General features: G+C 51.3%; 2 protein-coding genes, 1 long non-coding RNA gene, 1 other non-coding gene and 1 pseudogene across 13 annotated transcripts; 1 reads left to right on the forward strand and 4 right to left on the reverse strand.

The window, feature by feature from the left end:
* Nucleotides 1–6,955: 6,955 nt before the first annotated feature.
* PTPDC1 (protein tyrosine phosphatase domain containing 1) lies at nt 6,956–66,551 on the reverse strand. 8 transcript variants are annotated; one of them, XM_072842051.1, is made up of 11 exons: nt 66,440–66,551; nt 31,838–31,925; nt 21,978–22,149; nt 19,873–19,953; nt 19,546–19,664; nt 18,448–18,585; nt 15,266–16,503; nt 12,184–12,369; nt 10,826–10,936; nt 9,761–9,843; nt 6,956–8,775 (listed from the first exon to the last, which is right to left on the reverse strand). In XM_072842051.1, exons 2-11 carry the CDS (start codon nt 31,917–31,919, stop codon nt 8,730–8,732), a joined length of 2,256 nt encoding a protein of 751 aa, XP_072698152.1. In that variant the 5' UTR covers nt 31,920–31,925; nt 66,440–66,551; the 3' UTR covers nt 6,956–8,729. The 8 variants fall into 8 exon arrangements, 5 of the variants coding, with proteins under 5 accessions (XP_072698152.1, XP_072698156.1, XP_072698131.1 ...); XM_072842055.1 differs by lacking the exon at nt 9,761–9,843; XM_072842030.1 differs by lacking the exons at nt 31,838–31,925; nt 66,440–66,551 and adding an exon at nt 22,576–22,866.
* A 4,623-nt stretch (nt 66,552–71,174) lies between these two features.
* On the reverse strand, nt 71,175–71,278 carry LOC140608915 (U6 spliceosomal RNA). The gene has a single exon (XR_012010917.1). It is a non-coding gene; the product is annotated as a U6 spliceosomal RNA (small nuclear RNA).
* A 6,333-nt stretch (nt 71,279–77,611) lies between these two features.
* Nucleotides 77,612–100,618, reverse strand: LOC140623161 (uncharacterized). Of its 2 annotated transcripts, XR_012022836.1 has the most exons (6): nt 100,510–100,615; nt 81,762–81,912; nt 81,336–81,573; nt 80,069–80,199; nt 78,636–78,810; nt 77,612–77,929 (listed from the first exon to the last, which is right to left on the reverse strand). It is a non-coding gene; the product is annotated as an uncharacterized lncRNA (long non-coding RNA). The 2 variants fall into 2 exon arrangements; XR_012022855.1 differs by lacking the exon at nt 81,762–81,912 and having other exon boundaries at nt 100,510–100,618.
* Nucleotides 100,619–100,914: 296 nt separating this feature from the next.
* On the forward strand, nt 100,915–104,302 carry BARX1 (BARX homeobox 1). 2 transcript variants are annotated; one of them, XM_072809525.1, is made up of 4 exons: nt 100,915–101,140; nt 102,736–103,027; nt 103,123–103,207; nt 103,685–104,302. In XM_072809525.1, exons 1-4 carry the CDS (start codon nt 100,915–100,917, stop codon nt 103,847–103,849), a joined length of 768 nt encoding a protein of 255 aa, XP_072665626.1. In that variant the 3' UTR covers nt 103,850–104,302. The 2 variants fall into 2 exon arrangements, with proteins under 2 accessions (XP_072665626.1, XP_072665543.1); XM_072809442.1 differs by having other exon boundaries at nt 100,992–101,140; nt 103,128–103,207.
* A 10,592-nt stretch (nt 104,303–114,894) lies between these two features.
* LOC140641741 (large ribosomal subunit protein eL19-like) lies at nt 114,895–115,631 on the reverse strand (annotated as a pseudogene).
* Between the last annotated feature and the right edge of the window lie 26,379 nt (nt 115,632–142,010).

Genomic DNA, 142,010 nt, shown 5'->3' on the forward strand with positions numbered 1-142,010 from the left:
CCCCAGGGGCCTCCCCCGGCCCCGGGCGGCCAGATCTGTGCGCGGTCCGCACACGTTCTCCACATTCCCCAGTTTTATGTACAAGGGGTTACATGGCGCCTCCGCCTTCCGCCTGGCTTCTTCCCCTCGGCACCGTGAGGCTGAGTCACTGCGGCCGCCGTACAAATCACTGAGAGTTGGCCGCGTGGCATCCTACGTGTGGATCCAGCACCGTGAGGTTTTCCAGATTCCTGTTCACGGACTCTTGTGCTGTTTGCAGTGTTTCGCTAGTCCACACACAGCTGCTGTCAACACCCCTGGACAAATTTTTGTCAGGACGTATATGTTTGGTTTTGGACGTATAGGGATGGAACGTCCAGGTCACACGCTCCTGAAGCCCCTGCCAGACCGCTTTCCAAAACCTGTACCGCTTTCCATCCCCACTTGCAGCCTGAGTCGGTGCCCATGTCTCCGGATCCCTACCCACACCAAGTGCCCTCCGTCTTCTGCGTTCTCAGCATTTTACAAGGTGTGCATGGTATCGCCTTGTGGTTTTTATTCACATTTCTGTGAATTCCAGTAAACATACGGTGTTATATGAGTGGCAGCATACACTGCAGTGATTCAACACTTCCTCACATCACCTCCCTCATCCCATCCCCAACCATGTCCCCTCTGATGACCAGCAGTGTGTTTTCTGCATTTAGGAGTCTGTTTCTTGGTTTGTCTTTTTTCCTTTGTCTGTTTCATTTCTTAAATTCCACATCAGTGAAACCATGTGGTATTGGTCTTTCTCTATCTCACTTAGCATTCTATGCTCCAGCTCCATCCAGATCATGGCACATGGTAAGATTTCATCCTTTCTGATGGCTGAGTAATATTCCATTGTCTGTATAGACCACATCTTCTTTACCATTCATCTGTCAATGGATATTTGAGTTTTTTCCAGAATTTGTCTATTGTAGATAATGCATGCATCCCTTTGAATTAGTGATGTGTTTTTTGGGTAAATGCTTAGTAGTGCAATTGCTAGATTGTAGGTAGTTATATTTTTAATTTTTGAGGCACCTCCACACAGTTTTCTATAGTGGCTGCTCTAGTTTACATTCCCACCAACAGTGTACCCAGGTTTTCCTTTCTCCACACCCTCACCAATACTTGTGTTTCCTGATTGGTTAATTTTAGCCATTCTGACAGGTGTGAGGTGGTATCTCATTGTGGTTTTGATTTGCATTTCCTTGATGATAAGTGTTGTTGAGCATCTTTTCATGTGCCTGTCTTCCGCTCATTTTTAAATCAGATTATTTGATTTTTTGGTGTTAAGTTGTATAAGTTCTTCATATATTTTAGATACTAGCCATTTATCAGATATGTCATTTACAAATATCTTCTCCCATCCTGTAGGTTGTCTTTTAGTTCTGTTGGTATTTTCCTTTGCTGTGCAGATTCATTTGCCTTTCCACAATAAAAGATGCTTAGCATCTTTTCATTTACTTATTTGCCAATTCTGTATTTTTGGTGGTGTCTTCGAATCTTTGGCACTTTTATAAGTTTGGGCTGCTTTTCTTTTACCTTGTTGAGTTTTGAGAGGTTTCACATAGTCCTTTATCAGATACATGCTTTGCAAAGAGTCTCTCCTAGTCTGCGGCTTGTCTTCAATTTTTTAAATAGTGTCCTTTGAAGAGCAGAAGTTTTTAATCTTGATGTAGTCCAGTTTATCAGCTTGTTCTTTAATGGACCACACTTGTTGTGTCATATCCAACAAATCTCTGATTAGTCTAAGGTCACATATATTTTCTCTTAGAAATTTTACAGTTTAAAATTTTACATTTAAAAGTTGATTTTTGTAGGTAGTCCAAGGGTTTTTAATTATTGTTGTCATTTTGCATATGAATGTGCAATTGTTCTGGTGCCGTTTGTTAAAGACTCTCTTCTCTCCATATTGCCTTTTCATCTTTGTCCAAACTCGGGTGTCCACATGCATGTAGGTTTCTCTCCGGACTATCCTGTCCCATTGATGCACCTACCTATCTTTGTATGAGTACTGCACAGTTTTGGTTAGTGTAGCTTTCTAATAATTCTTGAAATCAAGTAGCATTAGTTTGCCAATTGTGTTCTTTTCCAAAGTTCTTTTGGCTGTTCTGGATCCTCTGTCTTTCCATATGAACTTCAGGATCAGTTTGTCAACCTCTACAAGAAAAGCCTGCTTGGACTTTGATTAGGATTATATGGAATCCAGAGGTTAATCTAAACAGACATATTAATAATCCTGACCCCTCTGACTTACGAACGGGTGTATTTCTCCATCTTCTTAGGTCTGTTGAAATTTCTCTGGGAAATATTTTGTTGTTTTCAGTGTGCAGGTGCAGTGAGTTGAATGCCACTTATCTTCCCCTGCCCCATTCTATCCATGCCCTCATCCCCAGAGCCTGAGAACTTGAGTTAATTTTTTAAAAAGATTTATTTATTTATTTATGATAGACATAGAGAGACGGGGGGGGGGGGGCAGAGGCACAGGAGGAGGGGGAAGCAGGCTCCATGCCAGGAGCCTGACGTGGGACTTGATCCTGGGACTCCAGGATCGCACCCTGGGCCAAAGGCAGGCACTAAACTGCTGAGCCACCCAGGGATCCCCAGAACTTGAGTTTATTTGGAGAGTTTTGCAGTTGTTCTTGAAGGTCTCGAGAGGAGATCATCCCAGATTATCCAGATGGACCTTTTTTTTTTTAATTTTTATTTATTTATGATAGGCACACAGTGAGAGAGAGAGAGAGGCAGAGACACAGGCAGAGGGAGAAGCAGGCTCCATGCACCGGGAGCCTGACGTGGGATTTGATCCTGGGTCTCCAGGATCGCGCCCTGGGCCAAAGGCAGGCGCTAAACCGCTGCGCCACCCAGGGATCCCTATCCAGATGGACCTAAATCTGTCCTTATTAGAGCTCCACAGAGGACAGAGAAACAGAAGACAGTGTGAAGATGGAGGCAGAAGCTGGAAGAGGCAGGGAGGCTCCTCCCCTGGAGTCTGTGGCTGGAAGCCCCCCAGTCTGTGATAATCCGTTGTGGCCCTTGGAAATGGACACAACAGGTGGCTCACATTTTCTGTCAGATTCATCCCTTAGCATTTGATGCTCTGGTAAATGCCATTGTTCAACCTCAGATTCTTAATTGCTATGTAGAGATTCAGTGGGTTTTGGTGAACTGATCTTGTGTCTCCCCACTTCACTAAACTCACGTAATAGTTGTCATAGTTTTTTCTGTAGATTCCATCAGATTTTTTTACATGGATAGTCATGTCTGGAAATAAAAATGGTTTTACTTTCTCCTCTGAATGCGTCATACTTGTTTTTTCTGCCTGATCTCGCCAGCCAGAACCTCTAGCATAATGTGGACAGGAGTGGGGCAGCCCTCCCTAAGCTCTTCCTGATCTCAGGGGGACAGCACTCCCCTCTTTTCCTCCACCATCTTCCTTCTTTTACCCACAATTGTTGATCCCTGCTCTGTGCCAGGAGTTACATGGCATGTGGCAGGATCACGGATGGGGAGAAAGAAAACCAACTGAGCATCATGTGTGTAAGTGCCGAGAGACAGTCACATGTGTGCACAAGCACTGGAGAGGGGAGGAAACACAAATGACCTCCCGGAACACATGATGAAACTCACCGGGACACCATCTCACACCAGTGGAATTCAGCAGAAACCAAGAACGCAGTAAGTGCTAAGTGTTGGCAAGGCCACTGAACAATGGGAACGCTCATTCACCGCGGCTGGGATGATAAATGGATGCAACCAAGGTTTTAGAAAAACCTTGTCATTGAAAAGGAAACTGGACATGTGTGTGCCCTGAAGCCATAAATTCCACTCGCAGCTCCACAGACTAGAAAAACTTCCTATTGTGCCCCCACATGTTTATATTTACCTACAAATATAAACCATCCAAACGCCAATCACAAGTCAAGGGGCAAATTGTGGGGCATCCACACAAGAGCTGCCACACCCCAGTGAACACACAGGAACCACAGCGCTACATATACCTACACAGATAAATGTGAGGAACGTGTTGGACGTGAGTGAGTCACAGAAGAATATATATTGTGTTCTTCAATTTGTATAGAGTTAAGAAACAAGCAAAACCAAGGGATGTGCTGTTTGAGGTGACACAACAGAGAAGCACACAGCAGGTACATTGGAAGCACTGCGGAGTGCATGGGTCAGCTCAGACTGCTCCAACAAACACCATGGCCCCGGATGACACAATAGAAATGTATGTTCTCAGAGCTCTGGAGGCAGGAAGTCCAAGGTCCAGGCTCAGGCAGGCCGGCCCCCCGAGGCCTCTCTCCTGGCAGGTGGACACCGTCCTCCCTGTGTCCTCACCTGGTCATCCCTCCATGTGTGTCTGTGTCATTTCCTCTTCTTCATGGGGACATGGGTCTTGTTGGATTAGGGCCACCCCAGTGACCTCATCTTCACTAATCACATCTGCAATGATCTGATGTTCAAAGACAGTCACATTCTAGGTACCAGGGGTTAGAACTTCAACATGAATTTCAGGATATAATTCAGCCTGTAATATCCCTCCATCTCCTTGGACTGTATAGTCATGTAGCCGAATTTGACTATACTTAATATACTCTGTTCCAAGGAATCAGAGCTGAGTTTTGAAGGATGCTCAGAATTAAGTGAGTGACAGTGTTAAGAATCAGGCTTCCAGACTTCCTGGTGGCTTAGCAGTTGAACGTCTGCCTTCGGCTTAGGGCATGATCCTGGGGTCCTGGGATCGAGTCCCACATTGGGCTCCCTGCATGGAGCCTTCTTCTCCCTCTGTGTCTCTGCCTCTCTCTCCGTGTCTCTCATGAATAAATAAAATCTTTAGAAAAAAATGAGGCTTCCAGCATTAGTTCCAAGCATGTGCTAAACTAGGCTCCCGATGGAAGACAAACGACTGAAAAAATGACCTGGTGTGTCCCCAGCATCAGCAGAGTGCCACACACAGAGGAGGCAGGGCATTGCTTGCTGAAAGAGGAGGAGTTTCACATTGGTCCCTCCTACTTGTTTTGAAGCCACTGTGAACACAGAGAATAGTCTTAGAAAATAATTCATCATCTAATCTAAACTCTGCTAAAATAATTCAGGAAGTATCACCTACTGGCCTCAGGAGCATTAAATTTAATATTAGGTTGAACCACAGGAAATGGCCACATTTGATCATTTTTGACCTGCAGGCTATTTATTCTACATAGTTCAGTCTAATTCAGTGTCTGAGTATTTTTAATTTAATTTTATTTTTAAGAGAAGAAAGAAAATGAGAAAGCAACTCACTAAGTCAAAGCCAAGAACTATTTTCAGGCTGTAATTAAACGGCCATGTAAGCAGGAAACTACTCCAAAAATATAACTTCTCCCCAAAACAGGCAATCTGAAGGGTAAAACATCTTTTCATTTTCATCAAGAAAGCCAGGAAGTGAGGACATAATAGCCCTCTGTTGTGATCTAAATTACCGTGGATGCACGAAACTTTTACTTCCAGCGTATGGGGCCTGATGATCATAAAGTCTGGTTTGGACACTGTGTTTTATGACTGGATGTTTTAAACAACGGCTGACAGCAAAGGTTTCCCTGAGCTACACTGCTTGGGCATCCATCGTGATGGCTTGCAAGACAGGTTCACTGTCAGTGGCGGGCAAGTCAGAGGCCAGCTCACACCTAGGGGCATAACTAAAATAAAATGCCTGACTGCATCATAGGATTAGTTGAATTTTTCTCCGGCCACGTTATCTGTAAACGATTTTCATGCATCTAGCACCAAATAGGCTCCTTTAGATAAGGTGATACTCTTGAGCCATTATTCATAAAAATAAAAAGCACCAAAGGGAATGTCCTTCTTGATTTACTTGCACTGAAAATATATCGATCCTTGTTCACCTGGAACAACAAGAACAAAGATGTCTTGAGTAAACTGTCAGATTTAATCACTCCCCGAAATTACTTGTGGACCTTCAGCTCTCGGGAGCTTGGGGAATGCATGTTGTCTACAGCAGCAATATTGTCTCTGGAGATTTCTTTAGACATCTAGAGAATTGGCTGAAACAGCGCACGAGCACATGAGCAGGTGTCCTCCATTTGAGAGAAAACAGAGAAATTTTATTGAAGTTGGACACGTGGTTTTTCATGGGCCCCCGACATGATGAAAGCACATGCTCTTCTTGAGATAAGACTGGGCAGCTGGCTATAGAATGAGTTCTGCAAACAGATAAAACAATCTCAAAACCAGCAGCACTTGGTGCAGAGGGCATCCATGAACTCTGAGAGAGAAAACTGGTAAGTGGCCGGAAATCCTGTGCTTCTTAAGTGAGATACGCTGAGATCATGCGACAGTAGCAGGGCAGCCCCACCGGCTCTGCAGGACAGAGGAGGCAGGTACCTTCACCCAGTCACGAACAGCTCGGTGCTCCACAGAGCTCCCCCTGGAGCCCGGTGCCGATAAGGTCTATAGTCCCCAGCGGGCACTCTGTCAGTAGTGCACAGGCAGGCGGCTTCGGGAAGGAGGAGGGCATGGTCCAGAGTCAGTCAGACTGGGACTCCCCCAGGCAAGGGCAAACAGTGCTTCTAGACAATGCACATGCATGGCCACAGTGTGGGTGCGTGTGCTCTTGCCCTTCACGCTTCCATTGAGCTGAATCCCACAACCCTGTAAGCTCTTCAGGTTGGAAGAACGATCCTTCGGGCTGCAGAGAACTCATCCACTCAAAAATAGGAAGGCGGGAACCCCAGCAGCCTTAAGATTCCCTTCACCTGCTCCCCCCAGAGCTCCCCTCTCCCCTCCAGCCTGCCTGCTCATCCTGCACCAGCAGAGTCCGGCATGACCAGAGCCTGGCTGATGTCCAGGCCATGACCCTGTCTGCCCGTTAGGCTCATCCCATCGCCAATCACACCTGTATCATCAGGACCCCAAGAGCTCCAAGCTAAACATGCATGAGGGCTATGTTGTTCTTTTCATACTTTTATTCAAATGCACACAAAGCCTGCAAATAGCCTCATTTCTCTCTCCCATCAGCTCTTGTCCTTGGGCTGGCACTGCCGCAGTCACATCGTAGCCGTGCAAGACCATCTCAGACACTTGGGCCATTAGCCATTTGTCCAGTGAGCCATGCTGGCAGCTGCCCATGTGAGACTTACAGAAATGACGGTAAACATCTTTTTGGGTAAAAAACATATTTTTATAATGTACCTTTGGATATAATGATATAATGTACCTTCTTTCCTGTGTCAGGCACTTAAAAATGAGAAATTTCAAGAACAGGCAACCCAGTTTATTAAAATTCACTGGATCTGATTTCCTAAGGAAATTCAAACAGTGTGGGAGGAAACAGCATTCTTCATTTGCCACTGGAGTTCATAGGACAGAGAAAGACTACAACATTTCTGATGCGCCTGTGCCTCATTCAGAGATGCAGGAGTTGGGGCATCTCATCCATGGTTAGCCTCCTTCCCCCCAAATTCTGTCTCTAAAGTTAGGTCATAGCCTTAGCGTGGAATTTGTTAGATGAATATCTCATTTATTGGGAGAAATGATCACCTTCTTATGGCCTCTGGCACTGCTCACATTCATCATGGCTTCAACGGCTCAATGGTTGAGCCACCATTGGTATGATTCACAAAGACTAGTTAGGCAGTTACTAGGTAGGTAGTAACTAGTTCACTTGTTTCTTATCTAGAGCCCGTAGGGTGATCATGGCCTACATGTGCATGTTTAATTTAAGAATCCTAGTTCTCAGAGTGATGCATGGCTGAAGATCTGGTCCCAAGACGACGGTGGAAGGTGTGGGCTGGTGGTCACGCTGCTGCAAAGAGCCTGCCCCACCTGATGGTCCTCCCTGTGGAGTACTGCTTCCGAGCAGCTGCCCACATGGCCTTCCTCTGTGAAGACGCTGTTTGGTGGGCGTCAGGCTGGACATTCTGGGAAACGTTCCTGCCTCCTGTGTCAGCAGAGGTTGGCACTGGGGTCTGGAGGCCTATTCAAGAGCAAGGCTACCTCCTGCGGTAAAAATCCCAACCGCTTCAGTCAACCCTTCAACACAAAGCTAAATTGCTCTGAAAAACAGTATTACTTTGAAACCCTTTGACACATTTGTAAAAAGAAAAACAAAAAGCTTGCAAATTAAAAAAAAATTCCTTAAAAACTGCTGTGTCAATAGCTTTCTTATTAACAAATACAAAACAGTTTAAGACACTTTGTGACTTCCGTAGGTCATGGTTCAGGGGTACTGATCCCCACTGAAATCTTACTACTAAAATGACCTATTTGGTAAAACTCCAGCAAGGGTTCCACTGACAAAATAACTGTTTCGGAAAGAAGAGTTACAACTTGCTCCAAAATGTCAAAAAGAATAAAGATGTAAACACCACATACTTAACATGTTTTTACAAGAATATTAATTCTGTCAAATAAATACAAGGAAGTGGCACCAACATGATGGCAATTTTGACACAAAAATGTAGCTCCCGGATAGTTTAAAATAAATAATTGCTCCCAACAGAAATGAGTGTTCTGAGCACAAGCCAAGAGCATCTGACATTAAAGTGCTGTGAGACCAAGTGGCTTCAGGTTCCAACCTGATCACCTGTGTGCAGAAATGCCACCTACGTCTCCGGGTCCGAGCTGTCCGCCACGGGTGAAGTGGCACTAAACGCCAGACTGAAGTCCGTCTTTTGTCATTTTCCTGTTTTCTTCCAGCGTGTGTTTAAAAATTTTCTTCAGGGTGTCGTAAACCACTGGTCCATTTTCAGAGTCAAAATCAACCTGCTGACAGAGAACACATAGACTCAGGACACCAACCGTAACAGAATTATAATTAGCTGATTTTGGGTGAAAAGAAAGGGGGAATGGAGAAAAACCTGACTTACAACACAATTCTATACAATAAAACAGCACCCACAACATGGTGTACACATTAATTTTAATTGAGAGACCACAATAGAAATGCCAATCCTGTCAATACTGCCCTTCTGGATCTCCTGTTCGATGTGCACACTCAGAGACCGCCGACCGCCAGAGGGCAGAGCTCTGAATCTGGAGCCTAACTACTCGTGGGGGGTGGGGGGGCTGGGAATGGACACGAGGGGAGGCGTCCTCACTGCTGTAGGGGCTGCCCTGCTCACACCCGCCCTCTGTCCCAGGCACACCACAATAGCCGCCACCTTAGGGTTTCTTGAGTGGTAAATGTGAGAGTCCCATGTGTCCGTCTGCCACGGAGAAAACATCCACGGGCCTTAGTGTCCTTGCCCTTTCCTGGGACATACTGTGTCCATGTATTTGGGCTGTTTGCCCAAGCTCAGTGGGCTGCAGGGTCGAGTGATGATAGGACAGAGGCCCAGAGCGATTCCCACACCTCTTCCCCATCCCCTCTCTCCCCCTCCCACAGAACATGTGGCTCCCCAGGAGGGCCCGCAGAGGCTCCAGCCTGGCTAACACGTGTGTGGACACAAGACAGCCAGGTCAAACACAAATAATTCTAGGATCCGGGCAGCGTGTATGTCACAATCACGTGGCTGCCCTGGCCCTTGGAGGCCCCCATACCCCAGAGGTGAGGGTTGCCAGGTGGGGTGGTACAGCAGGGGCTTTGCATCCTGGGTGACCTCCCTGGGCACAGGTGACCCCACTGTCTGTTGAGGGGCTACGGCAAGCCTGGAGAGCTCTGGCCCAAGGGGCACGGGACATCCTTCCTAAAAGAGTGGACCCAGCATGAGGATGGGTGGTCAGGGCCTCCACTCATGGGACTACGCACCTGAAGACGGAGCCATGAAAATCCCTCAACCATTCCAAAGCTGGGTTTGGAACAACTGTGTTTAACTTTCCATCAGGATTCCCCTAAAAGGCCAACAGAAACTGCAGAGAGTTCCTACCACATTAGGAGAAACCAACACTAAGGATTTTTTTCAGTTACATTCAGAAATTTCATTATATCGCCTAACCTATCTGCAAAAGCTTCTCATTAACGGTAATAATGGTTTGAATTGTCCACATTGCTAAGCACCCAACTGCCACCCCCCCAAGGGCAGGTGGCCTCATGGTCTGTGAAGACATAAACGTGAGGTGCAAAGGACCATGCACTGTGGGTCTGAGCCACTGGTCTGGAAACTGTTGGGAAGAAACCAAGAGGCCGCAAAGCTCTGGAGATGGAATGGGAAGCGGGTTAGGCCGCACTTCAGAGTGTGCAGGGGGAGGCCGTGGGGAGCGCGCACCATCATATGGGGCATCAGGCATCGTTGCTACCATTTACCGCAGACACTGAGGCTGAAAAACTGGGCTTCATCACAGGGTCACATTCCCTGTGAGAGTAACCAGACTGAAGGGGTGAGGGGAGCTCTCCTCCTTGACACGGCCCCGGTTCTCCCTTCAGCCAGAACAGAGGCTGCAAGCCTGAAGGCTGTGCGTAGATTTTTCTTTTTTTTACTTTCTGCCCAACCGGGGCCAGGCACTGGGTCATCGATGCTGGATGCTGGGTTCTCAGTGGCCGGTTACCTGTGGAGGCCCAAAGAGGATGGGCTTGGCCAGAAAACATTCTCTGACTCCTGCCTGGCACATGATTTTCAAGATTTTTCTCAACATCCAATTATTTCCATCTGAAAGCTCTTTGTTCCCCATGTTCTCCTTCAAAAACCCACAGTTAAGCTTTTTCCAATATATCAGTATTGAGAAACAAGTATTTTTTGGCCAAAGTCTACAACTATGTTTGAGAAATGTTAAACACGCTTCTGTTACAGAAAAACATGCAGAAGGTTTTATTTCAGAGCAGGTGGGAGACCCTGGATTCTGGTTTACAACCTGTGGCCGGCAGCGTGGGACTTACCTTGGTGAAGGCTTTAATGGCACGGGCGAGGATGGCCTCCTCCACGTCCGCGGGCACTGCCTGCAGGCTCACTACGCAGTGTAGCACGCACAGGATGGTCTGGTGTTGGCCCTGTGCTGGCAGAAATCACAATCAAACAAATGGTTTGGAAAATGCCTCAAGACATAGACTCAAAGCCACTGTGGAGCTGGGTGCTGGAGTGGGACCAGGCTGCGTCACCTCAAACATCCAACTGTCTACCCAAGGGCTCTGGTGCTGTTCCCATGCGGTGTTAACACTGTCTGACAAGCTTTCAAGGAGGTAAAAATCAAAGCTGCTCCATCATGACACCAAGTATAACTGAAAATGAATATAAGTGTAATTTCCAGTCAAATGTCTTCCTTGCAGGGAGCTGATGAGAGAGAATCCACTCATCTCTGGACAAAACTGCTTGAGTTCAGGTGGTGGATGCTGACATGCCATGGCGGGACAGCAGGACGGGGACATGTAGTGGGGACCCGCGTCAGCACGCGCATGCCTGCGGCAGGAGCTGCAGAGGGATGGGGTGCTCTCCCAGTGCGCCCACTGGAACCTAACAGGGAGGGTCCCCAAGGAACGTGCCCGACTGGACTCCCAGGGGCTGTTCGCTCTACAGGAGCCAGGGAGACACTTTGCGCTGGAGCCCATGTGCACCCAGTATGCTCCCCACAGAGCCACTGACTTGGCTCCTGAAGATCTACCATGAGGGCGTACTCAGAAATGAGGAGAACCCAGCAAGCACAAGTGATTGCCACAGGGATGGCTGGCGGGGGAATGTGAATATCCTAGAGTGGGGCTGCAGGGGAGGAGGGCCAGGTGCGGCAGGAGCCCCATGATGGGTGGGTGTGAGCTGTGTGCCGGAGCCACTGGGGGTTGCGTCCTGCTGACACATGCTGCTGGCCTTTCCTGTAAGACGGGGCCTCGCCCTGTCCAGGCCACGTTGATGAATGAAGGGGACAACGGAAATCATGACCTGGTGAGGGCCTGGCCACCCCTGGGGTGACCTCCGCCCCCAGCCCCTCACCCAGGGGCTGGGAGGGCAGCCTACAGAAGGGACTCTCAAGGTGTGCATGCATGTGCGTCTGGGTCTATGTGTGATTGAAGCGGACAGTTGTCCAAGCCCAGGTAACAAATGCAGAGAAGTCTGATGGAAAGCCCTCGCCATGTTCGTGGTGCTGCTGGGGATACAGGCATTCTCCCCGTCTGGTTCACAGCTCCTACGTGTGACGCTGGCTTGCATTTCTTAGCTTGGAAACATGTACATTAGACCCAGATGTGGGATTCTGCACGTAAAGCCCACACTGAGGGCCTCAGCTAACTTCGCCAGACAGTCTCCTTACCTTCTCTAATAGAAACAGCGCTTCTGCGGCATCTGCACGGCTGGCAACCAGTGTGTCCACATCCTCTTTGGTGATCACAGGCTCCTTCAGCTGCTCCACCCAGGACCACATTAGACTGCACAGGACAAAAGGGTCCCTTTCGCCGCATATTCTTTCCCAAGCTCCATCTCGGGAATTCAGTTCTTTCTAAAAAGAAGGGAAGAAAGAGAAAAGTGGGGGAGGGGTGGGAGGGGAGGGGAAGAGGAAGGGGAGGAGGGGGAGCAAGGCAGAGGGGCAGGGGTGGATGAGGGAAGGGAGGTGGGGGAGGGAGAGGGAGGAAGTGGGGGGGGCAATGATGCTGAGGAGGGATGGGGGAGGGATGGGGGGACAGGGAGGCAGCACACGCTGAGGTCTGAAGGCCCTCATCCTGTCCATGAGTGAAGGTCTCGGGCCCTGAGACACACACCGCCCCCCATCCGCCACCGCCGGGTGGCACACAGGGCTGAGATGCTGAGTCTCTCCGAGCCTCGGTTTCCGTCTATGAAGCTGGCCGCAGCCCCGTGGGTGTGCTAAAGCCGCTGAGAGAGGGACTGGCTGGCCCAAAAGCTCAGCTCTCTGCCCCGCTCTGAAACCATAGATGCTGCTCAGGAAGAGGGAGCCTTCCTTTTAGGTTCCTTGGGACAAAACAGAAATACGTACTGCGATGATATAGAATGGTGGATGACATAGCACAAATAAGACAACATTTTCAGGTTACCCCAGAATGAGGAAAAGCTAAAACTTCCAAGTGTGCCCCAGAAAACTGCTGAATGGCGGGCAGCTGCGGCAGACACAGCTCTCTCACCCACCTTTTCAGAGTCCCCTGCAGGCCTGGATGCAGCCAGCCCCACACCCTGAGACTGGACGGGGCGGGGCAAGCTGGCCTTGCCCACATGCCACGTGCTGGGGGTTAAACAGGAGCCCCTAACAGTTTGCTGTGAAGAGACCAGGGAAAAGCAGGAAGAATTTTAACTTCTGATGGGGCTCAGATGTATGTGCTAGTAAATACAGCGTATGCAGCAAGCGCAATCCTTGCACATTTGTTCATTCATGCCTCTGGTATTTTCACAAGACTTAGGACAGCCGGTAGCACATAACCTACTCGATTCCTACAACACCTGTAGTGAGACCCTGATGGCAGGTGTGTGGGTGCAGGGAAGAGGGTGCTTACCCAGGAGCCCAAAGCACAACAGGGCAGACAGCTTTCATTCCCTAGGTTGTGCATGAGTCCAGATGTGGTACTCCTGCCCCCGCCAGGGTCCTTGGCTCTGGGATCCTCTGGTTCCTCTTTATTATTTCATAAAGAAGCCACTATGTTTAGTTGTGTGGAGGCCCTGTTCCCCACGGGTCATACACATTCGGGCCATGTGACCTTGAGCATGTGTCTTGACCCCCCGACCCTTGGCTTTCCTATCTGTGATACTTAACTCATGTGGACTGTGAAGATTCACGAAGGATCTTGGGGTATCCTCTGCCCTACGGGTCCCTGCAACGTAGCAGGCGAGAGGGTCCAGCACAGGAACAGGCTGCACTGTGCTGCCCAAATCACAGTTCACTGGGCTTTTTCCAGAACTCAGCTATGTTTTATTGCTCAAAGGCATATAACAAAATCCAGAAAGTGAAATAAAGGGCAAGCCTATCCAAACAAAAGTGTCATGTTCACCCCCGGAATGCTTTTGTGTGTGAAGTGCTGCAACAGTCCACCATGCTAGGCTGACCTGGGAGGGAGGGGGCCAGCCACATGTCCTCACAGATCGAGGCTGACTGACCCAAAGGCTTGTTCACTTTGGAGTAAGAAGTCACTACATTTAACCATTGGCTCAGCAAACACCTGCAGTTCTGACTTGCAGCATGCACATGCTCTGCAGCCCCACAGCTGGGACTGGGTGCAAGGCTCTGTGGCTAGTAGTCCCACCTCTGTATCTGGAAGGTTCTGACCCTCCTGGAACATGTATTGGCCTTGCTTAATTTATGTAAACTACAGAGGAGCAGCCACACAAATAATTTGTGGGAGATGATGGGCTAACAAGTCTAGACTTCACTGAACCAGGCCTCCCCAGGTCAGCCGCACATTTGGGCAGTTGACTAGTCTCTGGTAACTAGGTGTTAAGGCCTGCCTTTTGTCTACACCAGCTGCTCATTCAGGGCAAAGAGCACAACCGATTGAAGACTGTGTTTCTAATAAAAATACACCATAAAAAGGGTTAAAATTTAAAATTTCACGTTCTGGGCAGCCCGGGTGGCTCAGAGGTTTAGCACCACCTTCAGTCCAGGGCCTGATCCTGGGGACCCAGGATCGAGTCCCACATCGGGCTCCCTGCATGGAGCCTACTTCTCCTTCTGCCTGTGTCTCTGCCTCTCTCTCTGGGTCTCTCATGAATAAATAAAATCTTAAAAAAAAAAATAAAATTTCACGTTCTAATTTAAGCAAAAGCCAAGAAATGGCCCTGAAGACACAATCTTAGGTAAAACTAATGTACTAGGCACATGGGCGGCTCAGTAAGTAAAGGATCTGTCTCCATTTTGGGGCAGGTCATGATCTCAGTGTCATGAGATTGAGCCCCAGGTCAGGCTCTGTGCTCCTCTCTCTCCCACTGCCCCTCCCCCCACACTCCTCTCACTCTCTCTACATAAATAATATCTTTGACAGCATCCGTCACGTGTTCTGACCTCACTCAACACTTGGATTGATGCTTTGGAAAAGAATTTTCTCTGATTTCACTTGGTCAGTGGTTCTCCAAGCATGGCTCCCTATCAGACTCAGGTTAGAGATGCTCACATCAGTTCCTAAAGCTGTGTGCTGTGGTCTGTCCGTCCATGCACCCAGTGGGAAAGTAGAAAGCTGCCACAGGCATTGGTATCAATGCCCTGCTCCAAGGACCCCGCTAAGTGCTAAACATCGAGCACTTTCACACAGAGATCAAGAAACCCGAAATTCAAAAGTTAGGTATTACACCAACAGGTCTTCAAACTCCTGTAACCCTTGAATTTGGTAACATGTATTACATTTTTGCTCTGCCATATGTATTTCCCACACAAACACAATTAAATGAAATACAAGTACCTGCCACATTTCTACCTTCCTTTTCACCTCCTCCTTTTCTGCACATTCATTTAAACTTGCCAGGGCTTTGGCTGCCAGTATTCTCCTGGCTTCGACACTCAATTCAGACTGCAAAGCAGTGTTTGGAGCATCTGTGGGCAGATCTTTGCTGTTGGGGACTTGAGTGTGTCCAGCCGAGAAGGGTGCTTTGGGGCTAAAGCCACAAGACACAGGGCTGCGGGAAGGGTCAGAGCAGCAGCCAGCAGGAGTTTTGCACTGACAGCGGGGCACTTGCTGCAGAGAACAGCCTGGCTCCTTGGCAATATCTGCACGGTCCGGTAGAGCTGGTTCCCCAGGATTGTATGAACCTGAAACACCTGAAGAGAAGGTTCTGCTCCGCGGAACCTTTGCCATAGTCTCCTTATGGAAAACCGGTGCCCCCTCATCTTTGAGTCCTTCCAGGCCTCCAAATTTAGCCTGATTCCAGAAAGAGAACGTATTTCGGACCAGCGTTTCCTTACTTGGATCAAGCTGCGGAGACTGAGGGGTGTGCCAGTGGCTTATGGGCTTCTGCTGCTCGGGGTCATGGCCAAGCAAGGCCGGGGCAGGTCCTGTCCACGGAGCACTGCCATGCTCCAGAAGCGACTCAGCCCGCTTTAAATCTGAGTCGCTGTAGCTGAATTGCCTTTTCAGGTGAGTCAGGGGCTGAAGGCACTCGACATTCCGCCTCTTCCAAAGAGGGTCAATCTCTTGCTCGCTGGAAAGAATCACATCCTGATTCTCAAAGTCTGTGGCCACCGCGGTTGGGGGGAAGGAATCTGACACGTCGCTGCCCTGCTGCAGCAACTCTTTATCCAGCTGCAGGGTGATCATCTCAGAAACCGTCTTTTCAATTTCGGCAGACAGGCTGGGCACTTCGGCCACCTCTTCTGTCACCACTGGCCTATTCTCGGCTAAGTCCAGGAGCAATTTGCAAATGAGGTGGATAATTTTGGGAATGTGTTTCAGAAGTCGGGCCTCATAACCATGAAGCAGATGCCGCTGGCGAATGAGATACTGCGCTAGAGTAACAGCGTGTGCTTTGGGGTCACAGCAAGAGAATATATTGCGAAGAGGAATCAGAAACTGAGTAAATTCCCTCACACACAGCAGTTGTCCTCGAGTTTGTATGGAATTGGGCCGCTTTGCCCGAACAAATATAATTGCTTGGTCAGCAGTCATTCTTGTTGCAAAAACTAAGTAACATGCTATTAAAACACCTAGAAGGAAAGAGAAGATGGGTATGAAAACAGAGGATGGGTATGAAAACACATATAACTTATCACTCTTCGAGATTTAAATTTTGAATATGTGGTAAATCATATAAAGGAACATTTTAAGGACAGTTATAACTTACTGACTTCTTGTGCAAGTGTTTATTCCCCTGTCTATATGTCATTTCTCCCCATGACTGAGAATCCACACTCATCTCTGTACCCTGAGAGGGAAAGTGTTGGTGAGGGTATGGGAGAGAGAGTGTGGTGAGGGGATGAGGGAGAGCATGTGGGTGAGGGGATGAGGGAGAGACTGTGGTGAGGGGATGAGGGAGAGCATGTGGGTGAGGGGATGGGGAGAGCATGTGGTGAGGGGATGGGGGAGAGCATGTGGTGGGGGGATGAGGGAAAGAGTGGGTGAAGGGACGAGGGAGAGCATGTAGGTGAGGGGACAAGGGAGAGAGTGCGGTGGGGGGATGAAGGAGAGTAGGGGGATGAGGGAGAGAGTGTGGGTGAGGGGAAGGTCCAGGCAGAGTTATGGACTGACTGGATGGAATATTCTAAGAGCAGTTCAGAGCCGGAAGTACAGCAGGAACACTTTTACCCCGTTGAAGAGGGTCTAAGGAATATAAGGAGCGAGCATAGTCCACTCTACTACCTGCCCTGGCTCACACTTACTTCCCACTCCTGCCATCTTTGCCATCACCTGTTGCCACATTCCCAGCCTGGCATTCTTCCTTTTTGGGTGTATTTTCTCTGGGAATTATTCACAATAACAGTCTATTTCTGGAGTTTTGTCTGCACTAATAGTTTTCTCCAGACCAAGACATAACTTTATAAATACTTATTAAAAGAAACAACAACCTTAACGTTATAGACATCATTATTCTTGTTAACTAATATTAAATTAAAATGAATAACATAATTGGTGATAAATAATTAATCCAACTGATAGTTAACTAATAGGAGGGTAAAAGGCAAGTCAGAAGACATCTGTATGGTTCACTAAGTCTGTCAATCACGTCATAGATGAAAATCAGGACTTCTGCAAACTGCATGGCTCTTAGTAGGGGCAGTGACCTAGAAATCTTTCTCACTGGGACACGGCACTTCAGAGTAAGTATGGAGACTGCAGTGCGATCGTACAGAACCCCCAGGAACAGTGAGGCCTTGGCTGGACCCTAAGAGCTGATGTTCTAGGCGGGGTTGAGTCCTCACCTGAATGCCCTTGCCAGTAGGTAGGAGACCTGGAGGCAGGTACCCAGGGACCCATGGACAGTGCTGAGCTTGGATGTCTGGTTGGACCCGAAGACAACTAATAATCTAATCCTATGGTATTTATTTTTGTGTCAGTATCAGCACTGCATTGACATTTGCTGCATTTTTAAGTAAAATAATTTATTTTTATTTGTAATTTTAGGCACAGATAGACTCTCTTCGCAAATATAATCCTTCCAGCCATGAATTTAAATCTTGGCTCTGCCACTTACTAACGTAGCAAATTATTTAACCTCCTTCAAAAGTCACATTGTTGCTGAAGACTTAACCAGTGCGTGTAAAATGCTTAGAACACACAAAGTGAGACAATGCTTTCTATTGTCATTACTTTGGTTAAGGAAAATTACATTTTTAAAAGACATTACTCATTAAAATAATGTGCTGGGGTTTTTTCCTTTGAAGAAAAACCAGAGTGGTCATTTAGTGAGCTGTGGAAACCCATCTGTTTACTAAATATGAGGAGTTTTCAGGCCTAAATCTCTCAAAAATACTCTCACAAAAAAATGGTCACTGAAACTGTTTAAGACATTTCAAATTTTCTGTAGCTCCTACCATTTGACTTCAAAACATTGATTGGATTCTGAAAAATATTTATCTTCTAGAGTTATGAAATATTATTCTTTACATATTTAAATATGTTATAAGACAATAAGCCCACTTCCTAGAATTTACCTGTTCGACCAAGCCCTGCATGACAATGGACAGCTACTTTTCCTTCTTGTAAGGCAAATGTCATCACCTTCACCATATCTAAGATGGTGGTAAGCGATGCTACACCATAATCCTTCCATCCAAAATTGTAGAAATAAACTGGATGATGAAAATAAGAAAACAGGAAAAAACAATCAACATACAGGAGATATCCTTGCATAGCCATTTGAAGAGAGTGAGTGAAGTCATGAGAAGTGTAAAGCTGTAAGGCACATAGATTGAACTGGATGCATAGGCCTAAAATAATAGGCTTTTTACATTTCCAGCAAGTTCATTGTTAACAACACTTCTTACAAAGCACCTTCTATATTACCTAAGACATTGCCTGCTAAAACTCAGCCAGAGAGAATTAAGATGAAACAGGATTGGAAATTAATAAAGCCCATGACCTTTGCCCAAATCACTCAGCTACGGAGGGAAGGCAGGGCATGTTGTGTAAGCACGGAGATGTGTCTGAAGGACTGATAAGTGGCATAGGTGGGGACATACAGATTTTCCATCCAGGGGAGACAAAAAAGCTAGATACACGTTTCTTAAAAACAAGTCCCCAAAGTGGCCAGGGCTGGTCCTTTCCAGCCTGGTCCTGACTCCATCCCTAGGCTCCCAAGACTGGAGCTTCTGGGACTGTCACCTAAAGAACCCCTGATTTCCACCCGGGAGCAGAGCTGGACAGCAATAAAAGCATGAGTTAGTCCTGTGTTCCAATCCCGTTGCCATGCACATGCTGTGTGATCCAGGCAAGTGGGTGCTCACTGCACCTGCATGGTGCCTGTGTGAAGCAGAAAGTACTCTGGGATGGTCCAGGGCACTGTTAGGGTAGCGAATGAGGACATTGTCTTGACAGGGCTCCTCCCAGGATCCCTCCCACAGACAAAAGCAATCCTGTACTTTGAGCAGCAGCACTAGAGAAGAATGGTGGCATTATTTGGAATCAGCGCTCATCTTCTCTGTGGGGAGCCCGCCCCTGCCCCCGCAGAAAGCGGTCATTCTATCACCCTGTGAGCTGACGAGTCTGGGTACTGTTCTTGGTGACTCATGGAGGGGAGGTGGAACACTCACTGCCAGCCTCCATGAAAGCTTCAGGAAGGTACGTGAAGCCGCTTTCCTGTTCCAGAGGGTTCCCACAGCTGGCATGTTCACCAGGGCGCTGCAGGTTGATGATTGTTTTTATGCCATGGCTTACAGGAGAAAAGAAAAAAGTCATCACATTGAGAGCTAGGGTTTTAAAAAAACCAACCCATTTTTGGCAATAATAAACATTATTAATCACTCTCCAAACCTCAATTTCCTAGTTGAAATAAGCAGCTATTGTTTATTTGAAGCCAAAAGCAATGGATGAGAAAACTCAAGTTGGCTTAGCAAGCGTGTCAGCAACATGGCCTTTACCTCTGGAATTGCTCAATGAGGTGATACTTCTCCAGGAGCTCGGTGGATGGGCGAGCCATGGCCAGGATATTCTCAGTGACCCTAGAAAGGAGCAGGGGCTGATGAGATGCAAAAACCTGGAAGGTTCTAGCTCTAAGAACTAAGAGAATGAGATATCAAGTCCCTATTTTTTCTACGATGTTAACAACTCTAGAACAATTTTCTTTTCATTCATTCATTCATTCATTCATTCATTCGAGACACAGAGAGAAAGGCAGAGACACAGGCAGAGGGAGAAGCAGGCTCCCTGTGGGGAGACCGATGTGGGACTTGATCCCAGGACCCCAGGATCACCACCTGAGCTGAAGGCACTCAGCCCTGAGCCACGCAGGTGCCCCTAGAACAATTTTCTTATATAGGTTCTGGCTTCAATTTTGCACCCTGATGAGGGCTCTAAGAAACCTGAATCCCTGAAAAAAACCCCAGCATGTAAAGTATCTGTGGACTCTGGCAGCATATTTCCAAGGACTCTCATGAGACTCTGGAGGGCCTGGTAGATGCCCCTCGTTCTGCAGCCAAAATAACTCTGCCCCTTGGTTACTGATGGTGTTAAGCAGTGATAACGCCCGCCTCGCCGGGTTGGCATGAGCATTCAATACCATGTGGGTGTGAAATCTTTAGCACAAATTCTGGCGTGTGGTTATGAATAAATGCTGAGTTGTTGTAATTCAGCAGAACATATGGGCTTGGCAGTCCACTGGGCCTGGTTTCAAGTGCTGGATTTTCTATGTCTAGCTGGGTAGTAGGTTACTCTGGACCCCAGTTCCTTCATCAGTACAATGACACTAACCATGGCTACTTTTCAGGAGCCTTATGAAGATGATAAGTTTGATAGTGTCTAGCACAGTGCCTGGCCTGAGGATAGACGGGCAGAGGCCCAACAGACAGCCGCCACCCCCCACACACAAGGGCTCTGGTGACAGATATGCCAGGCAGTCTGTCAGGAGCAGTGGGTCACAGGAGCCCAAGGAGTGACGGAGACATCAGCTGAGCAGAGCACGATCCCAAAAGACATCATGCCTCCCCACGGGGGCAAGCCCTGAAATTTGATGGGGGCCCCCCCAAATTCAGTAGCACTTATATGGAGACAAGGAGAGAAGTGCTGTGAAAGCGCAGGAGGTGAAAAAGACTCAGATGTTTAGTCAACAATGACCTAAAAACATCACTGTGATCTCAAGCTGCGTTATTGGAGACCTGTGGTCTGACTGAACCGAGGCACAGCACTTGCTTTCGCACAACAGTCTTCAGACCAGACTGTGATCTGTGGGGAACAGTAGCAACAGCAGATCCCGACTCTGTCACCACACACGTGCCAGCCAGGCCTGTGTGAAAAAGCCCCAGCTGCAGGTTAGGGAGGCCAGCTGACAAAAGTCTAGTTTGGAAATGGATTTTCACTGCAGGAAATGATCCACCACTAGTGTTCTTTAAACCCCAAATTCCTCTCAGCGGGTTTCAAAGGTAACATGGCTTGATGATCAGAATCTGTCAGAGATATCACTATATCAAAAGAGGCCTACTCAATAGTTTACTATTAATAAGGAGAAGAGGGAAACCAAGCCCTCTGAAAGGCAGGTCGCATCTGCACACCACAAACCATGCAGCATCTTACCCTGTGCTGAGCCCACAAGGCGTTCCACTGTGTACTGAGGCACACGGACAGTGTACTTGCGTGTAAGCGTGCCCTTTCATACAGAAGACGGGAACAAAAGAAAAACGGGGCTAATATGTACCCGTGTGAAAGGGACAAAACATGTAATTACCTCCTGCCTTCTCAAATGTGTAGCTGAACACGTTATTTCTAGCAACTTGAGAAGATATCTTAACAATAAATGATAACAAGAACTATCTTGTTATCATTTCTTTAAGATACGTTACGTACATCATTTCATCAATAAAAGCCCTACAGGTTGGTTTTATTATTTCTGTTTTACAGATGAGGCTTGGCATGCTGAGATCACACAGCTCATCATGCTGCAGGCCAGGCGGAGGTGTGGTGCTCTGACTTCACACCCACACGCGGCCTCCTCCACAGCCACTGCCTGCTGCACACCCACAGGGTCACTTACCACGACGAGTAGACCCCCTTAATGGCTTGCTCCTGCTCACTCCAGCGGGCAGGGTTTTCATACTTGCACGCTCTGCCACCACACGCCATGGAGCAGGCCATGTGTCCGGGAATCACATGCCGTAAGCGCTCTCCGACTTTCGTGTACTTTGGTGTTGGACGTCCTGAGTTTCCTAGAACATACAAGGGAGGAAGGACTCAAGATTCCACTCTCCAAATGGAACAGTAACACCAGAAACAGCTTCTGTGTTATCTCAGGATTGTAGATGACAAGCCGGTGCTACATTTCTGTCATTTTGTCAGAAGTAAAACCGTTTCCTTTTCATCTGAGTGCACGGTCTCTTAATACAGAAAAGGCTTCCACACACAATAATCTCCACCTGTCACATTGGTAATGAAGAGGAAGAAACAGTAAAAGCAGATCTCTTAACAAGGGGATGACTTTTTTCAAAAATTACATTTTTAAATGCAAAAGCACAATACATTTAATCCCTTTATCTGCTAGTACATGTCCACTGAAGCTCTTAGCACGAGAGTAGAAAGAACAACGGAGAATTAACCATCAACAGTCTGAATTTAAACTCAAAGCTGTGCTTTACTTTTTCTCTGGAGGCAGGCTGGGTTTCCTTCGGCACAGCTGACTGAGGCCACGGCCACCATCACCTGGAGAGAGGATGAGGACAGCGTCTGGGCGGCCGAGCCACGCCGGTCCTGCTGCAGGACGGGGTCCGAAGACGAGTGCCGGCGGCCCTGGAGGAAGGAGCTGAGGAAGGGCAGGGCGGAGCACCGCCGGGGCAGGTCCTGCATGGCTGGGCTGCGGGGACAGCACGGGACTGCAGCGCGCCAGCCCGCTCAGCGACCAAGTTCCGCTGAGCCACCCCGCACTGCCCTGCGAGACCTGACAGCCGCTGGGGATAGGCTGGTTTGTTCCCATGGCGACGAACAAAGAAACTACTGATTCCCGCTCGGAGAATGGGAATCCGTACAGGCGGAGTCCCACATGAACCGACAGCCTTTTGGACAGATTGTTCAAGGAGAGGGAAGAACATGTATTTTAAATAGATTACACTAAATTGCAGCTGTGCTGTTTTGTTTCTCATCCCCCGTGGATAGGTCTGCCAGCACAAACAATTACACCTGACGCGGTGCAATAAATTTAGAAAAATGCGTTTATGATACAGACACTGCCTTTTACACACATACTGAAAGGTGTAAATTCTGCTATTCTTTAGGTACTTATTATCTGAACATTCTGAAAAAGCTTCTCGTTCTACTCCTCTCCGGAACAGAGAAAATAGGAAGTGAACCGTAATGAAGTAGGATGCGCAGTGTACCTCGTAACATGAATAAAACAGCATTTAGTTCATCAAAACCAGAAAGTCCCCTGGAATTTTCTTGATAGAACTGTTTAAAAAAATAAAAGAAAGAAATGCTTGGACAGAACACATTAAATGTCTGTAGGGCCCATGTTTCAATCAGAAGACACGGGCTTCCAGAACGTGAAAACACAGACCCGGATCATGCCTGCATCAGGTGGGCAGGCGGCCCTGCCTGGCACAGACTCCAGGACCCCATCTTATGCCTGTTGTCACCCACTTTGGGGGAAACGAAGCTCCAGGAAGGTCTCTGGGGAGGCTGGCGGAAAAAATCCACCAAGAATCACATTCTTCTCAGGAGCTGGATGAGGAGGAGGCTGTGATGTGAGGGCAAAGGATGTGGAGAACACAGAAACTCTCACACTGCCGCTGCCTCCGCCCGGGAGAATGCTAGGCCCGCCCCAGCCCACGTCTCTGTCTCCAGTGGGGTCTTAGCCCCATACAGACAGAAACAACCTCGGGTCGCAGAGGCCACTCTGGTTCTTGTGCTCGGTGACACTGGAAGTATGTGCCCTTTCCAGCGCTCCCCCATCTCCCACCTGAACAGACTCTGTCAAACAGGATGGACACGGAGCTCCATGTGGTGCCCTAACTCCTCCCCAAGGGCCGGTTCACACCCTTGTTATGTGCACAAGGTGACCGAAAAGAATTTTCTTTAATGTAAGCAATGGAGGAGAAGCAGGGCCTCCACAGAGCCTTACAGGAGAGGGAGGCCTGGTGGCCCAGCCCTAGTGCACACAAAGCCAGGGCGCTGCACCAGCCACGCAGGGCAGGGGGTCCAGGCAGGTCTCTGTGGGGGCTCTGGGCCTGTGGGACAGTGATGCCAGGAATGGACTTATGCGAGGCCCGAAGCCATGTAGGTGGACAGACGGCAGCCAGGGCGCTGGCAAGAGGCCGAGGCGGCTCAGGTGGCCATGGGGAAGCCCAGCACAGAGCTCTGGGGGCACCACGGCACAAGGAGCAGCAGCCCAAGTCCCAGAAAGTTGGCGCCAGTGCGGGAGCGAGAGGTGCACGTCCGCAGACCAGGCCCCGCTGTGGGGTTTTCAACAGCACCGAGCATGAAAATGAATTTGACGACGGCTGGCCTCATCTGGGCGACACCGAGAAGGGGTGGCTGTGCATCAGCTCAAGAACTATCTCTGCTGTGACATGTGGAGAACCAAGCCGACCTCCCACAAACGTGTAACTACCCGTGTGGGCTCACTGGCACTCAGGGCCCCCGCAGCCAGGTCTTCAGTGAAGCGGAGCCAAAGGCAAACACGAGTCTGCACCGTCCCTCGATTTCCGAGGGTGTGGGGGCCACATCTGCTGCTCAAGAGGGGCTCTGTCCCCCCGTGGGTGCTCCTTCCCCACACAGCAGGACTGTCACCCACCATCTCCAGCTCCACGCTATTTGTTGGCAAAATGCCTAAACTGCAGCCAAACCCATCTTTGAAAGCCAGTTTTTATTTATGCTAAATGGGATAAAGTCATCTAACAACCTAAAAATCCACCAAAAATTTTACGTTGGGATGAATCACAGATTGTCAGTGATGAACTGTTCCAACTCTCAGAGGTAACATTTTAATATGTAAATTACCAGCAGGAAAACCAACAGAGGCTCTCTCTAGATACAGGAGCCGTGTGATGTCATGACTAATAAAATGGGATGTTTCTGAGTGGTTTTGTGAAGGGCCAAGCTGTCCGCAGACACTTAAAAGGTAGAGTGTCCTCCTGGCAGCCATGGAGAGAACATCACTGTCATTTATTTGCAGGCCACTAGAATCCACATGAGTGCAGTTGTCCCACCCCCTGCTAAGATCTCATGTTTTTGCTCCTCTGACGTGTTCTTCTAAGGACGGAGGAAGGCAAACGTCTGCATCCCAGGGCCGTGGACTCAGGGGCGCTGCCATGCTACCGTTCTTCTTCTGCTTACCTCCACACATGCTGTCTCTAAAGAGACCAGGCTCCAGGAAAAAGCAGGAACACAAGACACGGGGTACTCCCCAGGGCCCATCCTATATAGTCCATGCCTCTGCTGCCACCAGGGCATTGGGAACGTGAGCACTGGGCTCCGGGCTCCACACCGTTATACCTTTGTGGCCCTCAACCTGACTGCAGGTGGGCAACAGGCCTTCCCCGACACACGACAGTGCTAAAGGGCTGCGGGAGTCCCTGGTCACTACAAACGCGGCCGTCTACCCCAGGGGTGCACACAGGAAGCGACGGGGAGACCCTCTGTGATTCCTCTTCACTCCGCACACCTGGTGGTCAGAGCGGAACCCCAGGCTCCAGTCATTTTCTCTTATACTCAAGATCTCAGAAGGGGCTGAGAACAAAGCCATGTGACCGTGGGCCGAGGGCACAGTGGGAGCTGGACAACCACATGTCCTCAGCTGGAAGCCACCAGAGCACTCACATCCGGGAGCAGCTTCTGCTTGCCGTGCTTTGTGGTGGGAGGCACAGCTACCAAACTCTCAGTGGCTGGACGGCCCAAAGCGTGAACACGGACTCTACTTCTTTCCTCCAAAAATTAAAACAAAGCATCTCTTTGACTTTGCAAGATCTTCAAGTATCTTTTTTTTTTTTTTTTTTTAAGATCTTCAAGTATCTGAAGCAGAACTTCTCCAGGTCATCCCCTCCAAGGGCCGCGGTTTCTTAATTGTCCCAGCGTTCCTGCATACATCACTGTTTCCAGACCCCTCACCACAGGCCCCTGTGTCAGAAGGCCCTCCATTCCCCTTCTTGGCAAAACTTCACATGCAGGTCGCCTGTCCCACCTATCGTTCTGGCCTCTGCCTCCACCAGCCACTGAATTCTGCTCTAGCTAAGGTCTCCGATGGTGCCGGACGGCTGTGGTCTCAGTAGGCTGCTCAGCAGCACACACCACAACTGGACAATTCAGTTTGATGTTAAAAATTTTTTGGAGAAGACTTTACATTTCATTTTGAAGCAATCTCAAACTTACAGAAAACGATAATAAAGTATTTTTTTTCTTGAACCATCTGAGAATAAGCTGCTGATACACTGCCCTAGTACCCCAAATAATTTAGCATATGTTTCCCATAAACAAGACATCCTGTAGATTCCCCCAAGCCAGAAGGTTACGACAGACACAGGACCAGGTGCCTCTGTCCCCAGATCTCATGCTCCTTGCGGCAAATCAGCCCACAGCATGTCAGAACCACACGTTGGCCCACATCTCACCGATTTGCTCCAGGGCAAGCTCCAGTCTTTCCCTGACTTGTGCAGGGAACACACCCATTATTTAGCAGACGATCTGTTTCCTCATGATGAGACCCAAGTAGCCCGGGTGCTCACGGCTGAGCAGTGGTGCTTAGGACACGAGTCCGGGCGCTGGGTGTGCTCCTAGCCATCAGCATGCAGGCCCTCCGGGCGGACAGGTACCCTCCCAACCTGACCCGAGGCCCTAATGCCCAAGTGGGGCCCCCTGTGTGGGTGTCATGGCTGGGGCCGCCCCTCGCCTGGTCTCCAGCACCGCAGCCTCACCCGCCCTCTGGTGTGTGCGGCTACTTTTTGTGGCCCCGTCAATGGCTTTGGACCAACGTATTCAGGAAGAGAAGGGAAAAGAAGAGGAAGAGAAAGTGCCTTCCAACCTCCCTTTGTTTTTTTTTTTAATGATTTTTTTTTTAATTTTTATTTATTCATGATAGGCACACAGTGAGAGAGAGAGAGGCAGAGACACAGGCAGAGGGAGAAGCAGGCTCCATGCACCGGGAGCCTGACGTGGGATTCGATCCCGGATCTCCAGGATCGCGCCCTGGGCCAAAGGCAGGCGCTAAACCGCTGCGCCACCCAGGGATCCCAACCTCCCTTTGTTAATTGCGGTAAAATATATATAACACAAGGTAGGCCACTGTAGCCCTTTTGAAGGGCACACTACCTACACTGGCGTTAAGGACATCCATCTGCATGTGTGACCATCCCGCCATCTATCCCCATTAAACACTAATTCCTCATCTCCCCCACCCCAGCGCCTGGCACCCACCCCTCTGTCCCTAGAATGTGAGCACTCCGGGTCTCCTGCAGATGAGGGGTTGCACAGTGTCCGTCCTTGCATGTCTGGCTGCTGTCGCTCAGTGTAGTGTCCTCAGGGTCCACCCACACTCTGTGGGGTGTTTCCCGCTTTGGGCTACTGCGATCGTCTCCAGGAATGTGGGTGCACAGACACCTGCCGAGTCTGCTTTCTGTTCTCTGCTTACAGCCAGAAGCAGAACTGCTGGATCACATCCTAACTGCTTTTTAAATTTCTTGAGAAATGCCCAGGCAGATGTCCATGGTGGCTGCACCACCCACACCAGCAGGAAGATGAGGGCGCCGGTTTCTCCACAAGTCACTGACACCAGTCATTTCCGGTCCTCGTGCTGGCTAACAGCCATCCAACTGGACACACAGTGGTACCTCAGTGTGGTTTTCACCTGCATGTCTGTAATGGGTACAGTGAACGTCTCCTGCGCATGTGGGGCCTCTGTGTGTCCTTTCAGAGACACATCTATTGCACCTGTTTCTGAATCCGCTCGCTCATGTTTGCTTGTTGAGATCTAGGATTCTCTACACCTTCTGGAGACTGGCCCGAATGAGAGGGATGTGTGATCTGCAAGCAGTCTCTCCCATTCACAGACAGACTTTCCTTTCTGCTGATGGCATCATTTGTGAAGGAAAGTTTTAAATTTTGATGAAGTCTGATTTATCTACTGTTTCTTTTGTTGCCTGTACTGTTGGTGTCACAGCCACGAAATCACTGCCAAATCCAGGGTTCTGCAGCTTTTCCCCTGGAAATGCTCTAAGAGTTTTATACCTTCAGCTCTTACATTTAGGATTTTGAGCTATTTTGAGTTAACTTTTGTGCATGGCACACGGTAAGGGCCCAATGTCATTCCCCTACACATGTACACCCAGGTTGTCCACCACCAACTGGTGACAGTCTCGTCGCCCTTGGCAGATGGCATCTGACCACCTACGTGAGGGGTCTCCCTGGGTTCTCTATTTCAGTCACTGGTTTACGTCTGTCTCTGTGCCGGGACCACCCCGTCTATGGACTAATCACTTGTCCTCGCCCACCCTCTCCCCAGCTTGGCAGTCTACCTTCCCAGTGTGGGACCCTGATCGCTAGTTCCAGGACCAGCACAGAAGTCCTGATTTGAAGATTCTTGTGTGCATTTATTCTAACCTGTCTGGGCACCTCAGCACCTTGAGGGGCAGAAAGGCCACAGGTGTGACTTGAAAATAAGCTATGATGAGCCCAAAATCTGCAGCCTCCGGGGGCTGAAGCCTCCTGCTAAGACACTGGAAAATGCTACCAAATGTTTAAAGAAGAATTAAAACTGGTTTTCAAAATATCTTCCAGAAAACAGATGAGGAAGGAACATTTCCAACCCCTTTTATGAAGCTAGGATTACTCTTTTACCTAAGCAGACAGGGATAGTACAAAAAAAGGGAATGACAGTCCAGTGTCTCCCCAGAACTTAAGACAAAATCTTGAACAAAGTGTCAGCAAACCAAGCCGAGCGATGCATGAATGACTGTACGGCACTGCCAAATGGGATGTATTGCAGGTATGGGAAGGACAGTTAGACATCAAAAACCAATATAATCCACCGCATCAATGAGCTAGAGAAGACATGATTCTATCAATGGACACAGAAAAAGCACACGACAAATTCCAACAACATCCGTGACAAAAGATCTGAGTAATTTCACAGTGGAGGGCACTGGGTTACCCTTGCTCCAGAGCGCCCGCAAAATCTTCTCCAGGGTCAGCGGGAAGGCAAGGCTGTCTGCCCTCCTAATGCCCTCTCTGCTCTGAAGTATCAGCCCGCCACAATGAGGAAAGGAGAGAATGGCACAGAGACTGTAAAGAAAAGAAAGAAAATGCCCCTTATCTGCAGATGTGATTATTTATACAGAAAATCCCAGGGAATCTCCCAGAACCTCCTGGGCCTAGTGAGTGAGGCCAGCAACCAGGATGAGACACCACCACACACCTGCAGGGACGGGAAGGTAACAGTGACAGCCCCTCACCCCATGAGGCTGCAGGGGGACCTGACCACTTATCCACTGCTGGGAGACGTAAAATGACACATACATTTTGGTTTTTTGTTTGTTTGTTTGTTTGTTTGTTTTAATTTTTTATTTATTTATGATAGTCACACACAGAGAGAGAGAGAGAGAGACATAGGCAGAAGGAGAAGCAGGCTCCATGCACCGGGAGCCCGATGTGGGATTCGATCCCGGGTCTCCAGGATCACGCCCTGGGCCAAAGGCAGGCGCCAAACCGCTGCGCCACCCAGGGATCCCTGACACATACATTTTGGATAATCCCTTGGCAGTTTCAGAGAAAACTAAACATGCCCCTGCAGCATGCACGACCCAGGGGTCGCCCTCCTGACCAATTCTCCCAGAGTGACAGAAACTCCTGCTCACGTGTCAACCCGCATGTGTGCGTTTCTAGCAGCTCTGTCCAAGATTGCCCCGGACTGCAACAACCAGGCCACCCTTCAGAAGTGGATGGGTCGACCCCATGGCACAGCCCTGCTGGTGAGTGCCATTCAGCATTAACAAGCACACCGGAGAGACACACAAACCAAGGGAACAAGGCCAGGTAAGAAGAGCCATGTTTAAAGGTCCTGTGCTGTATGACTTCATTTATGGGGAAATGGGGACAGATCAGTTCTTGTGAGGGGCCAGATCATGGGTGGAAGTGGGTCTGGATACAGAAGGGCAACAAGAGGATCCCTGTAGTGACAGCGTGGTCCCGTATCCTTTTTTTTAAAGAGAGAAAGTGAGCACGCCTGAGCATGGGGTAAGGGAGAGAGAGCAGGAGAGGGAATCTCAAGCAGGCTCCACACCCAGTGTGGAGCACAATCCTGAGATCACGACCTGAGCCGAGACCAAGAGGCAGACACCCAACCGACCGAACGTCCAGGCGCCCTGGTGCTGTCCTGTATGGTGACTGTAACTACGTCAACATCCTGGCTGCGATATCACGCTGCATCTGCAAGACGTTACCAGTGGTGGAAACTGCCTCAAGGGTCTTTCTGTTTGCAACTGGCAGTTGCGTGTGATGGTACAGTTACCTCAGTTAATTAAAAGTGTATACATAATCAAACACAGCCATGAGGCAGGCCTCAGGGGGAGGGTCACGTAGCAGAAGTTGGGCCCAACACAAGGAGGCGCCGGCAGGTGACCCCTGAACGGCATGCATGTGAACTGCATGTGCCTTTGGTAAATACAGCACAGTATGGTGAATGTGTTTTCTCTACGTTGCTTTATTGTACAATTACAGTATGTAACACACGAAAGCTGTGTCAATCAATGGTTATGGATAAGGCTCCCGGTCAACAGGCAGCTGGCAGGGTTCAAGTCCTTGGGGAGTCACAAGTTTTCTGTGGATTCTCACTGTGCACACTTATTAACACATTCATCCTAGCTCTGCCCTTGCAGTAGTGAGCACATCATGGTTCCTGGACATGATTCTCCACTGAAAGGGGCCAGAGCTCCCTGGGTGACTCCAGGGCTGGGACAGGGAAAAGAGGAAAAGACCACTGGGCCAGGAAGCAGGTGCACAGGGATGGTGGAGCGCTGCCCGCACCGACTCATGAAGGATGGTTGGGAGGACTTCCAGTTGCCGGGTCTCAGGAAGGACACTCTTAGTTTCCTGGAGAGAGACGGCTCCCCCTGGTGGCTGGTTGGATTGCTACAATCACGGAGAGCCAGATGCTCCCAGCGGACAAAGAAGTCCAGTACCTGGAGGCACCCTTCCTCCTTTACTCCTCCTTACATCACCTGATCCACCCTAGGGGACAGTCCTTCAGAGCTCCCTGAGCAGGAGCACTACTGTGAACAATGCGAACCGACAGCAGGCCACAAGAAAATCACGCAAAGGGCACTGCCAAGAAAAATGACTCAACATCTGGCTCAGTGCTGGTGGTGGTGGCCCCACTGGTGGTGCCAATGTGGCAGGAAGTCGGGGTGTGCCCCTGGCTTAGCACCTGCGACGGTGGGACAGCCTGAGGGCCGGTGTGGCAGCGAGAGGTGCAGTCATGGCGCCCTTCCTTTCCAGGGCTGCCGTGGAAAAGATCCAAACTGAGGGATGGCACAGAGGAGAGAAAGACTGGGGGACCTGGGGCTCCGTGCTCCTCAACGTGCCTCTAAGTGACACTTGGAGGAAGGAGAGAAGAAAGAAAGGAAAGCTTGACTCACAAGGAGGCGTTTGATGAGAGGAGCAGATAATTTCAGTCTGAGAGGATAACACAGGAGATAAACGTTGTTTTCAACATGTCTTCTCAAAAGACCTGTTATTCAGGATTTTGAAAATGAATTTTAATAGGTCAAAACAGTGAGGCAGAAATAAACAAAAGCCATAAGCAGCAGCTGCACTCAGGATCCCAGTATGATGCCTCGAGCTGTGTGTCATGTCTGCTCACACTGTTTTATTAAGGCCACTTTGTACAAAGAGGCAACAAATATATCAAAGCACTCTTACCCTTCATGCTTGCAGCATATGCACCGTTATTCACCAAAGTGGAACATGGTTCTTCATTTTCAGGCAAGATGCCCGCAGGCATGGTAGTCTGTCGAGGGAAAAGGGAAAAAAAAAGGATTAGTTTTTGCGAATTTACCTATGGCATGTTCATTTATGAATCACCTATCAAGTGCCAGACTCCTGCTGCCTATAATAGCCATTAGCTAAATGTCTCCCCAGCACCTGAAATGTGACTAGTACAGACTCGAGATGTGCTGTAGGTGTCAAATGTCAAATACAAGATTTTGTGTCTAGCACAAAATAGACTAAAATAGTTCACTACAATTTTTTTACCTTGATTCTACATTGAAATATTTTTGATATACTGGGTTAAATAAAATATATTATCAAAATTAATTTTCTCTGATTCTTTTTATCCTTAATGTTGCTGTTAGAAAATCTAAAATTGACTACAAGGCTCACACTATATTCCACTGGACAGTGCCATGCTACGAGATATGGACATTATAGACACAAACCCACTGCTAACATGAGACTCAATGGGGAAAACCTGAAAATTTAATAATATTGTAATAACTTTGTATGGTGACAGACGGTACCTAGATTTATTATGGTGATTATTTTGTAATGTATAAATATAGAATCACTATGTTATATACCTGAAATAAATATAACTATACTTAAATGAAAAAATGAATTTTAAACTGCCTGCTTCAGAGCTTATTAGCCCTGTTCCCTACTGGGACATTTGCCCCTTTCTTATGGACTTACAAGATGTTTTTCTATATTAAGAATATCAATTCTTCATTAAAAAAAATCATACACCAATGGGTGAGCCAAGAAATCAAAGAAATAAGAAATGGAGACAAATTAAAATGAAAACACAAGGGTCCAAGCCACACACAGAAGAATGAAACTGGACCATTTTCTTACACTATACACAAAAATAGACTCAACGGATCCCTGGGTGGCTCAGCAGTTTAGCGCCTGCCTTTGGCCCAGGGCACGACCCTGGGGTCCCGGGATCGAGTCCCGTGTCGGGCTCCCAGCATGGAGCCTGCTTCTCCCTCCTCCTGGGTCTCTGCCTCTCTCTATGTCTATCATAAATAAATAAATCTTTAAAAAAATAGACTCAAAATAGATGAAAGATCTGAATATGAAACAGAAATCCATCAAAATCCATCAAACACAGGCAGCACCTTCTTGGACATCAGCTGTAGCAAATTTGCAAGATACATCTCCAACACAAGGGAAACAAAAGCAAAAATGAACTATTGGGACTTCATCAAGATATAAAGCTTTTGTACAGCAAAGGAAATAGTCAACAAAACTAAAAGACAACCTATAGAATGGTTGAAGATATTTGCAAATGTCTTATCAGATAAAGGGCTAGTATCCAAAATCTATAAAGAATGTATCAAGCTTAACACCCCCAAAACAAAAAAAAAAAAATCCAGTCATGAAATGAGAAGACATGAACAGACATTTCTCCAAAAACAACCTACATATGGTCAACAAGCACATGAGAAAATGCTCTGTATCACTCGTCATCAGGGAATACAAATCAAAATCATAATGAGATACCATCTCACACCTGTGAGAATGGGTAAACTCAACAGTCAGGAAACAACAGATGTTGGTGAGGATGTGGAGAAAGGGGAACCCTCTCACACTGAGGATTGCTGGAGGGGAGGTGGGTGGAGGACGGGGTAACTAGGTGATGACATTAAGGAGGGCACGTGATATAATGAGGGGGTTATATGCAACTGATGAATCACTGAACTGTACCTCTGAAACTAATAATATACTATATGTTAATTAATTGAATTTAAATAAAACTTAAAAATTAAAAAAAAATTCAAACACAAGGGTCCAGAATCTTTGGGATGCAGCCAAAGTGGTTCTAAGAGGAAGTTTACAGCAATAACTGACCTCTCTCAAGAAGCAGGAAACATCTCTAATAAAATAACCTGACTGTGGGGAATCCCTGGGTGGCTCAGCGGTTGCGCCTACCTTTGGCCCATGGTGTGATCTTGGAGTCCTGGGATTGAGTCCCATATCAGGCTCCCTGCATGGAGCCTGCTTCTGTCTCTGCCTCTCTCTGTGTCTTTCATGAATAAATAAATAAAATCTTAAAAAAAATAATAACCTGAATGAGCTAGAAAAAGAACAAGCAAAGCCCAAACCAGTAGAAGGCAGCTGAAATCATCAAGAATAGAGCAGAAATGGGGCTCCTGGATGGTTCAGTCAGCTGGTCATCCACCTCTTGATTTTGACTTGGGTCATGATCTTGGGGTCCTGGGATTGAGCCCCAAGTTGGGCTCCATGTTCAGTGTAGAGTCCGCTTGAGGATTCTCTTCCCCTCTCTCTGCCCCTCCCCCCACTAGCACACATGCACACACACACTCTCTCAAATAAGTAAATCTTTAAAAAAATATTCAAGCAGGAAATAAATGATATAGAAACTAAAGAAACCAATAGAACAGATCAATGAAACCAGGAGGTGATTCTCTGAAAAGATCAACAAAATTGATAAACCTCTAGCCAGACTCATAAAAAAAAAAAAAAACAAAAAAAAAAAAAAAACAGAGAGGGGACTCAAATAAAATCACTAATCAAGGAGGAGAAATAACCAAAAACACAGGAATACAAACAATTTAAGAGACTACTATGAAAAATTATATGCCAAGAAATTGGATAACCTAGAAGAAGCAGACAAATTCCTAGAAACATATAAACTACCAAAATTGAAGCAGGAAGAAATAGAAAATTTGAACAGACTGATTACCAGCAATGAAACTGAATCAGTAATCAACAAATTCCCATAAGCAAAAGCCCAGGACCTGATGACTTCACAGGCAAATTCTACCAAACATTTAAAGAAGAGTTAATCCCTATTCTTCTCAAACCATTCCAAAAAATAGAAGAGAAAGGAAAACTTCCAAATTCATTCTACGAGGTCAGCATTACCCCGATACCAAAACCAGATCAAGACACCACTAAAATGGGGAACTACAGGCCAATATCTCTGATTAACACGGATGCAAAAATCCTCAACAAAATACTAGCAAACCAAATCTAACAATGTATTTAAAAAATCATTCATCACAGTCAAGTGGGATTTATTCTTGGGATGCAAGAGTAGTTCAACATTCATAAATGAATCAATGTGATACATCACATCAATAAGAGAAAGGATAAGAACCACATGGTCATTTCAATAGATGTAGAAAAAAGCACTTACAAAGCACAACAACCATTCATGATAAAAACCCTTAAGGAAGTAGGGTTAAAAGAACATGCTTCAACATAATAAAGGCCATATATGAAAAACCCACAGCTAATCATCCTCAATGGGGAAAAACTGAGAGCTCTTCCCCTAAGGGAAGAGGTTGGATTAAGTTTAGAAGACAAGGATGTCTACTCTCACCACTTTTATTCAACATAGTACTGGAAGTCCTACCCACACCAATCAGACAACAAAAAGAAATAAAAGGCATCCAGATTAGTAAGAAAGAAGTAAAATTCTATTGGCAGATGATGTGATACTGTAGTAGAAAACCTGATAGACTCCACCAAAAAACTACTAAAACTGATTAACTTCAGCAAAGTTGCAGGATATAAAAATCAATGCACAGACAGCTGTTGTGTTTTTATACAACAATAATGAAGTGGTAGAAAGATAAATTAAGAAAACAGTTTCATTTGTAAATGTACCAAAAGTAATAAAACCCCTAAGAATAAACATAACCAAGGATGTGAAAGATTTGTACTCTGAAAACTACAAAACACTGGTGAAAAGAACTGAAGACAACACAAAGAAATGGAAGACATTTAATGCTCATGACTTGGCAGAACAAATATTGTTAAAATGTCTATACTACTTAGAGCCATCTCCAGATTTAATGCAATCCCTAACAAAATGCCAACAGCATTTTTCATGAAACTAGAACAATCCTAAAATTATTATGGAACCATGGAAGACCCCAAATAGCCAAAGCAATCTTGAAAAAGAATAAACAAAACTAGTAGTATCACAATTCCAGACTTCAAGTTATATTACAAAGCTGTAGTAATCAAAACAATACAGTGCTGACATAAAAACAGACACACAGATCAATGGAACAGAATAGAAAGCCCATGAAAAAAACCCCACAATTATGTGGTCAATTAATCTTCAACAAAGCAGGTTAGAATACCCAATGGGAAAGATATATTCTCTTCAATAAATGGTGTTGGGGGGATCCCTGGGTGGCGCAGCGGTTTAGCGCCTGCCTTTGGCCCAGGGCGCGATCCTGGAGACCCGGGATCGAATCCCACATCGGGCTCCCGGTGCATGGAGCCTGCTTCTCCCTCTGCCTATGTCTCTGCCTCTCTCTCTCACTGTGTGCCTATCATAAATAAAATAAAATAAAAAATTTTTAAAAAATGGTGTTGGGGAAGTGGGACAGTTACATGCAAAAGAATCAAACTGGATCACTTTCTTACACCATAGACAAAAATAAATGCAAAATGGATCAAGGACCTAAATGTGAGACCTGAAGCCATAAAGTCCTAGAAGGGAGCACAGGCAATAATGTTTCTGACATCAGCTGTGGCAACGTTTTTCTAGATATGTCTCCTGAGGCAAAGGAAATAATAGCAAAAATAAACCAACGGGACCACATCAAAATACGGAAACAATCAACAAAACTAAAAGACAGTCTGTACTGAACGAGAGAAGATATTTGCAAATGACATATCTGATAAAGGGTTAGTATAAAAATATATAAGGAACTTATAAAATTCAATACTCAGAAAACAAATAATCCAGTTATAAAATGGGCAGAAGTCATGAATAGACATTTTTTTCAAAGAAGACATCCAGACAAATGGCACAACAGACACAGACACGACAGACACATAAAAAGATGCTCAACAGCACTCATCATCAGGGAAATATAAATCAAAACCACAGTAAGATATGACCTCACACCTGTCCGAATGGCTAAAATAAAAAAAGACAAGAAACCAGTGTTGGCAAGGATGTAGAGAAAAAAAAGAATCCCTTGTGCACTACTGGTAGAAACGCAAAAACGCAAACTAGTGCAGTTGCTCTGGAAAACAGTATAGAGTTTCCTCAAAAAGTTAAAAATAGAACCTATGATCCATTAATCATACTACTGGGTGTTTGCTTCCTCCCCTTAAAAGCATGAATTCAAAGGGATACATGCACCCCTATATCCACTATAGCATTTACGATAGCCAAGATATGGAAGCAGCCCAAGCGTCCATTGACTGATGAATGGATAAAGATGTGGCATGTGTGTGCACACACACATAATGGAGTATTACTAAGCCATTAAAAAAGAATGAAATCTTGTGTGGAAATTAAAAAACCAAACAAAGAGCACAGGAAGAGAGAGAGAGAAACCAAAAAACACACTCTTACCTACAGAGAACACACTGATGGTTAGGAGAGGGGAGGTAGGTGAGGGATGGGGAGGACAGGTAATGGGAGGAAGGAGTGCACCTGTCGTGATGAGCACGGAGTGATGTATGAAGTGTTGAATCACTATATTGTACACCTGAAACTAATATAACACTGTGTGTTAACTACTGGAATTAAAGCTTAAAACTTAAAACGGCATAGTCGGTGAAGCATCTGCCTTTAGTTCAGGTTATGATCCTGGGGTCATGGGATTGAGCCCCATGTCCGGCTCCCTGCTCAGCGGGAAGTCTGCTTCCCCCCTTCCTCTCCCTGCCCACCTGCCAGACATGCTCTCTCTCCCAAATAAATAGATAAAATCTTTTTTAAGAACGTAATTTTAAAAATCACACTTTTAAGAATTAGTTTATCATATATATGTTCTTGGTGTATTTTGCCTAGCAGTACTACTGTTTCATGTTGTCCAACCTGTGAGATTTTTCCTTTAACTTTAACTTTCCTACCAAAATAAGAAAAGTTTCTCTAATGCAGCATGTAAATCTCAATTTAATAATAGATAATAGATAAATGCTATCCCTTTGTTGCAGGCTGACAGTATTGCTAAAACATATAGTTAATCTACAAAATTAAAGATGACCCAACTTCAAACAATATCATATGTATCCAAATGTGACTATAAAAGTCATCTTAAAAATAGTAAAATTAAAAAAAGTAAAATAAAAGCTCTATTTGTTAATAATCTATGTGTGGCTTAAATATATGTCAAACAACACGAATACATGCTTTTTATGAAAAAGTAATTCTTTTAACCTAGAAAAACCAGTGGAAGAAAGGAAAGTATTCTTGAATGGTCTAATTACCTGAGAGTTACTGTATATGCTTAGAGTAAACTATAAACCTTCAAAGATCCGAGATATGTAATAAACATCAGTTTGGGAAACGGGAAACGGAGTATTTCCAGACCTTTCAGTCTGAGAGTTAAAACAGATAATCAAAACCATCCACACAGGCTCCTCTTCCTTCTCCTTGCAGCCGCTCATCACCTGCTCTGATCTACAAAGTCTAGCAGCCCCAGTTCCACTGCCTGACAAAGTGAACAGCCCCCTCTTTGCCCAAACACTGGTCCTGCTGTCGGCTTCACCTTCCAGCTTCCTCCAGAAAACCCCAATTAATTACCCAACGACCTCAACCACTCACTTCTCTTCCTTGTCTCATTAGATTAATTCTTTGGAACCAGTAGGGCAGCTGTAGGGCAGCCTTCATTCCAGGCTAGATCAGTCTCATGGTTTAAGTGACATCTCTCTGAGGCTTCCACCTGCTCCTCTGGGCGTCGCGAGGCCTTTCCTCTCTGGCTGGTGGGCACACGATCCGCTTCCAGCCCTTGAGAGCCCTGGCAGTTGTACTGTCCACTCCTTCCTGCGTCTGTCCCCAGCCTTGGGTAGTGTGCATGAATCAGTATTCACGTAAACACCGGGACCAGCAGAGACCGGCAGGCCCTCTGCACGCGGCCACCGCCCTCTCTGTGCTGCTCCCGTCATCACAAACTCTAGCCACTCTGGCTCTTGGTGCATCCCCGAGGACGTTCTTCCTCCCATGCGGCAGCTGGAAACTGCTTCCAGGGAAGGAGCCAGTGCCATCTCAGGCTACCCGTGTCTCTTCTCTTGTCTCAGAGATTATCGTCCCGAGCTGCCTGCTTTCTACAGTCCCAAACCCATTTTTATATACTTTGTCTGGTTTTCCAGTTGTCTAAGGCAGAAGGGTAATGCTGGTCTCTGTAATTTCACTGTGGTTGGAAGCAGAATCCCCTCCCTGGATCTCTCTGAATAACTGGAAGTCACGGGAACTCTGCCTGAAGACACTGACATATATAGCCCACTGGATATAACTGCTGCCCAGTCACATCCAGCCCGATGAGGTTAAACTCAGCCAGAAGTTCTGTGTTTAAACTTTGACTCTGTTCATTGCCAGCTATACAAACCATTTTAAGCTTCAATTTTCTCTTCTGCAAATGAGAATTATTATATCTTTCTTAGCTTGTTGTGGGGATAAAGAACGATTGTTTGAGTCTGTGCTTTTCTAGCATAATTTCTGGCATACAGTTATCCAATATAGTACTGTTATTTTAATTTGCAAACCAGTATCAGAGTATGAGACTTCATTAAGTATTCCCTTCATTATCTATAAAACAGTCTTGCTGGCAGTTAGTAATGGCTGACTTTCTCAAGAAGATTTATAAAACATTAACTTCATTCACAACTGAATTCATTTCATGAGTCCTGGTTGCAGAGTCAGGAGAAAGAGGGTTGGAACAGCAATCCTGTCATTTCACTGTACAATCATCTTATTTAATTTCATTTCCTGCTGCTAATGACAGATATTTTGCTCTCTCTATCCTACAATTTGCTTTCATCCCAAGAAGTTCTTCAAAATGACTCAACATTTAGGATTAATCACAGGCTCACTAATTAGTACCTAATACTTAAAACTCAGAACAGCAATGGATGATCACTCATACCATTAAGAAGAGTCGTCACAAAGTAAGAGTTTGACATAAAGAATGTTCTCCTTCATAAAGGTCATTTCACACAAAAGACGGGCTCTATGGTGATTCAAGTTCTGAGGTCATCGTTTTCTCTTCCATCTTCCCGACAAAAAGCCTGCAGGTGTACTTTAGGGGAGAATGTGTGGGGACTGTGTTAAAAGTGCAGGGGGTAAGGGATGCCTGGGTGGCTCCGTGGTTAAGCATCTGCCTTCGGCTCAGGTCATGATCCCCGGGGCCTGGGATCGAGTCCCACATTGGGCTCCCCTGCAGGAAGCCTGCTTCTCCCTCTGCCTGTGTTTCTGCCTCTGTCTCTCATGAATAAATAAATAAATAAAATCATATTAAAAAAAAAAGAAGAAGAAGAAATGCTGGGAGGTCAGAAGTGCAGCATAATCCTCCCCAGACTTGCAGAGCACTTGTGCTCCACTGGCATCAGGGCCATCAGGGATGCCTCAAGATACCCGAGGTGGGACCTCTGGTGAGGAGTCAACCTGCACTCTACCTCTCCTGCTGCAAGAGGCCCTCTGCCCACATTAAAGACATGTGTCAGCAGGATTACTTCCTATATGGCAATCATGGTAGAAGAATTTGAGGTTGAAAAATTTAAGTTTGTACAGGCAAAAATAGGGATCTCCAAGTATGGGAGTGAACTTACAGAAGTTATATACTTTTATGTTCACAAATAAAACACATAAGCTTGGTCCATGCCAGTCATTGTTCCAAGACCCTTATTTGTCTTAACTCATAATCCTCACCACAACGCCATTTGGGGATTACTACTATTAGTTCAATAAAAAAAAAAATACTGTGTATTTTAGAGCAGTTTTAGGTTCATAGCAAAACCAAATGGAAGGTACAAGGAGTTCCTCTGTACACCTTGTTCCAATCCCACACGCACAGCCTCCCTATCAAAACTCTGGTCTGATAGCACATTTATTATAGCCGATGAGTCCACATGGACTCATCGTCATCACCCAGAGCCCACAGTTTACTTTAGGGCTCACTCTTGATGGTGGACATCTTATGGATTTGGATAAACATAGATGAACACATATGTGCCATCATAGGATCACACAGAGAATTTTCACTGTTCTAAAAATCCTCTGTGCTCCATTCAGCCATCCCCTTCTCTGTCCTACCCCAACAACTCCTGATCTTTCACTGTCTCCACAGATTTGCCTTTCCCAGAATGTCATATAATTGGAATCAAACAGTACATCACCTTTTCAGATTAGCTTCTTTCATTTCGTGATAGGCATTTAAGATTTCTACATGTCTTCATCGCCTGGCAGTCCATTTCTTCTGAGTGCTGGATAATATTCTATTATCTAGATGAACCACATTTTATTTATCCAGTCACCTGCTGAAGGACATCTGACTTGCTTCTAAGGCCTGGCAGTTATGAATGAAGCTGCTGTATGCATTCATGTGTAGGTGTTTGTGTGTGCATAGGTTCTCAGCTCCTATGGGCAAACACCAAGGAGCATGACTGCTGGATCTTCTGGCAAAAATGTGTTTAGTTTCATACATTATTCCCATATTACAGATTAGAAAACAAACGTAAAGAAAAGTCAAATCACGGCTATTAAATAGTGGAGCTAGGATCTGAATTCACACCTTTTACTTTTTTTTTTTTTTTAAAGATTTTATTTATTTATTTATGATAGACAGAGAGAGAGAGAGAGGCAGAGACACAGGCAGAGGGAGAAACAGGCTCCATGACGGGAGCCCGACATGGGACTCGATCCCAGGACTCCAGGATCACGCCCTGGGCCAAAGGCAGGCGCTAAACCGCTGAGCCACCCAAGGATCCCCCACCTTTTACTCTTTTCGTGCTCTTCACCACCACACATACAGCCTCTCAACAGCAAAGACCTCACACTGGATAAAAGAAACTTCAATGTTACTGTATGCATTTTAACTCTGCTACCCTGATAATTCCTTAGCTTGCAGAAAAACTTCAGACCTCTATCCATAGCAAGATTTTCAAAATTGTTTTGCTTTGTGCAGACATTTTGCTAATCCTTTAGCCAAATCTTAATTCACTGCTGTGCCAAAGACAAGTATCAAGAACAAAGCTCCTTTACACATTCTGGCCACCTCCCCCTGAACAGAAACAAAAACACAGCTGATCTGACTGCACAGTCATAAAATCCACACACATGTTAGACAGAGTTGTTGCCACTTAACAGCTCTGTGATCTTAAGCACATTTACTAGTATCTCGTAGACTCACATCTGCCCTGCAGTCATTGCCGAGATGACCTACAAGCCCATATAACAGACCTAATTCCATGCCTTATCAATAATTCAGTCTGTCCTTAACACAGCAGCCAGAGTGACCTTGTTAACTTCAGCCAAGTCATGCTACCCCTCTCTTCAAAACCCATCTTGCCACCCTGTTCACAGTTTAAACCAGCTCCCTTTCCCTGTTTCATTGTTCTCCTCAGGATGTTTGAAGAAAACACACCTAACATGGTACATACTTTACTGATTTATCCTACTGTCTTCCTCTACTAGAATAGAATCTCAGCTCCATGAAGGCATATAGTTTTGTCTGCTTTGTCAACTACTGCATAGAACAGGGCCCAGTGCATAGCAGGTCCTCAGTAAAGACTGAATGAATGAATACACGAATTACTGCTCAGTCAAAGGTAGCTGCCACCACCACCACCATTTAGTCTCGCTGAACCTCAACCTTTCCATCTGTAAAGGGGAAACCGTAATCATGCCTTTCCTCATGTCAAGGTTATTGCTGAGGCCATGAAAGGAAACAACAGTACCACCGTACAAACACAAGGGGTGGCATTTCTCTTAGCTTTCCTGATCACATTTATGTCTCTAACTTCTTGCAGGTCTTCAACCAGACAGATCTGTGTTCCTTCTAATTCCTTGAGAGGTGGGTGTTTATTTTCAATCCTTGACCCAAATTTTATCTGCTTTAGGATGGCTTCCCTAATACCAACTACACATTTTCTTACATCCCTTATCATGTAGGGCTGACTGAAGATGTAGTGGCCCGAATGCTATAAAGCATAGCTTCCTGATACCACACTAGTATTTTGTCCTTAAGGAATTAAAGCACTCTTTATGATTCCACATGAAGTAAAACAAACAACCTCACTTCTGAATCTGCACCTCAAAAAAAATGATGAAACTGGATAAAATTCTTTTTCTCCTCAAATCACCCCTGGGGGCAGGCAGGCAACATTTAAAAAAATGTTTATTTGTTCTTGAGACCCCTCCAGCCTTTTCCAGCAAGCTAAGTCCTCAGGGAAAGGACTAAGGGCTGCCTTGAATATACGGATGTCTTACAGTTTGCTATGAATTTCACCCACTTCTGTGATCTCACACCTTAAATGCACCTCAGGGAAGGTCATTGGGCTCTCAGGAGACTCATCACAGATCAGGGAAAAACAACACCACAGCAGGATCCTTGCTTTTTCATCATTTAAAGAAATATGCTGTTTGGTTCAGATTCTTCAGAAAACATATTATGATAAAGCAAATGGGTAAAATGTTAACCATAGGTGGAGCAGATTTTTTGCAAGCAAGGTTTCCATTGTCCCTAGCCTTTTCCTACAGCCACACAAGGTTCATTCTTACAGGTTTGAACCCACCTGACATTAATGTCACCACCATAGATACTTCGAATTCATCAAGATATCAACAGTTACCGATCTGACACCTATCAGAGGGGTTTTCTTAAAAACCCAGACTTTTGGGTCCTACCCACAGAATTTCCACTCAGTAGGTCTGGGTGTGGCTGAGAATCTGCATTTCTACCTGGTTTCCAGCAATACTTTGAGAACTGCTGCATTAGGTAAACCATTACATTTATCTAACAGCAGATATTAATAGAGGTTACTGTGAAAGTGTGTCTCCTGGGTTCTGTTCAGCTGTCAGATAATAAAACCTTCCTTTTACAGTTCCTCAATCTTCATGAAATTCTGAAATGCATTAAGAAGCCCCATATCATCAACCAGACCTAGAAAAAGCTTCATATTCCTAGGTGAGACCTGGGTACTAATATTCCTCCCCAAATCTTAGTTTGGACCAAGTGATCACCTGGAATCAGGTCACTGACATGTGGTTGTTATCAGCAGGAAGTAAGACTCCCCACAGGACCACTTTTTGGTCAAGCAACAAATACCACACCATTTTGGACAGCATAATTTGGATTATTAACCAACAGATGTTTATTAACTGAATATTCCTTTTCATAAGTACATAAATATTTTGGATATATAATTATGTTCACATTTAAATATCCCTATGACATATTGTTCAATTTTTTTCTCTATTTCAGGTAGTTCAACATGAAAAGCTTAAAATAGGTAAAGCAGCTTGTGATTCTCTTGATTATTCCCATTTATTTCTAGACTATGAAGATAACGTGATTTTCTATCTCTTCAACTCCTGAACTATTTCCCTATGAGAAAACTATTCTGCGAAACATATTTCAAATACTTGGGTGACAAGCCTGGGTGATTTAAAACATAAGCAGGTATGTGGCTCCTGGCTCTTCAAAGGCTTAGATCAGACCTTCTATAGCAAGATATACAGAATGTCTGGTTTAGGTGGTGGATTAGGGCTTATAAACTAGCTTTCTCCTTCTAAGACTTCAGTGAAAAGATATTTAAAAAAGAATAATCTGACAGAGCAAGGAACAAGAAGAGGTTATCTGTGGACTAGTTACCTCAGTAAGCTTTTGGAGGAAAGAAAGCAGGTAGAAATAAGCCACTAAGCTAGAGTTGAGGAAGTTGCAGCTCAGAATATGCCATGCAGAGAGTATACCCCCCATAGAACACATGGCTGCATCTCATCAGAAAGATGGAAGAGAGAGGAAGGTAACCATCTTCCAAGTATTGAAAGAAATAGTTAACCAAGAATTTCATGTCCAGCTAAACTTTCCCTGAAAAAAATTAAGGAGAAATTAAAACATCTCCAGGTTTAAAAACAAACCATCTCCCCCCCCCAAAAAAAAAAACCCGCAACAAAACAAAATAGAATTTGTTGATAGAAGACTTGCCTTATGAGAAATACTATACTTGAGGCCAAAATAAAGGACACTAAAGGGTAACCAGAATCCACACAGAGTAATAAAAAGTTCACAAAATAGGTATTATAAAAATAACTATAAATGGGGTGCCTATGTAGCCCAGTAGGTTAAGCATCCAACTTAATTTTGGATCAGGTCATGATCTCAGGGTCATGAGATTCATGCTCAGCTCAGAATCTGCTTGTGATCCTCTCTCTCCCTCTCCCTCCATCTCTCCCTCTGCTCTTTCTCAGCCCCCTGCCACACATTCTCTCTCAAATAAATAAAATCTTTTAAAAAATCTAATATAAAAGAAGGCAAGAATCAAGGAATAAAGAAATGCAAAAGACATAGGACATATAAAAAAAACAAATATAAACATGGCAGGCATAAATTCTAATTTATCAGTAATTATATTAAATGTAAATGGATCACATGCCCACTCACTCAAGTAAAAGACTAGCAGAATGGATTTTAAAATGATCCATCTAACAAAAAATATATAAGATCTACATAAGAAAAACTACAAAACTCTGATAAAATCAAAGAAAAACTAAATACATGGAGAGCTATTTATATTCATGGATAGGAAGGTTCACTATTGTCAAGATGTCAATTCTTCTCAATATATAGATTCAATGCAGTCCTGGCCAAAATAACAATAAGTTATTTTATAGACATCATTAAAATGATTCTAAAGTTTATATGGAGAGGCAAAAGACTTAGAATAGCCAACACAATACTTAGGGAGAACAAAGCTGGAGGACTAACACTACCCAACTTCAAAACTTACTATAAAGTGACAGTAATCAAGACAGTTTGGAATTAGCCAAAGCACAAAAATATAGATCCATAGAACAGAAGGCCCTGAAATAAACTGACATAAATACAGTCAACTGATCTTTGACAAAGGAGCAAAGTTGACACAAGGAATGGAGGAAAGACAGTCTCTTCAACAAATGGTGTTGGGACAACTGGATAACCACTACAAAAAAAAAAAAAAAATCTAGACACAAACCTTACACTCTTCATAAAAATTAACTCAAGTGGATGGCAGACCTCACCAAAAAATGCAAAATGCAAAATGCAAACCCACAAATATCCTAGAGGAGAACTCGGGAGAAAACCTAGATGATCCCTAGTGTAGTGATGCCTTTTCTTTTTTTTTTTTTTTTTTTTTTTTTTAGTGATGCCTTTTTAGATACAACACCAAACACATGACCTAGGAAGGAAATAATTAATAAGCTGGACTTGATTATAAAATTATGCTTTGCAAAAGGCAATAGCAAGAGAATGAGAAGGTAAGCCAGAGTCTGGGAGAAAATATCTGCAAAAGACACATCCAACTATAGTAAGATGAAATAAATTACTAGAAAGATACAAACTACCAAGAATACCTTCATGAAGAAATAGAAAAATCTGAACAGATCTACAAGTAAAGAAATTAAATTATTTAAAAAACTTCACACAGGGACAGGTGGCTCAGTGGTTGAGCATTTGCCTTTGGCCCAGGGCGTGATCCCGGGGTCCTGGGATGGAGTCCCACATCAGACTCTCTGCATGGAGCCTGTTTCTCCCTCTGCCTGTCTCTCTGCCTCTCTGTGTGTCTCTCATGAATAAATAAATAAAATATTTTAAAAAACAAAAAACTTCACACAAAGAAATGCCAAGCCAAGATGGGGTTTTACTAGTGAGTTCTACCAAACATTTATTTATTTTTTAAAAAAATAAATTTTAATTAATTAATTAATTAATTTATTCATTCATTCATTCATTCATTCATTCATTCCTGAGAGACATAGAGAGAGAGGCAGAGGGAGAAGCATGCAGACTCCCTGCAGGAGCCCGATGTAGGACTCGATCCCAGAACTTCAGGATCATGCCCTAAGCCAAAGGCAGATGTTCAACGGTGAGCCACCCAGGCGTCCCTCTACTAGACATGTAAAGAAGAATTCAGGGATCCCTGGGTGGCGCAGCGGTTTGGCGCCTGCCTTTAGCCCAGGGCGCGATCCTAGAGACCGGGATCGAATCCCACATCGGCTCCCGGTGCATGGAGCCTGCTTCTCCCTCTGCCTGTGTCTCTGCCTCTTTCTCTCTCTCTGTGACTATCATAAATAAAAATTTAAAAAAAAAAAAAGAAGACTTCACATCAATCCTTTTTCAAATTCTTTCAAAAAATAGAAGAACATGTCATAATTCCTTTTATGAGCACAGTATTAAATTGATACTAAAATGAGAAAGATATCACAGGAAAAGAAATATTGACTACATCTCTTTTAAATATGGAGGCAAAAATCCTCAATGTTCACAAACTAAATCTAACAACATATAGAAAAATATATATACCCTGAGCAAGTGGAATTTATCTCAGGAATGCAAGGTTGGTTTACATTCAAAAATCAATGTAATATATCAGTAATAAAAGACAAAAACCACATGATCATCTCAACAGACACAGAGAGAGCATTTGACAAGATCCAACGTTCTCTCAAGGTAAAAACATTCAATACACTAGCAGAAGAAGGGAATTTCCTCAACCTGATAAAGGGCATCTATGAAAAATCCACAACTAACATCATGATTTACAGAAAGATGGAGGGCTTTCTCCTAAAATCATGAGTAAGACAAGGATATGTACTCCATCATGTCTACTCAGCACTGTAATGGAGGCTCCAGTCAGTGCAAGAAAAAGAAAAGGCTTCCATATTGGAAAGGAGGGAGTAAAACTATTTCTATTTGCAGATAGGATGTTGTATTTAGAAAGTTCTAAGGAATTGACTTAAAAAACTACAGAACTGATAAGTGAGTTCAGTAAGTTGGCAAGACTTAAGATTGATACACAAATCCAATTTTACTTCTCTAAGCTTGAATTATAGTTTTATTTCTATAAACCATTTGAGATGCTTTTTCTTTTCTTTTTAATATTTTATTTATTTATTCATGAGAAACACAGAGAGAGAGGCAGAGATATAGGCAGAGGGAGAAGCAGGCTCCATGCAGGGATTCCTGGGATTCGATCCCAGGAATCCGGGATCACAACCTGAGCCAAAAACAGGTACTCAACCACTGAGCCACCCAGGTGTCCCAAGATGCTCTTTTTCAAGTGGAGTCAGTTCCCTCTACTCCTGATTTTGAGAGTTTTTAATAATGAGTCACTGTTTAGTTGTGTCAGATGCTTTTTCTGCATCAACTGATATAGATACATAATTTTTGTTTTTTTAACCTGTTGATATAGTGGATTACCCTAAATGATTTTCAAATATTGAACCAGCCTTGCACTCTCTTTCAGAGAGGGCCGACAAATTCTTGATATGTTGAGATTTCATTCAACTCAATGTATTTCCCAAGACAAGCACATCCACTCTTGCCACTTTTATTTAACACAGTATGGAGGTCAGAGCAATAATGCAAGAAAAATAAGTGAAAGGCTTTCATACTGGAAAGGAAAAAGTAAAATTATGTTTATTGAAGGATGACAAATTATCATACATAGAACAGAACATCTGATGCAATCCACAAAAAACCTATTAGAAATAATAAGCCATGACTGGGTGATGGGCATTAGGAGGGCAGGTGATGTGATGCACACTGGATGTTATACTCTACATTGGCAAATTGAAATTAAATTTTAAAAAAGATAATAAGCCAATTTAGCAAGGCTATGGTATACATACCAATATATAAAATTAATCACATTCTTATATAATAAGAATAAATAACTAAATTAAAATTAAAAACACATTTACAATTGTACTGAAAAATATGAAATATTTAGGGATGTATCTGATAAAAAAGATAAAAAGGTTGTATATTGAAAACTATATAGTACTCTAAGGAGCGTCTGGGTGGCTTAGTTGGTGAAGCATCTGCCTTTGGCTCAGGCCATGATCTCCAGGTCCTGGGATCAAGCCTCACATAGGGCTCCCCGCTCAGCAGGGAGTCTGGTGCTCCCTGTTCCTCTATCACTCCCCCGGATTGTACCTACTCTCATTCTTTCTCTCTGTCAAATAAATAAATAAATTTTTTTTTTTAAAAAAGCACTACTGAGAAAATTAAAGAGGACCTAAAAGGGGGGTTGGCGGCAAGATCTACTGTGTTCATAGTTCAGAAGACTACTTAAGATACCGATTCTTCCCATAATGACCAACACAACCATCACAATCTCAACCAAAATCCCATGAGGTGTTTTGTAGAAATTGAAAGCCAATTATGAAACATATGAATTGCAAAGAATCCCCAGTAGCCAAAACACTGTTGAAAAAGAAGAAAAAAGTTGTCCATCTAACACTACTTAATTTCTAACTGAAGTAATAAAAACAATGAGGTAGGAGCTTAAAGCCAGATAAATGGAGCAATGGAACAAAAATCTATCTATCCACATCTGCTAGATGACTGACTTTTTACAAAAATGCAAAAGCAAGATGAAATAAATTACTAAATAAGGCAGACAGAAAGCATACCTACAGGTTACTCCACTTATAAGAAGTTAAATCAAGTGCCCCTTCAATATCTTTTATTTGCTCTGCATCTGAGCTAACCGGAGCTGATTCCAAAGACATGAATCATCTGTTCCTATTAGATCAGCGGCCATCCCCCTTATGGGCAAAATCTCCAGTGGATTTTGGAGGAATCCACAGTGCACCTCCCATCAAGATTCAGATAGATCTTTCTAAATCTCTCCCCAGAAATAAGTAATACCCTGTAGATAAAGCAGCCCTTCAAGGCATCAAGTCCCATAACAGAAGATGATAAGGTTCGGGGCCTTGTTATCTCCTGCACTAGTCTCTGTGATCTTTCTAGATTACCTGTGAGAACACTCAGTGGCTGAGCATGCAGGGTGGTCCAGGATCCTGAGCAACAAACAGCACTGCTACCCCTCAGCACCCTGCTGTTCCTGACCCCACCCATACTGTCACCCAACCCCACTGAAGACAAGTTTTTCACTGTAACTGATCTATGCAGTGCATTCTTCAGCATTCCAGTAAGGACAGACAAAATCTTTTTGCTTTCACTAGGGAAGAACTGAAATCCATCTGGACAGTTATGCTGCAGGGTTTCTGAGTCCTTACTTTTCACAAACCTGAAAAGCTGATAGGACAACAGAAGGTTTTCTGCAGGCTTTACTTTGTTCCAATATGTAGGTGATTTGCTCTTCTGCTCCTCCTCTCAAACCTCTTCACAGGAAGGCACTGCTCATCTGTTAAAACTTCTGCCCTTAGAGCGACATAAAATCTTCAAAGAAAAATGGTAGTTTGCTCCAACTGAGGTTTGATACTTAGGGCCCCTGATCTCAGAACCAGGACTAGACTTGGATCCAGATAGACTTCAAGGCATCCAGAATGTCCCTAAACCTACAACTAAGCACCAATGATGAGGTTTTCTTGGACTGAGTATGGTCGAAATTGGATTGCAAACTCTTACAGCTCAACCTCTATATGCTTTCCTGAAAATCAACACATCTGACCCTATTATTTGGAAAGATAAGGATGACAGAGCTTTTGGGACTCTGAGGAAAAGACTTTGGACAGTTTGGACATCCTAATTATCAACTTCCCTTGTTCTTTGTTTTTGTTTTTTTTAAGATTTTATTTATTTATTCATGAAAGACACACAGAGAGACAGAGGCAGAGACACAGGCAGAGGGAGAAGCAGGCTCCGTGCAGGGAGCCTGATGTGGGACTTGATCCCGGGACTCCAGGATCATGTCTTGGGCCAAAGGCAGGTGCTAAACCGCTGAGCCACCCAGGGATCCCTCCCTTGTTCTTTGTATGTGAGAGGAAAGGGAATGCCCTCAGAGCGCTCACCCCCAAAACACGGGGACCATCCTCTCCCCGTAGGGCATTACAGCCAACAACTGGGCCCTGACTATGGCTCGGGTATATCCCCCCTTGCCTCGCAGCCATTCCTGTCACTGCCCTCTTAGTTAAGGCCACTGCGGAAACAGTCACGGGGTCCCCTCTAGCCATCCCTGTGCCCCACGCAGTAGGAGCCCTCCTGAGTTCCCCTCAGGCTCCATACTTTCAGCCAGTTGCTTCACCTCCTGACATCCTCCGCTAACTGCTCCTCGTGTAATTCTACCTCACTGCGATAGCCTTAATCCTGCCACTCTTCTCCCCTCCATCCCTGACAAGACCCCTTGTGACTGCTTGAGGCTGACAGATCACCTTTCCACACCCTGTGACAATTTACAGGAATTGCTCTGCAGATGAAACACAGATTTCTTACATTTTACTGATGGTTCTTATTTAAAAAATGAAATTGGTATGTATTGTGCTGGGTCTGCTACGTGAACTCCCTTTCAAGTCACTGAGGCAGCACATTTACCTTTGGCTACTTCAGCCAAACAGGCTGAATTACATGCCCAGACTCGAGCTTGATACCCTAGCCAAGGGTAAACCAACAAGCATTTATACCAAGAGATGATACACCTTCCACTAGCCCATGACTTTTACTATTATGGAAATAGTGAGGTTTACCTCCAATAGAGATAAAATTTTAAGTGGCTATATCCAAAATTTATTACATGTCATATTTTTGCTGGCTGCTCAGGCTATTGCTAATGTTCCCGGGCATTCTGGATATGACTCCCTGGAGGCCTAAAGAAACCACTTCACGGGTATTTCTGGGGGGAAGCTGCTCTCAAGGAAACCAATAGCTGGACTTCTATCATGGTCCAAAGGGACATTCTCCCAAATATTAATTTGGAAAAATTTACCAGAAATCACAAAAATTGGCTTCAGAAAAGGAAAAACAGTGTTGGAAATCTAATAGTTTCTGGTTTGATAAAAGGGAGAACTCTGGTTTGGACCAAATAACAATCTGCCCACCAGAGGTTCCAAGATTCCCAGTACTTACCATGTACATGCTTTAAACCCTTGGTCTCTTAACACAGCAATCACGTTCATGAACCGATACTGGTGAGGGAAAGGTAATGGGGCCACAGAAAGTGCCTACATTGCTCATTCCACCTGCTCAAACCATGATCCAGGGATAACCGCCCTGCTCCCAGACTCTCACTCCAGGTTTGGCGAATGGATCTCATACCGCTTCCCCATCTTAGTCGTGGTCTGCATGTTCTGAGACCAAAGCTTCCCCTGTAGACAGGCTATTATTTCTTCTGTGGCTAAAATTCTTAAGAAAGATTGTCCTACCTGGAGACTCCTCTCAACATTCACAGCGATCGGGGAACCTGCTTTACCTGTCAGATGCTTCAACAAATATGCACTGTCTGGCTGGTGTCACCACACTTGCCCTGTGCCCACCATCCTCAGTCCTCAGAGCTGGTCACACTTGCTGATGGCACCATGACGTCTCACATGGCAAAACTTGCAAAGACCATAATATAACTTGAAATTGTCATGTAACTTTTTCTGTTTTTTATAACTATTTTTAAGTCTCGCATTTTTTAAAAAGTAGACTCCATGCCCAACAGTGGGCTTGAACTCACAAACTAAGATCAGGTCCTGAGATCAAGAGTTGGACGCTCCACCAACTGAACCATGCAGGTGCCCCAAATTTTGCATTTTATCGCCCGTCAAACTTTTGCAAACATTATGTGCACAATAAGGTGATTCTAACTCATACTTCAAGATGATTTCCAACACTTAACAACCTTGAAAAGACAGAGACTTCAGATGGAAAGTACCTGGGAGTTTCTCCCTCCTCACCTTCCTTGTTACTCAACTGTGCCTGAAGTGCTTTCCAACTACTATGCACTTTCCCTCTGACCTAGGGCAGGACAACCACTAAATACAGAAAACCTGGGATCCCTGGGTGGCGAAGCGGTTTGGCGCCTGCCTTTGGCCCAGGGCGCAATCCTGGAGACCCAGGATCGAATCGCACGTCGGGCTCCCGGTGCTTGGAGCCTGCTTCTCCCTCTGCCTATGTCTCTGCCTCTCTCTCTCTCTCTCTCTCTCTGTGTGTGTGTGACTATCATAAATAAATGAAAATTAAAAATAAATAAATAGAAAGAAAGAAAGAAAGAAAGAAAGAAAGAAAGAAAGAAAGAAAGAAAGAAAGAAAGAAAGAAAGAAAACCTACCTGACTTGGGACCAGCTATGCTTTCAGGGAAAGATCTTGATTAAAAGGGGCAATGTGGAAATGAGTAAAGGAAACCTCATTTAAAATGGAGTTGAGGGACGCCTGGGTGGCTCAGCGGTTGAGCATCTGCCTTCAGCCCAGGGCGTGATCCTGGAGTCCCGGGATCGAGTCCCGCATCCTGCTCCCTGCATGGAGCCTGCCTCTCCCTCTGTCTATGTCTCTGCCTCTCTCTGTGTCTCTCATAAATAAATAAAATCTTTAAAAAAAATAAAATAAAATGGAGTTGGGGGAAGCCTGGGTGGCTCAGTGGTTGAGCATCTGCCTTTGGCTTAGGTCATGATCCTGGGGTTCTGGGATCGAGTCCTGCATGAGGCTCCCCCCAAGGATCCTGCTTCTTCCCCTGCCTATGTCTCTGCTTCTCTCTCTGTATCTCTCACGTATAAATTTTAAAATCTTAAAAAATAAAATAAAATAAAATGGAGTTGGTGTGTCAGACAGGGAAGTTCTCATGCCCACCCCTTCTTGTAGCTGCAACAGGAGGAGCTGTAGGCTGCATTCCCACAGGACCTAATTCACTTTCTATCTCCTGCAGGGGAAGGAAGATTTTCTCTTCACCTGCCAACAGCCCAATGAGGCTCATGGCCCCGCCAATGAGAGTGGGTCAGGGCCCAGCCAATGAGTGAGGGTCAAGGCCCAGCCAATGAGAGAGGGTCAAGGCCCAGCCAATGAAAGGCTGCATTACTGGGTACTCTCTTTCCTCCAATGGACTTTTGCTTAGAACACTTTCCCAACTCCCCCTTTCCTCCATAAAAGTACATTCCTCTCCTTTGTTCTCTAAATGTGCCCATCGTTTGTAGTAACCTAAACATCCTACATTGCAATTCATCTTCTATTCCCATACATAGCCATTTTGCTTATAAAACAACTGGCTGTTTTACTTTTAAGATGGACATAGAAAAAAGATCTAAAATCAATAATCTAAGCTTCCAACTTCAAAAATGGGATAAAGAAAAACAAATGAAGCCTAAAGCAAGTAGAAGGGAATAAATGGTAAACCAAACCAAGAAGAAAAAAAAAAAAAAAAAGAGAAGACACAAATTATCAAAATCAGAAATAAAATAGGAGCCATCACTACTAAATCCTAGAGACATCAGAAAGTTAGCAAGTGAATAGTACAAACCGTTCTATGGACATAAATTTGATAATTCAGATAAAATGGATGGACCAATTATTGAAGGAGACAAAACTCACTCCAAAAAATACACACAATATGAATAGCACTATATCTAAAAAAGGCATTAAATTAGAAGAAAATGTTCCCCAAGAATGAACACTAGGTTCAGATGGTTTTACTGGTGAATTTTACCAAACACCTAAGGAAGAAATAATACCACTTTCACAATTTCTTCCAGAAATCAGAAGGGAGATTACTTTTCAACTCATTTTGTAAGGCCAGCATTACTTTATCCCAAAACTAGATAAATAGATTATTAAAAAACAACCAATAAACCAACATCTTTCATGAATTTACTTATTTATATTTAAGATTTTATTAATTTATTCATGAGAGACACAGAGAGAGAGGCAGAGACACAGGCAGAGGGAGAAGCAGGCTCCATGCAGGGAGCCTGATGCAGGACTCCATCCTGGGGCTCCAGGATCATGCCCTGGGCCAAAGGCAGGCGCTAAACCACTGAGCCACCCAGGGATCCCCATCTTTCATGAATTTAGATGTAAATATTAGCAAATTGACTATATAAAAAGGGCAATACATCATGATCACATGGGGTTCATTCTAACAATGCAAGGCTGATTCACCATCTGTAAATCAATATAATTCATATTAATGGACTGAATGAAAAAAAGATAGGATTGGGGCACCTGGGTGGCTCAGTTGGTTAAGCGTCTGCCTTCGGCTCAGATAATGATCCTGGGAACCTGGGATTGAGCCCTGCATGGGGAATTCCTGCTCAGAAAGGAGTCTGCTTCTCCCTCTGTTTTGCTCACTTTAAGTAAAATCTTTTTAAAAAAATATATGCATCAGAAAGTTCAACATCCATTCATGATAAAAACTCTCAAAAAACTTAGAAGGGAACTTCCTTAACCTAATAATATTATTTTTTAAAATAACAGCTAACATCATACTAAATCATGAGATGTTAAATTTTCTCCCTAAGATCAGGAATGAGGCAAGGATGTCTTCTCTCACCACTTCTAATTCAACTTCATACTAAAAGTCCTAGCTAGTATAATCAGACAAGGAAAATAAATGAAAGGTATACAAATTGGAAAAAAAGAATTAAAACTGTCTTTATTCACAAACAACATAACTGTCTATGAAACCCCCAGAAAACCCCAAAGAATCTACTAAATAACTCCTGTACATCTAAGTGAATTTAGCAAAATTGAAGGGTACATAGCCAAGATATAAAAGTCAACTGCTTTCCTATATACCAGCAGTGAATACTTGGAATATGAATTTTAAAAAACAATACATTTATAATAGCATCCCCCAAAATGAAGTTTTTTTATAATAAATTTATTTTTTATTGGTGTTCAATTTACCAACATACAGAATAACACCCAGTGCTCATCCCATCAAGTGCCCCCCTCAGTGCCCGTCACCCATTCACCCCCACCCCCCGCCCTCCTCCCCTTCCACCACCCCTAGTTCGTTTCCCAGAGTTAGGAGTCTTTATGTTCTGTCTCCCTTTCTGATATTTCCCACACATTTCTTCTCCCTTCCCTTATATTCCCTTTCACTATTATTTAAGTTCTTAAGTACAGGATCAGTGTTCTTGCATTGGAGGACTCAACATAGTAAAGATGTCAGTTCTCCTTTAGCAGATCTATAGCCTAATGTAATTCCTATTGAAATCACAGCCAGATTTTATGAAACATACTTAGGCTTATTCTAACATTTACATGAATAAGTAAAGTTACTAGAATAGCCAATTCAATTCTAGAAAAGAAGAACAAAGTTGGAGGACACATACTATCTGATATCAAGACTTACTATAAAGCTACAGTAATGACCATAGAGGGGCAAGAGAAATGGACTCACCAATCAATGGTAAGTAACAGAGTTGGAAAAAGACCCACAAAAACACAGTTTTTGACAAAGGTGCAAAGACAATTCAACAAAGAACAACCTTTCAACAAGTGATGCCAGAAACTGAGCTTCACACAAATATTAACTCAAAATGGATCATTGACCTGCACATAAAATGCAGACACTATACAATTTCTAGAAGAAAACATGGGGAAATCTGCTTGATGTTGGGTTTGGTGATGATTTTTAAGTACAAAGCAAAAGCAAATTTATGAAAGAAAAAAATTTTTAAGTTGGATTTAATTAAAATGAAAACTGAAAAAATAAAAAAGAAAAAAAAAGAAAACTGAACTCTGTGAAAGCCACTGTGAAGAGGATGAGAAGACAGACTGGGAGAAAATGCCTGCAAATCCCACGTCTGATAGAGGACATGCACCCTGCATCGGCCGAGAGCTTGTAAGGCTGGATAAGAAGACTACTCAATTTTTTAAAATTTGCAAATGAGTGAGAGAATGGGTGACCGGAGACGGCGGGAGAGCATGATGGCACTAAGAGCAGGTTCCAGGATAGAGAGAAAATAATTTAACATTTGCAGGAGGACTACTACTCTTTTCTGCTCATATACTGGTTGGTAATTAGAAATATTATAGATACCTACATATTGTATCTTTATTTAAGGAAAAACTGGGAAGGCCATCAGCGTGTATGAATTGTGGTTGCTATAGTATTTTTCTTGTAGAAAAGAAACTGATATTAATTTGAAATTTTTAAAGAAATGGCTGAGCAAATTCTAGCATGTATTTCTCATGGAATACAAACCAGTTGTTTTCACCAAATTAGGTATACATGTACTGAGCTAGAAGATGGACTGTAACAGAGTGATAAGTTAAAAATAAAAGCAAGTTTCAGAGTAATAATTTTAGTCTAGTTACATTTATCTGTAAATATTTTCAAAATGATAGAAAAATGCATTTGTGAATTAGAAGCACAGGGGGAAATTGGCAGCATGTGTCAATCTGTAAACACCAGTTTTAAAAGATTTACATTTGGAGAAAAACAGGGAGCATTTATCTTATTTTATTCCCTTTATACACTTCTGTATTATTTGAGCTTTACTTTGAAATTAAAAATGAAACCTTGATATATTTTTTAGTTTCTACTGAAACAAAAAAAAAAATGGGCAAAAGATCTGAACAGATACCTCACTAAAGATCTACAGATGAAAAGAAGCATACGAAAAGATGCTCAGTATAGGGATGCTAGTTAAAATCACAATGATATGCTGTTGTACAACTATTAGATTAGCAAAAACCAAACACAGGAAAACCTAGCAGTATCAATGGTGGTACAAGTGGAGAGCAACAGGAACCTTCTTTCCCTGCGGGTGGAAATGACTGCAGCATGGTCCAGCCATTCAGAGGGCAGCTACAGGGATGGATACATGATGCCATCCATTGTCAAAACCCCTAGAACTATTTTGTAGCACAAACAATAATCGTTAAAGTAATATTTTAAAATGAAAATTTTAAAAATCAACAAGGAGGTGGAGAGATGGGGGATGCAGACTACGACAAAAGAATTTAATTGTATTATGGGGTGCCGGGATGGCTCAGTCGATTAAGTGTCCGACTTATGATTTCAGGTCAAGTCGTAATCCCAGCATCATGGGATCTATCCCACAACAGACTGCGTGTGCCGTGTGGAACCTGCTTCAGATTCTATCTCTTCCTCTCCCTCTGCCTCTCCCCTGCTCACATGTATGTGCTCTCTCTCAAAAATAAATAAATCCTTAAAAAAAGAATATAATATTAGAAATGTACTACATAAACTCACGGGGAGGATGGGAAAAAGGGACCTAAGTTTGGAAATGACTGGATACTGAAAAACAAAAGAACCGAACTACTTCCACTGTAGTTGGAAATACTGTTTCTCCTGGAGGTGCTGATTAACTATTATGATACTGCTGTACATATATACTGGGACTGAAAAAGTAGGTTAAAAACATGGTGAATGGCAGAAGTCAGGCTTCTCACTGAGGGAGTGTAAGATTACAGACAGCAGGTAAGTAAAGGGTAAAAGGTTAAAATGAACCATGGGGTTCTGAATTAGAGTCTGAGACATCAGTGGGAATTCCTGTTTTGCTTAATACAGAAACCGATGAGTAAAAGTAAAAATTATAGACGTGTATGCATACACAGGTAAATAAATACACATATATTTATTTCCTTTTTTTTAAAAAAAGATTTTATTTATTTATTCATGAGAGACACACACAGAGAGAGAGAGAGAGAGGCAGAGACACAGGCAGAGGGAGAAGCAGGCTCCATGCAGGGAGCCCGATGCGGAACTCGATCCCGGGTCTCGCAGGATCATGTCCTGGGCTGAAGGCAGGTGCCAAACCGCTAAGCCACCCAGGGATTCCCCACATACATTTATTTCCTAGCTCTGCTCACTGCCAGGACCTAAAAACAATGACACTCCAGTAGCAATGAGCACATCAGAGCAAATTCTGATTTTAATACCATTCTCCAATAAAAGGATCCAGAGACCCTTGTTGAAATGGCTGATTTTAGGCCTGGAACAGGCAATATACACGATGAGTCTGGAGCATCCTCTAGTACCAGAAAGTGGGGAAGTACTCAAAACATAAACTGCTGGGAATATGTCAGAGATACAGAAACCAAATGAAAGAGCTCCCAATGGCAAAAGCTGGAACAATCTGAGCTACAAAATAATAAAACAAAAATGCAGTTTTCAGTTATAGCTAGTAACAGAAACCTTTGACACGCTCAATAATAATATAAAACTGTGTCATTGTGCAGGTATATTTTTTTAAAAGTAGGAGGGCAGAATATATCAGGAACTCAAATTAAGAAGGACAAACTGGAGTATGTTTTAGAGAGGGGAAAGGCCAGGATGCTTCAGGATTCACATGAACAATAGTCCAATGCAATATAATTAATACTGGAGTCTCTACTGGGCACCAAGAACTATAGAAACATGGGGGAATACGAGGATGAATAAAACAGTTCCTGACCTGCATGGCCTGAGGGACAGCTTAGGATGAAGGCCAGATGTTGTAACAGGCTGACTTGGGTTCAATATCTGGCACAAAATAAGTGACGAATGTATGCGAAGATCTCTCCCCCAAATGCCCAGTACAACAGGCATTGAAACCAACTGTTGAAACCAACAAATTTCACCACTTAGGTGACAAAAGGATATTACTTCCATTCTATACTGTTATAATCAACTGGAGAGGTTTTTTGTTTTGTTTTTTTTTTTAAGTATAGAATTTAAAAGTCTAAAATTTAAGTCTAAAGAAAAAGAGTTCAGATTTGTTTCGGCCTACATGAACATGGGGAATTTTCTAGTTTGACTCAAGGAGTCTATTGCAGATCCAAGTGATAGGCAATTAGAAAACAACACTCTGGGTGGCACTAACTGAAAAGCACAATTATTGCATGATCACTTTCTAGAACTTTAGACCATTAAAGGCACTCACACTTTAAAACTCTACACATAATTAGCATTCTGTTTCCCTGTTTTGAAGTATCAACTTGTTGCGTCAGATGGAAGAGAAGAAAAATTATCTAAATGAGAATGCTTTTCCCATGTGCACCAGGAAACACACACAATTAATCACCGAGAGAAGAAAACCTCCTCCATGCTCCTACTTATCATCTCTGCTTTCAATGAGCTTTTGTTCAACGGGAAAAAACATGCCGATTCTGACAAACACTGACAAAATCAGCACATGTAGGCTACATGGGATGCATGCTAGGATCTTTGCAAAAGAGCCTTATGAAGGGAATGTGGAGAGCAAGTCAGCTGGGGGAGGAAGGGAAGAGAGGGGAAGGAGAGAACAGCGTGATGTCGGTGCTCACAAGACACGGTGAAGGCGAGCTTGTTTGGGTAGGCCACTGACACACACCAAGAAGCCCAAGAAGTGTTCCAGGAACCACAGCAATGATGACATTGAGCCCTACAAAGGACCCAGGTGAGGGTGGGTGGCAGCCAGGAGCACAGCCTGCTGGAGCTGAGAAAGACAGGCTGGTGGGAGCAGCAGTGTGTCATTTTAGGAACATATTAAAATATTAAAAATTGAATTGAAATGATAAAACATTTCTGTTAAAGAAAGTCAAACACAAAAGTTGTACATAAAGAGACTAAATGCTGGCAGGAGAGTACAGCTGACTTATTTTCCCTTATATGTTCCATATTTTCCATTAGTACTTATTTATTTTGCTATTGTTCAGTTGCTACTCAAATGACTAACCCAAACTCAAAAAGTTAGTTCACTCATACCTTTCCCTAAAGATACACAATGAGCCAGATGTCTGAAGATAGCCAAAGTCAAAATCCGCTCTAGTTTTTTAACAGAGTGGATCAAAGCTTTTGACCTTGAAATAAGTTTGTTCATTCACAGAACAGGTTCAAAATAGATAACATACAATGGATGTATGTTCTCTGCAAATAAAGAGGGTAAAGCACTCACAGGAGAGCTGTCCTTTTATATGACCATTATGAATAAACCCACTGTGGAGTAACAAAGTAAACTAACGGAATATTAACAGTGGTGGAATTGTTTTCTTTTCTTTCTGGCTTATCAGTATTCCTTGAATATTTATATTCAGTAAAGTTTTACTTGTATGGGAATGATATTTCTATTTTCAAAAGATTCTATAGTTCTCCTGGTTACTATTATATACATTTTAGGTATTTATTTTCATGCTACATATTACAATATATTCCTACAACTGTTCTTAATGTCTGTTATAAATTTAATTTGTGGCCTGAGTCTTTTATATATAATTTCTCACTGTGGATGAAGACAAAACTATCATATATTTCAAAACAGCCATAGTTTAATAGTCAAATATATTTACACATCAATGATAACACAACAAAATTCCTAGAAAGTCTGAGGTACTATACAAAAGGCTTAGTGGAATTTAAAAACTGGGGCCACTTTCTTTGGAATACAAAAATTTTAAACTGAGCAGCCTGGGTGGCTCAGCGGTTTAGCGCCACCTTCAGCCCAGGGCCTGGTCCTGGAGACCTGGGATTGAGTCCCACATCAGGCTCCCCACTTAGAGCCTTCTTCTCCTTCTGCCTGTGTCTCTGCCTGTGTGTGTGTGTGTGTGTGTGTGTGTGTGTCTCATGAATAAATAAATAAAATGCTTAAAAATTTTTTTTTAAACTCAAATATTTATTACTCAACGCTAAATACATTTTTAGTCAGCTACCTCCGCTTTCCCTACAATTCTGAGAAAAAACTTCAGCCTGTGATTTTACTTTCTGGTACTAACCCCAAATCCTCCCGAGTCTACTATCCATGCTTTGCCTCCAGGAAATTAAGTAAAAGATAAAAATTCTAAGGACTGGCTGACAAGGTTTGAAGAGAACCCACAGTATTACCGATGGGCAACTGCTTGGGTAACCTTCCTTCAGAGGCTCTCGGACACAGCCCTTGCAGTGCGGGTGGAAGCCACAATTGGGAAGGAAAGCAACAGAGAACTGGAGTTTGTTCTTGGACTGGTGACTTGGGTTTCTAAATTTATCCTGTAATTTAATAAATGGATTTTTCTGGTCCCTATTCTAGCAATAAAACACCCATTTAAAAAGAATCAGAATCACCTGAGCAAAAAGTATATTTATTTATCATATAACTAGAAAAAAATAGAAGCTATAAAATAGAATGCAGAGTACAATCTTTTATAAAAGAAATATATAAATAAAATATGTATTTAGACAAAAGATTAGAAGAATATATATCAAAATATTAACAGGGTGTGTTTTATTTTCTGATTATCAATACTTTCTAAATTTGACACTAAGTACTTATTACCTTTAAGGGAAAATATGTAATTAAAAAAAAAAAACCCTATATGCTATATGCAAACTTCTTATAAAAAAGTACCAGGATGAGAATAAAATAAAAACACCATCACGACACCAAACTACTGAGCAATTTAATTCCTAAAAGACAATTAAAAAAATTTTTTTTTAATTTAGTATAGTAAAAAGGAGAAAATATAAAATCTCTGATATTTTTCCACGTAGAGTTGATTTAGTCTTTATAAACTATAAAGGTAATGCATCAGGATTGACTGTGGAAAGGCACGATTCTAAATAAGAACATGTTTCTGTGAGGAGCTAAGATCACATGGCCCTTTTTTTTTTTTAATATATATATTTTTTAAATTCATGAGACAGAGAGAGACAGAGAGAGAGAGAGAGAGAGAGGCAGAGACACAGGCAGAGGGACAGAGGGAGAAGCAGGCCCCATGCAGGGAGCCTGATGTTGTTTTCCATCCCGGGACTCCATGATCACGCCCTGGGCTGAAGGCAGGCATTAAACCACCGAGCCACCCAGGGATCCCCATGTGGCCCTTCTTATACAAGAATTTACCACTGATCCATCAAAACAGATCCATTTAAAGCATTACAATGCCTGGCACATAGTAAGGGCTCAAAAATTATTGATGAGGGCAGCCCAGGTGGCTCAGTGGTTTAGCACCGCCTTCAGCCCAGGGTGTGATCCTAGAGTCCTGGGTTCAAGTCCCACGTCGGGCTCCCTGCATGGAGCCTGCTTCTCCCTCTTCCTGTGTCTCTGCCTCTCTCTGTGTGTCTCTCATGAATAAATAAAATCTTAAAAAAAATTATTGATGAAATAAAGTCCTGAGTTTATATATAGGGCCAGACATCTTTTCTCTTGAAGGGTTGAAAAGCACAAACTATGAGATCAACCATGCAGAAAAGATGGTGCTGCTTGGACTGCAGTGAATAGAAATGGCTGCAAGACCAAGGTATTAGTGATCACTAATCAAGTTAGTGATTTTGTTTCCTCAAGGAACTAGCAGTGGGCTTTCTCCCAGCCAAGCTCCACCTGCAGTGGCCACCTTCTATGCTAAAATCAAGACAGTATCCAGACAGGAAGGTTTGACCAGAGAGAGATTGTGTTCACACTCACACAGAAGGAAAGAGGAGCAGGAGTGCTCTTTCTTAGCTGCTACAATGAGGCTAGGCAATGGCCCTGTGGTGAGACCTGCCATTCAAAAGGTTTTGGACTAAAATAATAAGATTTACCACCCAAGGGGCACCTGGGTGGCTCAGTAGTGGAGAATCTGCCTTTGGCTACGGTCGTGATCCCAGGGTTCTGAGCTCACCTGCAGGGAGCCTGCTTCTCCCTCTGCCTCTATCTCTGCCCCTCTCTCTGGGTCTCTCGTGAATAAATAAACTTAAAAAACAGATTTACCACCCAAGAGGACAAATGTTAGGTTGTAAACCATGACAAAAAAGTCATGTCCAAATACTTACCTAGATATAGCCCAGAAAATGTGACTAATAACAAACTGAGAAAATAATAAGCAGAAACCCTATTATTTTTTCATGCAAGTGTAAGTAGTTGGGAAATTTCAAATTCTCATCATTGCAAACTAGTTATTTGCAAAATTTTCCTTAAAAATCCAATTTGTTTAATTTGCTGTGATTGGATTGATCACTGTTTGGTCAACCAGAAACATAAAAATGGGTAACTTATACATTATGTCTAAGGTTCCTGGGCTAGTTGCTCCCTGACACCTATTTTTTTTAAAAAGATTTTATTTATTTATTCATGAGAGACACAGAGAAAGAGGCAGAGACATAAGCAGAGCGAGAAGCAGGCTCTTCTCAGGGAGCCGGATGCAGGACTTGATCCCAGGACCCCAGGATCACGACCTGAGCCAAAGGCAGATGCCCAACCGCTGAGCCACACAGGCATCCCTCAGACACTTGTTTAATGGTCAGTCCATACTCATTGTTTGTGTTAAAATTCTCATGAGCTTAAGGATCAATAAATTAGAGACCATGGAGAGGCACCTGGGTGGTTCGGTCGGTTAAGCGTCTCTTGGTTTTGTCTCAGGTGGTGATCATCGGGTTGTGGTCTCAGGTTTGTGAGACAGAACTGGGAGTGGGACTCTGTGCTCAGTGAGGAGTCTGCCCCTCCTCCTGCTCACATGCTCTCTCTCTGAAATAAATCTTTTAAAAAATAATTTCAGAGATCACAGAGACAGATTTTTGGGGCCACAATTTTCTACCAAACTAGGTTGTCCATTCTAATCGCCATTAAAGGGAATGATTTCCAAGAAAAAAAAAAAATGATTACAACCTCTTAAAAATTAAGCCAAAGAACTATGGAAGCCTTGACATTTTTATGGAACCAACATAAGTTACATCTCTTAGATCAACTGTAAAAGGTATTTCAGGCCTGTGAAATCTTTAACTGTGTTCTTTTATTTTCCTGAAGTTTCCTTTTTCTGACACAATATACTTTTCATAAGGTTAAATGAGACTTAAGAGTTTAAGAGAATGTTCCAACCACTATTTTTTATAAACTCAGAAACACATTTCTTCATCATGTTAACATTCAGAGACTTTATAGTTTCATTGTTCAAGCATTTATCATAATCTGTAATTATCTTGTTTTATTTGCTGATTGCTTTTTTTTTCCTATATAATTTCTGTAAGATCAGGGATGCTGTCTGCCTTTCTCACTGGTATATCCCCTTCACCTAACATAAAGCCTGATACTAAAAACCATTCACAAATACTAAGTTAACAAATGGATGATTTTAGTCACAGAAAGGAAAGCATGATTAGGAGCTAAATAGTCCACGCTCTCCGAGTTCTCAAAAAATTTAAAAGGTGGCTCATTCTTATTTTTATGGATTTTTTAATGCCTTGCACAGAGTAGATTCTCAAAAGTAAACTGCATCCTTTTTGGAAATGAAAATGACCCTGAATATTATAGCAGGATTGGAGCTCACAAATCTGCTCTAAAAACAGTGAAGGAAAAAAAAAAAAAACAGTGAAGGAGAAAGAGAACAGTAGAAAAACAGCTGTGCTTAGTACTCTACCAAGGCCTTCTATCCACTGTCTCAGATAAAACCCTCTGGAGGCACCATCGCTGTCTTCAACATGAGCAAAGTGACAATCAGCCAGAAAGTCCGTGGCCCAAGGTCAAGAAAGTGTTGGAATTGGGATGAGAACACCAGTTCTTCCTTAAACCAAAACCCACATTATTTCCTCTCCCCAATGCTGCCTTCACAGGAACCACAAAAAAATATGTATTTTTTTCAGTAACAACACATTAAGTGCATTAAATGATACAGTTAACATTTGCAAAAAAAAATGTTTTGATTATTCGACTTACATACGTTTTGGGAAAGGAAATACACGAATAAACTAAATAATTACATGTATCTCTTGGTGAGGCTGCAGTGATGGGAGAAAGAACAGATAAAGTCACCAGAAAAGAAACATCCCAATGTGTACACTTTCACACCCGCTATACTGCTTAAAGCTAGAGAAAATCTTCAGATTCTAAGGCATTTTTAGTTTGCAAAAAGGTTGAGATGTGCTTTTAAGAGAACTGTGATTTCAGGTTTGTCCTCAGGATAATTTCCAGATTTCCGAGTGGAATTTTGACGCGCAAGCCCCATCCCTGTCGGAAGCCTCTCCTAACTGCTGTGACCCCGAAAAGTGTAAGATCCACACCCACACCGGGGAGACCGTTCATTACAGCAGAGGCACAGGCGGGCCGTGCACGTAACCGCCCCGGCTGGCAGGTTGAGGTGGACGGAGTCCTGGACCCCGTCCGCGGCGCGCTGCGGTCTAATATTAACTCTAAAGGAACTGCCTTGGGCCCGGAGTTCCCGAGGCTCGGAGAAGCGTGGAAGGGAGCGCTCCCCAGACGGGACGGGACGGGAGGGGAGGACGACAGGGCAAAGCCAACCTGTGAGCACTTTCCCAGCAGGTGCGCCCATTCAGGAGCTCCGCAGGGCCAGCAGCGGCGTCCCTGCCAGACCTGGGGAGGGGTGCAGCACCGGAGGACCGGCAGCTGAGGGACCCCCGCACCTGGGAGGACCCACACCTGGGACGGACCTGCAGCCGGGTCCCTGCATCTGGAGGGACCCACACACCTGAGGGCTCTCGCACCTGAGGATCAGCAGCTGGAGACCCCCCCCCCCCCCACACACCAGAGCTGGAGGGACACGCACCTGGGGCCCCTGCACCTGGAGGGATCCACACACCTGAGGGCTCTCGCACCTGGAGATCCCCAGAGCTGGAGGGACCCGAAGCTGGGGCCTCTGCACCTGGAGGGACACGCACATGGGGCCCCTGCACCTGGAGGGATCCACACCTGCGGTCTCTTGCACCAGGAGGGACGCGCACCCGAGGGCCTCCGCACTAGGGGCGGGCAAGCGGGCGGCGGGGTAGCGCGCAGGGGGCTCCGGCTCAGGTTTCCACCCCAGCCTCAGCTTCCCCGGCGCAGACAGCGGAACGACCCCCGCCCGGCCTCCCACGCGCTTCCCCCCGCCCCCGCGGCCGCCGCACCGGGATGCGGCTTGGACCGCACGGCGCCGACCCCCGCCTGTCCGGAGACCTGCCAGGCCCGACTGGCCCCCGCGCCGCCGCGCCCCGCCGCGCCCCGCCGCGCCCCGCCGCACTCACCGCGCTCGCCGAGGTCGCTCCCGCAGCCGCACGCCCCGCCGCGCCCCTCGCGCGCACCGCAACAGCCTGCGCCTGCCAGGGCCGCCGGGTCGCCGGCTGAGGCCGCTCCAGGGCCGCGCCGCCGCCCCGCCCCCCGCGCCGCGCGCCAATCACCGCCGCGCACTGCCGCACGTGATGCGCGCCAGCCAATGGCGGCCCGAGGCGGCCCGGGAGGCGGCGGGCGGCGGGCGGCGGGGCGGTGGGGGCTCGGCCGGGGGCTCCCGGGTCCCGCCGTCCCCGCGCGCAGGCGGTCCCGCCCCGACGCCCGCGCTCCCCCTGGCCCCGGCGTGGCTCCCGCACCTGCTGCCCGGCGCGCGGACCTGGTCAGAGCCCGAACCCCGGGGCCCGCGCCGATGCCCGAGGCTGCCCTCTCCCTCCTGGGGGGCGGGGTCAGCTGGGGACGCGGGGACCCGGCCTGCAGTCCCTCCCACCCTTACGGACCTAGCACGTCCCGGGCCGGGAGATACCCGGTTGAGCTCTCCCTCCAGGAAGGAGGGGGACGGTGCCCGCGGTGTGCGGAGCTACCTACACGCTCTGCCTGACCCTGAGCCAGGGCTTCACAGGCATCCCCTTGCCGAGTTCTCAGCAACCCCACGGTGCACAGAAAGGCGGGCACGTGCAGGGTGCTTAGGGCTTGGAGATCCAGCAAGCGATGGGGGACCGGCTGCTAGGCACTGTCGCCAGCGCTTGGGCCAAGGAATGTAACTGTGCTAAGTCAACGGGGGCCGCCCTGACCTACAGATGACGCGAATTAGCGAGATGACGAGGCGCCTGGTGGCTCGGTGGGCCTGCTCTGGTCATAATCCCTGGTCCTGGGAACCAGCCCTGCATGGGGCTTCCTGCTCCCCCCACCCTGGGGAGCCTGCTTCTCCCTCTGCCTAGGCCTCTCCCCCTGCTCGTGCTTTCTCGCTTGCTCTCCCAAATAAATAAATAAAATCTTAAAAAAAAAGGGGGGGGGGTGGAGGAAATAACAAGACAAGGCTACTCTTCTGTAGCTCAGGAAGCAGGCCTCATAATAAACCAATGTAAGAATATTGTCATGTCGAGACAATGCAAAAGAACATGTTAAATAAATAGTGGAGTCCGAAAGTGAGGTGAAAAAGGTTGAACTTGCTATTCCTCAGCACTGTCCAAGGGAGAAGAGTACCCCTACTAGGGTTTATTAATAAGCACCAGGACTGGTTTAAATGGCTCTCCAATGCTTGTTGCTGCACCAAGCATCCGCCATTACTGAGGAAAATTAGACACTGCTCTGCCTGTAGGGAGCCCCTACAGGTCTGTGGGGAGAAAAGAGCACAGGAGAGGGTAACCCTGGATGGTGTGGAAACACATTCACCCTGGAGGGGAGGCAAGGAAGAAGGAGGGGGGTTGTCAGGACCCCAAGAAGTGATAACAGAATGGGGGTCTTGAAAACAAACTGGAGAAGACAAGCTAAGTATAGCGCTTTCTAGTCAAAATATTGATAAGGGAAGAAAAATTGATCAGAGGCTTAGTTATCAACTAAATGTATTCCCATGAGTCCGAATCCTTCTTTCCTAGTGGATAAAGTTGTGGATTTTAGTGTAGATGCATTTTCTAACGCTGAGAGTCAATTAGAACTGACGTGCTAACACGTACTTTCTCTCCTTTTGCTGCTACCCTGGGGTACAAGTATCATTGTGAGAAGCCTATCACATACGGAATACCTTTCAAACTAATGTGGATGGAAATGTCAGTTCTCATCTGTCTAGTGACTGCTCTGTTTACCTAAAAATGACTTAGGTGATCCATCAGGGAAGCTTCTTAATTATTCCTGCTACAGGAAACCCTGCCTAGACAAATTGGTATTAACTTTGGAACAAGGGAGCCCTATGATGGGCTCATGATAAAGAGCAATAATGTTGAGATAAGAGGACACCGTGGGTGGTATGGAAGGAAAACACAGCTTTGCTCTTAAGTTAGAGCCACTTGCAAGGAAAATCTTTAACTTATTTTTGATATGTGATACTATGTTGCTGGTGACACCTTCTAAGTAATGTTTTTTCTTAGGGCATAAAAAAGTTGCAAATTAGATTACATTAAGATGATAGGGTTTTTCTTTTTTTAGCATTTCCATTTATTTTAATTCCTACCTATTTTTTCTTTCCACTCAAATCTCTAAAAACTAATGATTGATTGGACTAATTCAGTAGCCTGGCCAATGAGTTACAGCATTAATGAGAAAATTCTGATACAAATAAGAATCTTTAAGTCATATTTTCAACCTTCCACATTCTTTGCTTAATATTAAAATGGTTTACTTGATGGCATCATTTCCAGTTATGTTCTTCTCAAGTATATAGTCTACTCACTGCTTCCATCCAGTGCAGTGAAGATAAATGGATAATCACTCCTGAACAGGCTGTGGGCTTGTATTGAAGCATGTGGCCTGTTAGCCTAGCTCCAATGTCCTCTTTCAGGCAGAGTGAGTTGTCCGGCATAGCAGTCATCCCAGTTGTGATTTTGTTTCCTTATCACCGTTGCAACTGTGTTTGAAATAGCCATAATGCAATTTTCTCCATTTAATATGAGCTATTCTTAGCAGTGCAAAAGCTCTGACTGCAATTTCTTTCATTTTATTTCTTAATATAAGACGGGATTCATGTTTAACCATATCCATAGACCACTTAATGAATGAAATGGGGAATGCTTACAGACTGTGTGGTAATGAGAGATCCAAACACCAAGTGCTCCAGAGGCTTTGAGTTTCTCACATATGCCACTGTGGAGGACGTGGATGCAGCCATGAATGTAAGGCCACACAAGGTGGATGAAAGAGTTGTGGAACTGAAGAAGGCTGTCTCAAGAGAAGATTCTCAAAGACCTGGTGCCCACTTAACTGTGAAAAAGATTTTTGTTGGTGGCATTAAAGAAGACACTGAACAACATCATCTAAGAGATTATTTTGAACACTATGGGAAAATTGAAGTGATTGAGATCATGACTGACCGAGGCAGTGGCAATAAGAGAAGTTTTGCTTTTGTAACATTTGATGCCCATGACTCTGTAGACAAGATTGTCATTCAAAAATACCATACTGTGAATGGCCACAACTGTGAAGTGAGGAAAGCCCTATTGAAGCAAGAGATGGCTAGTGCTTCATCCAGCCAAAGAGGCCAAAGTTGTTCTGGAAACTTTGGTGGTGGTTGTGGAGGTGGTTTTGGTGGGAATGAAAACTTTGGTTGTGGAGGGAACCTCAGTGGTCAAAGGTGGCTTCGGTGGCAGTTGAGATGGTGGTGGATACAGTGGCAGTGGGGATGGCTGTAACGGATTTGGTAATGATGGTGGTTATAGAGGAGGTGGCCCTGGTTACTCTGGAGGAAGCAGAGGCTATGGGAGTGGTGGACAGGGTTATGGAAACCAGGGCAGTGGCTATGGTGGGAGTGGCAGCTATGACAGCTATAACAACGGAGGAGGTGGAGGCGGCTATGGCGGTGCTAGTGGAAGCAACTTTGGAGGTGGCAGAAGCTACAACAATTTTGGCAATTACAACAATCAATCCTCAAATTTTGGAGCCATGAAAGGAGGAAATTTTGGAGGCAGAAGCTCTGGCTCCTATGGTGGTGGAGGCCAATATTTTGCCAAACCACAAAACCAAGGTGGCTATGGCAGTTCCAGCAGCAGCAGCAGCAGCTATGGCAGTGGCAGAAGATTTTATTTATTTATTCATGAGACACACACACACACACACACACACACACACACAGACAGAGAGGCAGAGACACAAGCAGGCTCCATGCAGGGAATCTGACGTGGGACTCAATCCCGGGTCTCCAGGATCAGGCCCTGGGCTGAAGGCAGTGCTAAACTGCTGAGCCACCGGCACTGTGGCAGAAGGTTTTAATTTCTGCCAGGAAACAAAGCTTAGCAGGAGAGGAGAGCCAGAGAAGTGACAGGGAAGGTACAGGTTACAATGGATTTGTGAACTCAGCCAAGCACAGTGGTGGCAGGGCCTAGCTGCTACAAAGAAGACATATTTTAGACAATACTCATGTATGGGCAAAAACCTTGAGGACTGTATTTGTGACTAATTGTATAACAGGTTATTTTAGTTTCTATTTTGTGGAAAGTGTAAAGCATTCCAACAAAGCGTTTTAATGTCGATTTTTTTTTGTTGCACCCATGCTGTTGATGGCTAAATGTAATAGTCTGATCATGACACTGAATAAATGTGTTTTTAAAAAAAAACAACAACAAACCAGCACACACTGTGCAGCTGAAGACAACACATATTTATGATCTCATGGTTTTCGCAGCCAGGCTGTAACTGAGGTGTTAGACAGGGTGGCAGCCTCATCAAAAACTTGATGAGGAACAACCTGCTTCCAAGCTCCTCCACTGAGTTACTGGCTGCATTGGCCTCAGTGCAGCTGCAGGAAATTCACTTTCTTTGCTGAGGTCAGCAGTGTGCTGTTCGCAGCTCTGAAGCTGCCCTCAGTTCTCACGACGTGGTCCTTCCTACACTGTCTCACCACACAGCAGCTTCTTGAAGCCAACAAAGGACAAAGATTCATCATTTTAAAAATTATTTTTACTATCCAAGGCCTACCTTTATTTTTTTTACTTTAAAAAAAATGGAGTTGCTTCACAATGTTACATCAGTTTCAGGTGTACAACACAGTGGTTCGACAGCCCTGTCCATTATGCCACGTTTACCACAGGTGTAGCTTAAAAAAAAAAAAACAGGGCACACATCATGAATATGCATGTCACCCTTGAGAGGGAACCATGTTGATCTCTGTGTCCTTCCAGTTTGTGGGTATGTGCTGCCAAATCGAGCACAGAATCATTATCATTTCAGTGGAAGCATAATATTCCATTGTGTGAATGTGACATAATTTAACTCTCCTCTAGAGGTATTAGGTTAAAATTTTTCTTAATTATAAACAAAGCTACAACTCACTTTGTGAGCTCCTGTTCTTTCCTTAGTGTAATGCCTAGAAGTGGAACTGCCGGGCCAAACAATACACACTTAAAATATTTTTACAGCTAGGGGCACCTGGCTGGCCCAGTCATTGGAGCACCCGACTCTTGACCTCCATGTTGTAAATTTGAGCCCCACATAGCGTGTGCAGATTACTTAAAAATAAAATCTTAAAAAAAAATAAGAAAAGCTTCTTTATATTTAGAAAACAGCCATCCAGAAAATTAATCCCATTACACTTCTACAAAGAATGTGTGAGAGTGTGGATTGGTGCACATACTTGCCAACACTGGCATCATGCATGAATTTAAGCTCTGCCAATGTAATGGTAAAAAATTATATCTCATTGTTTTCATTTGTATTTTTTTTAAAGATTTTATGTATTTATTCATGAGAGACACACAGAGAGAGGCAGAGACATAGGCAGAGGGAGAAGCAGGCTCCATGCAGGAAGCCTGATACGGGACTCTATCCCAGGACCCCAGGATCATGCTCTGAGCCAAAGGCAGAGGCTCAGCCGCTGAGCCACCCAGGTGTCCCTCATTTGTATTTCTTTGATTGGTGAGGTTGAATATGTTTAGGCTTATTGGACATTATTTTGTAAATTATCCTTAAATGACTTGCTGGCTTTGCAATTGTGAAAGCACTTTGTTTCTTAAGTACCCCTTGTGGGTTGCAAGTGTTTTTCCCAATTTATGTCACTATTTTGGGAAATCATTGGTCATATAAAAGTTTTAAGCTTTAATTTTGTTAGTCATTTTATTAATGCTTTTTGCCGTTGATGTCATGCTTAGAAATATCTCTTCCACCCTCAGAAGTGTAAAAATGTTCACACAGCATGATTGTAAAATTCTTATGGTTTCATCTTACGTCTTTAGTTTTCATTGTTCTGGAATGATTGTGCTATAAGACTGATGCTTCAGTGAGGATCATGACAAGGGTTGTTTTTTTTTTTTTTCCTTGAGTTATTCTAGATGCACAACTCCAGAGCTATTTTATTTATTTATTTATTTTTAGAGGTTACTTATTTTTAAATGAGAGACAGAGAGAGGCAGAGACACAGGCAGAAGGAGGAGAAGCAGGCTCCCTGTAGGGAGCCCGATGCGGGACTCGATCCCAGGACCCTGGGATCACGCCCTGAGCTGAAGGCAGATGCTCAACTACTGAGCTACCTAGGCATCCCTCTAGAGCTATTTTAAAGATGAGTCACTCATGGCAGCAGATCTGTGGGAAACAGAATAAATTAGCCCAGTGGAATGTCTTTAACATGTGGCCTCTGAGTAATTTTGTTTCCAGGAATATCCACTTTTTCCTGAAATTTTTATGCAAGTGTGTCACTTGTACTGTAATAACATGATGTCAGAGGACAGGCTGAGTGACAGGGCTGACAACACGAACAAATCAACATGACCAATCAGGAGGACCCAGGATAAGGACCAAAACCACACAGCCCTTAAGGAAGAGGCCAGGATGATCTTGCCAGGCACCATTGCTTTCAGTACCATCGAGGCAGAGGGCACGAGGCTCCTGGTGAGAAAGCAGGTACCCCTTGCTGCAGGCGGGAAGCAGGGTCTCAGCACAGGACAGGCTGGAGTGGAAAGTGGGCCTCCCGGGTGCTCTCTCCTGAGCACACTGACTCCTAAAGAAATTCTGGTGCCCAGAAAGCTACAAGAGCTGCCATGGGCCATGATGTCTCTTAGCTAAATGAATGTGTGAACCCGAAATTCAGATGCTGGGGCTGATCTGCTCAATACCCCGCACTTAGCACAGAGCCCTGCTCTGTGTGGGGTCCCCCCCCCATCGTCTCCCATGCATCTCAGCCCCCCTCGCAGCTCCACAACTGGTGTGTTCTTAGGCACTTAGTGAATGTTTACGGGATAAGTGATTGATGGTTTGAGGAAATAAATGTGTAGGTATTCAAGAGGAGCTTAGCCACATTCTGACAACCAAAGTAGCCCGTTTGTGGAGTGCCTGTTTCTGCAGTAAGTGCTCTGCACACTTAGCCTATCCGATCTCCACAAGATAGGAATACTCTGATTGCTGCATTTCACCCAGGAGAAGCAGCTCAGAGAGGAACAAAGGTTACCAATTAAGTGGAGGAATCAAGCTCTAAACCCCCGAACAGTCTGATCCCAAGGCCCAAGGGGTTTCCCGATGCTCACGGACAGTCTCTGGATAGTGCACAGATCCCCGTGGTGGGGAAGCCTGGCCATGCTGTAGGCATGTACACACCTGAGGCAGTTCATGGGAGTGTTTATCTTCCAGAATGGACAAGGCCCACAACCACAGCTGGCACAAGAGCACGTGAGCCAGCGAGAGCACCTTGACCTTGCATGATTCTCCAGCCTGGCCCTGGAGAGGGAAGACAACAGGTGACTTATGTGCGGCTCTCTTCCTCAGCAGCATGGCTCTTTCCAGAGATGACTTGACCTTGGCAGGCTGGCTTGCAATTCCTAGTGGCTGTGGGTGCTGGCACACTCATGGTTAGGGGGAGCCTGCCACCTGCCTGTTATATCTATTCAAAAGAGAGCCACCCAGCCAATACACTGGAAGACAGAAGGTACTAGAAAGAGCAGTGGACGCTCTTGGGTGGGAGGTCCGAGTGGCAGCTCATTGTTTTTATTATTGATGTGAGTGATTAAGGGGAGGCTGGGAAAAGCTCCAGGCTGAAGTAGTAACCTCAGGCTTGTAGTCCAGTCCTTACCAAAGAGAACAATCAAGACTAGATTTTTAAAAGGAAAAAGGTACTGTGAGTGAAGGCAGAGGCATGGGTCCAGACTGATGCTGTCACCGAGAGCTGTGCCACCCCATGGCAGCAGATGACTGAGGAACACACTGCAAGTCAGGTTTTCTCAAGCCCAGTACTCCCCGAACTGCTCGAGCAGACGACTGACTATTCCACTGGCTTCCAACTTTATCAGAAGGATGTGCAGTCATCCCTGGGAGGGGTCACATTTTGAAAAGCGTCTGTAAAGCGAGAGTACACTTCTTTTTATCTTTGTCGCCCCTGTTAACTGGATGATCCCAGTTACATTATTAAACTGATAAATTCCATTTAAAAGCAGAGAAGCGTGGTTCTGGTTTCACTCGGCCTCGGAGAACCCCGGCTCTGCTTTCCCCACCTCACTTCCGTGGACAATTCCCCCTTCTGAACGTGGAAATGGTACAATAGGTAGAGGAGCCCCTCCTTCATGAACTGAGTCAAGCTGCACCTGGCCGGCAAGTCCCTCCATGGGCCGCGCCGTGGGTTGTTAGCACGCCCGTCTGCTCCCACCGCCGAGGCTCCCCAGGAATCCCAATCCTGTTTTGGGTGCTGAACTCCAGTCCAGTCCAGCCTTCTTATTTTACAGATGGAGGAGACAAGAGCCCCAGAGAAAGGACATGACCCCACGTCTGTCCTTGAGCTTAAACTGTTTGTCAATTTATTTGCAGTCATTATCAAGAAGTGGCTAGTGGGGATAAGGCCTGGTGCCTCCCCACAACGCAGGACAGCCCAGGTAGTGGACGAGGAGCAGCCGAAGGCAGGCAAGGCCCACGCCATGCAGTACCCACTGGCCACCCTAGCTACTTGGTGTCTAGTTCAGGTGCTTGGGAAACCGATAAAGAATGTTCCATGTTGGTTAAGATTTGGGAAGATCTTCACATCTACATTTAAATTTTTTAAAACCATGTTTAAAATAGTCCAATCATAGGTTTAAAGGTATAAACTATTATCATGTAATCTTTTTTTAAAAGACTTTATTTATTTATTCATGAGAGACACAGAGAGGCAGAGTCACAGGCAGAGGGAAAAGCAGGCTCCCTGCGGGAGCCCGATGTGGGACTCAATCCCAGGATCCCAGGATCACGCCCCCAGTCAAAGGCAGACACTCAACCACTGAGCCCCCCAGGCGTCCCTCCTCTTTCCTCTTGATGGGGTTCTGGGGCCACGTTGTCCTCTGTCTGTGCTCACAGCAAGGGACGTCGCATCCTCCAGCCGCCACGATTCCCGGTGGCTTGTTTGCTCTGCAGATAAGGGGTCCTCTGTCCCACTGCCTGAGTGTTCTGCTTCTGTGTCGGGTTCGGCTGTGATGTTTGGTGTGGACTTCCTTGGCGTTATCCTGTTTATCCTCAACTCCTTGCATCTTCAAGTTTATGTCTTTTGCTAAATTTGGGGAATCTTTGCAGTGATTTCCTTGAAAATCTTTTGGCTCACCTTCTTCGTCCTTGTGAGATTCTGGTGCCTCAATGTGTGATTTCTGTCCACAGGATCTGGGGGCTCCGTGTGTGTGTTTCTCCAGCTTATCTTCTTGTTGGGGTTGGGTCATTTCTCTTTCTGCCTCCAACCCCTCCTGTCCATGGGCCACATGTCCATCCACTGAGTTGTTCATTTGTATGTTCCATTGAATCTCCTTTACATCTTCTGTTTCTCTCCTTAGACTTTCTATTTTCTTCATTTGTTGCAACTGTGCTCAGAGCTGCTCTCTGGAGCATTTCTGTGATGGCTGCTTTAAAATCCTTGCTGGAGGGACGCCTGCGTGGCTCAAGGGTTGAGCATCTGCCTTTGGCTCAGGTTGTGATCCTGGGATCCTGGGATCAAGTCCCGCATGGGGCTCCCCGCAGGGAGCCTGCTTGTCTCTCTGCCTGTGTCTCTGCCTCTGTGTCTCTCATGAATAAATAAATAAAATCTTTAAAAAAGAAATAAAAATAAAATCCTTCCCAGATAATTTCAGCATCTGCATCCTCTAAGTGTTAGCTTCTTTTCATTGTCTTCTCTCAGTGAAGTTGAGATTTGCCTGGGTCTTGGGTGACCTAGTGGTTTTCTATTACATTCTGGACATAATAGGTCATAAGACGCCAGTTCCTATTTAAATCCTCAGTTTCCGCACTTTCCCAACGTTTCCCAACGTCTGTGCATCTTCTCTGCGGTGGCCTAACAGTGAGGGTGGGGCCATGGGAGCCAGGAGTGGTGGGAGGGCCCTATAGGCACAAGCCCCACCCCCACCACCATTCAGGGCCACCAGAGAGCTCAGGGCTTCAGGGCCCTTGGGAAAGAACCACAGTTCTGTTCAGCCAGGCCAGGCCGGCCAGCTCCAGTCACTGAAGGGAGCGGACAGTTAGAGATCTGCCCTCAGGGAAAGTAGCAGGAGGGGAAGAGCTGCTTGGGGAGAGCCTGGGATGAAGGTTCTGAAGGGTCTGAGCCAGAACATCCCTCCAGAGACAGTAGTGCCTTTGTTGTGGGCTTTGTTTACTGAAGAGATAGAGGAACAAACAGGAAGGAATGATAACCAGGAGCCCAAGGGGCTACCACTATTCCTGCTTGGGACTGGCCACCTGCTCCCGCCTGCTCCCCCCGGGGTTGGGGTGGGATGCAGGAGCCCAGGGTCCCGGAGCACAGCGATGCCCCCCCACCTGCAGAGCAACCTCCAGGGGTCACAGCCAGAGGAGCATCTTCCCTCCACCTGTTTTGGGGCTCCTGCCAGCGCCTCTCAAATCAGGGCCAAGAAGCCAGCTGTTGGGAGCCCCTAGGAGAGGCAGGCTTCAGACGCTCCGCTCCAGCAGCAAAAGCCAAGGGCAAACGGCAGGGGTGCCTCAGTGACAGCAGCACAACCCCGAGCCTGCCCCTGCGGCGCCCAGCATCGCTGCCTCCCACCACCTGCGCCTAACGTCCTGATGACCATGGAACAGAAGCCTCCTACTTTTCCAACAGGATGCAGTCACACGTTGTGGGGGTCCTCCCTTCCCATCCCCTGGAGGAGGCGCACAAAGTCCCCCTACTCCCCATTACACTGTCCGGAGGCTCATTCCTGTTCGGGCTCAGTCCCTACCTGGAAATGTTGTGACCCCAGAAAGTCACAGAAATGAATCGTTGCCCAAATTGCTGAACGCACAAAGGGAGGAGGAGGCAGGAAAGCTCGGTTTACACACCCAGGAGCCCAGGAGGGAAGCCCACACGAATGTGCACAGCTTCCACAGTGGTCATGTGAACAACTGGTCCTGACGCCACAGTCAACACGTCGGTGTCTCCCACCGCCCCCTGTGTGTTCTCCTCCTGTCAGCCTGCCCCTCGGCGTGGGGTCCCTGCCCCAACACTGGACTGTCTGAATCCCCCACAGTCCTGCTTTTACTGAGAGGCCATAGTTTTCCACTAACTTTTCAAAAAATAGCTTTATTCTGGCATATCTTACATGAGTAAGTGTTTTAGTGTAGAGCCTAGGAGTCTTGAAAAATATGTACAGCCACTTAAGCAGCGTGACTATAAAAATAGAGAACATTTCCCATCATCCCAGAAAGTTCTGTGTGCCCCTTGGGGGTGAACTCTCCTCCCCGGAGCCCCACCCAGCGGACGCTTTGCCTGTTAGAGTCTTTCCCATAAACACAGCCACATGCTGGTGCCCTTTTGTGTTTGCTGCTCCTGCTCAGGAAAATGCCTCTGCGATGGGATGGGCGTGTGCTGGGCGCAGGCCAGCCAGGCGCTCCTGGTGTTTCCCGAGGCACAGACATGCCACGATTGTGTACCCGTCCACCTGCTGATAAACACTGGCATGGCTTCTGTGCCGGGGCACGTGCCAGGTGTGTTCCTTGCCCCTGAGCCCCAGCATGTCCCCAGAAGTACCTCTTCCTACAGCCTGGGCTCCACCCACGTCTCTGTTTGTCAGGGTAAGGGGGCCCAGCATGTCAGCGGGCAGCACCAGAGGCCAGGGCAGGAAGAAGGGGTCCTTCCCTCTGACAGCCACGTGCTGTATCCCACGTTTTCTCTCTACTGCTGCACCCACGTGGCTGCGCCTCTCCCAACATGATCCCCCCCATACTTGAGACCATGTGCTGCCTGGTCAAAGCAAAGGTGAACCCAGAGACCACGGACCACCTCCCGCCAGGCCACCAGCAGAATCCTGTGCCATCTTGGGCTGCAGCCACCTGCTGCTGCCGATGTCAGAGCCCCAGGCTTGGGGAAACAGGACCCCTCCCAAGTCTGCTCTCCCCAGGTGTGCTACACGCAAGAACCATGTGGCACACGTGTTTTCCCTGTGATGAGCCACGGTTTGTTTATCCAGCCATCAGGCTCCCTCTAGAGAGTTCTATTCATCTCGTTGTTATGCCCATCACAGCCTAATATTTCTTTAGACTCAACTCCCCTCCCCCTTGAATCACTATGTGGTTTCTGTCCCTTGTGTGGATCCAAATGGGTAGAGAACTGACTCTGAGACTGGTCCCAGGATGCAGACCTGTACTCACCAAGGGGAAGCAAGAGGTGGTAACGGGATGTGCCTTGGAGCAGCAGCAGCTGTACTTGGCCATCACAGCAGGAATGAGTGCCCTTGAGCTCTTTCCCAGAAACAATGAGAAGCTCGAAGGTGTTAATTCTTGGCTCAAGCCATTTCTGGGAACCAGGGAGGTGCCATGACAGCCCCTGAAAGGCATCATTTCTTGTGGCCACAAGACTGATATTGATGGGAATCAAGCACATTTATCTATGCGGGTTGCTGAATTTCGACAGTTGAGTTCAATTTTGGCCAAGTTTCTCACATAAAAGTTAGGGTATTGATCAGAAAGGAATGGGATCTTGAAAGTTGACGATGGAGAAACTCGGAAGGGAGAAATGTGGTTGGACCCAGATGAAACCAGCAGTTCTGAGCCCACAAGTCACCCTGAGCCTCCCCCACCAGCAGAAGCAGCTCGTCTTCTGCTGCCCAGGGAGGCAGCTTCTTCTGCTTTAAAGCCCTTTGATAACTTCTCCTGGGCTGATGCCTCACGGGGGGATCCTCGTTCTTTCCAAGACACCACTACCGCTCCCTGTTCCTCTCAACGCAGAAGTAGGGTTGGACTTAGCATGACCTTTGGGAGCAGGTATGCACAGTGGCCCAGGAGGATCTGGATTTCATCGTGGTAGGAGAGGCTAGATGGCAGCACCTGGACCTTCTGCTCCCCCAGGATGGCAAATTGGCAGGAATGAAGGCTACCATCAAAGCCCCGAAGGAAGGAGTGGTTATCCCGTGGTGTCCCCACTGGACCCGGCAGCTGGACCCGTGCAAGAGCTCCTGAAGGAGGTCAGTGGGCTGAGCAGGTGGGGGTTCTGGGTCGGCATTTACTGGGGCCGATCACACGGCCTCTGGCACTTGCTGGGCAGCCATGGATGTGTCAACACGGTTCCCTCTACACTGCAAACACCTCACTAGTTTGCAGAGCACCAGACATGGTTTGCACCACGTTAGGTGCACCTCACGTGTTTTGATGTGTGTTTTCATTTTTTTCAGTTCAAAGCATTTTTGAGTCAAAGCCCTGACCTCTGGTGCTTCAGAATGTGACTCTTTGGGGGGAGGGTCTTCACAGATGATAAAGATTGGTTCTCATGGGGTCATTAGGGTGGGCCCTCAACCAGTATGACTGAGCAGAGGTCAGGGTGCAGACACGCAAGGGACAGAGGGACAACTGTGTGTGGACCCGGGGAGGGCAGTGTCCACCTGCCGCGAGAGAGGCCTCGAGGAGATGGCCTGCCTACACCCAGACCTCAGCCTGCTGGCCCCCGGGCCCAGGACAGAATAGTCTCTGTGTTAAAGCCTCCTGGGCTGCGGTACTTTGTTATGGCAGCCCGAGAAAACCATTACAGAGGTGACGGAAAGACAGGAGGGTACCCTCTCCCAGGACTGACATTCAGCACGTCTACTCACCACCCTGTGGCCATGGTGAGGGTCACACGCAATGCCAGGGAGGCTGGCTGGGTGGCCATGTCCAGTTTTGGAGGACAGCTGGTCATGTCTCTACCAGCAGCCTTGCTCTCGGGTGAGGAATCCGGTGGAACCTGCATCAGGAGAGTTGGAGGCAAGCAGTGAGCTAGAATACTGCCACCGTGTGTGTCCTCCCTCAGCTCACACAAGGTCAGTGTTTCCCACCTCTCCCCACTGCAGAGAAGAGGGACACAGCCAGACAACCTGGGACGGGCAACCCTCTCTGAGGCCTGCTGGGAACCCAGCTTTCCCAAAGCAGCTACAAGAGACGTCTGGGGGCCACCAGATTTGAACCTGGGCTGGCGTACTGGTAGTCTGCTTGCCCATCAGATCCGTTCCCTCCCTTGTACCAGCAGCACCCAGAGGCTGACCTCCGTAAGGCACCGTAGCAGGCTCCCTGGCAGTGGCAGTTTTTTTCATCATGACTAGAGCTGACATCTCTGCCAATGGACCCTCTGACAGCCGGCTGGCCTGGGTTCAGGTTGGGAGGAGTTTCTGTTCTATGTTTGCACTTGGGACTTTAACCCGGGAATGGGGACAGGGCGCTGTCACCGCTCTACCGAGCAGGCACACACTCGGGACAATTAGGAAGAGGGCAGGAGTGGAGCTGGACTGGGGTGGGGGTAGGCAGGAGGGGGGCAGGCCAGAGGTCCCCAGGGCAGCTGCAGGTGGGGTTGCAGGGGGTCAGGCCCCAGGTGAGCTGGGATGGCTGGGATGGCACGTCAGGGAGGCTCCAGGGCTTCTTGCCTTGATGGCCATGTTGGGGAGCATGGGGAGACAGGTTTGTTTTATTTTATTTTATTTAACCCAATTCATAGTTTAAATTTGTTTTCAAGACCACAGAGGAGCAAAAGATACAAAGCAAAAGCGGCCCCCACCTTCTGGTTCTCCAACTCCCCAGATGTGGCCCCTACGAAAACAGTATCATCTGTGTCCTTTCAGAAGTGTTTCTCTGAAAATCAGGGATCTGGGGGAAAGACAGGAAGTTTAGCCTGGGCCCTCAAGCCCAGGTGCTAGTGGACATCTGAGGAGGTCTCCAGGGGTGACTGACGAAATGGGTCCGGAGTTTGTACAGACATTTGGACTTGATTTCCATGATATACCCTCAGAAAATCCAACTCCTAGGGCCTGGATTTGCCAGCAACTGCCACCTGAATGATTTTTCCTGGATATTAATAGGATAACTGTGTCCCTAAGCTTAGGATCATACCTACTATACCCTAACAAGGTGGCTGCACATGTCATAGCAGTCAACCTCTTCTGTGCAAAGTTGTTGTGGTTCAAGGATCCTGCTGCCTGGCTTCAGGAAGAGGTGGAGAGAGGTGTGTTCACATTTCCAGCCTTGGCGTTCAGGAGCTCAGAGTGAGCCTCAGCTGTGGGGAAGTTTCCAGTTATGTGGGTCTCACCACTGGGCGCAGCCTCTGCCCTCTCAGGCTCCAGAAGTATCGCTAGGAAGAAATTAGGGCTGAGTTTTATTTCCTGTAACAGTGAACAAGTGAACAGTTGTCTTGAACTAACCCTTGAACCAAGAATGACCAGTAGAAACGACCCAGTCCAAACAAGCATCTCTCAACAGCATTGCAGAAGGAGGGTAGGGAGCTCGACATCTGGTATATCTTCCCCTCAAGGAATGTACCTGCCAGTTAAAAATGCTGCTTCTGCAGAGGCTGTGGAGTGCACTGTTGGTAGCTGCATGGACCTGGGGACAAGTGTCATTCACAGGTGGCCGAGGAGGGGTGGATGTCCAACACTCCAGGCTCTTGGCTGGGTCCCCGGAGGGATACACCCTAACAGAAAGGGCAGATGGAGAGCAGACCATCAATCACGAGGACAAAAGGCCACTCAGTGTCTTGTGTGAATAAGGTGACCCTTCACTTCCTAACTGCCTGCTAGAAGCAGAAGTAAATCTTCTCTGTATGAGGAAAAAATCCAAAGTCTCTAGCTGTCTTCATAGTTTTTACACCGCAAAGTTCTGGCATTCAACCATATTTAGGAAAGCATAAAAAAAGACAATAATTGACCAAAAATTAAGAGAAAAAATAAGCCTGAAGACAGATCCGCAGAATGCCTTGATACTGGGATTATCAGACATGAACTTGAAAATACTTAAGTTTCATATTTCATGTCTTCAATAAGTCCAACAAGAACATGGAAAATTCTTCTCAGAGAACTGGAAACCATTAAAAACAATCAAACAGAAATTTTAGAATTGAAAACCATAATAACTGAAATTAAGAACTCAGTGGATGACTTCTACTTCTGCCCATGAAGGATTAAATGCTATGGGAATTGCCCTCTGGCCATACAAAAATAGAACACTTGGGAAAATGTCTGAAATGACAGTTTCCAGGCATCGGAAAGCAGGTAGCACAGGACTGAGACGCAGAAAGGCAGGCGATCCGCACAGGTGCCCTGACTTGCTGCCTGTGGGTGTCATCTGAGTAGCAGAGCAGGACTCAGAGGTCTCGCTGAGCTAAGGATGCAGATATTGGGTTCTGGGGACGTCGAGAAGGTCAGAAATTTCAGGACAGAATGCAGAAGGGGACGGTGTTGTAGACGGAATTGTAGACATCTGCAGAAGGGTCCAATGAGTCTTGGTCAGAGTACCTGCGCATATATGGGAAGAAACTCTCTGAGACCAAGGAAAGAAACCCGCAAAGTAGCAGGCAACAATTCCTGGAGTTTAGATAAGGCTGGGAATAGTCCATGTTCCCATAGTCCTTGCCATGCCTGGGACACTGAGCAGTGTGTTCACAAGGGCCTAGTGGCAGGGCTAAGTTATCCCTAGACCCAGTACTGCTCTGAAATCCCTGCAGTAAATCTTAAAATTCAAAAGGATTGAGGGATGCCTGGGTGGCTCAGTGGTTGAGTGCCTGCCTTTGGGTCAGGGCATGATCCTGGAGTTGTAGGATTGAATCCCACATCGGGCTCCCTGCATGGAGCCTGCTTCTCCCTCTGCTTATGTCTCTGCCTCTCTCTCTCTGTGTGTCTCTCATGAATAAATAAATAAAATCTTTTAAAAAAATTTCAAAAGGATTGGAATCATCTGCAAGTAACTACAGCCAGAACAAAACACAATCTCCTGTAAAATAATGTAATACCACCTAGCACCAAATAGCACCATAAAGTTATAATATCCACAAATGACTGGAGATACAGAGAAGCAAGAAGAAGGACCCACTATCAGGAAAAATAGCAGTCAACATAAACAGACCAAGAAGTGACAGATAATGGTGTTAATGGATGAAAATACTAGACAATTACATTAAAAATCTTGTAACTGTGTTCAAGGCTATGAAGGAGAATGTGAACATCGTGAGAAAAGAAAGGGAAAGTATGAAAAAGATGGAAGTCGGAAGTTGCAGAGATGAAGAATGTGACGTTGAAGTGAAAAATAAACTGGATGGGATTGAGCGCAAATGAGATTCTGTAGAAGAAAAGACCAGCGACCTCACAGCTAGCAATTGGGAATAACCAAAATGAAGCACACAGGGAAAAAGAATCCTAAAAAAGCCCTCCTGGAACTTTAGTGAGCTGTGGGACTATATTGGGTGGTCCAACAGACTTGTAATTGGAGTCCCAGGAGGAGAGGAAAAACATAAAAATATTTGAAGAATTATGCTTGAAAACTTCCAAATTTGAGGAAAATTGCAAATCCAAATATCCATGAAGCTCAGCAAATGCTAAACAGAAGAAATATAAAGAAAACCTCATAAAGTTACCTCATAATCTAAACAGCTAGAGAAGAAAAGGCACACAGCCAAGGGGACAGGGACAGTGGCCTTTTATGCAGAAACCATGAGAGCCAGGACACAAGGTAACATCACTTTTAGGTGGTGAGAGAAAAAATATATATCAACCCAGAATTCCATACTCAGTGAACACATCTTTCAAGAATGATGAAAGAAAAGCTGAGCTACCAGTGGACCTGACTACCAGAAACATTAAAGGGATTGCTCCAAGAACTAGGGGAATGCTACCAGGAGGAAATTGTGTTCCTCCAGAAAAGAAATGGAGAGCATCTAGACTGGCAAATATGTGGGTAAATTTGAAAGACATTTTCCCATGGGATGCCTGGGCGGCTCAGCGGTTGAGCTCAGGTCATGATTCTGCAGTCCCAGGATCAAGTCCCACATTGGGCTCCCTGCATGGAGCCTGCTTCTCTATCTGCCTACGTTGCTGCCTCTCTGTGTCTCTCCTGAATAAATAAATGGAATTAAAAAAAAATACATTTTCCCATTTTTAAATCTTCTTAAAGGAAGAAGATGGATTGCTTAAAGCAAAACCCAACAAGGTATTTTGCAGTTTACAACATATGTAGGGTTAAAATGTTTGATAACAACCCACAAATATAGGGGTGAAGGACATGCAGGTTGACTGTTGTAAGATTCATATATGATATATGAGGTGATATAATGTTATTTGAACATAAGTTGTGACCAGTGTAAACCCTAGGGCAACTAATAAAACAAATAAGTAAATAAAAGAGATCCACATAATAAAATAAGCATAGAGACAAGCTAAAACCACAAAAATTATTGCCCTAAAAGGAGACAGGGATAAAAAGTAAAAAAGCAATAAAGAAAAATAAAACAATATCCATACTGCAGAATTAAATCCAGCCATATGGATAACTATATTAGACATCAGTGCTTTAAATGTTCATATTAAAAGAGTCACATGGATAAAAAAGCAAGACCCAATTAAGTGTTGTCAACAAAAAAGAAATTCATTTAAATATAAAAACACAAGCTCCTAGCCAGGGTATTTAAGAAAGAAAAAGAAATACAAAGCTTTGGAATTGGAAAGGAAGAAGCCAAATAGCCACAATTTGCAGAAACACGGTATTATATACAGAAAACCCTAAAGACTCCAGCCCCCAAATTTCAAGAACTCATAAATTAATTCAGTAATATTGCCAGATACAAAATACACAAAGATATGTTGCGCTTCTATACACTAATAATAGACTATTGGAAAGAGAAATTAAGAAAACAATCACAGGGCACCTGGGCAGCTCAGTTAAACATCTGACTCTTGATTTTAGCTCAGGTTATGATCTCAGGGTCATGGGATTGAGTCCTGTGTTGGGCTCTGAGCTGGGCGTGGAGCCTGTTTACGATTCTCTCTCTCCCCCCTCACCCTGCTCGTGTGTGCACATGCTCTCTCAAAAGAGAGAGAGAGAGAGAGAGAGAAAAGAATCCCGTTTACAATTGCATCAAAGAAGAATAAAATACTCAGAAATACATTTAACCCAAGGAAGGTCCTATATACTGAAAACTATAAGATAGCAATGAAAAAAACTGAAAAAGATACAAATCAATGGAAAGACATTCCACGCTTGTGGATTGGAAGAGTCACCACCATTAATATGTCCGCACGATCCACACTAACACGATGCTGCTACCGACACGGGGTGTTCACCGACCCTCCATCTGAGCCTCCACAAGTTGCCTGACAAATCACCCCGTCTCTGCACGCACACCTCCAAGGTTAGTGGGCTCACTGCCACACGATGTTTCAATGTCACCAGTGGACACTGGTGACCTACCTAGCGGCCAGCGAGTGCTGCAAGCACTGAGGTTCCAGCCCCAGCTCCACGCTCACGGCCAAGGAAACAGGCAACTTATCAGTGAGCTCACCTGGGGTTGCTCATCTGTAGGAGACCGTGCCTGGCCCCCAGGGCTGAGCGAGTAAGTGGCTCGCTCACGGAGGAACAGGTGCTGGACAATGAGAGCCGGCACACAAACGACAGCACCGCAGGGGAAGGGGCACCTGGAGAGCCATCCAATCACAGGCGGGGAAACTGGGCCAAGGCAAGGAGTGGGACCCAGGCTGCGTACACAGCAGCAGAGAGCTGTGCTGTGTGTACAGTGGTGAGGACGCGGCCTGCTGCCTTCTGACGGCGGCACCAGGACGAGTGTCTGTGGGTCCGTGGGAGGCCCACGGAGGGGACACACCTGCCCTCAGGACTCCTGCCCACAGTCTGGCCCCCCGTGTCCACGTGCGCCGGCCCCGCACTGACCACAAGTCAGCACCACGGGGGTGCTTATAAGCTTACCTGAGCGGGGCAGCTTTCATCGTTGGGGGCAAAGCTTCCTGAAACTTGTTTGGGTCCTGGGAACCAAACGCGGAATCAGCCTGTATTTGGCATCAGGGCCAGCGGCGCACCTGTGTCCACCTTGCAGACACTGAGCTGCAGGTGTACAGATGGGTCAGAGGGTGGAGGGCTCTGGGCAGAGCCGGGCTTGGGCCCCAAGCTGGTGGAGATGATTCCAGTTAATGGTGTGGGCTGGGCCCAGCAGCGCTCCCAGCATGCCCGAGGGGCTCGTTATTTAGCACTGCCCCCTACTATGCCACAAAGCTGGTTTTAGTTATAATCACGAAATGACATGAATCATAACCACTATCACGGCCCTAAAAGAGCTCAGTCAACTTTTCCTGACCTACATGCCAGTGAAAAACAGACATATACACAATAGGAAGAAACTGACGGATTAATACCTCTAACTCCCTCGAATGTATTTTTTTCAAAGGGGAAGAACCGAGACGCCTGGGTGGCTCAGTGGTTGAGCATCTGCCTTTGGCTCAGGGCGTGATCCCGGGGTCCATGCGGAACTCGATCCCAAGACCCTGAGGTCACGCCCTGAGCCGAAGGCAGACGCTTCACCAATGGAGCCCCCCAGGCGCCCCTGTTCTTTGCCATTTGACCACAGTTTAGTAGTGACCTCCACGTTCAGGGCACAGAAGTGTCCGCCTCACTGTCGGGAGGTTTAAACACAAATAGAAACTCCCAGCGGTCTCACACGATGGCCACTCGATAGAGCTTGAGATCTGCCTTTGTCCTGGTGGTTGCTGTGCTTCCGGAGGGACGTGGGCTACCCTGGGTGTCCGGGACGTGCAATCCGGCAGTGCCACAGCCGCCAACGGTCCCGAGGCCTCCTGCCCTCATGACGGATGCGGACGTCCCAGTTCTCAGAACAACTCTCATCAGGCCGCGGCAGTCATGGACAGGCAGAGAGGGAGCATGTGCTGGTCTGAAATCTCCGTCTCGGTTGTCTGGAACTAAAACCAACGGAAGATTTGGGCTACATTAGCGCAGATGGCGCACGGTGATAATAAAAAGCAGATCAATTCGTGCTCAGCTTTGTGATTGTTCTTCACTTCTCTGCCGACAATGCACCTTGTATGGTCTCACCGGCTGCAGACCTGGCCTTGGCCTCCACCCTTGGCTCCAAAGCTCCTTCTGGCCCAGCTTGAAATTGAAATTCCAGTCTGGACGTTCCACCTGGGTGGGTGTTATACACGAGAGGTTCCGGGACGGGGCTGCTCACAGCTGTGCGGGCTCTCCACTGCACAAGGGCACTGCCTCGAGGGCAAGTGAGAGGCTCAGTGCCAGCCTGTGGTCTGCTGCTGTGGCCATGCCGACCTGCGAGAGGCGGCATCTCCAACTTGTACAAAGATGCTCCCAGGGCGGTCCTGGTGAATTGTGTTCCCCCAGAGAGACCTACCAAAGTCCTAACTCCCTGTGACCCCTGAGGGTCACTCTCTTGGGAAACAGGTATTTTTGCAGGTGTAAGTAGTTGAGATGAGATCAGGCTGGGTCAGGGTGAGCCCTGGAGGCCTCTTGAGGAGGGAGATCTGGAGACACAGACACAGGGGAAGAAGGCCCTGGCATCATAGGGGAGCCTGTGGACACCTTGGTCTCACCCCTCCAGCCTCCAGCACCGTGGGACGAGACACGCTGCTGTTCTGAGCTGCCCCTGTTCCAGAACCCTCCTCATGGCCGTTGTTAAATGTCAGAACGTCCCCCATGCCCCTGGACACATGAGGCTCTCTGCTGGGATGGTGGTGGGGCCGTGAGTCTCGCTCTCAGAGGCCTGAGAGGCTTGTGGCTGAGAGAAGACAGGAGACATGCAACCCGGACTGCAGGAAGGACTGCAGGAAGGTTCCAAGGAGGCAGCCGGGGCTGGAGAGGCCCTGTAGTTCCCCCAGAGCCCAGCAGAGGGCGATGGGGCCACGCGGTCAGCCCTCCACCCTGTACTAGGCCAGGGGCAGGCTGAGCTCAGAGCCCTGGGGGCAATTCCCAGGGTCCCCCCCCCCTCATAGCTCCACCACCACCCTGTCTGTGGGGTCCCAGGTCCTCCCAACACAGGCGAGGCCCACAGTCCTGGGGTAGAAAGCCGGGGCTCCAGAGGGGCAGGGACAGTCCAGTCCGGATGCTCATATCTCCTCTGTCCCCATCTGTCCTGGGAACGCACCTGGCTTCACCCCAAGACTTGAAACCCAAAGCCAAGCCTGGACAAGAGAGGGGACGGGCATGTGACAGCAGCCAGCCAGCAGTTCCAGGCGGCGAGCACTCAGCCGTCTGCAGGGACAGGGTCCACAGGGACGGGGCCGCAGGGTACCAGGCCATGCCACCTTTGTGCCTAGAACCGCCTGCAGCAGGCCTTTACCCTCAAGCCTCTGAGCCACTCTCAAACACACATATCCAGCACCAGGCCTGCCTGCCCACTCCCACCCCACCCCACCCCACCCCACCCCACCCCACCCCACCCCACCCCCCTGCCACCCACCACAGGGGCTCTGGGACCTTCCTCCATCTCTCCCTCCAGCCCGGTCCATCGCTGCTGGGCCACTTAGCTCCCCCTCCTCAGCCAGGCACCTGCAGGTCTCCTGGAACAGGAGTCGGACCGTGGCTGCCCTGCTTGGTGTGGGGAATGCCTCCAGGCCAGCGTCCTTGCCAGAAGAATGAAGACAAAGCTACCTAATCCATGGGACTTATGCGTGCAGCTCAATGCCTGCGCCCACAGTGACCACCAGCGAGGATTGTCAGAGCACCAGAAAGTGTCTACTTGTTCCAGTCGGTGAGCACTTCCTCTGAGGCTGATCTTTTGTGAAGCACCTTGCAAGTAGCACCTCATTTCAGGTTCAGTAATCCCTGAACGTGGGGCTGTTACCGTCCCCACCATACAGACAGTAAAGTTGAGGCTCAGCGAATCCTGCGGCTTGTCCGCAGTCCCAGGCCAACAAGGGGGGCCAGGGCTATTGGGGTGCAGTGATCCGTCCTGGAAACATGGCACAGTCTGGTTTCATCAGACGAGGAGGGCCCTGGGAAAGCGCACCCCCAGCTGCACCCTCCGTGGAGAGTAGGGACCAGACTCAGAGCCCCTGCTTCCCAAATGCCTGGCCTACCCCTTCTAGGTGTGCTGGGATTGCCCAGGGGGGTGACCACGGTCACCCCCGGGCCAAACCATGCCAGCCAATGGGAAGTCCCCAGAGCCCCTCATGGCCAGTGGTCCCATAGGAGCCTCCTGAGAGGGACTCGCAGGGAGGCTGGCACACACCACAGCCTCCCCTGCAGTGTCTTGACCGAGGTCCTCCAGGTTCTGCTGCCACCTACATGGCTCAGAGTGGGGGCCCTGCCCAGGCTTCAGTTTCCCCATTGGGAAGTGCAGGAGCAGTACCAGTGACTGGAGAGTAGGATCCAGAGAGAGGCAGAGGGTGGGAATTGAGGGGAGCAGGAAGGAAGAGCAGAAGCAGGGCCGTGGGGTGGGGTCGATGACCCAGGGTCCAGGGAAGGCAGGAGCCCCGAGCAGGAGACATGGAGTCACCCTAGCGGTGGGTACTCATATGGGTGTGTGTGTGGGGGGGAGCTTTGTTCATTTGGCTCCCGTCGTGGGCCAGGCAGGAAGGCAGCCACACCCTCACCCCTGTACCCTCCACCCGGGGCACGGCGACCATGTGAACATGACCCACCCCATGCCAGAGGCACAGGCAGTGCACATAGGAGATGGAGGGGGTCCGAGGATTGGGGGACAGGGAGGGGGGAGCTCGGGCCCCCTCTAGGAGGGGGAGCCACGCAGGTGAAGGGCCCCAAGGAGGGCCTGGCCCAAGCCTGGGGAGGGGTGAGCGGTGTCTGGGGGCCGGGACACAGCTGGACCCGAGGCCCCCCAGCCCAGTGATTTCACCGGGAAGCTGGCATCCCCGTCCCTTGACCTCCCACCCTCAGCAACATGGCTGTCAGGAGGGACTGTCCATAGGTGGCTTCAGGAGGGACTGTCCACAGCAGTGCTTATCTGGATCACAGCCTCCACCAGGCCTCAGGGTGGTGGTGGAGGGAGACAGACCCCAAACCCCGAGACACTCACCCGGCTCCCAGCACTGTGAGCTTTCCAGAAGAACCACCGCAGTCTCCTTGCCAGTCTCTGGGACTGGGCATCTGGGGCGCTCTGGCTGCGCACCTCTGAGCTGCTGCAGCTGCTGAGGGGGCTCCTGCAGGGTGTGGGCCGGCCTCCGATGCCTCCACCACCTGCGCCCACCCAGCCCCTCCAGGTGGGGAGAGACTGGCTGCTGCCTAAGGCCTGGCTCCCTGCTCTGCCTCGGGGGTGCTAGTGGACGTGGCCCTGGGCCCCGACTGCTGGACACGTGTCCTTGGCACGTAGCTCCAGAGCCTGTCCGTACACACTGCAGGGTGGCTGCCAGTGGGCTGTGTTCAGCTACAACGGAGTTGGGCAAACCTCTGCCAGATGGCAGGGGCTCCTCCCATGGTGTCCACACGGCACAGCCATGGGGTAGTCAGAACCTTCCCGACTCCTCATGTGCTCACCTCACTGCGTAGGCAAGGCTGCCAAGGCTGCTGTGCCCATCATGTCCTCCTGTAGGGAGAAGCGTCTGTTGGAGGGACAAGGGAAGCAAGGGCACAGGGAAGTCTGTCAAGGCAAGGGAGGAGAGGCCCCCTGTGGGCAGTGCCTTTGCAGGGGAGTGGGTATGGGGGCTGAGACGGCTGGCCCCCCCCACCAGACCCAGGTCAAAGAACAGGCCTAAATTCTACCTGCTACTTTGTGTTGCCCCCCAGAGCCCCACAAAGTCAAGTAGTTGTGGGTGACAGAGCAGCCGTGTCCACCGTTGGGCCTCTCTGCAGCTACAGACACAGGCAGGGCCTCCTGGGACTTAATCACAGCGAGATGGCATCTGGATGCCAGGACATCAAGTGACCACAGCGACACCCCCTGTCCTCCGCCAGAGGGCCGGCCCATGCGGCCAGCTTGCTGCCAAAAGGGCCTCCTTGGGGGTCAGCAGGTGAGTGGGGACCAGGAGCACGGTGGGCCCTCAGCAGGGCAGACCCCCAGTTCTACCCCTGGGTCCCCAGACCATCCTATCGTCTTGTATTCTGCCTCCCGGGGCAGACGTCAGGTCTGACAGCACAGGGCTTCTCCCTGAATCCGTTTCTACTGCTGCCTAACAAGCTTCTACAAGCGCAGGGGCCCAGCACTGGACACCCTGTCAGCTCAGTGTGTCTGTGGCTCCAGCATGCCCAGTGGCGGGGGGGGGAGTCCTCTGCCAGGGTTCCAAGACGGCCCAGCTGCAGGCCCACTGACCACAGGGCTGCCTCAGAGCTCTCCCAGGATGTCGGCAGAAGCTACGTCCTCACCCTCCGCTCCCAGAGTCCGCCCTGGGTCCTGGCCCCGTGGCTCATCCGTGGGCCCCTCAGCACATGCATCTGACCTCCAGGCCTGCAGAACAGCTCTGACTCAAGGAGGCCCTGTCCCCCCATTAGGTCAGATCCGGGCTCATCTCCCTCTCTGTCTATTCAACACAACCGGTGAGGGACCCTCCTTACATCAGCACGTCCCTTCTGCAGGTGAGGTAACAAGCCCATCAAACCACAGGTGGGCCCACATTCGGGGTCACCCAGGGCATGTCACCAGGGGGCGCTCACGGAACTCAACCAGCCTTGCGTCCATCCCTCCCTGCTCAGAACTTCAACACATAAATTTTATTCTCCTCTGTAATAGAAACACAAAACAGCAAAGCATTTTAAAACTGGATTTCTGAACTAAGTAGGTCCGTTATGTGATGTGTGTGGAAAGGATGTGCTTCCCCCTCGCTCCAACACGTGGCTCCTCATCTGGGAAAGGCGCCTGGAGACCAGGATAAGCTGAACAACAATAGTCTCATCCACCCCATTTTGCTCCATGAGAGCAAATGAAGGCAATGAGTACCTGGCAGGACTGCTGGACAGTTGTGCGGGTTGTGCACTGAAGTGCCCTTCAGAGCACAGTCAACGATACTCCCGAGAACAACATAGTCTGTACGAGGCTGTCTGGCTCTGTGTTTACCACAGAGGTCTCCAGACCTTCCACGGGCCTCCAACAGCTGTCCCTGGGCACCAGAAAGGTCTACAACTCCCTGGCCGAGGATGCTGCCATATGCAGCACTAAATGTCAAACCATTTGGGAACCTCTGTGTTTCTAGAACAAGCCTTTCAGTTTCAAAGCAAGGGGACTAAACAGACCTCCCAGGAGGGCTTGGACACCCCTCTGAGCTAGGCTCCAGAGAGCTTTCCAGCCCCAGCACACACTGCTCCTTGGCCTCCTCCCTTGGCCTCCTCGGCCTGCCCACCCCGCCCTGACACCTACCTGGCTGCCTTCTCCCCTGACTGCTCCTGGGGTACTCAAAGCCACCATGTGTGGTCATCCTCTGTCCTTGACGAACATCTGCTCTCCCAGACAGTCAGGATGGGCTCCAGTCGGGGCCAGTAAGGGGCCAGCCTGTGGAAGGGGCCAGTACCCTGCTTGCCCTGCCCCCTGATGGGGACACCCTGCCTTCTGTGTGCTTTCTGGCCGGAGTGGGGCCTCCCAGGGCTGCCTCCAGCCGGCAGGCAGCGAGGTATGTTTGCAGCGAGGACTGCTCTGTGGATCTCCAGCCCCCCCGCCCCCGGCCCTCCTGTGGGAGCAGGAACAGCGGCCTGGGGAGGGGGGTGTGCAGGGGATGATGAGTCCAGATTTAGACACTGTGCGCATGGTACAGCGGTGGGCCTTTGGCTGTGAGGGCTACTAGTCTGAAGCTCGGTGGCAATCAGGGCTGGAGAGAAAGTTGGGGCTGAGTCAGTAGGTGGCGGAGCCCAAAAAAGGCCGTGGTGGATCTACGGGGAGAGCGGTCCAAGCTCTGGCCCTGCCTCTCTGTGCCTGCTTCCTGACCTGTGAATTCAGGGTAAAAGTGCCCTTGCCCAGAAGCGGAATTAAGTGACATAATTTGGGGGGCTGGTGCTCAGACAGTTCCCAGAGCGATGCCAGTTAGGGAGCGCACGCTGGAGCCGATAACTGGGTGCAGAGATGCCCTCTCTCAGCAGCAGGGGCCAGAAAACATTCATGGCCCTCAGGAGGGCGCATGGGGCATGGGGTCCCAGCTGGGCAGTCTCCAAGGGCCCGCTGTGGCAGGCACTAAAAATATCCAAAATTTAAACACCGACATGCACCGCCAGCCCCCTGATTGGAGCGTTAACACCCCCATATGAGCTGTGAGCTCACCACAACTGTGTCTGTAAGTTCCTCGCCCCTGGCTCCGTGTGATGCCGTGTCACCTGGTCTGGGAAGCTGTACACCTGTCCCCACCTGTCCCCACCTGCGTCCACAGCTCCGTCCCTGCCATCAGCCATGAGCACGTTGTCGACAGCTCTCCACAGCAAAATCGCTAAACTGCGCTCCCGGAGGACAGGCAACATGCCTTTTTTTTTTGTCTCTTTAGTATCCAGTCAGCATCTGATATACAAAGGGAGAGAAAATTCTGGCTTGTTTTTCATTTTCATGAGGGATGGAGGTCCTGGGGCCTGGCTAGAACTCAATCCCACCAGCAGAGGGCGCAAGACCCATTGAAGATACACAAGCAGGGGGTGTCGAGGGGAGGCCTCATCATGAGCAAGATTTCCTGGAAATATTTCTAGCAAGTAACACATTTGTAATAGCTATTTCTCTGTCATATCCTTTCCCTACGCCTATTCCTTGCAAGATTTGTCACTTGGCAGCTGCAAAAGCCTGCAAAGGCTCAGGGCTTGGGAAACTTCCAGAAAATCAAGGCTGTACCCCCACCCCCTCACCCCCACTGCTGCTTTGTCCATCCACATTTCAGCAGCTGGAGAGGATTTAGATAGAATTGAGCAGAGATGGAAAAGGATGGGCCCTGGAGGGGGTACTCATATCCACAGTGGTCTCTGTCCCTCCAGGGCTATCAGGCAGGTCACTGGGCTTTTGGTAGCTAGGGTTCTCCAGAGGATTCAGCCCTTAGAGACTCTTAGGGCTACCACTGATGAGAGTGAGCTCCCTGTTACCAGGAGTATGCAAGGCACTGAGAAGTGGGGCGAACAATCCCTAAGGACTATTGTGAAAGCCCATCGATTATTTTTTTTTAAGATTTTATTTATTTATGAGAGACACAGAGAGAGAGGCAGAGACACAGGCAGAGGGAGAAGCAGGCTCCATGCAGGGAGCCTGATGTGGGACTCGATCCCGGGTCTCCAGGATCACGCCCTGGACTGAAGGCAGGAACTAAATCACTGAGCCACCCAGGGATCTCCAAGAAAGTCCATCTATTAAATGAGCTGTACACCATCCAGGTATAATACAATATTAGCATCAAGAAGATTTTAGGGATCCCTGGGTGGCGCAGCGGTTTGGTGCCTGCCTTTGGCCCAGGGCGCGATCCTGGAGACCTGGGATTGAATCCCACGCCGGGCTCCCGGTGCATGGAGCCTGCTTCTCCCTCGGACTGTGTCTCTGCCTCTCTTTCTCTCTCTCTCTCTCTCTCTCTCTGTGACTATCATAAATGAATAAAAAAGAATTTTAAAAAAAGAAGATTTTAAATCGTTGAGACATCAAATATGGTCATAAGGAATGAACTACATAATTTATGTGTCCAAGGCCCCAGTGCTGTAAAACTAATGGGTGCTTTTGTGAGAAAAGCTAAAAAACACATATATATATGTATGTATATATATATGCAATGCTTTTGACATGCAAGTGTGTATGTTTGTGCCATGAGAATTGAAAGTAGACTAGAAAACCATCAGCCCTGGTTTTCTATGGCCAGTAAACTGCCAATGGCTTTTACATTTTTAAATGGTCAGAACAAATAAAAATAAGAATAGTATTTTGTTACGCATGAAAATTAAATAAAACTCAAGTGTCAGTGTGCAGAAATGAAGTGTGGTGGGATGTCCACATGGAAGGGCAGAGCGGGACTACTGCAGTAGACTGGGTGTAAAGTCTAAACTATTGACTTATCTGGTCCTTTACAGAAAAAGTTGGGGGACCCTGATCTAGGCTATTAGAAGTGGCAAGGAGGAGCATTCATTCAGGTCACCCCTTTCATGGTATCATTTGGGGACACTGAGGTGTGGACAGGGAGTGCGCTTGCTCCAAGGCAGGAGGAGGAAAGGACTGGAAACCAGGGGTCCTGGGGTCATGGGAGTCCTTTGTGTTCTGCGTGGCCTTTGGACATTTGTGAGTTGGGCCTCTGAGTCCCTTCTTGGCACCCAGGGACAGGTCAGGTGGTGCAGGAAGCACGGGTGGGGGTGGGGGGGTGCCCTGGGGGTGCCCCAAAAGCCCCAGTGCATGTGGATGGGCACCAGACTCCCGACCCCATCATCACTCAGACCAGCAGGAGGGAGGAGCGCTGGCCTGGAATCTGGGGGCCAGGGTCTGGTTCTGCCCTGGTATCTGAGGGATAGGGCAGCTGTGCCTTCTCTGTCCCCTGGAGCCCCAGCCTCAGCCCCAGTCCCCAGGAGAAGGGATTTCTGCATCAGGCAGGAGAGATGCAAGTGTGAGTCCTTACTTTAACGTGGACTGGCCTCCTACCTGCTGCCGAACAAGCCCCTTGCAACCTACCTGAGGACTGGGGGTACTCAGCCTGGCCCCCAGGCAGCCTCTCGGATTGGGGGGGAAGGAGACCCTCACCCTCACCCAGCACACAGGCCACAGACCCCTCACCTCTACATCTACGTCTGTGCCTCTGGCACCTGGGGGCCACGGGTGAGTGCGACTCCTCCCCTTTGTGGTGGCTAGGCTCTCCAGCTCACTAAAAGAAGCAAGGGAAGGAGGGGAGAGGGGAGCTGAAGGGCAAGAGGAAGCACCAGCCAGACTGCCAGAGCGGAAGGTGGGCCAGGTGGTGGAAGAGCTGGAAAGTAAAAGAAAGAGGGTAACTAAATGGAGGGAGGGAAGAAAACCAAGAGAGCAAAGAATGAAGGACAAAGAAAACGAAAGGAAGGAGACCCGGCCACTTGGCCGATGGCGCCCGAGGGATTTGGCCGCTGCCCCAGGGCCTCTCCTTTTCTGCGCCTCCAAGACCTGGCACCTGTCAGGATGAAGCCGCAAGGGCCCTGGGGGCGGCCTGCACCGACACTCACTCTCCCGGAAGGCGGAGCAGCCCCTGAGTCCCAGTGTGATCCCGGATGGGCGCAGGGCAGGAGTCAGACCCAGTCTCCAGGTCCTGGCGCCCGTTCCCGGGTACGCAGCGCCCAGAGCACACGGCACATCTAGGAGGGGCACATCTAGGAGGCCGTGGGACTACCCACATCCTGCCCCAGTGCGGTCACCCAGCAGCTCCAGCACGCGCTGCGGGGCCCCACCAAACCCAGGCCTCAGTGGCCACCAGTTCCGGCCCTGGGTGTGGACTCAGCCGCTGACCAGACTAGCGTCGCTTAGCTGGAATCTGAGGTCCCTGCGGGAGCCGCCTAAAAGGTGGGCATGAAGCCGAGGTGGCCGGGTCTGTGCTTGTCCAGCAGGGTCACTCTGGGTCTTTGATATGTCAGGCCAGTCATTACCTGCTTGTAGATTTCTTTTAAAATTCATCCTTTTTAAAGAAAACCATACGCTGAAGAAAAATAACCACACAACAAAAATAAAGTAACACATTCCAAAGAAGCAAGTTTGTAAAATACCCAAAAAGGGATAATTTGAAGGGAAGACAGAGGGATGTGTCCTGAGGCACTGTCCCCAAACCCGATTTGAGCCCTGAGCTCACAAGGGTTTGAAATGATCCAAAACGAAAAGTCCACCCTCGACATCGAAATTTTGTTAAACGAAGGCGCCACAGAGACCGGCTTCTCCAACGAGCAAGTAACTCGGCGTCCCTGGACCATGTGACCTGCGAGCGTGAGGACACCGCGATTTCCCCCTCCGAAGGCAGGACGGCGGTCACCAGGCTCGAACCCACGCACCAGGAGCGCGAGCAGAGCCGGGGCCGAAGCCGGACGGTGCGCTCCCGCTCCCGGTGCTGCCCACTGAGGCGGAGCGGGGCCATCGGACGCGGGGCTTCCTGGAGCGCAGCGCCGAGCGGAGGAGGACCGCGTGCTGGGGCCGGAGGCCTGCGCGGGCCGGAGCCAGGGGGACCCGGGTTCCCGATTCTATCCACCGGGAGGAGGTGTGGGACTCGCCGCAGGCGGCTGCTGGGTGACTGCACTCGGAGAGGAGACCGCAGGTCCAGAAGCACCCCACCCTGCATGCCCACCCCGCTCCGTTTTGCCGCATAAGATTCTAACCCGCAGCCGCAGGTGCGAGAGGAGACGCCGGGAAACGGGCCGGGCCGGGAGGGGCGGGGTGGGGGCCGGCGGGGAGTTGGTGCCGGGACCTTCCACCCGCGCAGAGGCGGCGCGGGGCCGCCGACCTCACCCGGGCCTGCGCGCTCCCGGCTCAGCTTCCCGGCTGCGCGGGGCTCGGGACCCCTCCGGGCCAACGACTGTAGCATCCCGCGGGGAGGCTCCGGGGAGGGGGAGGCTGGGCTGGCGGAGGGGGAGCGTCTGGAACCTGCGCACCCCGGCCGGGGGCTTGGCTAGGGGAGGAGGGAGCCCCTGCCCCGCGCCTCCCCTCCGGCTGGGCCGTGGGGTCCGGAAGAGCTGAGCGCTGGGGGGAGGGCCCCAGCCGGCGTCGGGGCGGCGCCGGGACCCCCCTGCCGCCCGAAGCCCCTCGCGCCCGCCGCCGGAGTGGGTGGCTGGCCTGGGCGCTGAGGTCACCTTTTCCACTGCGCCCGCCGCGAGCGGACGGTTTCCGGGATTTTCGCGGCGGCGGCGGCGAGAGGCCCCGGCAGGGTCCCAGGCGTTGGCCGGGCTGCTGCGCCCCTGGGGTGGGGGCTGCGGGGCTCGAACGGGCAGGAGGGACCCGCTGTGAACCCTCTGTCGGCCGACGCCGCAGTTCCCCAGCAGAGGAGGCCCTGCCGCTGTGTGCGCGCAGTTTTTCGCCTAAAAGGGGTTTATCTTTGGGTCTGCTTTGGGATCGCCAGACGCGGGGAGACCTTGTCGGGCTGGGGGAGGTCAGAGGCCTTCCCGCCTCTGGGATGCAGGGGGATGGTGACGGGCCTGCCAGGCAGAACTTTACCTCGACAAGGCCTTCCACTCTTCCCGAAAGGCATTCCCCAAAGAGCCACGGGCCTGGTTCCCTGTGCAGCAGCCCCCGCTGGGCCACAGGGAAGGAGCCCTGGCGGATGTCCAAAGGGCTGGGGGAGGCACCTGTGGAATGAGGTACAGTCTGGGCTGCGCTGGTTTTCTGACTCCCCAAAATCTAGACGGGAGGTCTCACCCTGAAAATGACCTTCCCCCAAACCAGACCTAGGAGACCGACTGCCGGCCAAATAGCTTTGGTGAGGGCTGCTCAATACGCAATGGGACTCCCACCAGGTCTTCATCTAAGGGACATGAGCCCCTCCCCCCCCCCCCCCCAGAATAGCAGCTGCCCAGAAGAGGTGGTTCAAAGCTGGGCAGCTTCCATCAGGGGTCCAAATGGGAGTGAAGGGATAGAATGGGGGTGGCTGGGCCTAACCCTCCAATGAAAACACCCCCAGGCTATGCCCTTGGAAAGACCCTGAAGTGGAGAGGAGGAGGAGGTGGGGGAGGAGATGGAGGCAGCAGTGGCCTGTGGGTCCTACTGGGGTGGGGGGAGCTGAGAGGAATAGGCTGTGGTGCTGATGCATGCAGGGGGTAACAGCAAAGCAGCCCACTCCTCTGGCCCCCCCCCCCCCCCCCCCCCCCCCCCCCGGGCAGTGCGTCCAGGCTAGGCTGCCCAGCGTGGCAGGAGACACTGGCTTTTCTCTTTTGGACTGGTGGCAGCATGGCCCCACCCACCATCCTGCCACCTCTCACTGGGGGGGAGGCCTGCTGGGTGTGAGATACTAATCCTGTCCCCTTCCAAACAATCACCAAGTGATTCAGAGGACCACCCACAGGTAGAACACTTGGAGACCACCTTTCAGACCTGATGATGGCTGTTATTTTCAGGAAGGGGCAGCCCCAGCAAGTCACCCAACCACTGTGGAGAGAGGCAGCTGGGATCTTAGAGCCTCTGCTAAGACATTCTCTTTGTCCATAGGGACATCCAGAGGGATGTCTTGGCCATCTCCTAGTTCTTGAAGGGTCTAGGGCAGGTGCCAGTGCTTGGAACTGGCCACAAGATCTCATTGCCAGCAGCTGGAACTAGAGAAATTGCATCAACTTGCAGAGTGTAGGGCCATAGGTATGGTAGGCCCTATTTCCCAGAAGCAAACACTGAGGCCGGGAGCAGAGCTCACATCATGGGAGAAATGGTCCAGGACCCAGGCAGATGGACTCCAGAGGGATAAGAGGAGAGGGCTGGCACTGTCCCCAGCCTCCCAGAGACACCCATCGACACCCATGGACACCCCACCCTCCTTGCCCAGACAAATGGTGCATCCTCCCCAACAGACCTTAAGGCATATCCTGTTCAGTCATCACAGCCTCCCAGGAGCCCTGAGGCAGCAGCTCCTCAGGACCCGTCAGGAGGCTGAGGCCCTGATTGGGCAGTGGCTTGCTGGGAGTGGCAGAGCCAGAAAGAGAGACTGGGCAGAGAGCTGGGGGGATCCTTCACCCCACAGCTTGGATTTATATTCCTGCAGTGACGGGCGGGGGACCAGGGAAAGTTGGACCTGTCTCAGGCATATGGGGGGACTCCCAGTGCACCCAGTGCCCCCTCACCCAGCTCCGCCTTGTGCCAGTTTTCCCTCTCACTCTAAAGCTGGGAGGAGGTGAGGCGGTGGCATGGCACCATCTCTCCCTCTAAGCTGGGGGACAGAACCCGCCCCTCAGGAGGGGGATCGCCAGGGAGGATGTGTCCCTACATCACTTGGCAATATAATAAGCGCATCTGGGCAGGAGAAGCCGTCAGGGCAGCTCGGGACAGGTGAGGCCGTGTCTGGTAAACTGAGGCGGGAGTGCACAGGTGCAGCCCCCGTCTGAGACCTGCACCCCTGCCTGCTGCTGCATCCTGCGCTGGCGGGTGGTTGTGAGCGCCTGCGGGGAGGCTGCGCATGGCGACTTCTTTCCCAGCCACGCTGCGCGGCCTTCGCCTCTCCTCCCCCGACCCTGCAGGCCTCCCTAACCCCGGCGGGGCCGAGCCGCTGCCTTCCTCGCCGTCCCCGCTGCTTCTCCACTGCCCCTCGCCCGGCCCTGCCTGCCTCTGTGCCCTCCGGCACGTCGCGGCCCGCTGGCTCCCGCGCTTCCGCCGGCCTCTCCGTGCGCACGCCCCGGCGTCCGTGGCACCCTCTCATCACTGTCTCGCGTCTTGTGTGGCCTCGCCGTTTCGCGCTGGCCCCTCTCTCACCTCTGTCTCGAACCCTCCGCTCCCATGTCTGGGGGTCTGGTCTCCGAGCTCTCTCCCGCTCTCGCCCTCCTGGGCGTGCGCTCCGCCGGGTCCCCTCTGGCCCGCCGGCCCGCCCCTCTCGCGGCCCCCTCCCTCCCGCCTCCTTCCCGGCTCCGGCCTCCCTCGGGCTCGGCCCGGGGGGTGGGGGCGGTGGCGAGGGCGGGGCGGGGCGGGGCGGTGACGCGGGGCCAGCCGGGCTAGAGGCGCGGCGGCGCGGGGCGGGGGCGCAGTCCCGGGTCCGGCCGGCCGGCGGGGGAGGGGGCATGAGCCGGCGCCCGCGCACCGCCCCGAGCTGCGGGCCGGCCTAGAGCCCCGCGCGGGCCCCCGCGCCCGAGCCGCCGCCGCCACCGAGCAGCGGGCGCCGCGATGCAGCGGCCTGGGGAGCCGGGCGCCGCGCGCTTCGGGCCGCCCGAGGGCTGCGCCGACCCCCCGCCGCACCGCTACCGCAGCTTCATGATCGAGGAGATCCTCACCGAGCCGCCGGGGCCCAAGGGCGCCGCGCCAGCCGCCGCCGCCGCCGCCGCCGCGGGCGAGCTGCTCAAGTTCGGTGTGCAGGCGCTGCTGGCGGCGCGGCCCTTCCACAGCCACCTGGGTACGTGCGGGGCCGACGGGGGCGGGGTGGGGCGGGAGCGGGCCGGCAGCCTCGAGGACCAGGACGCAGCTCGGGTGCTCCGGGCGCGCGGGCCGGGAAGGGAGCGGCGGGCGCTGGGCCGCGCAGAAAGCAGGCCTGGTGTCGGCGGGCCGGGCGGGCCGGGCGGGCGTCCGCTCCTTCGGCGCGGACCTGCGGCCTCCCACGAGCCTACGAGCCCACGAGCCCCCGAGCCCGCATCCCCAGCGCGGGCGCCCGACCACACTGCGGATGTCAGACTGCGGGTCGGAGTGACCTCGGGCCTCGGGCTCCCGGGCCTACGCCGAGGACAGTGGTCGGGAGTGGCCGCGGCTACCCACGGCGGCCAAGCCGGACCGTGGGGGGAAGAAGCCCGAGTCTCCGAGAGCCGTGCTGGGGGCAGACGCTGGCTTTGGGGTCTCGGGTGGGGCACCCGTGGCCCGTGCTACTGCTCCGCTGCCTTCGGGCCTTGCCGGGAGACCAGAGGCCTGGCGGTGAGCCGTGTCCGCCTGGCCCTAACTCCAGGTCGGCTGGGCCTCCTTGGAGCTTGAGCTGCCGCCACTGGTTCTCTTCGTTGGCTAATGCCACCTTTCCTTGCCGGTGCTCTCTCCACTGCACCTCTTCTTCTTCCAGCCTTCGCCAGGCCCTCTCCACTCATAGGTGGCCTTCTTTCCATGGGGTCTGTGTGTCCTGGCTCTCCCACCTTCCACCCCAGGATGGCTTCTCCCCTCTGCACATTTGCCGGCACCTTGCCCGGTCCCTTGCCGATTCCAGCAGGGCGAGCATCCGAGAAAGGAGGCTGCCTACATTCCAGCAGGAGCTGCCCCTGGCCTTGCTCTGCACCCACAAGCCCCCAGGCACTGCCCCACCAGCACGAAGGGCAGCAGGGCCAGCTTGTTCGTTTGAAGTGCAGCTCAGATGCAGCCTCTCCGCTGCTCTTTGCACTGTGCCTAACAATTCGTTTGAAGCGGGCAAAAAAAAAAAAAAATCATCATAGGACTAATGAAAACATGGAAACATCTTGCAGGAACAGTCCAAACAGAGACAACAGGAAGGACAGTTTCCTGGTGCAGGGGGTGCTTGGAGTTTCCAGGAAGTGCCCAAGCCCTCCGGGGCTGAAGACCCCCGCTTGCATGCCGCGTGGCTGTGCTCCCGCTCCGCAGAGCAGATGTGCTCAGGCAGTTACCATTCCTGCTTTGGGACGTGGCAATGCCGACTTGGTGGGGGCAAACGCTCACCTTCCTGACTCGCTGCCGCCGTTTCCTCCTGCTTTCCTTTTTCTGTGAAAGACACACTGTGCTTCTCAGAGAATCCCAGAGGCCGCTGGGGCCTGGGGAACACCAGGCGGAGGCCTGGGGGGTGGGGAGGTCCCTCCTCCCAGACTCCAGTGACACTGGCTTTGAAGAGGGTCACTGGAGGCGTGCAGCACAAATCTTGCACTTAGTGGCCAGGCAGGAAGGAAGGTTTCGAGCTGGGTGGCACTGGCCTAGCGTGAGCTCTCCCAGGATGCACAGTTCGGGGATCTCCAGGAGGAGAGCGCGGCCCCAGCTCACCGGCTCTCCACTCTCTTCTCCCTGCAGCCGTGTTGAAGGCCGAGCAGGCAGCGGTGTTTAAGTTCCCGCTGGCACCGCTCGGCTGCTCCGGGCTGGGCTCTGCGTTGCTGGCAGCGGGGCCTGGACTGCCCGGTGCCCCCAGCGCACCGCACCTGCCGCTTGAGCTGCAGCTCCGGGGGAAGTTGGAGACACCGGGCCCCGGAGAGCCGGGTGCCAAAGCCAAGAAGGGGCGTCGGAGCCGCACCGTGTTCACTGAGCTCCAGCTGATGGGCCTAGAGAAACGCTTTGAGAAGCAGAAATACCTCTCCACGCCCGACAGGTAGCCGCGGGGGCCAGGCTGAGCCCAACGTGGGTGGAAGGGTGGGTGGGAGGGGGTCTCCTTGTTCCGCTGAAGGTGCATCCTGCTCTTTCCAGAATAGATCTCGCGGAATCCCTGGGTCTGAGCCAGTTGCAGGTGAAGACGTGGTACCAGAATCGCAGGATGAAGTGGAAGAAAATAGTGAGTGTGCTTGTGACTTTTCGCACCCCAGTCACCCTCTGTGCCATCCAGGAGCTCCCACCCACCCACCAGGACCCCCTGCCCTCCAGGAGCTCCCGCCCAGGCCCCCTTGCCTTCCAGGAGCTCCCCCTACCCTCACCCCCACCGCGGAGACCTCCACCCAACCCTTCCTGTTGTTCCCTTGGGGCCTGGTGCCCGCAGGGACCCTCTCTGCTCTGTCCCTGCCCCTGGGTGCCCCAGCACAGCCCACATTCCTTTCTGCTCTGCTGCGCCCTCAGGCCTTCCGGCAGCCTTGAACCCCTAGGCGCAACCCTTCAGTTGCTTTTCCCCAGCAGCGCTCAGATGGCGGCTGCCCTGTCCCCGGGCTAGGCGCGGCCTCAGAGAGCCTGGCTGTGCCGGGGAGGCCGTGCCTGCGCACAGAGCGCGGGTTCCGCTGCGCGGCCCCGCTCACCGCCCGGCCGGCCGTCCTCCGCGCAGGTGCTGCAGGGCGGCGGCCTGGAGTCTCCCACCAAGCCCAAGGGGCGGCCCAAGAAGAATTCCATTCCCACGAGCGAGCAGCTCACGGAGCAGGAGCGCGCCAAGGAGGCGGAGAAGCCGGCGGAGGCGCCCGGCGACACCATCGACAGGAGCCGAGAGGACTGAGCGCGCCCCGCGCCGCCGAGGCCCCTCCGCCCGCTGGAAGCCGAGAGCGGCCCTTCCGCGGCCACGCCGTTTGCTTTCTAAACGTTTTGTTATTACCTTGAATGCGGACAGTTGGGGCCAAGCAAGAAAGGACACAGAGCCTGCAGCCAAGCCCGGCCCCCGTGCGCTCCCAGCCCCGGCCTGGAGACTGGCGTCCGGCACCCGGGCCTGGAGCTCCGCGCACTCACGCCCGCACCTCTCCCGCACCCCCACCCGCCTCAGCCGGCCCTCCGCGTCCCGACGTCGCCGGCGCGCACCTGCTCCCGCCTGTCGGGGCCCCCGAGGCTGGCGCGGACCGGCCCGCCGGGACAGATCCCACCCCGAGGCCGGGTCCCCGACATCCGTCGCTGGGGCTTCTACCCCTCTCTTGCGAAGACAGTGATTTTTTTTTCCAATAAAATATTTTATGACACAGTGGGCCTTGATGAAGGGGTTTCTGAGTCTGCGGGGCTGGAGAGGGGGTCGCGGCGAGGTGAGAGGGACCCCCACCCCCACCCCGGGCTGTGGAAGCAAAAGGTGACCTGCCCCTGGGCTCGGAATGCTCGGCAGGCGGCCCGGTCGCTGCAGGATCCGCGGCGCCGCTTCCTCTCGGTGAGGGGCCAGGGTGAGCCTCCTGCACTTTCTTCCCAGGCCAGGGCATGGGCACGGGCACGGGCAGCCTGGCCGCACAGGGGTCGGAAAGGACCAGGAGCCCCGGAGCCCCGGAGCCGCGGAGGTGGCTCCGGACGTGTCCCGGGGCTTGGAGCCCCTTGGGTTGCTGGTTCGGTCTCCAGGGACTCGGAGAACCGCCTGAGAGGTCCTGGAGATGGTCCCGGCCCGCTCTCCAACAGGCAGACGGGACGCCTGGGATTCGAGGCCCGCACCGCGGTGCGCCACCCGCCGCAGCTCCACCCGCAGCGCGCCTGCGGCCGGGTCTTCACGTTCTGCGATGTACTTGGTACACGCCAAGTGCCGGCACCTTGCCCCAGCTCCCGGCAGCGAGGGCACCTGACCAGGCGGAGGACATCGGGCCAACCCAGCTGGTGCCAAGACGCCCTTTCCAGAGGTGCAGCTCCGCCGCGTGGGCCCCCAGTCGCCCTCTCCTTGCGGGAGGGTTTTGGTTGACTTCTGTCCCTCTAGGCTGGATTGGGCAGGCCTGTGGCTTCCTGTCCTTGTACTTCTATGAGGACCACCACCAGAGTATGGGGATAGAGAGATGGCCACTTTGCTGGCTAAAGTCCAGGGAGAGACCCCATCTTGGCCCTGCAGAATTCCAGGTGGGTCCTCCAGCCGCAAATACGGGGGACAGAGGAACAGCATACCCAGATTCGGGTTTCGCATGTCGGAATGTGAAAATGACAGTGATGGCCTCCACCTGGGGTGGCCACGGCTGCCCTTCACATGGAAGCCTGACCTTCCTGGGTGAAATCAGCACTGGGATTTCCAGTCCCCGAGCACCCCGGGGCCTTGGTTAGGGCAGGAGGAGGGGAGAGTGGGTTTTCCCAAGGCTGCAGACAATCTCAGAGGCCCCGGCCCTGCCAGGTCTCAGGGAAACTAACTCCTGCTCAAAGGCCGTTACCCCGACTTTGCAAACAGCTTCTAGTCTACTAGGTGGCACGTCCCCTGGGGGCCCAGGCCGCTGGAGCCAATGGAGGGGGTGTCGGGCTGACAGCGCCCCATCCTTCCCAGCCCTGGGGGATTACCTCCCAGCCTCCCAGCCACTGCCTGTGGCGTGGGCGGTATCCTTCCCACCCCCGGGGCGCCAGCCCAACTCTCGGCCTGCTGCGTTTCCTTATGTGCGCTTCAAAGGGCAGGGAAAGTTCTGTCCCACAGTTCGGCCCCCTGGGCCCTGGGCCTGGACTCCAGCTTCAGCCTCTGGCAGCTGGGGCAGCTGTAGAAGCAAGGAGGGTCCCAGAGGAGAGCAGGAGGGGTTCTGACCCACCCCTCCCACTCGGTTCTGGGTTCTGGGTTGAACTTACTGCGAGGAATGCGACTTTAGGCACCTGGCCTGCGGTCCTGCGGGGATTCCCCAAGGCAGCCCCTCACTGGAGCACACGGAAGGGCCTGAGGGACCAGAGCGGAGTGTGGGGGGTGGGAGGGGAGGGAGAATCGGGCGCCTGAGCATAGGGGCCCCAACAGTCTAAGGACCACAGGCCCACCAGAAGCAGATGGGGAGCCAAGCAGGCACTGCTGTCGAGGTCGCCAGCCCGTCAGAGGCGGAGCGGCCTCGTGCGCGAGCGGGTGGGAGGGGTTCCCGGCGCTGCCCGGCGCTGCGGCCCTCGCTGGGCCCGGAAGGGGCGGCCGGCTGGGCAGCTCGGGACAGCCCGGGAGGGAGGAGCTCAGCCCTTCCCGGAGAAGCCACGGCGTGCCCGCGGCGCCCCAGCCGTGGCGCGCAGAGCCGGGACTGCAGGAAGGGCCGCATCCTCCCCGTCGGAGGTGACGCGCTGAGTCCGCGGGGAGCCACCCGGCGCAGAGGACCCTCACCGCGGGCCCGGCGGGCAGGGAGGGACGGTCTGCTCACCCCCTGTCCGCTCCCCTCCCCGCTCCCCTCCCCGCTCCCCTCCCCGCTGTCCTCTCCGCTCTCCTCTCCGCTCCCCTGCCGCGCGAACGTCTCTCCGCTCCCAAGTCCTGGGAAACACTAGCCGGGGGCTGAGCGAGGTCGCGGCGGCGCCTCCGGAGCGCAGGGCCGGCGGCCGGGGAAGGGAGCGGGCTCAGGCGTCTCGCAAGAACCGAGGTGCTGGGTGGGGGAAGCGTCCTGGGCACCTGGGACCCCCGCCTCCGCTGGAAGGTCCAGGTCCCCCGGAGGGCTGCTCAGCGCTGGGTGAGCGGGGCTGCCGCGCTAGGTGACAGCCGCCAGATCTGCGCTCTCCGTGCTTCTGGGACGAGGCCCCGCAGCCGGCGGAGACCTTGGAGGACGGCTGGCTGCCGGTCCGAGGCAGGGAGGGGGCACTGTGACCCCGGCCCCGAGAACGCAGCACTCGTCGGTGGAAGCGGGAGCCTAGCTGGGCTGTGGCACCTTGGAGCTTCTGGGGACGGGTGGTCCGATGCAGGCGGGCCTGGGGCACGCAGGGTGGGTGCAGAGCCCGCACCGCTAGACGTGACAGGTGCAGCCGGAAGCGGGGGTTCCTCATGCCACTCCACCGCATAAAACAGAGAGTTTACTCTGGCTTCACCCTCTCCCTCTCTGGAGTCCTGGACGCCACTGGTGGGACCCGTAGGTTGGATGAGCAGGAACCCGGGCCCAGCCACACCAGTCAGGCCGGTGGGAAGTTTGCGCCTCCTGGAGGGAGGGGGCTCCATTACGCAGAGGAGGGAGCAGCCTTAGCTGCTCAGCCTGGACTTGGCACAACTGCCCACCCTCACAGGCCTCCAGGGTGAGAGGACAAACCGGGCATCTCCTTCATTGTAGGTCACTCACGGCCTGATATTTTTATACAGTCTAGAGGAGCTCCTGCCTCGGAAGTGACAGCTCTGATCCCACCTAGAGATCCCGCTTCCAGAGAGAGTCCCAGCTCATCCAGGAAGCCTCTACTCTCTAGGCCTCTCCAGGAGCCACAGTAAGGCTGAGGAGGACCACAAGTGCCCCACCAGCCTCTCCAGCTCAGCCAGGCCTGCACTCTTGGAGCTGAAGGGAATGTCTGACACCACCTCTCCGGGAGCGGGGGAGTCTTACTCAGTGACTAGGGCAGATGGGTGGCCACAGAGACAGGGCCAGGCACACAGAGCCAGCCTGGCCCTGGCCCCGACCCCAGACGCACAGGATTCGGTGAAAGGCAGGTGCTTTAATTTTTATATCCCCCAAATGAATGAGACCATATAATATTTGTCTTTCTCCGACTGAATTAATGAAAGGGAATAAAGGGAAAGGAGAGAAAATGAGTGAAAATATCAGCGAGGGTGACAAAACATGAGAGAAACCTAACTCTGGGAAACGAACAAGGGGTAGTAGAAAAGGAGGTGGGTGGGGGGTTGGGGGTGACTGGGTGTTGGGCACTGAGGGGAGTACTTGGCGGGATGAGCACTGGGTCTTATGCTATATGTTGGCAAATTGAACTCCAATAATAAAAAAAAAAAAGTAAGGCAGGTCCTGTTCCTGTCTGCAGTAGGGCCCAGGGAGGTACCTCATGGCCTAACTCTGCAGAGGCCTCTCACTTATACCCCCCTTGCCCTAGTTCTTACACCGATTTCCTGAACCTCACTAGGTTTAAGACAACATATGACAGTTTGGGGGAGGTGTCCAGGGCCCTGTGGGCTTCGTGTCTGCAGGATGCAACTGTCCCAGCAGCAGGTGCACAGACCCCTCACCTCAAGGAGAGATCCAGGAAGCCAGCTGGAAGAGGGAGACCTTCCTTGAGGTGCAGGGAGATGGGGGTGGGGGACAGGGGACAGATGGCCTTCCAGGCAGAGGCCAAGGGGCTCAGGCTTTGGCTGCAGGATGGCGCAGATTCAGACACAGCTCTGACCTTAGAAAAGTGTTGGGACACCCCGAGCCACGGACTTCCTTTTTATGTAAAATTTCCTTTTTATATAAACTCAGTAGTGATCTGTGGGGGGGGGGGAATCAATGTCTTAATAGGGCTCCCAAAGAAATCTTTGAGTAAGTATGACATAAAAATTCCGGCAACATGAAAACATCAGGTAACGACTCTATTGGCAATATCTTCACAAATGTTTCTTTATTAGAGCCTCCAGAAATATCAGTGTCTGACTTTAGTGGCATCATGGACCCTGATGTTCATCAAGCAGTTCCTTGGGCCATTCCTTTGTTTAACAAAGCTGTTACTGAGCATGGTGGGCAGTGCCCAGTGCAGTCCCGACAGGCCCCTCCTCTGTGTTGATCCAGTGACAGCCCAGCAAGGTAGGTACCTTACTTCCGTTTTGCAAATGAATATAAAGTTTAGAGATGTTCGGCAACTTGCCCAGGGACACACAGCTATTAGCAGCAGAATTTGGATTGACTTCACCACTCTGGGTCTCTATTGCCCCTCACCCAGCAGCGAAGAGGTTCAGTTTGGGCAGTCCCAGATGCCTTAGGGTTCCCAACAGCCTCTGCCTGCCCAGAATGAGTGTGTCCACTTGTTCATTAAGTATTTATTAAATGCCTGTTGTGCACCAGGCACTGCACTATAGCCTCTGACCCCAGGAGCTTATCTGGGAAGTGAGGGGCCTTGGGTAGGTCCCAAAGGAGCCACAATTAAACCCACAAGATGATTTCAGAGTCACACATGCCTTATAGAAAATAAAGCAGGTGATAGACAATGAGTGGGTTGGGGGCTTAGTCAGTGTGGTCAGCATGGTCAGTGAGGCTCTGGCAGGAGCTGAACCTACAGTTGAGACCTGAAGGAATGTATGCCAGGCAGCCCACATAGCAAGTGCAAAGGTCCTGAGGCAGTTAGGAGTTTGTCCTTAAATGCTGGCAGGAGTGGGGGAACAAGGGTGGGGAGGTGGTCAAAGGTAGTGGGTGAGGGGACGAGACTGTGGGCCCAGGCCTACTGGGAAGGCAGCATCCTGGCTCCCTCCAATCGGCAGCCCTCAGAGCCTGGGGCAGGCGCCTCCGCTGCTGGCCCCTCCAAACTGGGCGCCCGGCTGCCAGAGCCCAGCGGCAGCTCCGCCTCCACCAGGCAATTTGCTTTTTTTTTTTTTTTTTCATAAGGATGCAATTTTCTGCGTGCTTTAAGGACATTAGAAGGGCGTTTGACTGACGCGCCATGCGAAACGCATTAGCGAGGCTCAGGCGCTGTGCACTGGAGGCGGCACCGGGAAGGGGCAGGTGGAGGCGGGGTGGGCCCTGGGGAACGCGGGAGAGAGGAGAGACAGCAGGAGGGGGCGTGCCGGACCCAGAGCAGAACTGGAGCCACGAATGTGGTTGGGAGGGAGTGGGCGCTGCGTGCACCAGGAGCGCACAGCCTGGCCTAGGCGCAGACAGAGGGCAGGGCCCTGCAGGGGTGAGGTGGGGGTGGGGTGGGGGGTACAGGAAGGGGACTGAGGAGCAGGGGAGGGGAGGACCTGTCAGGGACCTCAGAGCTGGGGACCTCAGGGCTGGGGCTCCTCCCAGGGCCGTATCCCCCATGGCCAGGTGACACCAGGTGTTGCTCACCTGAGGGTGGTGTGGCCCGGAGACGGGACATGGAAGGCAGGCAGCTCAGGTGCCTTTGCCCGAGGCTTTCCCACTGTGTGTCAGCTTCTCAAAGGCTCCAGCCTCCCTGCTTCCTGGGCCCTGGCCTTCCCAGCGCAGCTTGCTGGCTGGGACTCTTTCGGCCCTGCTGCCTTGTGCCTTTCCCTCGGGTCTGTGCCAGATGGCAGCCCCAGCTCTCCCACCCGCCCACAGCCCTGGGACCCCACAGCATAGCTGCTCTGCACCTGGCATTCCCTTGCATGACAGGCAGTGCTGGTTGTGCGGCCAGGCAACCGGGATTGGGACCTCTGGGCTTTGGCTGGGGGGGCGGGGAGGGCGGGGGCGGGCACCCCCTGCAGGGGTTCTGTAAGCTCCAAGAGCCCAGGTGACCTGTGGCCAAGATCTTTCCCCTTGCCAGGGCCTCCGCTGGGTCCTTCCTTCCTGCCTGAACAGGCTGGGGCAGGGGGCTGGCCTGGGAGCGGGGTCTGGAGCCAAGCACTGTCCACCTTCCAGGGTGCTGCCTGAGGGTGTGCAGAGTTCTGCACGACACCACCCTCCCCAGGCTTGCAAGCCTGCCACACGCTGCCTCCACCCTTTTCAGGGCAGTGCCCCGGTCACTGCGCACGGAATAGCCTCAAAGCCCTTAGACACAGAGACTATCGAGTCGAGCCCTTGTCATAGGTGAGGAACCTGGGTGACCCGCCTCCACTTCCAGGGCAGACAGAGCTCCTCTGGCTCTAGCTCCAGCTCCAGCTCCGTGTCCTTGACCCCATGGAGGCTCCTGGGACTGTCTGGCCAGGAGCAATGGAAGCAGCTTGCCTCACAGTGAAGGGCATGGCTCCTGAGCCAGGTGGCCTGACTTCACCACTCACTGGCTGGGTGATGCATTCTTTCCATGCCTCTCTCTCTCATTAAAATAGTGACTGATCATAAAATCTCACATCCTGGGGCACCTGGGTGGCTGTGGTTGAGCATCTGCCTTCAACTCAGATCATGATCCTGGGGTCCTGAGATTGAGTCCTGCATCAGGCTCCCTGCAGGGGAGCAAATTGCCTGCTTCTCCCTCTGCCCCTCCTCCAGCTTATACTCTCTCTCTCTCTCAAATAAATAAAATCTTAAAAAAAAAAATCTCATGTCCTCCTTGAGGTGCCTGACTACTGAAGTGAATGGGATTTGCTCACAAAGGAGTTTTGGAATGAGTTTGAGGGCATGACATGGTGTGGTGTCTCAGCGGCTGATGGGAGCTGCTGGGATGCCAGCAAGGAAGTAGCCCCTGCCTTCCCGACTCCCCCCTCATGTCATCATGGCACTTACTATCCTTGTCATCGTTGTGGTCGTGAGTTGATGGATTTCTGGCATGTCTGTCCTGGTGTCCTGCTGGCCCCTGCACCCCTCTTCCTGGGACATGCTGAGTGTACCAGAAACACCTGCAGGCCAGAGGACTAGATGCCACTTAGAGGCCTGGAGATCTGGGCCCAGACCCCTGCTGTGCCCTGAGGATGCCCGTGAAGGTCTCACCTGAGAAAGTTCTCCTGATCTTTGCTCTAGAACGCAGGGCCCCTCCTCCCAGCGCCTTGGGGTGGCAGGCTATGCCAGGGCAGCCTGGGTGTGGCCCCGGGCAGGGGGGCTACATGCTCTCGGGGACAGGGCTACTGCTAACTCTTCATCAGGCCAGCCCTCCCTGCACCCTCTTCTCTGAACACACCTTTTCCGGCTAGTTCCAGGGGCCAGCCTGTCCAGGCCCCGGCCTCCAGGGCTATGTTGACTCCTCGGTCCAAGGCTCCGCTCTGCTCTTCCTTAGCAGGCTGCCCACAAATGCTTTGCAGAAGCAGCATCCCCATCCCAGTTGGCACTGGGCCCGACCCCAGGCTGTGCTCCCACAGTCCCTAGGCTTGCCCAGAACCTGGATGCGAATACACGTCCCCTCCAGGTTGTGGGCAGACACTGGCAGGCCTGTTACGAGGGAATGAGTGAGTGCGTGAATGAATGCTGGCCCAGGTCTGACTTCCACCTGCCAGGGCCGGCCTTGGACTGGCTGGGGGCCTCTGCTGTCACCAGCCCCCGCCCCCAGTGAGTGAGCCATGGCTGGTGAAATTGGAGGGGGAGCGTGGCCACTCACTCCCAGTGGCCCACCGCAGAACTTACTGGAAAACATACCCCTCTGTCACCTGTGTGGCGTGTTGCTGTTGGTAACGTGAGTGGGACCATAGCAAGCATTCCCCTAACAGCTCTGAGTTAGTGGGGCTCTGGTATGATTGCATTTGAGCCATGGGGTCTGGGACTGTAGGGCCTCCTGAGGACCCCTCCCAGCTCAGAGCTTCTGGGGCCCTTGATGCCATCCACCCACCTTCAAGCACTGCAGGCTCTGCATGGCCATGGTCCCTGGCGTGTGGTAGGGGGCGGGAAGGAAGCTGAGGGTGGAAGCAGAGAAGGACACCAGCCCAGCCCCAGAGTCCCTGCCAGCACCGTCCAGACTTCTGAACACCAGCCTGCACTTCCTGTGTGTCTAGGAGACCTGAGTGGTAGACAGTGTTGTGAAGCACAACCTGGCAGGAGCCCCTGTAGAGAGGGGGCCACGTGGTTGTTGGAGCCTAGGCCCTGCCAGGTGAGCGGCACCCAGCTGCTGGAGGATGTGCAAGCCCAGGGCGGTGCGAGGGGGTGGGGTGGGACACAGGGGCCATTCCAGAGGGTCTGCGGGAGCACCCTCAGCCTGCATGCCCCATGAATGCGTGCACATCTCACCGCCTCCTTTGATTCTGTAACAAAAAGGTATTTATGCCTATTTGCACATCCATGTTCACAGCAGCATCCTTCCCAGTGGCCAAGAGGTGGAAACCACCCAAGTGTTCACCAATGGATGAATAGATAAGGAAAACGAGGTATATCCAGAGCATGGAATAAAAGAACATCCTGGCACCTGCTACACCATGGATGGACCCAGGGGGCACCTTGCCAGGAGAAATGAGGATCACACGAGGACGCAGCCCACAGGATTTTAAAAAACACACTTTTCTCTGACAGCAGTCAGACTCAGACAGAAAGGAGGGGGAGGGCTCGGGGATCAGCGCGTCACACGTGCAGTTTCAGTTTTACGACATGAACAGAGTTCTGGACGTGGATGCACAACCACTGACCTGTAAGCTTAGAAACGGTTGACGGTGGGGGCCTCGAGCAGGAGCAGGGCTGGGCTGGGGCTCCTGTCAGCTGCCCAAGGAGGCCTTGAGGGCGTGAGCTCCCCGACACGGGTGGTGTGAGGTGTGAGAGGGGCCATGAGAGGATTACTGTGCCAGGGGGAAGGTGCGCCAGACTCAGGCTCCCACGCTTGGCGGGAGCTGGGACTCGATGCGCCCACCAAGGGAAGGCCGACCAGTGTGGGGGACACGGTTGTGCCCCACTCACGTCTGTGCCCCAATCCCTGCCAGGTCTGGGTCTGTAGGACGAGCCCCCATTCCCTGCCTTCTTGACCACAAAGTGCTGTTTGTGAGATTTTAAAAAACACACTCTTCTCTGGGTGACTCATGCGTTTAAAATTATTTTAATATATTTTACACACTTGTGTATAAATGGGGCCGTGTGTTTCTTTTTACTAAAGGCGTCTTATTTGGCTGGTCATAATATGATCGGGAGGCTCTCTGCCTCGGCCGGGTATTTATAGGGACGGAGAGTAGTAAACAGCGTGCGGGGCAGGTCTGCCGCATGGGTTCCAGGCCGTGCCCATGCCCAGTGGGCCCCTCTGGGGTGCCGCAGACGCTGGGCCAGGCATGCAGGCTGCCTGCCTCTGTGCTCAGCAGCATGAGCTGCCCGCCCTGGGACCCTGAGACCTGCTCCAAGGGACAGCCGGGTCAGGTAAGGAACATCAGGTCCTGGGCTGGATGCTGGGGTGCACCAGGCAGCCAGGGGGCCCTGTACTTATGAGAACCTGCCATGGGGTAGCTCCCAGAGTGCGGAGATGGGTGAGCCAGCCATGCCCTCTGCCTCTCCCCGAGGCCCCTTGGGCTCCCATTCCGTGGATGCAGTGTCGGCTCGCCGGGAATTTTCCACTAGCGCCTTCTGCTGTGATGATTGCCATGTAGGCATCCTGATCGGTGACGTGCTCATTTGGGACCTCTTCCCCGTTCCTATGGGCCACCTGGTTTGTTTTCTGGTTTTTTTTCCTTATGAAGTTGTAGGAGACTGTGCACATTGTAGATTAAATCCTTGGTTACACTAGGGCTGCCGGGAGGGCCTGGCCTGGGGAGTGCCACCTGGCCCTCCTCCCCTCCTCAGGCGGCCCCTCAGGCAGGACCCATAGACATGTGCCCCCAGGCCTGTGCCAATTCCTGCTGCCTATTTGCCATTGTCAATGGTTATATTAACACAGCACCTTGCAAATGTTCTTTGTAGGGTGGCATCATAGAGAATGTGCTCAGGGATGTGGGTGCCCCCCTGCAGCCTACCCCCCACCCTCCCTAGCTGGCCATGTCCTGGATGCTTTGTGGGGACGCCCCCCTGATCTCCTGGTCTGCTGAACTCCTGCTTCCCTTTCAGATTCAGTTGAGAAGCCACCTCCCCCCAGGAAGCCCTCCGAGATCTTCCTACCCTGGAGTCCCACAACTCAGTTGCACCATCCTCAACGATGTGCCTGCCTCTCAGCCAAGTGGGAGACTTAGAAGGGCAGGGCCACTGCTTCCCTGGCCTCAGAGCCCTCTGCCCACACACGGCAGGTCCAGGGCACAGTGGGTGCTCCCGGGTGACATATGAGTCAGAGTCTTGGAGCTGTGTCCTCTCCCTGGTCGGCCAGCAGAGGCTGCAGAGAGGACACTAGTGTCCCCCTGTGTCGGTAGACCTCTTCATTAATTAAAAAAATAATAATAAATTCCTGTTTCTAGATTTTAGAATTTTTCAGTATCTTTTTATTAATATAAACACTATATTTTATTTTATTTTTTTGTTTTTTGGCAGATAAAGGTTTGTTTTATTGAATAACTGATCTGATTCATGCTGAGGCCACTATGTACAGACAAGAGAAAGGGAGTTTTATTTCTTGGTCTCTTCCTCCTTGGAGAGAGTCTTGATGATTTCCTCCTTCTTGGCCTGGAGCTGCTCTTCACGGTGCTTGCTGGCCTCCTTGGTCTTAGATCTGCGGGCCTCAGCCTGGTCAGCCAGAAGCTTCTTGCGAGCCTTGTCTGCCTTCAGCTTGTGGATGTGTTCCATGAGAATCCGCTTGTTCTTGAACACGTTACCCTTCACTTTCAGGTACAGGCTATGATACACGTGGTGGTCAATCTTTTTAGATTCACGGTATCTTCTGAGCAGCCTGCATAGAATTCTCGTCCTCCTCATCCACGTTACCTTCTCAGGCATTCGAGCATTGGCAGTACCTTTTCTCTTACCAATGCCCATATGCCTGCCCTTCCACGGGCCAGAGTGTTTTTCCAGCACCAAGCTCAGGAATGGACAGTCACAGGCTTCCAGATTATCAGCCCATCTTTGATGAGTTTTCGTATCTGCTGACGGGAGTTTGCATTGGCGATTTCATTGGTCTCATTGGGGTCCAACCAGACCTTCTTTTTGCCACAGCGGAGGACACTGGAGGCAAGCCTCTTCTGAAGCCTGAGCATACTCATGGCTGCGGCCGCAGCGCCGAAAGGCTATAAACACTATTTTTAGAGCCGTTTTCGCTTCATAGCAAATTGAAAAGGTACTAAAATGTGTGCCCCCCACCCTCCACACCCCTGCCAGATGGTACAGCCGCTACCACTGATGTGCGCACGTGGGGACCGTGTCACCTGGGGATGCGGAAGCTGCCCTGGGGTGGTGACGCCGCCCTCCCCGCCCCACGCACCGCCCAGCACCCCAGAGCCCATAACCCTGGGGCGTTTGGGTGCATCCACCAGGCGTGTCTGCTGCGGTCCCGCACGCGCAGTGTCACGGCGGGGAGCCTCGCCCCCTCTCCGCACGCCCAGCTCCTCTGTGTCCTTGGTTCTGAGGCCCGGGGGGCTCCCGAGCTGGACGGTCTTCCCGGGTCCCCATGGATCATGGTTCATGTGCCCGTCACCCACCGAAGGGCATCCCGGGTGCTTCCAAGTTCTGGCAGGTGCAGCCAGGGCTGCCGCGGACACCCGTGAGAACGGCCGGGACTCGCATGCACCCCAGGGTGAGTCCCCGGAGCTGGACGGTCAGCCCACTTGGCCACCCCCGTGGGCGGCTGTTTGCAGAGGGGCCTTCCCCGGCCCATGCGGTGGCAAGGCCATGACAGCAGCCCCATGAAGAAGAGGCAGCGAGCACTGGAGAGGACGGCGTCCAGCGCTGGGAGAGAGGCCTCGGGGAGACGGCCTGCGCGCTGCAGGGACGGAGGGACAGCGGGGTCTGGTCATGGTGGGCCAGCAGACTGACAAAGCCCCGCGGGTTCTCCCTGTGCATAGGCTTGGGGCTGGGAGCCAGGTCCTGCCCAAGCTTCCAGGGAGCAGCTGCCCCCTACCTGGGCCTGGGCAGCACAGTGACCATAGTCCCCTGGTCACTCCCCTCACCTAGCTGCCCTCCCAAGGTCTGCTGGGGCATAGAGGGGAAGAGAGGGGAGGGGAGGGGGGAGGGGGGAGGGGAGGGGGGAGGGGAGGGGGAGGGGAGGGGGAGGGGAGGGGAAGGGAGCGACATTCACTCCCTGGTGCACTCACTCATTCATTCACTCATTCATTCATTCGTTCACTTGTTCACTCAATTCACTCATTCATTCATTCGTTCACTCATTCATTCACTCAATTCACTCATTTATTCACTCATTCACTCATGTATTCATTCATTCATTCACTCCTTCACTCACCCATTCACTCAATTCACTCATTCACTCCTCACTCACTCTTTGGGCAAAGGGCAGTCCGTTCTGCCATGGTGCCTTGAGGAACTAAAGACAAGACAGAGGGTGGGGAGCCGGGCTGGCTCTCCATCCTTTGATCCCTTCGCTGGATCAGCAGGAGGCTCCTGCCACCTCCCGGGCACATCACCAACCTTCACAAGTCCCCAGGGCAGAGGAGCCCGGCGCCCACACAGATGCAGCAGATGTGGTGTGGGGCCACCAGGCTTTGGGGGTTCTGATGGGGCAGCAGCTGACAGGGCACTGCTGCTCAGGCCTCCCTGCTCCCCCATCTCTCAGGAAGACCCTGGAGTTCTGCTGCCGCAGGAACAGGAGCCCCCAGCCTCCCTGGTGGCCCCTTCTCATCGCCCTGCTCCCGCCAGGCCCCTGCAGGAGCCAGCCTCTGTCCTGAGCTCTGCGTCCTCCGACCTCCTGGGGCAACCGCACAAAGCATCACACAGGGCAGCTTACATCACAGAAATTCATCGCAGGTGTGGGTGGGCTAGCCTCTCCCTGCTCCAAGGGACAGTGGGCTCGGGGGCTCGGGGCCGCCCCTGAGCTTCTGGAAGTGCGCTGACTGTCCTAGGCTGGGGGAGCCTCCTCCTGCCTCTGCCTCCCTCTGCACCCGGCGGCGGCATCTCCAGAGTGCGTCTGTGCCCAGGGGTCCCCTTTCTGGATTAGGGTTTTCCCGACTCCAGCCTGACCTCATCTTAAACAACTGACGTCCACGATGATCTATTCCTGAACAAGGTCACATTCTGTTGTCAGGACTTGAACATCTAAGTCTAGGGGGGCCCATCACAGGGAGGTGGACATGAGTGCGGTGGTTGGGGATGCTGACAGAGAGACCTGAGGCTCCTGTGGCAAGGGTGCAGACAGTGAGTGTGCCGTGGGCCTCCCCGCGTGTCTCCAAGGCCCCCCAAACCCACCGTGTCTGCAGCACAGTTCCTGCCTTCTCTCTCAAGCCCCCTTCCCCAGGCCCACCACAGCAAATGGCAGCACCACCCCCAGACCGTGTCCACCCTCATCTGACCCACCTTCACCTACCTCCACGGAGACCTTGGCCTCTGCGTGGTCCCATGGCCCTCCCTTCATCCTTCCATCTGCTTCCTAAACGCTGTGGGCAGGCCCCACCATGCACAGAGCTCATCTTGCTCCCTGATGGCTCACAAAGCTCCCTGATGCTTCTTGTGGCTTTGCACCTGTGGCCTCACCCCCTACACCTGCGTGCCCTCTGCACTCAGCAGCCTGTGTAAGCACCACATGTGTGTGCCTTCCAGCCCCTGGGTCCTTGCATGGGCCACCCCCTCTGCCTGGAAGGCCTGCCCCAAGTTCCTCCTCCAAGTCTTCCCCTTCCCTGTGGGGAGAACACCCTCTTCAACAGCCCTGCCGCACACAGACATGGCTCACTGTCCACCTGCACTCACTCTGTGTCCCCATTCGGGCCCTTACCTCTTACCTGTCATGAGCTGAGAATTGTCATTCAGTGTCACTTTCCCATGTAGAGTGCGGTGGCCGCTGCCCATGCCCACATGTCCTCAGGGCACAGCACAGAGCCTGCTGCTCACCAGGTGCGCGTGGAGTTCCCCCGGGAGGACTGAGCGGGAAGGGCAGAGCAGGGAAAGCCTGCGGGTGTGGACAGATGGTGGCTGAGGCTTGTGCAGGTGCCCTGGGGTCGTCTGCTGTTTCTCCCCCACCTCCTCCCGTCCCCATCCCTGCCCACACCTCTCCCTCTGCACCTTCTCAGAGTCCTGGTCGGAGGCCTGGGGCTTTCAGCACCCCCCCACCCCCACCCCCCCGCCTGTGCTGTGGTCATTGTTCCCCCAACCATGTCAGTATTGAACAAACAGATGTTTATAGTTAATCCCTAATTTTGCCATCAAAAAATATACAATCTTGGGTAGAAACCGAAGAGGAAAGAATTTTTTAATTTACAGTGTCTCCCCACTGCCCCACTCCTGAAATTTGAAATTGCTGAACGGCCTCCAAATTCAATATTCCAAGTCAAACAAATCTATGTGTTCTCCAAAAGGAAGTATTGAATGTCTGACCAAGATGGAGCGGGGCGGGACTCAGGAGAGGAGGGAGAAGCCGCCTCCCAGGACGCCTCTCTTCCGGTGTTTGTTCTTTCTTCCTACTTGTCTGTTTTAGTGAAAGGAATGCCTCTGGCAGCGGCCTTCCCTGAAGGAGTGGCCCGCGGGTCCCAGGGGGCAGTCAGGCTCCCCAGATCCCGGCTGGCAGGGCCCAGGGGGTGGCCTCCGGGGACAGACCTGCAGGGGCAGGGCATCAGGAAAGCTCCATGCTGACACCCTGATCTGGGCCTGCAGGAGCCACCGACCCCCAGGTGGCACAAGGAGGGGACCGCCTTCTAGACCTGGCCCTGGAGCCCTCCCCACTCCTCAGATGGAACCGCCTCACCCCTCCAGGCCTGTGGTCCGGGTTGTTCCCGGGAACCTGTTTCCGATGGACAAGTAAATGCCCCATCGGCTCCTTCTGTCGCCCCTCCAAGGCTTGGGCCAGGCCGGGTGCCAGTGGCTGCCTGCAAGGGACAGGGTCCCAGACCCCCAGGCACTGCCCCCCCAACACTTGTCGCCCCCTCCCTGATCCTGCCTTGCTCAGCCTTGCTCCTGGCCAGCGGCGTGGCTCCCTGCTGTGGCCTCCGACCTGGAAGAAGCTTCCCCTATGGGTGGGGCAGCTGACAGTCCAGGCTCCTGGCTGCAGAGCAACAGGAACAACCCCAGGTGGTGGCCAAGCATCCGGGAAAGGGCGCCTTTTCCTGACAGTCCAAGCGAAGGCGGGGACCAGCCAGCCCTGCAAAGGTCACCAAGGTAGGCAGGATGGGGCCTGCTGCTATGGACTCACCTATATCCCAGGGCCTGGCCAGCCCCTCAAACCCCAGACATCCAGGGCAGGGGTCCCTAGGAACGTCAGAGGTCACACCTGAGGACCGTGGACAGGGTGGGGGTTACTGACCGGCTCCAGGACAGGCTCCATACCACACTGCTCGCTGTGCAGGCAGCAGGATCCAAACCTGAGATCCGGGAGGGGCGCGGCCAGGCAGTGTCACAGAGGCCATGCCGTCTGCCCCTTCCTGCCGCCTCTTCTGAACGCCGCCAGCATTACTGTGGGGCTCACCAGGCTGGACTGCACGAGTGGCTGGGATGGTCCTCTGAGGATTGCAGACCACTCACGTGGGATACTTAGGCACTGTCTGCCCAGCACAGTCTCGACCAGGACATGCTGCTGACCCCCATGGTGACCCTCGGGGTGACCCTGCAGTGGCAGGGCTCTGCTGACAAAATATTTTTTGGAGTCCTGAGGTTGCATATCATTCACTCAAAATACATGCGGCAAATGTTTGCCAGGCCTGGCGCTGGAGGCCGGATGGGAGCCAGGGTGGGGGTGCAACGGGGAAGCAGCCACCCCAGCTCATGGGACGGTGGGAAGGGAGCAGACCAGGCTGTGCATGAGCTGCAAGGGTGAAACACTTTCCTCCTTTCTTTCTACAAATATCTTCCTCCAACCTGTCTCTCCAGAGCATGGTGACAAGTGCTAGAAATGCCTCAGACCCAGGAGGGTTTGCCATCAGGAGTTGGTGTGCAGGCCAAGGGCTGGAACCCGCGTGAGCATGACATAGACCCCTAGCTGCCCACACCTCCCTTGTGTGCATTTGACCCAAGGTCCCGTGTCAGGTGAGGGGTCCCTGAGGCTGTTGCAATCGGGCCAGAGTTTGGGAGGGTCCTCTGCCCTGGGCAGTGGGTATGAGCACTGCTGTTTACATCGAGGGGTGCTGGCGCTGGCTCTGCTCCCTAGGGGCTGCTGGGGGCTGGGTGTGTTCAGCTGGGCAGGATGGGGGTGTCAGGAGCCCTCATGGGTCTCTTGTTGGCCTCCATCCATGAGAGGCAGAGGGGTCAGGGGACAAGGACCCCTGGGGCACCTTGTATGTAAGGACATGGTGGCATCTGTCCACGGGATCAGCCAGGCTGTTCATTTGAGTCTAATCCAGGTCCCTCACATACAAATGTCCTGAGGTGCCTGTGCACTCTCATCACCCCAGGCTGCACAGGATCTGTCCCCCAGCACCCTTTGCCCTGTCTTCAGTGTCTATGTGGTGGCCAGGTGGCAGCCTGGCCTCATGGTGCATGAATGGGAAGGGCCTAGTTACCATGAGCCCCAAATCCTCCAGGCTGTGGGCCCAGCTCCCGGGAATTCCTGTGTATGTTCCTTGGCTGTCATCTGACAACAGGGCCAGGGAAGAGAAAAGCGACTTGGTGGGGGGGGTTTGCTGTGGACAGTGAGGGCCCCAGGCTCCACCACCCTGGGCAACCCCCAGGGCCCAGTTCTGGGGCCAGATTGTCCTCTGTGGTGGGGGTGCCTGTGTGCAGGGTCCTGCAGGGTGTGGGCACATCCCTGCGCCCACCCACCAGACCACCCCCTCCCCGTGGTATGTTGTCAGGAGTCTGGGGGCTCAGGGAGACAGATCTGGCACAGACCAAGGGACAGGTGGTCCAGGGGGTGGGAGAGGAGAACAGAGAGCTTGAGATTCACAGTTCCCAGGAGGGCTAGAGGGGCGTGTGGGCCAGGGTCTCCATGGTGGGGTGTGGGCAGCCAGGACCAGGAAGGGCAGGATAAACAGAACCCCTGTACTTCTTTGTCCCCCATCACACAGGCCCAGCAGGCAGGGTCCCACTGCTGGGAGGTGAGGGCCGGCCTATGTGTGCAGTCTCTGCTGAGGGGGTGGAGACATTGCACCCCCAGGGAGGACTTTCTGGATGCTGCATCCACAGCACCAGCACCTGCCTCCAGTTGGGGAGACCATGCACACCAACCCCTACCCTGGGATCCTGTACACCAGTTCACTGCCTGCCCTGAAGATTAGTAATGGGAGACCTTATTCAGGAGGAGCCATGGGGCCCTGAAGGGGAGCTCTCATGTCCGCCCCACCTGCTGCAGCTGACCTCAGGCTCTGGGGCTGGACAGTCTCTACCACCCAGGCAGGAGGAGGGCAGATTTTCTCCACCCTAGTAACAGCCCAGCCAATGAGAGAGGCTCACAGTCCAGCCAATGAGAGAGGCTCACGGCCCAGCCAATAGGAAACCATCACCACCCTGAACCCTGGCTCTCCTCCAAGGGACTTTTCCTTCAAGCATCCTGCGGTGTGGCCTCTCTCTTTTATGCTGTGTGGACCTGCCTGTGGTTCACCACAGTGAGCATATCCTGGATTGCACTTCCCCTGCTATTTCCAAATAAATTCATGTTGCTGATAAGATGACTGGCTATTTACTTATTTAGTGGGCTCCATGCTGGGCTGGAGCCCAATGTGGGGGTTGAACTCACAACCCTCAGATCAATAACTAAGCTGAGATCAAGAATCAGATGCTTAACTGGCTGAGCCACCCAGGCGTCCCTGTTATTTTATTTTTAAGGCCGATATTCCTTGGTGTCACAAGTGGGGATCTGAAGGCCAGGGCCCCCAGGGAGTGGATGTCCTGGAAACATAGGTGGTACCCACATGAGCCCTTCATGGACTCCAGCTCCAAGAGTCTGTCCTTCCCAGTCAGGATCTGGTTTTGTTTTTATGAAGGCTTTGCTCTTCTTGGGTAAGACTCTTCTGTTTTCTATTTGTTCTATTTCTGTTTCTAGAAGTTTCTTGGGACATCACCCATCCTGTTCAGAATGGATAAAACCCATGATTCCCCATGATTTGGAGCAGCTGTTGGCAGACAAGGACCCTCAAAGTTAAGTCGTTTTGGGGAATCAGAAGGCAGGATAGGTTCCATCAGGCCTTTGGACCAGGTGCTTGTGCTTTCTGGAAAAATAGGTGAAATTTCCAACAATATGGAATTGTAATGGCCATTCTGGGGGAACTGACTTAGGTGAGTCCACCGTAAGGGGCTCTGATAAAAGAGGATCCCAAACCTCTTGGAGACAATTGAATGCATGGTTTTATTGGTATGTAGAAGCTTCTAAAAGACAAAATGACTTCAAAAACAGTTCTAAATGGATCTTTACAGCATGCAAATAAAGAACCTTTGCTTTGAGCAATGAATAGAATTGTTGAATCAATATGCTGTACATCTGAAACTAATATAACTTTGTATGTTAATTATACTTCAACAAAAAAACACTTTGGTAAAAATTTTGGCCATCTGAGCAAGTAATCTTAACTTAGCCCATCTGCCAGAAATACAATTTAGATCCACAATTTAGTTTTTTACCTGAGACATAGCTAAAAAATCTGTGATTTCTGAGTCTGTCTATATGTTTATATATGATATATTTACACCCTAGATGATGTCACCAAAATTAATTTGTAGAGAGTTCTATTTAATTGGCTTAAAGAAAGGTAAGTGCTTCTGTAAATTAACCCAAATGTTTCTCAAGTTCACATGATCTGGGATCATCTTTGATAATTAAATGCTAGTTGAAGTTCGTTGGCTTAATTAATACATGCCTTAGGATTATCAACTTTGAATACAATGCAAACAGAAGAGTTATTTATTTTCCCTGAGTTATTTATTTTATTTTCCCTGAGTTATTACTCACCTAAGTGCATGCTATTTCTGTTGCAAAATTTGTCAGCAAGATTTGCTTGAGATGATGCTAACTTTGTCTAGTATCTCATCAAGTTTTTGCAAATAATCTAAACATAACTGTTGGGAACAGAATGATTTAGATACATGAATAAAAATGGGATAAGAGTTTTTAGGTATTTTATGATATGTGTGCTTAAGACAAATAGCTACCCTTAAACTTTTTGTGGTAACTTGAAACTTCACAGTTTTTCTAAGTTAAATTAAATGATGGAATTTCCTTAAATATCTGGCACATTTTCTAAGCAAGATAAAATACAAAAACATTAATTACTGAACATAGGTTTATCCAACTTTGACTTCTTATTTCAGAGAAACTAAAGATATATGAGTTCTTTACTAAACGTGTTTCATGCCATGCTGAGAAACTTTTCTGTTTCTAGAAATTATGAAATGTATTTATAGGTTTGCTAGTGCACAATTGCTTACTTCATAGTTTTCACTAGGAATTAAGGATTCTGATTAATATATGTAAAACTACTAAAAGCAATAAGGATGAAAGAAAATGTATATGAAATGTTGGCAAGGAAAGTAGGATGTGTGTTTTCAGTAAAATAAAGTTTGAGGAATGGAAATGCATTTTGTTGAGGGAAATAAATGTGATTTTGTCCCCAGTTATTTTGGAAAGGGCAAGAAAATGAGAGATAAACTAAAATGGACATAGAAAGTTGTAGAAGATTTGCAGGAAAGGAATCTCGGGAAGGGAATTATGTGTAATCAACCTGGCTAAGATTAAAATGAGTTTACTTAAAAATGAATTTCAATATAAAAAGCACGCAGTACAAAATTAGAATTTGGTTTTGTTATGTCACTTTCCATTCCATTTTGTATAATTATTTTTAGGTTTTGCGTTTTATTGCCCGTCAAACTTTTGCAAACATGATGTGCCCAATAAGGTGATTCTAACTCATGCTTCAAGATGATTTCCAGCACTTACAACCTTGAGAAGACAGAGACTTCAGATGGAAAGTACCTGGGAGTTTCTCCCTCCTCACCTTCCTTGTTACTCAACTGTGGTCTGAAGTGCTTTCCAACTGCTATGCACTTTCCCTCTGACATAGGGCAATACAACCAGAAAGGTCCCTCCTGGCTCCAAGGGACAAAACCACTAAATACAGAAAACCTGACTTGGGACCAGTGATGCTTTCAGGGAAAGATCTTGATTAAAAGGGGCAATGTGGAAATGAGTAAAGGAAACCTCATCATAAGTGGAGCTGGGGTGTCAGGCAGGGGAGTTCCCATGCCCACCCCTCCTTGTAGCCCTTCGCAGCTGCAGCAGGATGAACTGTAGGCTGCATTCCCACAGGACCTAATTCACTTACTCTCTCAGGCAGGAGGAAGGAAGATTTTCTCCTTACCTGCCAACAGCCCAATGAGAGAGGCTCACGGCCCAGCCAATGAGAGAGGTCATTACCCTGACCTCTGGTTTTCCTCCAATGGAATTTTGTTCAAAGCAGCCGCTGCTCCCAACTTCCTCCTTTTTCCCTGATGCTGATGGGTCCTGCATCAGGTGGGGGCTGCCCCCCAGAACCAGATAGGGAGGAGGGGAACAAACCTCAAAAGGCACCATAACCCAATCTGCAAAGCAGAAAACTAAGGCTTAGGATATAGGGTGTCCCTCCAAGGTCTCTGACAGTGACAGCGAGCCACAAGAACCTGAGCAAGGAGATGCCACTGGTCAGCGTGGGGGATGGGAGACATGGGAGCAGGGGAGACAGAGTGAGCATGGACTAGGCATCCAGGAGCAGAGAGGGGGATGGGTGGGGCCTGCAAGGGGGCGGGGCCCGGATGACCAGGGCCCTTGAAAGGTTCAGAGAGCTTGTTTCACAAAGGGAGTGGGGCCCATCATTAGATGCTGGCCACGAACATATCTGCTGGTCCAGGAGGGGATGGGGCCACATGCCGCAGAGCAACCCAACCTCAGCCAGGTCGTTTGTCATACAGCATCACGGCAGAGTGGTTCCTAGAGATGGATCTCATCATGGTTCCCCCTCGAGACATCTCTAAATGATACCATTTCTTGGCTTGCCCTGAGGACTCCTGTGTGCGGAGGAGCAGACCACTCGGCCAGGCTCAGAGCAGGGAGGTGAGGCCCGTCCAGTCCCCAAGTCCCTTGACCCCCTTTGCAGGACACCTGGGATGTCCACCAGCAGCTCTGTGTTTCTGTCTTAGAGCCACCGCAGCAAAGGACCACAGGCCTCCCAGTCAAGGTGTCCACAGGGCTGGTGTCTGCTGAGGCCCCAAAAGAGGCTCTTGGCTGGTGCTCCCCCCCACCCCCCACCCCACCCCACCCCACCCCCAACTTTCATGTTTCCTGACATCTTGGGCATCCTTAGCTTGCAGATGCATCCCCCAGTCTCTGCCTGCATCTTCACATCCTTGTTTGTGTGTGTGTCCAAACCTCTCCTTTTTATAAAGACACCAGGCCTACTCCAGCATGACCTCATCTGAGCTAATTACCTCTGCAATATCCCTGTTTCCAAATAAGGTCATATTCTGAAGCACCAGGGGTTAAGACTTCCACAGATGAGCTGGGACGGGGGAGGGGGACATAATTCAACCCATCGCAGCCTCTTGGCGTGGATGTCAGTGCTGTGGCTACCAGGGGAGTGGGGGGACCCTTGGTGGGGTGCTTCCCGGAGGCCAGGGCAGCTCCCGTGTTTGCTGAGGGCCAAGCCATGGGTGGTTCTCAAGGAGAAAGAAGGAACGGGGCTGTGGGGCAAGTCAGCTCTGCACAGCGGGGAGCAGAGAGAGCTGGTGTGCACGTTCTGCCATAGTGACCCCCTGGAACTGCAGAAACCTGCCTCTGGAACAGTGACCTAGGGGGGGTGTGGGGCAGGTGCCGTCCCCAATCACCCACCCACGTGTGCATTTCACTTGTGGAGCCTGAGAGAGAATTGTAAAAGAGACTTTTAGAAATCTTATTAAAAATAGCTTCAAACCTTAAAAAACAGGACCTACCTGGTAGGCATGGTGAGGAGCCAGTGAGCTAATGGATGGAAACACAGAGCGCCGTCCTGCTATTATTAGCTCTGAAGTCTGCACCGGCCTCGGTCGTGGTTCCAGCCTTGATGCCCTGGCGGAGCGGAGATGGGCCAGCGCCTCCCCACCCCGCCCCGGGGAGCCGGGGAGCCAGCCTGGCCCAGCCTGGCCTCACGAGCACGGATGGGCTGACATGCCGACAGGCCCTTCAGGGGCCTCCAGCTGGGCGACCCGTCCCCGCTGCGGCTCTTGCCCAGCCTGGACAGGTGTGAAGGCCCGGAGGCCTCCCGGCTCCAGGCCCCTTTCCGGCCCTGCCAGCCCCGCGGTGAGGCCAGGCCGCCCTTGGGCTTGGCAGCCGGGCGAAGCCTCCAGCTGGGCGGATGATGGATGGGGCAGTGTCAGCGCTCACCCGAGAGCGGATTTTGTGTGTGTTTGACATTTATTTACTGTCCGTATAAACACTAACACCTATGAAGCATGCTCCCCGTGTGATAGCTTGGCTGAAGGCAGCTCTTAAATACATAAATTATGCACACCTCGCTAATGAACAGCCTGACAGCCGGGAAGGTCTATTTACCGCAGCCGAGTTTCCATATAAAACTGGGCACCGGCGAGCCAGGATTTGCGCATGATCCCAGCCCTGCCTGTTCAGACGCGGATTCGCTTCTTTCTTCAAAAAAAAAAAAAAAAAAAAAAAAACCCTCTCCTCCGTCTTCTTTTTTATTTCCCCTTTTAAAGGTTTGACATAAAACTGAAGCCGATGTGTAACGCTGCCGCCTGGAGCACATGTGGGGAGCCAGCACATCTGGCACGGGCTCGGCCAGCGGGCGTGTGCGCGAACAATATGCGGTTTGACAAATTTCAAGGCGGCTTATGAAAAACTCACAGCAGCACAGGCACTGCGGCGAGTGTGCATCCACCTGTGGGTGCGGCGGAGGTGCCAGGCCACGTGAGTCAGGGTGCCTGGCAGGGACTAGGAGGCCCACACCACATGTGTGGACGGCGGGGTCATGGCTCCAGAGGCCTGTCCCAGCACCGGGGTGCAGCCTCAGCAGGGGTACGCGCGCTCCTCTCTCAGAGCCTCAGGACCCTGCAGGCAGGTGGTCCTCTGACGGCTCAGTGTAGTCATCTGGGAAAGGGGTGCATGTGGTGGCCTCTGTCTTCAGGCAAGCCGCACAGCAGAGCCTGGCCTGCTTGCCCAGTGCCAGGAGGCAGGGACATGGGGGCTTGGGCCTGGTAATCCTGCCCTGCAGGCCCTGGCCAGCTCCTCCGATGCCTCGTTTCCACCCCAGGAGTGCCTCTGACGTGGCCACCACACCTGCTCTGAGGGGCCAGACCTGGAGTTGCTGGAATACCTGGCAGAGGTTCTGGGCACTTCCTGTGGATTTGGGGCTCTGCCTGGAGGGAGACGGCGGGGAGGGGGGTGGCTGTGGCCTCTGCCGTGTGGCCACCTCTGAGGTGTGTGCAGGGCCGTGCTCCCAGGACGGACTCAGGAGGGACGCCCTACGGAGGGGGCAGTGTGAGCCAAGTCGCAGAGCCTGAGGGGCCACGACTGGTGGCAGAGGCTCTGGTGGCTGTGAGTCGGTGGGCAAGAGGGCAGTGGTGACTCTGCAGCCCCAGACTCGCCCGTGGAGAGTTTGCAGACCACTCCAAGGCTTGGAGGGGATACAGATCGCCAAGGTCACAGAGAGCGGGTCGGTGGCGGGGCAGGGCAGGACAGGAAGGCAGTCCGTCGGGCCCTGCTATGAGCGCCTGGGCGCTGGGATGCTGACTCTGAGGCCCCCGAAGCAGGACCACGTGCCGCTGGCTTCATTAAATTCATATTTCCACCTCTGCTCTGCGCAAGTATCTGTATTCACCATCATGTTGGGCAGTATTTATTTTCTAAAGTAGTTCTGTTTAAACAAGGAGTTTCTCTCTTAAATTCATCGACTCTAATTTCCTGTGGACCCCGGCCCTCCAAGGAGCTGACATTAATCATTTGTGTGACTGTAGGTTCTGTGGTCACCAGGGCCTCCGGCAGGCGGCAGCCACAACACCCGCCTCACTGTGGTTCCCCGACTCTCCAGGTTACACAGGGACCTAGGCACCAGATCCTCCCCTCGCAGCTCCCTGCCATGCTTGTCATGCCCCGGGGAGACCAGAGCTGGAGCATGGCTAGCGGCTCCTGCAAGCTCCTTTCCCACAGGCCCTGGCTCGGACCTTGGGCTTCAAGACCTAGTGTCCAGACCCTGCCTCCAACCCAGCCTCACCTGCCTCGCTCGTAGATCTGTGAAGTGGGATCTGTGAAATGGGACATGAACCACCTGTCCTCCTGGTGTGAACTCAAGGACAGGGTGGCTGTGGGCTGTGACCTTCCTTCTGTGGCTGGCGGGACCCCAGGTACAGGCAGGCACGTCGTGGATGCTCCGTGGGGGTCTCACCCATCGCTGCCCTGCCCCTGCTCAAGACTCCCAGCAGGGTCCTGCTCTGGGCTCCACCGCCCCAGGGGTGATGTGCACACGCTGGGGTCACACACTCCTGCCAGAGGCTGGACCAGAGACCTCTGTAGCCCTAGAGCGGGAGGGGCAGCCTGGGCCAGCCGCCCCGCCCTGCCCTCCCTGCCCTGCCCTGCTCCAGCCTGTGGCTCCTCACTGGTCCTGCCGGGCCTCCTGGGCTGCGCTGCAAGCAAGCTGCGTGTGGGCTGTGACTGCTCTGCTGCCAGCAGCAGGGAGGGGACAAGCTGGAGAGCTCAGGTGAGGGGAGGCCTGAGTGTTGGGTTTGAAAGGAGATAGGAAGTAGGTCAGCCCCTGGGAATCGCAAAGCCAGGGCTGCCAGTGCCAGGCAACAACGGCAAAGGGCTTCAGCTGCGCTCCTGGAGCATCGGGCACCCGACACCATGTGTGGATCAGCCCGAGGTGTCGGGGGTGGGGGAGGGTTGGAAACCAAGGCACAGAGTGGGCCAGCAGCCCAAGGTTGCATAGCCGGTGAGTCGGGGAGCTGACCTTGGACTGGGCAGCAGGCTCTGGTTCTGCAGGCTGCACAGGGGGAGCCCCCTGGAGGAATGCAAGCAGCAAGGGGGCAGGGGGACAGGGGCGGGGCAGTGGGGACAGGGGCCGGATGGGCCATGTGCCTCCCTCCCAAGAGCTGGACAATAGGCACTGGAGCCACGTCCAAGCTGGCCACCTCCAGGGGAAGCAGGGATTCTGGAGGAGAAGCAGGTGTAGGACCAGCCGTGTCACCAGAAGGGCCTGGTGGCAGTGCCTGATTCAAGAAGCTCACTTCATGACTGAGGGGACCGAGACCTCAAAAAAGAGGGCATAGCCAAACCCCAGGCTCCTGCCTCAAGCCCTGCTCACCCCGCCCCCACCTGCAGCTGCCCTTTAAGGTGCCAAGGACAGTGGCTGTCTTGGGTGTGAAGTCCAGCTCGTCTATCCCGCCGGGTGGAACCCCACATCTGACCAGTGTTGCCCGATGGCCACCCCAGGACCAGCATCTGAAACTGCAACGATCTGTCAGTTAGTGGCTGTAGCTTCTGCAACCAGGGTGGACCTGGCACGGCAGCACTCTCTGCCCCACGGTGGTCCTGCTTGCAGACCCCCGTCCACATGGCCTTCCACTCGCTGGGGTTCAGGAAGGCCTCCTACAGGTGGAGCAGGCACACGAGGCCTCCGCGGCCCCGTCTGCAGGGGTGGGGCACCCCTGCCACCTTTTGCTGGCCAGGGCAAGCCACTAGGCCAACCCCATGCGCAGGGAGGAGGGGCTGTGGGGACAGAGGTTGCGGGCCACATCCTCCACTATCCTGTTGAAGACCCTGCTACAGCGGGAGGTGGCCAGAGGGGCAACTCCGATCCAATAGGACCAGCACCCTCCCAGGACACAGTGGGGCTCTCTCCCTGCTCGCCCGCGGGAACACGAGAGGGCCCTACTGCACATGGGAGAGGGCGTCCCAGACCCCGCCACGCCTGCACCTGGCCTCGGCTTCCGGCCCCCAGATCCAGGGGGAGTAGGGTGGCCAAGCAGGCAGGGATGCGGGCGAGACGGTGGGCCCTGCGTGGGAGGCCGTCGTCCCCGACACCGTCATGGGAGAGACGGGCGTCATTCAGGGCCCTGCAGCGTGTGGGGACGCCGTCCTTGTCGTCTTGGCCCGTGTGTTCCTGCTTGGCCCCAGAACTGCAGGAAGTGACCTGGGCTCGCCCAGTCAGCGGCTCGGCCCCCCTCGGCCCCGAAGCTCCCTGCTCTCAGCAACTTCCAAGGGCATAGGATGGTCAACGACCATCACCGTGCCGGGCGCTGGGTCCCTGCAGCTCCCTCGTGTGAGGACTGACTACGGTACCGTCCGCCCTCCCTCTTCCCTTAGCCTATCCGGCTGGGGGCAGTGTTCAGGTCCAGGAGTAGAGGCACCCCTGCACGAAATAGTGGCATCTTTACAAGTTGAGGCTCGCATCCCCACGATGGCCACACGCTCCTGACCCCTGCCCCATCCCCGGGCATCCACTGACCCAGTCCCCGGGTGTCTCCACCCTGCCCGTCACCACTCCCCACACCTCTGTGCCCCTCTGCCAGTTCCAGCCGCACCCAGGCCTGAGGGTCTCACCACTATCCCTGAGGTCGGGCTCCCTGCCCCACTCCCTGCCCTATCCCGTCCATGGTCCCTTCCCGTCACCCAGCACCCTGTCAGTGCTCAGAGTGCCCCGGTCGCCCCTCAAACACCCTCCTGTGACCCGTGTGTCCACCTGGGACTTGCTGGGCCGTTGCAGCGCCCCGAGCTCATGTTTCTGCACCTCGGCGTGCGGGCCGCTTCCTGCAGCATGTCTGGAGACCCGTCCTGTCCGAACCTGCCGGGAGCCTCAGAGGGCTTCCTAATTTATTTAGTGACACCTCTATTCACGAAGACACATTTAGGCTGCTCTGGGGTTTTGCTACAAAAACAAGGCTGCAATTAACATTCTTGTCCTGCTCTGCGTGTCCCCTGACTGTTATTCTAGGGATGACGGCTGGCTCTTGGGCCAACCACTTCTTTCTGAGCCTCGGTTTCCCCTGGGCGAGGGTGGGAAGGCACCAGTGTTCTGGAAGGCTCCCTGAGGTCACACCTGCCGGGGAGGGGAGGGGAAGGCCCTGTGCTTCAGCCCGGGGGCAGAACCTGCGCTCAGCTTGTTCCCCTCAGCTCCAGGGTCCTTTTTGTCCTGGGCTGTTTGGTGTCCCAGCCTCCCCTGCCAGGCCTGAGTGGGGAGACCGGGCTGGGTGCCGGCTTCTCATGGCTGCTGTGGGAACGCACCACACGCTGGGGGCTCGGACAGAGCCTGTGTTGCCCCTAGCTCGGGCTGGAGGCTGAGACGGAGCCGTGGGCAGGGCCAGGCTCCCCCGTTGCAAGCTCTGGCTCGTGGGACCATCTGGCCTCTGGCCTCTTCCTGTCCCTGGTGGACCCCTATCCCTGGCCTCACGGCTGCATCCCTCTGACTCCCAGACGAGGGGCCACCCGCCCCCTGTGTGTCCATGTCCTCGTCTCTTCCAAGGACACCGGTTACTGCATAAAATCCAAGAAGACCTCATGATCCTCAGCTCCTTACGCCTGTAAAGACCCCATTTCCAAATAAGGCTACAGGTGCCGGGGGTGGGGGTGTGTGACTTTTGGGGGACACCGTTCGACCCCAGTTCCAGGGAGCAGTAGCCCCATCCGCTGGGGGTTGGGGCCACCTGGGAGGTAGAGAAGGGGCCTCTGTAGAGTCACACCCGGGAGCCTCTCTACACCCCCTACCATGGCATCAGATTCAGGCTACACAGCTGGGGCATGTGCAGTCCAGGTACTGCCCTCACTGCTGGAGGCCAGTCCTGAGAAGAGTCCACACCACGCAATCTGCACCCCAGGCCGTGCTGGGCGCATGGGGGTGTCTGACGGTTCACCTTCTTGAAGCTGCCTCACCCCATTAGGTCAGGCCCAACCAGCCATCTGTGGTCTGTCACAGGAGGGGATGGCGCAGGCCCTGCCCTGGGAGGAGGTGGTGGCTGGGGGTGGCCTGCCAGGGAAATCACAGGCCCCGCAGGCGTGACCCCCCAGCCAGGCTCCAAAAGACCACATGCAGGAGACTCCCTGCTCCTCCCGCCGCCCCAGCAAGGCTCTGGGGTACCTGGGGCGGGTGGGGGAGGTGGTGCCGGGGCATTCGGGGTCCCACGGGGTGGGACGCTGGTGTCCGCAGTGAGAGGCAGCTTACAGCTCAGCATCTCCATTCCTGAATGAGGGACCAGATCTGGGACACGCCCGGGTGTGCTCAGGAAATTCCTCGTCTTCACTGAACTCCATCTCCTCCCCATCTCCTGAGGGGAGGGCTCTTCCTTGCCCTCCCCACCGCTCCCCCACCCCCACCCCTGCCCCATGCAGGCCTAGGGCTCCAGAGGGACTCTGTCCAGCCGCAGGTGGGAGGACAGAGGAGTGTCTTTCCCAGTTGACGCCAAGCCTCCTGCACCCTGTCTCCTCTGGCCTCGGCCCTCGCAGGAGACCAGGTACTGAGGCCCAGCAGGAGGTGGGCCCCTGGGCACCACATCCCGAGGGAGGGAAGGATCTCTGCAGACACATGGCCTGTGTGGGGAGGTGGGGAGGCAGCAGGACAGATGTCCCCAGGCCCAGACACACAGCCCTGGATGTCCCCGGCCCTGGCCCCTGCCCCTGGCCCTGGCCCTGCAGGAGATGACCCAAGAGTGACCAGAGATTGAGGAGCCAGCCTAGCAGTTCTGGGGCTGGTTGGAGGGCAGTGGGGGTGTGTGTGTCAGGGTTGCTTTGGAGATAGAGGCCCATGGTGGCCCCTTCCCTGAGCCCAGGGGACAGCAGCCACCCCCATCCCCCACCGCCGAGAGTCTCTATGGAGACGGAAGAGGCAGGGTCGCTCCTGGGAGGGTTGGTCCAGGCCCAGGGCATCACGGGCACCCCGATACCGACGCCCCAGCTGCTCTGTGTCCTGCCCATGAGCCAAGCAGTGTCCCTCCCTCTAACAAGGCTCTGGAAGTTTCCTTGACCTCTGGGGCCCTGACCAGGAGGCCCTGCAGGACAGGATTTTGCCTGAGGTCCATGGAAGGGGTCCTGAGTTACTGTCTCCTGCAGCCCTCTGCCCACCAGCAGCTGGTGGGGGGCAGGCTGTTCTCCAGGACAGCCCCCCTCACCTGCCCGCCATCCCCTGCCCCACCTGCCACATTCCCTTCCCCTGACATCACCTGGCACAGGCAGGTGGCAGCCCAAAGCCTTGTGGCAGGCGGACAAAGGGCAGGGATTAGGCTGAATGACAGGCCCGCCAGCGCCTTGGGTAAATCCTGGCAGGAGCTGCTCCGCCCCGAGAAGCGTCTGTGGTCGCTCCCTCCCAGGGTGGCCAAAGCCTCCTGGAACCCTCACGTCCTCCTCACCTGGCCACCTGCCGCTCCTGGGATCCTGCTACTGGTATGGGTCACATGGCTCCAGACAGCAGGCCAGGATCTGCACCCGGGACCTACCCTTGCTGCCTGACTGCTTCTGGAGCCCCCCAGGGCAGAGGGTGCTGTGCTGCATTTTACAGATGAGCAAACTGAGGTGGCCCAGCCACAGGTGTCCATGGTGCCCGTTGAACAGAGGCCAGGGATCCTGGTGTGCCCCAGGAGGTGCCCCCAGCTGTCCGTCCAGCCCTGGGTTGTGCCTGTGATGGAGGAGCTTCCCCAGCTCCATGGGCTGAGTTCGGCTCGGCTATTGAGACCGGCTGCTGCATGAGGGTGGCCTCAGGTCCAGCCCTCCCAGCGTGGAGGCCCCCGGGTCTGTGTCCTGTGAAGAGCACAGCCTTTCCTGCCTCGCGGGCTACGGTGGGGCCACACGGGCACCCTGGCTCCCCCTGCTCCTTCATCCCGTGCTCCCCCCACCCCTAACCCCCAGGCAGCCAGTCTTGAACTTGGTCCTCCCGGCAGAGCCCCAGTGTCTATGTGAAGGTCCCAGGGACCCCAGGTGGCAGGGCCATGAGGGAGTAGCTGAACCAGTGCCTGGGGCAGGCATGGGGGACCCAAGCATGTCCTCCCAGAGCCACACTGCAGCTTGGGCCAGTGCTGCCCCCCATGCGGTCATAAAGGGCCCTGGTCTTCCCCTCTGGGGCTCTGACCCCCAGTCCCACCATCCCTGTGCTCAGCTGGCAGACTGAAGGCCCGGGAGGCGCCCTTCAGGAACAGGGCTGCCCCCTACCCCGGGGGCACCAGTGACCAGCCATCTCTAGGTACACCTAATGGCTGCTGGCAGGGGTGCTGCTGCGCATGGACTGTAGACATGGCCTGGAGGGGCCACAGGGTTCCCACCTCCCCGGGATCCCACGTGGGGACATAGCTGCACAGGCCACTGTGGGCGCCAGGATGTGACCCATGACCTGGCAGCTCCTGCCACCCAGAGGTGGAGTCCAGCTGGCAGGGGCTTGGAAGCGGGTTTTCCCTAGCGCCTCTGGACAAGAGTGCAGCTGGGCCTTCACCGTGGTGTAGCCTCAGGGGACCCTGGGCGAGGACCATGCCTTGCTTCTGAGCTGCAGAGCCCTGAGCTGACAAATGGGTGTTGTTTTAAGCCATTAAGCAGGAGGATTCTTTATGCAGCAGTGAAGCTGAACACAGCTCCTGGCCTCAGATGCCTCCATGGGGGCAGCCAGGGTCAGTTGAGACTGGAGGTGGACAGTGGGGGTGCTAACACAGACTTAGAAGGAAAAGGGAGCCCTTGTTGGTTCTGGCCGTGGAGGTCTAGGTTCTCCCCTGTGCAGTAGGGGTGCTAGGGCTTGTCTGCACCTGCGAGCCAGGACAGAGTGAGACCAGAGGGATGCAGGCTGTGGGAGTCCATGGGCTTTGAAAATGGAGGACAGGAAGCCTCCAGTGGTAGGAACTGATGGGGGGTAAAGAGGGAGGGGGGAGGGAGGGAGGGAAAGAGGGAAGGGGGAGGGAGGAGAAGGAGGGACAGAGAGGAGGGGGGATGGACAGGGGAAGGGGGGAGGAGGGAGGGGTGTGGAGGGAAGAAGGGGAAGGGAGGGAGGGAGGGAAGGAGGAGGGGAGAAGGAAGGAAGGAGGGAGGAGGGGGCAATGGGAGGGGGGTCATTTCTGGGAGGAGGAGCACCTGCACTACCGAAGGAGAGCATGGCCTTCAGAGAGGAGGAGGGCGTCAGGGGCAGGACCTCAAGGGCTTTGGAGAACTCTGTCCCAAGGGCTGCGGTGTCAGCGTCACAGGGTCCGGCCACTGTGGGGCTGGGCAGTCAACATGGAGCATGGGGGCAACAGGAGGACAGTGGCGTGGGGTACCAGAGGGATTAGGGTGCCCATCCTGCAGCCTCTTCTCCAGGGGCCCTGGGTAGCATCAGTGATAAACTGAGGCAGAGTGCTGGGGCGTATGGGGGTAGAGGAGGGAGGCCGTGTCCGAGGGCCCAGGCAGCAGGGGACGTCTTGTGGCTCCGTCCGGGGCCAGTGGGACACCTGCCCAGGTGAGGGAGGGCTGAGCTTTCTGGGGGGAAGAAGCTCCCTGGGGGTGCTCCCGGCTGTGAGGGAGCTGGTGCTGTTGCTGCTTGGGCTCCCCACGTCCTCCCAGGTGAGCTGGAAGACCCAACGGCCTTGGGAACCTCCATCCCAGGGGGGACGTGCAGAAGCCCCCGCAGCGTTTACAGTCGGGGGACTGAGAGCTGCCCACCACCACCCACGGCCCAGAGGGGCCCAGAGCAGAGGGTCTGGTGGGGCACATCGGGGGGCCGTGAGGCTGCCTCAGCCCTGTGGGAGGGGGCACACCAGCCCGACACCCGGGGCCTGGCCGGCTCCACCCTGAGTGGGACCAGCGGTGACGTCATGGCTTGGAAGGCAGGAGACCACACGAGAAACCAATTTTTGCCTCCACTTAGTAAAATAAAATAAAATGAAATAACCCAAAGCATTTGAAGTCCTGGCTGCCTTGGCCACCTTCCCCGGGGCTGGCTTGGCGTGGCCTCCAACGGGGTCCCCAAGCATCCTTCGTGCCCCCAGCTGCCTGCCTCACGGGGCCCCGGGCAGCCTGGGGGGTCAGGAACCCCCAGAGTTCCCAGCTCCCTGTGGTTCAGCCCCCATCCTGGGCCCGGGTGTGTCCCCAGGGCTGCAGTCCCAGCTCGGCCACCCTGCAGGTGGCTGCAGAGGGGCCTTCACAGAGGTGATTGAGATACGAGGGTGTGAGAGCAGCCTTGACCCCGCACGACCCGTGGCCCCGTGAAGAGGAGATGAGGACAGGCAGAAGGACAACCACGTGAGCACCTGGGGAGGACGGTGTCCACCTGCCAGGAGAGAGTCCTCGGGGAGATGGCCTGCCCACCCCGGGGACCGGGGGAGGATGGTCTATGTGGTTAAAGGTGTTTGCTGAACAGTTTGGAAGACGAATTCTGTCTCTGCGGTCAGCCTCCTGCGGGAAGCAGCTGCCCTGACGTAAATACCACAGTGAGGGTGTGGCCCAGGGCAGTTTGATGGGTTTTACAACACTGTCTCCTGGGCATCTGGAGTTGAGACACCTTGTCATGTCTGAGGGTCTGGGCCGCTCTGCTCCCTCCCTGCCCACCAGCAGTCTAACCAGCGCCCACCTTCCTCTGCTCCCCCACGCCCCAATGCCCGGTCCCACCCCTTCACCCATCGCCACGCGTTCTAGGCTGCATTTGCTGCTGTGGGCCCGTGGCCACCATCCCTCCAGCCCCGCCTGGGCCTGCGGGCCCCCCACATGAGTGCCATGGGTCGGGCACCAATCCAGCCCTTGGGTGCGCCTGGGAGGGCAGGTTTCTGCCACAAGAACACGTGGCCTCGTTTTCAGGCCCCACCTCGCACGCCCTCGCTGGGGCTGCCAGCAGTGGCGCCACACATGGGAGGGGGAACCGGGCGACAGGGTGGCTTTGCGGTGTTCCAGCCTGGAAGTGACACCTGTTACTGCCCGCAGGTCCTGGGCTGGGGCCTTGGAGTACTCACTGAGCTCAAGCCACTGGGTGTGGACGGCCAGCCAGGCATCCCAGAGGCAGGCGGCCGTGGGGACAGCAGGGTAGCCTGCCTCCCTGCCTCCTCTGCCCAGTGTACACGGGGCCCTGGCCTGCAGCTCGCCACTGCCCCCAATCACCTTGGGCTTCTGGGCGTCAGGCCGTCAGGCTGTCAGGAACCTCAGCTCTGGATCGCATCCAAAAAGAGCAAAACCCAAAAGTCCCGCAGGGCCTGCTTTCTGAAGCCCAGGGCTGCCCGCCAGCTCCTGCCCTTGACCAGGAGGTGGGGGTGGGGGCTCTGTGGGGCAGGCTCTGCAGGGCGCCTGCCCCTGGGGCTGCCACCCCCTGGGGTCCACCGGTCCCTCCTGCCCGTCCCCATGGCAGGGCTGGGATCCCACCCTGCACTGGCCGTGGTACCTGTGTGCTGCAGGGGCCCCATGAGAGCCATGGGCACCATCCCTGTGCACCTGACCCCCAGGCTCACAGGGAGCTCGCTGTGATGCCCCATGCTGTGGAGAGCTCCACAGGCCTGTCCCCAGGCCATGCCCTGCCTGTCCACCCCCTGCCCCTTCTCCCCACCTCAGTCCACCTCCCTGCCCCTCCCTCCAGGACCCTGTGCTATGTCAGCCCCGGGGTTGGTTCTGTCCCCCCAGAGCTCTGAGGGTGGGAGACGGCCATTCACAGTCACAGTACCAGGAGCGCAGTGCCAGGAGGGCTTCCTGGAAGAGGAGGTGGTGCACCCAACCAAAAGGTGAGCAGGATGGGCCCTGCACAGGGGTGGGGCAGGTGGGAGATGATTCTCTGGGTGCAGCAGAGAGCATGGTTCTCCCAGGGACAGATCCCTACATCTTGGCAGACAGCCCCCAGGACCCCATCATCCCTACCCTAGGGGCCCTGTCAGCCTCAGACTCTCCCACTGTTCCTCTGCCTCCCAACACCCCCCCACACCCCAGGCCTGGTGCCCCTGTTCAAGGCAGCTGCAGCCTTCCCCTGTGCCCCTTGGGCACCTGCCTGGGCAGGAACATCGTTCCACGGCTGGACCCCCACCTGCAGGGGGAGACGCACCCACCCCTCGCCTCCATGGGCCTCCCTGGGGCTGCGGAAACCGCCCATTACACCCAGCCGATAATGGTTCTTCAATTGAATTAAGAGAGTTCACGGGAAGCCCAGGCATGAAATCTGTTTCCGTGAAAGTCCAAATTTGGGACAGCGGTAGGAGCGGCGGTGGGGAGGGGCCGCGCATCCACCGAGGGAAACACCCCCGTGCATTTGTTTCCAATTGCCTTCCAGCAGGGCTCCCCCCTGCCCGCCCGAGACCTTGGGCGTGGGGCCAGACGCCTCGTTTGTGATTCTCTCTCATTAATGGGTAATTTCCCCTCGAGTGGGGGAGGAAGTGGGAAAGAGCCTTGGGGGAGGCAGGCAGCATGCGGCCCTCCCACGGGGAGCCTGGCGGACCCTCGTGTCCCCCCCGCCCCCGGGGTCCCCACCAACAGGCAGACACTGAGGCAGCAGGCAGCCGGGCTGCCACTCCATGAGTTCTGTGCTGTTGACGACGCCAGGAAATGGAGCAAAGGGACCAGGAACCCAGGGAAGGCACAGGATGGTCTGGTTTCCCCACAACCGGCCTCGGAGCCGACACCGGTCCTGGTGTGGGACAGGGACGGGGGATGGGGACAGAGAACGGGGCACAGGCCCTGGGCCGGAATCCTGGCTCCCCTCCATGGCCTCGGGCAGCTGCCTTGCCCATGCCGAGCTGCATCTGCGGAAAGTGCTCTCAGAGGAGGTATCGGACAGACCGGCATGAGGCTCCGCCACCTGTGACACCCGCACTTGAGGCCCCGGGGATGTCCTCCCTGCCCTCCACTCAGCACCCCGAGCCCCGCCAGCAAGGACATCCAGGAAACGGCTGCGGGGAGCCATGTGTGCATCCTGTGCTGGGGGAGGGCGAGGGAAGCCCCATGGGAGAGGCAGCAAGGGGCACGGGTGCTGAGGTCAGAGCCTCTGGGACATCGGGGGACACGGCTGCATCCCCCTACCTTGGGCAGGCCCACCGTGGAAACCAGGGGGGCTGTGGATTGTGTGACCAGGGCCAATGCCCTGCCGCCTATGGCCATGCTGGCCTGCAGATCCTGGGCTTCTGTGCCCCAGGGAGCTCCCCGTGGGACGAATGGGCGACGTTGCAGGGCAGCTCTTCCACCCGGGCCCCAGTCCAGCTCCAGGGTGGCCCAGCCGGGACTCCAGACAGGGGTACCTGGCCCAGAGCCCCCGGCAGAGCCACCCTTGCGGCCGCAGGACAAGCCGGGGCACGCGGGGGGGGGGGGGGGGGGACCTGGGAGACCCGCTGTGGAAGGCAGGCTCCTCCCCGGGCCGGCCTGAGAGTGTGACTAACGGGCAAAACGTGAGGGTAATGGAAAGCAAACACGGGCGGCCGGGCCACGGGCTGTGGCCGCGTCAATCACTCGCTGCTGTTTGTCTAACCTCACCAAGTGTGTTTCTCTTGATTAGCAGAACACAGATAGGGAAGGAGATCTCCCTGCAGATGCTCCGCTGCAGGAATGCGCCCTTGCGGCAGGGCAGCAGCGGCAGCAGCCTCGGTGCAGAGGGGTGGGAGGGCCAGGCCGAGGAGGGAGGGGGACCTGTGAGTGCCACTTGGCGTTCACCTGGCTGGGCTTGGGGAGGGCCCTCTATAGGTGCCCTTGGAAGCTTTGTGGGCACATACCAGCACCAGGCTGCGCTCAGGGAAGGGTGGCACACTCTGGGATACAGCGGATACAGCCAGGATGAGGTGGGAAGGCCACGGATTCCTGCCTCTTAACCAAAATCAGCGTCCTCTCCTAGGCTTGTCCTCTCCCAGGGCCCTCAGCTGGCTCCTCGGTCCTTCCAGGTGCATCCCAAAGGCTCTGTGCCTGGGGAGTCCCCCTGCCCCCGAGCTGGGGCAGGGCCAGCATGCTCCTGAGAAGTGCTCTGCATGTCACTTTGAAACTACTCACCTTACTTCTGTAGTAGGAGAGTAGCTCTAAGTGGCTGCAAACGGGGTGTGTGTGTGTGTGTGTGTGGCTGTGTCTTGATAAAACTTTATTTGTATAAACAGGCAGTGGGTGGAGTCCCTGGTACTAGACTGATTGCAAAAAGTTCTTGAGGTTTGGGGGAACCCGGGTGGCTCAGAGATTGAGTGTCTGCCTTCAGCTCACGTCATGACCCACATTGGGTCCTGGGATCGAGCCCCACATTGGGCTTCCTGTGGGGAGCCTGCTTCTCCCCCTGCCTATATCTCTGCCTCTCTCTCTGTGTCTCTCATGAATAAATAAATACAATCTTTAAAAAAGTCTTTGAGGCTCTCCTGTGCCTGCACCCTCTGCAGGGTGCATGGAAAGGTAGGCTCTGGGAATCTGGGCCACTCCCTCGGGCTCTGACCCGGAGGAGCCAACAGTGTTCTGGATGCAAGCCCGAGCCACGGGCACTGTGCACCTATGTCCCCACATCCTACCAAGGGCGCCTCTGGCCACACGCCGCACCTGCGCTGGCGTTGGCCTGGACCATCCGGCCCGGGGACCCCACGTCGGGTCTCCCTCCTGGAAAGCTCCCTTTCCTCCGCACACTGTGCTCTTTGGAAGGAAGTTGCTTTGTCAGCTCACACCTTAGGGTTGGGGACTTGTGCTCCTGGCCCGGAGGGCAGACTATCATAAATTATTTGAAATTCTCCCGCCTGGAAGGTTTGTGTCTCTGCCCATGTCCCAACTTGCTCAGTCATTTACTCGTGTCCATATGATCTCATGGATTGTTATCTTAGTCTGGGTTACAACCTGGTGCTGCACTCAGGATCCTGTGGCTCACATTGTTGCAGCTTTGGCCATGGGGAGCTCGTCCAGGCGGCTCCTGCATCTTTGGAACACCTGTCCCCTCCCTTGTGGGCACGTGAGTGTGTGTGTGTGTGTGTGTGTGTGTGAGCACGTCTTTACTTTCTGCCACTGCAGCGTCCCCCAATACGTTCCTTGCAGGTCTCGCCCTGGCCTTAGAACCACTCAGTTCCCCAAGGATCCCCCGTTCTTCTTAGAGGCCAGGCACCCGGGTGATAGAAACCCACATCTGAGTGCTGCGCTCGCTGCCACTGGGGGGTCATTTGTCTCAGGCCCCCTCAGCTGACCAGGCCAAGGACAGACATACTCATGCACCTGGCATGCATGCACACATCTGTAAATGTTTCTATGGGGGCCATCATCTCTCTGGTCAACTTGAGCGGGTGCTAACAGCTCCCAGTTGCCTCCATCACCAGGCGGGGCCGTTACAGCCACCACCCCCTGCATATGTGTAACCTGCCACCAGTGGGGCTCCTGCCCACACCCCCTCGGCCATGGTGCATTCACCGCAGCAGGCAGGCAGAGACCCCGGGGACAGCCCTGCTGCCACAGTGCCCTGCTCAAGCCCTTGCCCTCGCCTTCCTGCAGCTTCCTGCAGGCCGCACCCTGCTCAACTGCAGCCCAGCCCCGACCCCGCCCTGCCCCTTCAGGGAGGTCGCATCAGGTGTTTGTAATGCAATCCCCTCCTCCAATCTCCTCCTCCGTTCCAGGATCCTCAACATCCTAAATGACTAAATATTTTTTTCACACATAAAGGTTCGCTCTCTGCTGTATAAAGTGCTGTGGGTGTGACAAATGTGCAGTGCCTTGTATCCACCAGTACAGAGTCCTCAGAGTGGTCGGAT

The sequence above is a fragment of the Canis lupus genome, chromosome 1 (assembly GCF_048164855.1).
Source record: "Canis lupus baileyi chromosome 1, mCanLup2.hap1, whole genome shotgun sequence".
In the NCBI taxonomy this organism is placed as follows: Eukaryota; Metazoa; Chordata; class Mammalia; order Carnivora; family Canidae; genus Canis; species Canis lupus.

Excerpts from the sequence above, each read along its gene's own strand:
- BARX1 (XM_072809442.1), top strand. The coding sequence starts at position 101,002 with ATGATCGAGGAGATCCTCACCGAGCCGCCGGGGCCCAAGGGCGCCGCG. Across the intron at positions 101,141-102,735 it reads GCCCTTCCACAGCCACCTGG|CCGTGTTGAAGGCCGAGCAG; the intron begins GTACGTGCGGGG and ends TTCTCCCTGCAG. Across the intron at positions 103,028-103,127 it reads TACCTCTCCACGCCCGACAG|ATCTCGCGGAATCCCTGGGT; the intron begins GTAGCCGCGGGG and ends TTTCCAGAATAG.
- PTPDC1 (XM_072842030.1), bottom strand. The coding sequence starts at position 22,783 with ATGCAGGACCTGCCCCGGCGGTGCTCCGCCCTGCCCTTCCTCAGCTCC. Across the intron at positions 19,954-21,977 it reads AAGGGGGTCTACTCGTCGTG|GGTCACTGAGAATATCCTGG; the intron begins GTAAGTGACCCT and ends GCTCCTTTCTAG. Across the intron at positions 16,504-18,447 it reads TGCAGGGCTTGGTCGAACAG|GTGTTTTAATAGCATGTTAC; the intron begins GTAAATTCTAGG and ends CTTTCCTTCTAG.